This window comes from Equus quagga, chromosome 8 (genome assembly GCF_021613505.1).
Source record: "Equus quagga isolate Etosha38 chromosome 8, UCLA_HA_Equagga_1.0, whole genome shotgun sequence".
NCBI lineage: Eukaryota > Metazoa > Chordata > Mammalia > Perissodactyla > Equidae > Equus > Equus quagga.
In genome coordinates, this window is record NC_060274.1 from 12,104,715 (window position 1) to 12,248,893 (window position 144,179).

At 39.9% G+C, this 144,179-nt stretch overlaps 2 protein-coding genes across 3 annotated transcripts in view; both read left to right on the forward strand.

Moving 5' to 3' along the window:
- Window positions 1-20,526: 20,526 nt before the first annotated feature.
- On the forward strand, window positions 20,527-77,893 carry NOX3 (NADPH oxidase 3). Its single transcript, XM_046668764.1, has 13 exons — window positions 20,527-20,574; window positions 21,187-21,282; window positions 21,395-21,505; window positions 22,521-22,605; window positions 31,233-31,378; window positions 33,850-34,031; window positions 37,473-37,602; window positions 42,898-42,990; window positions 44,810-45,063; window positions 50,807-50,969; window positions 62,358-62,504; window positions 66,666-66,790; window positions 77,767-77,893. Exons 1-13 carry the CDS (start codon window positions 20,527-20,529, stop codon window positions 77,891-77,893), a joined length of 1,707 nt encoding a protein of 568 aa, XP_046524720.1.
- A 57,897-nt stretch (window positions 77,894-135,790) lies between these two features.
- The window catches only part of TFB1M (transcription factor B1, mitochondrial), a 68,356-nt gene continuing 59,967 nt past the window's right edge, over window positions 135,791-144,179 (forward strand). The window contains exons 1-3 of one of the 2 annotated variants that reach the window (XM_046669297.1): window positions 135,791-135,985; window positions 138,544-138,695; window positions 142,757-142,910. In XM_046669297.1, the coding sequence (XP_046525253.1) occupies window positions 135,853-135,985; window positions 138,544-138,695; window positions 142,757-142,910 (439 nt within the window). In that variant the 5' untranslated portion in view covers window positions 135,791-135,852. The remainder of the gene's footprint in view (window positions 135,986-138,543; window positions 138,696-142,756; window positions 142,911-144,179) is intronic. The other variant, XM_046669298.1, reaches the window with a different exon arrangement.

Here is a 144,179-nt window from a genome sequence, read left to right on the forward strand (position 1 = left end):
AGGTTAGCACTTTAGCCAAGGTTAGCAGAGCCAGGATTCACAGGAACCCAAGCTGTGTGCCTAATTCTGCTGCCTCCCACTTTCAAATCAATCCCACCAAAAAAGCGCTATGGCTGGCCATACAGAATAACCAAATAATTAATTCCCATGGCTACACAGACAAAAGCAAAAGCCAGAAGTGAAAATTTAAGACTAACAACACAAAACTAACTCTATTGCAGGTTCTACTAGAATGTTCCGGAATATCATGTCAATTTCCAAAGTTATCCTTACATGATTTACTTGGTTAACTATATACTACAGAAATTTAATTAGCAGATCCAGCACAATCCAGATAAACCACTAGACAGGTAATTAATTTTGTTTAAACTAACCCTGAACCTGAATGGCTCTTCTATTCTACCTTTCTAAGTGACCCAAAACTGAACGGATACAATGACATAAACCTAAATAATGATTTAGTAGAGCAATTACCAAAAGTTTAAAATTTTCTCCTAAATTATCTGCGTGATAAAGAGTCCTCAATTTGCGCATAAGTGAAGTTTGTAAATTACTCAAGACTGGTAAGCAGAAGAGTATTTCCAGCTGCCCTACAATTGTCACTCATTGTAACTAAAATTCATTTCATTGCACACACATACACAAATCACGCCTGTCCACAAAGAGTAGACACAAATACGTTAGCACGTGTGTGCATGAGTGTAATAGTCACACGTTCCCTAACATGGAAGAACTTAGATGAATCACAGAGTCGCAGTTGCCTTAAACAGTGACAGCATGATAGGGGCTAAATAAACAATGGCTACTTTTTTAATTTGTAAGTGACAGGATGAAGAATATTGTGGATTTTCCCCAATAGACTGTAACAATATTAAGGTAAATCAAATTTTGCACCTCATTTATTTAACAATGTCATTTTTCAGTTGCTATAGGGTTTTTTAGCCCCTCAGACTACAAGGCTGCACAATTTCCTAGAACTTGTTTTTGAAAAGGAAAAAAAAACTGTTAGCTCTTGAACACTTCATTATAATTGGCTACGCTTCTTTTCTTTTATTATAATTTATATTTGATAATTTATGAAAGACTACTTCAAGATCGTCTAAAACGCTGCCTTTGGAAAGACTAAAGCAGGGGAATGTGTAATCACTATGTAATGTAATCAGAATATTTAATTAACATGTAATCATAAAAGAAGAAAATAGTCTCATAGCATTTGGGCACCAAAGTCAACAACAGGACTGTATTTAAAAGACTATATATGCTTTTAAAAATATTTTTTAATGGAGATAACATGGTTTTTAATAAAATATTTGCTGATCCTTTTTTTTTGCATCTTTTGAAAATTTTTGTTCGGTTTTTTTGTCACATGGTTTATAACATTGTGTAAATGTCAGGTATACATCATTATATGTCAGATTCTGCATAGACTGCATCGTGTTCACCACCAAAAGTCTAGTTTCCATCCATCACCATACATACGTGCCCCTTTACCCCTTTCACCCTTCCTCCACCCCGTTCTCCCTCTGGTAACCACCAGCCTGTTCTCCGTATCTGTATATTTGTTTATCTTCCACATATGAGTAAAATCGTACATCATTTGTCCTTCTCTGTCTGACTTATTTTACTTAGCATAATACCCTCAAGATCCATCCATGTTGTCACCAATGGCACAATTTCAGTCTTTTTTAAATGGTTGAATAATATTGCACTGTAAATATAGCACATCTTCTTTATCCATTCATCCATTTGTTACCAATTTAGCCTAAGGCACCTGTATAGTCAGTGTAGCCTCCCTAATTTAGCCTTCCTCCACTGAGACTTTAATCCACAATCCGCTGAGACTTCCTTGGGGCTCCAAGGAAGATCCCATGGGTGAGCTGCGAACCCACAACCCATTCCTTCCTTGGAGGGTCCTTTTTCTGTTTGGTGTCACAAATGTGAGATGAGACCCCAGCTGAACGTTCAACAGCGCAAGCTTTATTCAATGGCCATTGGATGGAGAAGCAGAAACGAAGTTCACAAATCAATTTCTCAATTCTTAGGGTGATCATGCAGCTGTTATAAGGGATCAGGGTAATGAAGAGGAGGAATATTCACAGTTATGTGGGGAAATGGGCAGGCTTTTCTGGGAATTGGGGTGCCATTTCTTTTCCTCCCTGATTTGGTCTGGTGTTTGCTGACGTGGCCGCGGGCAGCTATGTTATTTAGTATGGTAATATACTACAATGAACATATAACAAGCTGCAGGGTCTATGTCAGGTCAAGTCACACCGCCACGTTGCCTTCAACCAGTTTTACCTGGTTTTGACATATGTCTCATACGACATCTTCTTCCTCTCTTTGTGGTTTCCCGTAAGCTAAAGATAATATGTTAGGCTTGTTCTGAGCAGGGTTGTGGTTAATGTCTTATGGGGTCAGTGGGTGGGGTAACACATTGACGGGCACTTAGGTTGCTTCCAAATCTTGGCTATTGTGAATATGCTACAATAAACACAAGAGTGCATATATCTTTTTGAATTATGTTTCTTGTTCTTTGGATAAATACCTAGTAGTAGGATAACTGGATCGTATGGTATTTCTATTTTAATTTTTTAAGAAATCTTCATACTGTTTTCCATAGTGACAGCACCAGTTTGCATTCCCACCAGCAGTGTACACATCCTCTCCACATCCTCTCCAACATTTGCTATTTCTCATCTTTTTAATAATAGCCATTCTTATGGGTATGAGGTGATGCCTCATTCATTCTTTCACTTCAAAGATAAAATAGAAACTTGACCTAGAACTTAGTATTGAAAGGATAGTGCCTCTGGTGTTCAATCAGTTCACACCCTCCTCCTCATTCCCCAGCTCCCACATAGCTCCCCAGCACTCTCCATCCCAAATGCTTCTCTAGTCACATCCTCCTCTGTCCACCCCATACATTTCTTCTTTCTCTTGAGTCTTGGGTTACTATTTAGGACTCTCCTCCAAAACCAAGTCTTTGTTATTTTTAACTTCCAATTAAGTTTTTCCTTTTTAAGGATTCATAAGAACATACAGAAATGCAATCTTAGAAAATCACAGACGAAGGTGGGAAGACATATTTTGTCCATCAAATCAAGGGCAAAACACAAGAGATGAGTTTGATTAAGAATAAAAGGTAATATTCAGAATTATAATAGCAAACATAGAACAGAATCATGTGCCTTTGATACATTCTCTTATTCATGGACATGAGGTGGTTTAAAATGTATTACTTTTTTAAAAAAGCTGCGATAAACTTCTTGTACATATCTCCTTGGATACATGTGCAAGAGTTTTTTAAGGCAGGTACCTAGAAGAGTTGGTGTGTGGTAGTCTGGACAAATATTTAAGACAGCTACATTCTACTAAATGGCTTTCCAAAGTGGTTATAACAATTAACACTCCCACCCACAGGTTGGAAGTGTTCCTTTTCCCTTATCTGTGCCAACTCAGCAGAGTCTGACATTTTAATTTTTGCCAATCAAATGAGTAAGAGAAGATACCTTATTTCTCCAGTTTGTATTTCTCTGATTATTAATAAAGTCAAATTTCCTTTTATATATATGTTGACCAATTTGATTTCCTCTTCTCATTGTTGTCCAGTTTCATTTGCCTAGTGTTCTAGAGACTTCTTTGTCTCTTTCTTATGGATTTCTAGAATTTCCTTATATCTTCCTTATATTAAAGATACTAATTCTACATCAGTTATATATGTTACAAATTTTTTTCAGTTTTCACATTCCTTTAACTACGTATTGTATCTGTTATTGTATAAATTATTGTATAATTTGTATAAATTATCAAAAAAATGTATAATTTTGACGTGGTCAAATTTATAAATCTTCTCCTTAAGGATTGAGCTTTTTGTACTTTACTTAAGACATCTTTTTCCACTCCCACGTGATAAATGCATTTCTTATATTTTCTTCTAATATAGTTTTTCTAATCTTTACATAACATAGTCTTTCTAATAGTTCAAAATTTGGCTTTTCACCTTAGGCATTTAAACAACAAAGAACTGATTTTTACGTGATGTTAGAAAAGGACTAAATTATGTTTTTCCCATGTTGAAAACCATTTATCTCCTTATCCTGTGCTAAATAGTCCATCTTTTACTGACTGAGTTGCAATGGCATCTCTTATAGGACATTGAATCTGCTTCTAGACATTATATTCTGTACCACTCAGTAATGTGTTCTTGTTCCAAAACTATATAGTTTTACATTGTTTTATATTATATCATTTTTTTAAATTAAGCTTTATATTGTCTTCATACCTGATAGAATAATTGCTCTTTCTTTGTTTATGTCTATTTCATTTGTTTAATTTTGGTTTTAGAATCATCTTAGATATTTTTGGACTTTTTATTTTTCCATTTTAATTTTTGAATCTTTTTCTCAAATTGCAAAAACTTAGTGACGGGATTTTAATTGCATTGAATTTAAAAATTGATTTGGGGGAAAATTGAATCTTCATTATTGTGAGTCTTCCCGTCCATGACAATGATATATTTTTATTGCTTTAAGCCTACTTCAATGTTTCTCAACAAAGTTTTGTAACTTGCTCCATGAGAATCTAACATACCGTTTGTTAAATGTGTTCCTGGGTACGTCATAAATTTTATTATCATTGTGAATGGCATTTTCTAATTGATTATATTTTAGAAATAGGAAATCTATTAGTTTGTGTATGTTAATCTTGTATATGCTAACTTTCCTAAAATCTTTTAGCGGCAGTAATATTTTGCCAGTTGATTCTCTCGGATCATATGTGTAGATGATCATTTGCAGTCTACCTTTTTCTCTACAATTCTATAAACCGTAATTCTATTTCTTGTCATATCTTGTTGGTTAGGTCCATGAACACAAGGTTGGATGATTATAATGAACATCCTTGCCTAATAAAGTGCATTAATGAAAATACTTTAAAATTTTATCATTGTTTGAAGTTTATTATAATTTTTTCTTAGATGTAAACTAGCAACTTTTATCATAAATGAATATTGACTTTTATAGAAATGCTTTCTCCAATCATTGAGATGTTTATATGGATTTTGATCTGATTTGTTAATATAGTGAATAGTATTTAGAGACTTTTCTAATCTTAAAAAAATCCTTGCATTCCTTAAATAAATGCTAATTGGTCTTAACAAATTTTTCTATACATCCCTATATTCAATTCGCTAATATTTTACTTAGGAATTTTATATCAGGTTTCAAAATAAAATTTATCTATAATCTTCCTCTCTTGTACATTCCTTATCCAGTTTGATTGTCAAGATTATACTAGTACGGAATTGTTTTTATAAGATAGAGATGTCTTCTAAAGTTTCCATAAAACTTTCTTCTAAAACTTCCTCTGGTTTTATCACCACTTTGGGAAAGGTCAGTGTAGGATTTTGACTATTAATTCATTGCTTTCATCATTACTATTCTACTCAGAGCTTCTAAACACATCAGGATATTATTTTAAGTAAAATTCTTCTATGCCCAGTATTTCCTGAAAATTGGTGGTTAGATCTAGAAACCTGATCAAATAATAGTTCAGTATTTTGTTTGGCAAAAATACTTCATAATGTTATGTATCATGAAAAGATTTGTAACATCTGATTGAATTTGTTTTTTGGACATTAGCAGCCAGTGGTAAAAATTGCCTAAATGCTCTCAACTTCAGGTTAGTGTTAGAGTTAGGGTTGGCATGCAAAATGATAATTCTAAAATTTTATTATTCTTTTTCCAATTACAAGCTTGAAACTAGTACTCTGAAAAAGAGAAATTTTTCTTCATCAATCATTTGGTTAGCCTAGGCACAGTTCAAACAGAAGGATGGGATAAAAATGTAAAAATTTTTTTTCTTTCCCTTTATTTATCAGTTTTCAAATAATGAGTTGAAATCCCCAAAGCTTCCAAAGGTAACAAAGGAGGTGCTTCTTTTTTAGTATCTTTATGAACTCGTGCATTTAAACATATTTGATACGTTGTTATCTTCATTGGTCCTCAAGCTCTCCCATCTCTGGCCAGAAGAAACTTTTTCAGTTTGGCTCTTAAGTCGTCCTGACATGTTACTGGGAGCCTTTGACAGCTTCCTTCTTCCTGGTATGACAAGATATTCCAGGCTCTCCTAAATTTCCTGCTCCAGACGTGGACTCAGGACTTCTCCGTGGATTTGTGGTTTCTTCTTTTGGTAAGTGGTCTTTAAAACCACAACCTGAGCCAAGAGATACTCATTGTCTGTTGCCATTTGGTTGTTCTTTTTTTTTCTTCTAGGTCTTTTAAATTAAAATAGCTAGAAAATAATCTTTTAGATAAATACATATCATGACTTTATACTGATACTTCTAGTTCAAATCCATAATCACAGAGTTTCTACTTAGTCTCATTGATCTCACATCTGCATCACTTTTTTTTCGCCACATTGGAAACCTTGATTTTCAATGAGGCCAATATAAATATTCATTTTCTTTAAACTTCAATACAGACAAGTCTCAGAATAATATTACGACTAAAAATATATTTCAGGTTTTTTTGTGCTTAAAACATATACCTCAAAATGTAGTCCAATTACTTTCTTAAAATAACTTAGAATAATTCCTCTCTCTGTAGTTATTGCTCTTTTATTCATAATAATTTAGATGGCAATTATCCAATTTATTATTTACAGACTGTCTTGCTTTGTACTGAACCTTGGATGTATTAAAATTTCTATATGTAAAGTCATCTCTCAGTCTTAAGGGAAACCCGATAGTTGAGTCTTAGCTTCAGTGGGATATTTCCCAGTGCCTCTGCCAAGACCCTAAAAGTTTCATTGGTTATGAACCATTTTCACCTTAATTTGTGGCTCCATGTTTCATCACCTTTCAGGACAAATTTAAGATTCCAACTCTCAAGGCGATTCTGTTTCCCCCCACAGTAAGTATGAACTCAGCTTCCTGCCTTACAAGCAACGATTTTTCAGTTCCTATTGTCAAACAAGACAGCGGTTTCACAGCTTCTTCCAATGGGCATGGAGGCTGGTATATTTCTTGTGTATGTCTGGGGCATCTTCTCTAACCTGTAGGTCTGAAGGTGAGTTTCCGTCCTGGGGGCCTCTCGCCACTACTGCTTTTCATACTTTCTTCATTTGGCTACCTGGAGTTTTCTATTTTTGTCATAAATCTGGTTGCGTATTTCTTAATATTTAAGAATAGTTTAGCTGAATGTAGGGGTGCATATCTCTCTTCAAATCAGTGTTTTCATTTTCTTCAGATCAATAGCCAGAAGTGGAATTGCTGGATTGTATAGCAGTCCTATTTTTAATTATTTGAGGAACCTCTATGCTATTTCCCCTAGTGGCTGCACCAATTTGCTTTCCCACCAACAGTGTACGAGGGTTCCCTTTTCTCCACATCCTTGCCAACACATGCTACTTTGCGTCTTTTTGATAATAGCCATCTTGACAGATGGGAGGTGGTTTTGATTTGCATTTCCCTTATGATTAGTGATGTTGAGCATCCTTCCATGAGCCCGTCCATTTGCGACAACATGGATGGACCTAGAGGGTATTATGCTAAGTGAAGTAAGTCAGACAGAGAAGGACAAATATCAGATGATTTCACTTATATGTGGAATCTAAAAAACAAGACAAACGGACAAACAAAACTAAACAGAAACAGACTCACGCATACAAGAAACAAACTAGAGGATACCAGACGGGAGAGGGACTAGAGGGCGGGTGAGATAGGTGATGGGATTAAGGAGTACGAACTCCCAGTTACGAAATAAGTCAGTCATGGGAATGTAATGTACAGCAGACGGAACATAGTCAATAATATCGTAATAACTTTGTATGGTGACAGATGGTAACTAGACTTATCATGGAGATCATTTCATAATGTATATAAATCTCAAATCACCATGATGTACAATTGAAACTAATAGGATATTATATGCTAATTATACATCAATTAAAAAAATAGTTTAGTTGGCGTGTCTATGTATTTTAAGTAGCAGTGGAGTTCCCTGCATCTATTAAGGCCACAGCCTTGCCCAGAAGTCTCAGAAATTAAACTTGTACAGATATCTTCACAAGGTCCAGAAAATCCAGGTGAAATCTGGAAGCTTTCTTCATCCAAATATTTCGATTTCTGTAAACACCTGAATAATTGAGTTTTTCACCTGGACACTTGAGTTCCTGCAGAAATACTTCCATTTTGTACCTGTTTCAAAAGGTTTTTAAACATTTAGTCTGTCTTGTAATATTTTGACCTTGAGCATGACCCTTAAGCTCTCGCTGACTCAGTGGATGCTTTATTGTATTCTAGATCATGTGACTTCACCTGATGTGTGAATGTCCTAGCGAAAGCATACTAGACGCTACCAGTTTGAAAGCTTTTTCTCTGGGTGTGCATCAAGTACTTTTCTGGGCACTATCTTTCTCAGTTCATTATTTAGTTAACTATTGTTCTGAAGGAGACCTCACGGCTCCTCAATTGCATCATTTGCGTTTACATTATTAGGGTCCTCAAACTTCGCCCCTATTTCTTCTTAAAAGTTTCATTTTTTAAAAGAGAAGGAATCATATATTTTCAGCACTTTCTACTTCCATGTCTTAAATATATCTTAAGACGATTCCAAAAAGATATTTAAAACTTAAATTTATCCCTTGGCAATTTGATTTAGAGGCTAAGGAGAGCAAAGTTTTACAAATGGAATACTTTTAAATGAATCATAATTAATTAACTATGCAAATATACCAAATAAATTTGGATACATAGATAACTAATTATAATTCAGAGAGGTTAGAAATTGTAATACTATTTTTTGGCTTGGTTAATATAATATTATAATTGGGGTTGCTTTGATCATGGGGAATGTCAGAGACAATAATTTTTCAAGCTTGGCTGATTTTGAAATCATACAGTTATGAGTATTAACAGCTTAATATAAAATGTGGTACTGTCCACAAGTTAAAAGAAATTATTTTTGTCATAATAAGCGATATTAATTTAATTAGTTGTGTTTACGGTTATATTTTTCATTTGAAAATGAAAGCAGAATGGTAGTTGATAGCTCTAGTTCGTAAAAAAGAGAAAAAAGAATTCTTTGATATTTTAATTCCATAGGAAAAAACTTCTCCCTCCTGGTTTTATTATTTCAGATGTCCTAGAGTTTTTAAATGCCCGTTAATTCCTGTACTCATTTGGCAAGTGTCCATATGGGATTTGGCAATGTGTTTGGGGCTTCCCTCCTCGGGTTAACATTCACGTCCACTCTCCTGGTCTATTACAACAGGCTTCTGGCTTCCAGGCTTACTCCTCCAGTCCATCCTCCACCCAGACCCCAAGATCATCTTCCAATACAGCAGTCTGGGGCCTGTATCCCTGTGTTTCACACTTTTGTCTGACTTACCGTTCCCTTCAGTGGCAGCTCTAAACGAAGGGCCCATGAGCCCTTTCCAGTCAACAGATGTGCTTCTTGGGCTCATACTGTGAAGTCAGTCCTGTTTTTTGTTTTAATTTAAATTTGCTTCCTAATTTAAACGTAAGGAGGTTTCACATAAAATTCTAGAAATCTAACTTTTCTCCAAAAATTAAAAAGACATGAAAAATTACAAAGATAATGTTGGTCGACATTCCTTCTGGAGCTAAGCAGAGGCTGCCCCTTTGAGATGAGGTCAGTCACAGCAGGCACCTCGGGCCCCTGCCTCACTGACATTAGCTACCTGGAATCTGAGTCTGTCATCCCTGAATGCAGGCTCGGACCCAAATCTATTATTTTTCCTTTAAGCCTGTAGTGGGTTGAACTGTGGCCCCCAAAAGATATGTCCACCCAGAATGACAGAATGTGACCTTATTTGGAATAAGGGCCTTTGCAGATATAATAAAGGTAAGTATCTGGAGAAGAGAGCATCCTGGATTAGGTTGAACTTTAAATATGATGACCGGTGTAAGAGACAGAACAGGAGAAGACACAGAGAAGAGGCCATGTGGAAATGGAGGCAGAGATTGGAATTATGTAGCCCCAAGCCAAGGAATGCCAAGGGTGCCAGCAGCCGCCAGAAGCTACAAGAGAGGCATGGAAAGGATGCTCCTTCAGAACTTCCAGATGGAACGAGCCGCGCAGACGTACTGCTTTCAGACCTCTAATCTCCAGACCGTGAGACAACAAGTTTCTGTTGTTTGAAGCTGCCAACTTTGCGCTAGTTTGTTACAGCTGCCCTGGGAAACTGACAAAGATGGTCAGCGATCCAGCCCTGGCCTGCCTCTCCAGTCTCCTCTCTTGCCTGTCCTGGCTTCACCTTTACCTCCGTGTGCATGCTCGCAGTTCCCTCACATCCATGTGGTTTTGTGACTGTTTTTGCGCCCGCTACTCCCCCTGCCTAGAAAACTCTTATATCTCTTTCTTCCTGGTTGAATTTCAATTCCCTGCTTAAGGCTCCTATCATAGGACAAACTCCTTAAGCAACTCCGCCTCCTCATCTCCCACACTGAGCAGATTGCTGCCCCCTAGTGGCAATACTGTGTCTTGAACTACAACACTCCCTGTTGTCACTTAACCATACCAGGCTGAAATTATTCCAGGGTAGGAAATCTTCCAGAGGAGTTTATATATGAACTAATCCTTTAAGGAAGTTAATGTTATGAGTCATATGATGGTTAATTTCATGTGTCAACTTGACTAAGCTATGTTGCCCTGTTGTTTGGTCAAACACCAGTCTAGATGTTGCTGTGAAGGTATTTCTTAGATGTATTTAACATTTAAATCAGTAGACTTTGAGTAAAGCAGATCACCCTCCATAATATGGTGGGCCTCGTCCAATCAGTTGAAGATATTAAGAGCAAAGACTGAGGTTCTTCAAAGTAGAAAGGATTCTCCTCAAGACTGAAGTGTGGAAAGCCTTCCTGAGTTTCCAGCCTACTGTGTGAAATTTAGACTTAAGACTGCAACGTCAACTCTTGCCTGACTTTCCAGCCTACCTGACAAATTTCAAACTTGCCAGCCCCCACAATCACATGAGACAATTCCTTAAAATAGAGTTGTGTGTGTGTTTGTGTGTATGTCTTATTGATTCTGTTTCTCTGGACATCCCTGAGTAATACAAGGTAGAAAAGAAAAGGAAGGGCATTTCAGGAAGTGGGAACCAAATCCAGACATGCCAGTGGGTTCAGGTGTGGCTGGTTCATAGTGTGAGCTGAAACATGGAAAGAGGTGAAGCTGCAGTGGGAGCTCAAGGCCAGCATCTCCTGGGAGGCATTTCAGACAAACAAGCAGAGTAAAGACATGATTTAGTCTGTGCTTTAGAAAGGTAACTACTCTGATTGCAGAGTTGGGATGGAAATGAAATAACTAACTACAAGGGACCTATCAGTTAGGCACTGTTGCAACAATGCAAGTGAAACATAATAAAGGCATAGGGTGAGGCACCTGGAATGGATGGGAGGGGACATGTGAAGATGCAGAGCAGAATCAAGTGATGCAAACCGAAAGCCAACTTGCTGCACTGTAGCTTCTTGAAGTCGATCTGTGTCTTATTCATCTCGGCATCCCAGAGCCTAGCACACCTGGGACACAGCACTCCATAAAGTTTGTTAAATGAGTTAATAAATGGAAGAATACACAGGAAGAGATTAAAGGAAGGATTAAAAATAGCCCTGATGCTTCTGCATCAGAATGCCTATTTTCTTTCTTTCGGTAGCTTTTTGAAGCTCTACATCCTGTCGCTCATCCTCAAAATCCATACCGTCTAAAAATAATTGGGAACAGTGTGGATTCAGCTTCCCTCAAAACGTCTTCTCCCTTAAGCCTTACCTCCGATTTCGCAGTCCATCCAATCCCTTCTCTTTGTCCATCCTCTGGTTTCCCCTGTATCATTCTGAGCCGTGAGTCTATGAGATGTGATTGATGAGTATGAGGGCATGGTGATGAGAGGGGAGGTCTGGTCTAGTGGAAGAGGAATCAAGGTTGGTTAGAAAAAATATTGTTATCAAACTTGGGAAAAAGTGTATGCATAGGCAAGAGCTACCCATACAGTGTGGAGAGGCATACAGTTACGAAGATTCCAAGAGCACCGATGGGTATTTTGCAGTCATCTGACAAAAGTCAACTGAAGGAAGTTGGGGTTTGACCTAGTGGTTTTGAGAAAAAGCCAAATTGCACATGGCATCACCTTGGTCACCTTAACAACAAATTCTCCTTCTTATGACAATAATATCATACCAAGAAAAGCCCTTGCAAATTAAGCAAATATTAATCATAGGTGGAATAGCATACAACTAAGCCAGCTTCACCTATGGAAATGTGCGGAAAGGCATCCGAAAGGAGTTTGTGCCATTAACACAGAATGAGATAAGGAGGGGGACATTGTAGTTATTCACAAAAAGGATAAAGTGCAAAGGGCAGATGGCTTACTCACAGCCAGTATCAATCAATCAAAGGATGTACAGCCGTGATTTTGGCTCCACTGGCCTCACCTTCTGGAAAGGACTCTGACCTGGAAAATGGAAGCGCCACAGTTAGAAGTTGTAGCCATTGGAGCACCTACAGCTTCAGCTAACATTTATATGAGCTGGGAGGCTGAGGCCACCCGGAGCAGGATGTCGGAGTAGGACGAGGCACCAAAGGCAACAACAGACCAATATACTGATTTTGAACATACTTACAAAAGTTCCTTGTTCCTGTGGAAGATTCATCTTCTAAAAATCACTCTAAGGTGGATTTGGAGCAATTTTTTTTTCTCCTCTTGGCCAAAGGAATTGCTAAAAATATGGCAAGGGCAAAACCAAATTTTAGTTTTAAATTATCTACCAGTAACAAGACATTTCTTCAAGACAATTGTCCTATTGAATTGTATTCTCCCATTGGGCAAACTTATGTTTTACGTCTAACAGTTTCAACTTTGACATAAATTCTACGCTCTCTCAAGAGCTGTGTTGTCAGTGAGGGAGGGCAGAGCAGCAATAGTTGATGGATCCTATCTTTACATGTGACAGAAACAGCTAAATGGCTCCAGTCATTGTGAATAATGTTTTTTCTTTATTGGTTCCAGTTAATCAGCCAGGCCATCATAAAGCGTCTCTAGCTCTGGATGCCAATCAAAACAGAAGCATTCATTCACGTACAGAAAGTCATCATGGGTGGCTTGGGAAGTGCATCTGTACATCTGTCTTAAAAGCAACGTGGTCAGACAGACAGACCCCAGGACGGGGGGTCAGGCACAGTGGGCTTGCAGCTCAGCCATGATATGTACAACTAGGAGATTGTAGGATATTTGCTGAGTTTCTTTGCCTGTTCCTCCTCATCTATAAAACAGATCCTATCCTACCTTCCTCATAGGTCTTTGAGGATTAAACATCATAACTTATTAAATGTCTGGCACATGGAAGGCCCTCCAGAAATATCCACTCTCCAGGTTTGTGGAGAGTGATTACTCTCTCCCTATTAGCACTTCCGGGCCCCATCGTGTAGGACACAGGCTCCTGGAGTAGGCTCTTTTTCTTTTTTTTTAAAGATTGGCAACTGTTCTAACAGCTGTTGCCAGTCTTCTTTTTTTTTTCTTTCTGCTTTTCCTCCCCAAACCCCCCCAATACATAGTTGCACATTTTAGTTGTGGGTCCTTCTAGTTGTGGCATGTGAGACGCTGCCTCAACAAGGCCTGATGAGCGGTGCCATGTCTGTGCCCAGGATCCGAACCAGCAAAACCCTGGGCTGCCGAAGCAGAGCACACGAACTCAACCACTCGGTCACGGGACCGGCCCCTGGAGTAAGCTCTTATGGGATGCTTTTTAATGATTCTTTCATCTCTCTCCACCATAGATGACAGACAGAGGTTTAGTGAGTGACGTAATGGAATAGCCAGAAGACTCGAACACCTGGGTTCTAGTCCTGTTTCCTCACCAGCCAGCAATATGACTTTAAACTAGTCCCTAACCTCCCATCTCTGTTTTCTCCACTGTAAAATGAGCATATTGCCCTAAATGATCCCAAGCGTTTCCCTCAGTTCTTCAGTATTTTAATTCTAGGCAATTTTGATTCAAAGTGTGAGGCTCTGCAAACCATCTCTTTAAAAAAGTATTACTGAGTCTTTTTGTGTGTGCATGTCCTGTTTTGTTGGATGATGGCTATGATGATGACCGTGGATAGGTCTGTCCCATTTTGCCTGTTTCTTGGTTAGGGCTTATCGAATGCTCACAGAAACCGTGTTATGGTACCAAGCAAACAAACTTTCTTTCTGTGCTTACAATTCTTTCTTCTATTTTCCATTTTTTTGAACTTTGTATTGTTTTGGTTCAGCTTATGAATGGCCCTTTGTCAACAAAAGGAATTTCAAAGTTGTAATAATGCAAATATTGATAGTTGAGCAGAATAACAACAGACTGCACGTGAGATGACAAATGAAGAGCGAAGCATTTCATCCTAGAAGAGAGATACCCTTGAACCTGTTGAGTGACATTGACATCCTTCAGGGCAAAAGTGCAATGTTTTCTCCAGCTGACATTTTCCTATCTGATGTTTTATTTAAAAAAATACTAAACCTTTGTTTGGTCTCTCTGCTCTTTTTTGAACTCTCATCAAACAGTCCCACAGTTTGGCAAACTCCCTTCAAAGTAAACTTTCCAGCTTATCTAAATGGTTCTTGAAAACAGAATATTTCAATAGATGTTCATTTGCTTTCTTATTTGCTACCAGAAAATTCACGGCCATTGCAAGGAATATTTATTTATAGGAAGCTTGTTTTACGCTGTCTCCCCCCTCCCCTGTCTATTAAATCGAATGGCTGTAAGTCATTTCTTGACTCCCCAGCAGCTTCCCCTGCGGCTCACAGGGCGCTCGTGAGCGAGCAGTGTGCAAGAGCAGCGGGAGAAGATCGCTTGGAAGTGCTCTCCCCATCACAAATATGTGTCTTCAATATTTAGTTGTTGTGGCAGGAAAACGGCAACAAATACATGAACTGTAAACCATCTGGCTTGAAATATGTTCAAATATGAATGTTCATCTTGAAAAATGAAATCTATGGAATTCTGGCATCCACTTTGACTTCTGAGAGATGAACAGCTTGGATATGCAAAGAAGGGATTTCTAGACTAGCCTTCGTAAACTTTAAATTTTCCTGAACTCAGAAGTTAAGTGATTCACTGCCGAGACAGGAAAACTGCCCTGGCACTTCTAAACTTTGAGGGAAAATGTGGACTGCTTGACAATCCTGCGACCCTCTGTGGAGAGATTTGTCTAGAATTATCTGATGTGATAAGAAGCAGAGACACGAATGTGGTTCTGTGTTTATTATTTAACATTTAGTAGTTCCAGGGTGTGCTGGACACAATATAAAACATGTAAAAAGCATGATGATTCTGGCTTTCACCAGATTCCTAAACCAAAAAGTTAAAACTAGCAAAACAGGAAAGTTTGAACTGTGCCACCTAGTTTGGGATAAGAAATGATGAGTCAGTCATCCTGCTCTCTTTGAAACTAAGATCCTCAAGTGATGCAGCGTCAGTGTCCTAGAAAGCAGCTCTCCAAGTGACTTTGAGAAAGGTTTTGGCGACTTGATAAATGTAAAGAAGAAACGTGTTGCAAAAGCATGTGAGCAATGAGGACGATGAAGGCAGGAGAGAACCGAACGAGGCAGAGCTGGGCTCAGCAGCTGGGCTTAGCAGACCAGACCAGAACTGCCCAGAGGACAGGGTTGAGGCCAGGAGCCTCTTGCTTGCTGTTTGATGTTTTGGGAGCTTATTAAAGGGACCCTTTGAGAACCACAGAAATTCAAACTTCTTTTCCTCCTTCTCTCCTCCACACTATATACTTTTTGATGAACTCCAGCTCAATCCACCTCCTCTGAGGAATTCTCCCTAAAGCAAATCCCACATCTGGATCTCTTTGTGCTTCAGTCCCCAGGGGGACAATCTCTGCCGCTCCATGATGCACTCACCTTTAAAGAATTCTTTAGTTGTTGCACGTGTACCTGCTGCCTCCCTGCTACATTGTAAGCTTCTAAATAATGGAATCCAGACCTCCATCTGATATCCACTGTGCCTAGCCTCATGTGATGCTTGCAGTGGTCTCAGTAAATATACACTTGAAATTATGAAAGTTGGATAAATGAAAGAATTATGCCAGAGGTGGGAAAAAGCTTGAACCAGATGTTAACTAAGTTTGTGATACAATCCATTTTAAAATGTTAAGAGAGCACAATGTTTTCTTAGACAATACATTTAATTCAGTAAAAGGTAGGATATCAGTGATATACATCACTAAATTTTATTTTAAAATCAGATATATTTTAATGTATGAACTTTAACTTTTTTCTTTTATTCTGCTTTTCCTTTAAAAAATGGAATTTGGAGCTGGCCCAGTGGTGTAGTGGTTAAGTTTGCACACTCCACTTCGGCGGCCTGGGGTTCACAGGTTCAGATCCCGGGTGCAGACCTATGCACGGCTCATTAAGCTATGCTGTGACTGCATCCCTCATAAAATAGAGGAAGATTGGCACAGATGTTAGCTCAGCCACAATCTTCCTCAAGCAAAAAGAGGAAGATTAGCAACAGATGTTAGCTCAGGGCCAATCTTCCTCACACACACACACACACACACAAAAGAATGAATGGAATTTATCCAACATGTGATTTATCTAATATAATTATCACAACAAATGCTCCTTAAAATAGCCATGTAAAGATTTGAGATGATATGTGCTTGTATTTTTTCTTTATTTTTTGTCATCTCTTTTTACTTTAATGCTTAGATGTTTAAAAATGCTCTTAGGAAAGGCAAAAGCATGTTTAATGCTTAAAAGAGGAAAACTTGGTGATGCTATTTTTATACTGTATGAACTTTGCTATATCTGCAGGGAACTTAGATTTTAGTATGCAGCAGCAAAAGCTACTGGATGATCAATCTTGCCCTTGAGGATCAAAGTGTTGCTTTGTTGGGTCAACTGTTCAACGAAGAAACTAAAAAGAACTAAAAATATAGGAGAGCATATCCAGTTCAGGAATGTGGTGTGGGCAATGCAGAGTTTTTCATATACACAAGCAATTAACCTGTCTTTGTAAACATATTTGTTCTACTTCCCTCCTACTTTGTCCATTATAGAAAGTTTGTTATTGGTGATCTTTATCAGGGAAAAAACCCTACATCATCTTTTGTGGTGGGCTGGAAGAGCCAATGAGTATATCCGTTTAATTAGAAAGACTGTATCCACCTTGGAAACAGGCAATGCAAATTTCACTTCCTTTGTTTTGAGAAATGAAATGGGTACTATATATTAGCGATGAAAACAATTAGATGAGAATAGATCAATTCTGAGCATTCATATCATTTTAGTAAATTTTGTACAATTCCTCTCTCCTTAGATGCAACTCCATTCACTTGGCCCCAATTCTTGGGAAATGATTCAGATAGTCTTGATTTAAATTGTGATCTGTGCAGATTCCTTCATTGAAGTAAAAACTGAGGCAGACATTTGAGGCATGATAGGCATTCCGGAACTTTCACCAGGTAAATTAAAAAATAATGAAAGCAGCCACAATGTCTTATTAATCAAAACTGAGAGCTCCCGGGAAGGAGCCCAGAGGTTCAACTGAGTTGGTCTTGGGTGTCTGGTATAAGACAGAGCATCCTGGGCCTTGTGAAGTCTGATTCCAGTATTGTGCATCAGCCAGTGGTGTCATCAGATTATTTGCAAACATGAAACTAGAAAAGTTGAGAAGAAAAAGTATGTCCATCAATTGCACAAAATGGTTGAGCTCTGAATGAATTTGAATAGAATTTGAAATTCACCTTTTTTTTGAGTAAACTAAATATCATGGCAAGTTCTACAAAAATAAAATCTATGAAGAATAATGCTGAAGTTAAGTCCTGAGTTACAATTTCCTAACACAGCCATGAACCATATTCGTACACTATAAATGAATAATAGCTACCCGTTAACACAATGTACACTTACGTACTCAAAATAAGGAATAAACACACCACATTTTAGAAATAAGAGTGGAGCATGCCAAGATGTGTTTTTAAACCTAAACCTTTACGTTTTATTTTTGCTGTAGCACTAGAAATATTCTAAGCAATTAAGAAAACAAATGTGACCACACATTATTATTCAGCAATATATGCCTCTCATTTGTAACACTGTATGAAGAGTACAGAAGGCTAGAAAACATTCCAGCTCACACTCATTGAATCTAAAATAGACAAGATAGTATAAAATTCTAGATGTATTCTCTCTGTATTAATTTTTATAACCCAACTGAATAAGGCCTCTAAGATATGTAAATCCTATACACTTCAGAAATAACAAATCATTCATCATAGAAGATTATTGGCTTAAAGAAATGAATATGAAGACTTTACATCTTTATATTGCTCACTGTTAAAGAAGCTACTACAGATATTTCGCTAACTGCACTCTGACCTCAGGTTAAAGCTGCCAGAATACCTGTACTTTTATATATTTCTAGAGCGGAAAATTTCTTTAAAATGATGTCTTTTTCTAAAGAGAAGCAAATTTGCTAAATTTTCACTGGCAGGTCTAAGACCTCTCCGGAAGAGGCATCATCATGCATATGTGTGAGTCTGTGTGTGTGTGTAAGTATGTGGATGTATGCATGTGCGTTAGGGGAACCGAAGGTGGGGGAGGAACGGGGTTGGCTTATGAGGTAGATATTATAATTAGCCCCATTAAACAAATGTGAAAACTCAGGTTAAAAGAGCTAACACGGTCAGGGCTAGATAACAAGTAGAAAGCTCGCCCATTCATCAAAATGCTTAACCCGCGTTACCAAAGTTCAAGATGTTTAGAAATACAGGTGTTTTAAAACGTACCTGGAATTTGTTTTAATCAAGTACAGTAAGGTGACAGACATTGGGACATCTGCCTTGAAAGAAGAGTTGACTACCTATAGTTCCCCAAAGAGGGGGCACACCATACCACACACAGGGCCACATAGGGAAATACCAGGTCACTCAAGAGGCAGAAGGAGCAAGGGAGAGAACATGGATCAGAGACTTTATTGTGGTTTTTGCACGAAGGAATGAGCTAGACAGTGTGGGAAAGCTGAGCAAGCTTAGACTGGATAGTTTGAACAATTTCAATAATAGGATAACTTATTCATTTTTTCATAATTCAATGGTATCATTAAGATAACATACTTAATCATATATAACAACATATTTATCTGTAATTAATAAATTAAATTAATTCCTATAACTTTAACGTGTCCAATTTATAGGAATGAAATTGATATCTGTGTATTAAGTACATTTGATGCACAAACCCATGTACTAGCATTTCATAAAAGGCACAGTATAAGGTAGTGGTTAAAGCTGAAGATACTCCAGCCAGAGAGAACTGGATTCAAGTCCCAGCTGGTCCTACTGTAAGTTACTTCTTTGGGCTTGTTTCCACATTTGTGTAATGGGGCTTATAAAACCAACCTCATAAAGTCAGCATATGATTTAATTGAACAATACTTAAAAAGCTCTTAACCTAGTGCCTGGATCATTTATTTAGCATTTAGGATTATTATTATTATATAGGTCAATGAATAGCCAATTATTTTTCTTACCAGGTTTTTAAAATCTTTAAATTCTTTTAAGACAGATAAGTAGGTTCACCATATGATGACACAGAAAACTTCGGCAGTTATTCAACTGATTCAAATCTCCTATTTTCATCTTAATTGTCTGAAAATTTTAAATGAAATTCTCAGGACAGGACTAGCCAGAAATTGCTTCACTTGGGACAACTTTGCCTACCAGAGTGGTCATAGTCATTGTACTTAACAACTATGGCTTAGACAAAATGGGAGTACGGCCAGGCTCATGCACAGCCACTCCTGGGATCCCTAAGTGTAAAAGGATATTCTCATTTGCCTCATGGGTGCACCTAGTGGGATTAGGAAAAAAATAGGATTTATTTCATCTATCCCACAAAAATAACCTGCTGCATTCTGTGCAGTCATATTTTTAGATTTATGAGCATTCTCCTTTATGTGATTTTTCTCTTTTCTTTGACATCTTCTGAAAGATTGTTTAGTTCATATTTCTTTACCCACCATTCTATATCTTTAAAGAGACTTCTTTTAAAGAGAGGAAAAGGAAATAAAGAAGAGAAAATAAACAAAGTAGAGAAAGCTCAAGAGAAGTGTTTTGCTGGATCCAACCTTCAGCAATTAGGTTATTTCTCAAATTTACATAAAGACTTATTATCATCTTGACTGCAATCATCTAGAAAATGAATGGAGTATAAAGTACATGAGGAGAATTTAATAAAACAAGCTTTCTTTTCTTATGAAATCTTTGAAGAAAGGAATCATTAGACAGAGATGTGCCTTGTATTCACCCAGGTCATGAGGCATGTCAGCTTGGTGATGTGCCGCTGGGAAGAAGTCCTTAATTAGAAATTCCTCGAGAGCTGCTCCCAGTAGGTGCTTCCACCGACAAAAAGACAACATAATTTACCAGGGAAGCCCTTACTCAGAACACAACATCCAGGCTCAGGTGAATGAAAGAAATAATTTGACGACAGCAAAAGGGCAAAGCTATCATGATGGGATGCTGGATTTTCAATGAGAGTCTCTCCATCATATTAGTAGTAAGTATCATTTTTGTTATTCAACTTTAAATAAATATATATATTAAATAGTCTTTGATTTTTAGGATAATTTGTACAGGCATACTAAATAGCTTGAAGTATTACACTGGTTAAAAGACTAAAACTTGTTAGAAAACATTCAGTAGATATATTTAATTTACCTTTACAGAATGATGCAAAGTTGTTTTCCGATTGAGTTCATTTTTAATTATTTTAAAGTCAAGTAGTTTGTTTTTGCATAATGTATGAATGTTTTTCTAAATCAAATGAAGTCTTTGAATTAGACTCTGAAATTGGAATTTTTCTAGAGCACTCTCTGAGTTGCTTTTAAAGATTTCCTCCTTCTTGACATCATTGACTTAAAATGTTATAGTAACGTTGATTAGGAAGGTTACGTACTCTTCACTAAATTCCTTAAAGTATAAAGTTAGCAACAATTTCTTACCATTATAATCACTGTTAAAAACTAATCTATGAGAAATATGTATATGGAATAATTCTGATTAATATTGAGAAGCTCTTCATTTCACTTTGAAAGAGGAAGCCCAAGTGATTTTGAACAGAAGAAAAGTGGAAGGTTGTATTGATGGGTCTCTTTTCATTCTGCGCTAGATCTCCTGGCTGGGCGTGAATTTATATCTGTTTATCGACACCTTCTGTTGGTACGAAGAGGAAGAGTCTTTCCTTTACACACGAGTTATTCTGGGTGTAAGTAAAGTTGGTGACTACGCATTATGATTTCAAAAAACAAAATGCATTTATTTTCCCCAGCTTCCTTATTGTCACTGTATCTCTTTCTCATGTCTTTATATATGGGCAGTCAACACTGGCTTGGGCACGAGCTTCTGCTGTATGCCTGAATTTCAACTGCATGCTAATTCTATTACCAATCAGCCGAAACCTTATTTCATTCATCAGAGGGACAAGCATCGTAAGTACTAAAATATTTGGAATAATTTCAGTCGTTATGACTTACTAATATAAGTGCCATGGAAAACAGAGAAGTACTTTATATGAAATTCCCAATAATCCCATTTAGATTGAGGTTTGTTTCTTGGTCAGAGAGAACACAATGTCTAACACTGAAAATCAGAAATCGGTACATCTGATATGACTTTTGCTTTTGCCATTGACTCCCTACCTGACAGTGGACTCATTACTCAAGTTTTCACTGATGCACTGACTCCATCTGGAAAGTAAGTCTAGTAAAATTGACCTGACTCGTAAAGATGGAAGTATTGGAACAGCTTGGACTATTACCATTTCTGATTGAAAAGAGACAAATAAGCAAATGAGCCAAATGCCACTGAGGAAACATCTCTCTGAGTTCTCAGCCCCAAAAAGCACAATCATAATACGCAGAATTTACTATGTAGATTTTAACCGCTAGCAGACATAATGGGACATTTCCTAACTATATTGATTTCACTGTGTTGGATATTTCCCTGTGTTTCCTGCTAAATGGAAAAACACGTTGTACAGAAAAATGAGACCTTCACTAACCCTTAGTAGATGAAATAATTTATTTTATAATCATTATCATAATTTTATGAATATTTAGATATAGATGAAAATAGTGCCTGTCTCTGTGCAATAAGGAATAATTTATTGACTACTTAAACCACATCGATGAGGATGATGGCTATCATCTTCCTTTTCCAAATAAGCTGAGGCATGGATATTACCAGGTTTATTCTAGAGTTTTGACTTATAGCCAGGGAAACTACTAATTCAATCACATTTATTGAGTTGAAATTTCAGCAAAGCCAGTAAGAATCATTTGATTTTGCCTGTTGGACTAATTGATGGTCACTCATTTTTGTGTCATGTAGCCCCAGCTTCAGCAATTGAGAGGCAGAATCTGAGTGCTGTTCTCTTAACTCTTAAGACACTGTCCCAACTATGGTTTTTCACTTTTAAAAAGACTTTTGTTTTTGATACTCTAGTGCTGTAGAGGACCATGGAGAAGGCAATTAGACAAAAACCTCAAATTCCACAAACTGGTCGCCTATGGGATAGCTGTTAATGCAAGTAAGTGCTTATTGTTAATTGCCTGATGGATTTTACAATACCTAATGTTTAACTTTATAGTTCTGCTTATTCCCCTCAACAAAAGGCTCAACCTTAGGTTAAAGAAAGCTTTGTCTTCCATCTGACCATATAAACCTTATATAAGTGGATTTTTAAATTTCTAATTTATACTCACACAATTTTCCCTACCAAGCCTTCGATTTGAACCCTGTGTTATTCAATATAATTCCCATCGAAATAAAATTGACCTATATTCAAAATCTCATTCATGGTGGTAGGAAAATGATTATCGAAGGGTGTGATGGGCAGTAAAAAGAAAAAGGAAAAGCAAGACGATGTGGACAAAGCTCTGGAGAGTATTGAGCTGGTGGATATGAAAGGATCTTGAAAAGATATGAAGCTTTATAGGCATATAAAGTGTTACTGCTATTTCTTGAATTAGAAAACAAGAGAAATCAAGAGAAAGGCACCAGAAATTAGCATCCAAGGGAAAGGTTAGACTTCGGTAAAATAGAAAAGAAGAAGGGCAATATCCAACTGGCTTGTGGTTTTGTTGGACAACAAATACGTTGAAATAAAAGGTTATCTGAACGATAAACAGTTATGATTTGAGGCTGTTTCCTTCCAACTAATTTAACTATAAAATGTTTTCCTCATTTGTTTTTATCCTCTCATGCATAAAAAAGAGCAGAGCGAAAAGAACACTCAAAACAAATATGGATTTAATTAAGCAACAAGACATGACAGACGGGGCCCGAGTGCCAATTAACACAACTCTGGGTGTGTGGTGAGACTGGCGGGAGATTTCCCCATCAATTGTCTTCAACGCCAGATTAAACCAACCCAGGAAATGTTTGCAAAAGGTCTTTGTAGTTTGTTAAGAGACAAGGGTAAAAGGACATCATGTCCTAAAGAAAAGCAGCTAAGGGATGGAGGGCAAAGACCAAGGCCAATTCATCTTTGCATTCCAAGGCCTACAATGGTGCTGAGCACACACAGGCACCAATAACCTTTGATGAATGAGTGAATGCATGAAGGAATGAAGACTCAAGGAAGCAGATTTCAGCTCAGAAATCACGGTCTTTTCCAGACCTTGAAAATTATCTAAAGTTAGAATGATTGTCCCTGAGGGTGCTGAGTTCCCCCTCATGGGGGGCGTCCACATGTTATGGGTGGTGTCTAGATTGCTCCTTGGAAGGCTATTCAGAGAACGGAATTTAAGACCTCTTTGGGCTTCCTTTAAAGTCTTAAGAATCTTGGGGCTGGCCTGATGGCGTAGTAGTTAGGTTGGTACGCTCTGCTTCAGGGGCCCAGGGTTCACGGGTGCGGATGATCTCAGGCATGAACCTACACGCCTCTCATCAAGCCATGCTGTCGGGGTGTCCCACATACAAAATAGAGGAAGATTGCCACAGATGATATCTCAGTGACAATCTGCCTCCAGCAAAAAGAAATGTTAGCTCAGAGCTAATCTTCCTCACACACACACACAAAAATCTTAAGAATCCTTAATTCTTGCATTAAAAGAGGAGATATGGGGCAAGTCCAGTGGTGTAGTGGTTAAGTTCACTCACTCCACTTTGGCAACTTAGGGATCCCTGGGTTCAGATCCTGGGTGTAGACCTACACACTGCTCATCAAGCCAAGATGTGGCAGAATCCCACACACGAAAAATAGGGGAAGATTGGCACAGATGTTAGCTCAGGGCCAGTCTTCATCACCAGAAAAAAAAAAAGAGAGAGAGAGAGAGAGGAGATAAAACACAATAAAATGGCAGGAAGAATATTATCACCATGCAATAGCTTCAAGGCGAATTGGACTCTAAGAGAAAGTTATAAAGATATTATAGAGAAAAGGTACCCAAAAAAACCCCACAGTATCAAAACACATCAGAAAAGGAAGCAAAGAATAAAGGAAAATATGTGTTAGGAAATAATTTTCTCCTTAAACCTTTGGGTATGTATACTTCTCCATGTGTGATAATATACTGATAGCGTAAATGCATCAGTAATATGTGTTGAATGTCTCCCATGTGCAAGATACTCTGGTAAGAACTATAACCTTCTGAAACCAGTGTGGTCAGTACTGCTTTCAGAATGGAGTATAATTTAGTAGGGGCAGCAGTGGACTAGCATCAGATGACCAAGTTATTCGGTATCCCTGCAACAGTAGATTGGTTGTGTGATCTCAGATAAGTTCCTTATGCCCTTCCCTCTGTGGAGTTAAAAGAACAATAATGCAATCTTTTCATCTCTGTGAGATGTGCAGACTAGTCATCAGGAGCGGCCATCTTGGAAACCTACAAGGTCATTCACTTGCTGCTATGGGAAAGAATCAAGTCTAAGTTTCCCACGGCGGGAAGGCTCCACTCACTGAGCCCTACCCACCACTCCAGTCTCATCTCTTGTCACACCTCCTTGCTTCTCCCCTCTGCAGTGACACTGCTGGCAGTCCCTGAGCAGTCTATGCCTTTGTTCTTGTTACTCCCTTTGTCTCAAATGTTCTGCCTCTCCTTCTGCATCTCTTCGTTGGATGAGATGTCACCACATTCAGGACTCCTTGCCTGGCCTGCCTCCTTCTGAACCACGAGGTCTGGGCTGTTAGTCCACCTCACCTGCGGGCCTCCGTCACACCTCCTACCACATAGTGAAACTTCTCAGACCCTGATGGCCTCAAGGGCTGAGACTGTGCCTTAGGCATCTTGGCTTTCCTGGCCCCTGGCACATAACAGGTCCTCAACAAACTTGGTCAAACCTGAGGATGAGTAGGAGTTGACCAGCAGGCAACAGAGGTTGAAGGAATTCCTGGGAAACACACCAGACATGACAGCGCTAGAGTCATTCATGGGACCAGGGACAGTTCAGGGTCCAGGAAACCTAGAAGGTGGGCAGTGAAGAGATTCAAAATGATGCCAGTCATCCAAGACAATAAATTCACATTCTGCTGCAACAAGAAGAAGCCGGATGCTCTTTCTCCCTCTTCCCCTCACAAATCCCTGGCGAGAATCAAGTATTCCGGCCCCCTTCTGCTTGAATACCCGCTGCTTTGCCAGGCTCCCAAGCATCTCCTGGGGCTCCTGAGCAGGGTCAGGCTGCCTTTGAGAGCAAAGTGCTCCTCATCTCCCACCGCCATGGCAACCAGCAGCGCTTCAGTTGTTACATTCTGGGCAAAGGCAGGAGGGTGGGGAGAAAGCTCTTTGCTTCTCCAGAGTCCTGACAAAGCAATTATTACATTTCACGTTAACTAAGAAATGCGGCTGGCAACTGTGCTTTTAGGGAAAAAAAAAATGCTAAGCCCTGGTTTCACAGATATACCTTTGCTTTTCACATTTTGTCCTTCTGGTGTATTCACTTGGGAGCAGCTGAAAATGTCCCCATGCTTATTTTATTAGCATCGCCCATTATGCTGCTTTTCAAATAGCCGACTGGCTTAATAGAGGTGTGTGACCTTGGAAGAAGTACATCCACATCGAAGTTTGCGTGCCAGCCTCTAATTTCTCATCCGTTCCCCTATAAGTTGAACTGCAGGCTTTAATTGGTCAAATCATTAAAGGATGTAATTAGAGCCTGGTGGAAGTAGGCTGGAGAGGAGGAGGGAAGAGGCAAACAATGGTATCTATAATCAAGGGCATCACCGAAAATGCAGCGACAGGAACTCTTCTTCTCTTGGCTTCCTGCCTTCCTGCTTGCCTGCCGATGATAAGAGCTGCTGGAGCATGCTTCAACCACTAATAAATCATTTTCAGGGACCTGTAACCCCACTGGTATAAAAATCATAGTTTCACACCCTCTCTTTTCTTATTAATGTGGATCTTTCTGGACTGTCTGGTTCGCAGTAGACCTTGAAGACCCTTCCAATTGAGTGGTGGTACTTTGAGCTGAGCTTCCTTCAAAGGGGGCTGTAAATAGTGACCCAGGCATCTCTCTCCAGCAAATTCTGCAGCTTGCATCTGCTGGGTTCCGGGGATGTACAATTACCTATGTGCTGCTCCTGATGAGTTGGTAAAATTAGTTTACAAATGTCAGTAAACATAACAGGGACAGGTTGAGAGAAACAAGCTCAGAACAAGAGTCCTGGGGGAAAAAATTGGAGTCCCCATGGTGGAGGATAGCCCCTGATCCCTAAAGAATTGCCACTAAACCAGTTCTGCCTGAGGCACGGGGACCTCAAAAGGAGGCTTTATCCCCAGTCCTGCCTAACACAATTTAATGCAATTTACAAATGAGCAGCATGCACAGGGCGCCATAGTCAACACGCATTCCTGCAGAAATCAGACCACAAGTTTGAAAGTTTGGAGCCATATTCTGGCTGCAGAAGCACAGCCAGGATTTGCTCCTGGATCCTTATTTCCAAAGACTGCTTAATTAGGAGGTGACTAACTCCAAAATGACTGTTATCACTGACAGGCAGGCAGAAAGATAGCAAGAACTGACCACACTTCCAAGATTCTCCCTCAATTATGCTTCCTTTGATCTCCTGAAAAATAAAAAGAAGGAAAGAAGGAAGGGAAAGGAACTTTCTCAGGGCAACTGGCTCTAATTGCAGCCTTTATGATTTTTCTTTTGTTCCCTCTTCAATAAAAGCTCCTTATTTGAACTCAGAAGTTCACACACCAATTAAATGTGCATTTGTAGTGTTTCCAAGATCGCTGCTCTCTTTTAACTGTACAAGGACTTTGGTGAGAAAATAAAATTGTGGAAAGACCCAGTTTTAGCATCTTTAGCCTGGCACATTTGGGTGGGTTCTGGAAATGTGTGTCTTTGGGCAGAAATTCCACAAAGGCACCTTGAAGAGCACACCTGTGAAGTTAACAGTACTGGATTTGCCACAAAACTTAAAAAAGCCCCTTTAAGCCGGTGTTGATTTTGAAAACATATTAAAACATGAGTTTCATGTTTGCGTTACTTTCATATTAGGTTTCAGATGATAAATGTTCCCTGTTAATTTCAGATGGAGACACAGGAGCCAGACAGCTGGAAGGGAGATTAGCTATCTCTCAGTTTAGTCCCACCCACCCATTTTATAGATGAAAAAAACAGAGGCTGAAAGAACTGAGGTAACTGAGGGGTAACCTCTTCAGTCTTCTTTCTGCTCCATGCCAGTATCCAATCTAATAACATGAGATGATATCAATGACTAAGAGAGAGAAAAATAAAACCAGAACACTCTTGTTTGTTTTTTTTTTTAAAGATTGGCACCTGAGCTAACAACTGTTGCCATTCTTCTTTTTTTTTTCCCTGCTTTTTTCTCCCCAAATCCCCCCAGTACGTAGTTGTATATTCTAGCTGTGGGTCCTTCTACTCGTGGCACGTGGGACGCCTCCTCAACATGGCCTAATGAGCGGTGCCATGTCCGTGCCTGAGATCCGAACCCTGGGCCGCCGAAGTGGAGCGCCTAAACTTAACCACTCGGCCACAGGGCCGGCCCCAACCACATCACTATTCTATCACATACTTGAAGCAGCTGTCGCTGTAAACGTAAATAGCATGGCTATTCATATTAAAATAACTAAAATGTAGGCAGGGAAAAATGGAAAATGTAATATCTGAAAAGGAACACAATCAATATCTCCCCTGGTATCTGTCAAGTACCAACAGCCTATATTTGGTAGCTGGGGTAATTTTAGTTCAAGTCAAGATCACAATAAAATTAGGATCTGATCTAAGAGGAAATAAAATGTTTAGACAAACATTTCTCTCTGAGAATCCCTGAGATAAATAAAATAAGATATTCCACTTTTTATCTCCTCCTCATGAAAAGAAAACAGGATGGAGGAAGCTGGAGCACAGGAACATTTAAGACGTAAATTTTAAAGTACATGAAAAAAGCTCAAAAGAATAGTTTTCACCATCTTCCGCCAGGAGCTACCTCTTGAAAAGTGTCTTGGGTTTTCTTCTACCCCCTTCATTTGTTTCTTCAGCTCTGTTATGGGAGACCTGGCAATAAGAATAAATAACTAGCTCAATGTCTGTGCTCTTTCAACAAATATACTGAAATTTAGTTGAGCAGTGTCAAATTCTCCTGTGCAAATCAATCTAATAGAAAATAGATTGTGATCAACAACTCATTACATGAGAGGAGAATGTTACATGATGCAGAATATAAAAGACACAAAATTTATCCTGTATTCCCTTTCCGACTGTCTCATTTGGATTACGTAATAGTAAACACATCACTTAATTTGGTGTGAAGCCAGTGTCTATGTCTGCGTGATGAGAACAGCTCTACACCCTGCCTGGTCTGCTTTGGTCCATGGAGGGAGAATGGAAGAAAGCTAGGAGCAGGGCAGTGAGGATAAAGGGGTGGAACGTAAAAGGAGTATTTACACTCACCTTCAGTGAGGGCTCCAAGGGCTGTGCTCAGTCTTAAGTCTTAGGAGCTATTTGACTCTACATTAAAGACACCAAGTGAACTTCTCAAAGTGTTTTAGCTAAGCCTATAGGAGAAATTAATTTTCAGTAAAAAACTAAGGTATAAGTCATAGATTAGTGAAAAGAAGCAATATAACTTAAAGGTCCAAAGATAGGGTCCTGGAATCAGGCTAAAAAGGTTTTATCCCATCTCTGTAACTAATAGACTAGAAGTTCCTTAACTTTTTGAATACTGGTCTGCAAAATGGGAATAAGACCAATACCTGAGGATTAAGTGAGATAATACGCCTAAAGCATTTATAACATTTGTCAAAGTGTAGCAATCTTTGGTATATGCTAGCTATGAGAAACAGTACCTGTTGTTTTTTTTTTTTAAACTTTAAGGTAATTATCAGAAAACAGCAATTAGGAATACTACGTGATGTTTGTGTTCAATTTAGCAGCTTGTTCTCATTTCGTATATAGCATATTAGAAGAAATTGTACTAGATAAGCTTTTCCAGCTTTGTGGATCCTGAAACTGAGCAAGGCAGCCGCTTCATGGACACGGCTACATATGTTGACAAATGGAACATAAGGAAGAAATGCATTGACTTTTGGGTTCTAACACCATGGAATCCATAAGGAGACAGTCAATATCATAGACTCAACCACTATCTCGTGCTTTCCCTTCTTAGGTGGGCCTCAACCAAAAGCATATTTGACTTGATTTCTACTTAAAGGCTGCAGAAAAATGTGCAAAAATACATATATCAGCAGAGAAAAATTCCTCCAAAAATATTGCATCTACAGATCAACTTTCTGACCCTTTCTCTCTTTCTGTGATCTCATTGTCAGACAGCACATGTTTATTAAGTTCCTACTGGGGCTAGGCAATGTGCCAGGTGTTGAGCTTTCAAGATGAACAAGCTTTGAGGATTTAAAGTCCATTGGGAAATGTAGGTATAAATAAATACTCATAACAATAATGCCTAGGAAGTGTGATCATCAAGGTATCATTTGTGCCTGTGGAATTGAAGAATGTTCAATAGAAAAAACTTCTGAGTTGGGTCTTAAAGCATAACTAGAACTTTGCAAGGTGGAAAAGGGAATGGCTCTGATAGAAGAAATTCAGCTGACAGAGAGAAGAGGCTAAATAGAGGATGATATTTCTAAATAAATCTGCTACTTAGACCACAGGGACCAAAATGACACCAATATTCTCACAAGTTTCTGCTGTTCCTTTTTCCCTCACTCTCACATCTCAACCCACAACATAGAGCCCTGGAGGATCCCAGAGTTTGCCCACAATTTGTAGAGACCGTATAATAGTAGTAGCCTCTGCTACTTTTCACTGTGGGAGCAAAAAAAAAAAAAGCGTATCAACTGGGAAATTATCTATACCCTGGGTAACGAATTCTCATTTCACACTTGAATCTGATCCCAATGGCAGGTATCAACTGGCCCGCCAACAGCAGTTCCATTTGCAGGAAAATCATCAGGATGTCCTTGCCCGGATGTTGTGACTGCTGGCTTCCCCATGGATTTCACAAGACAGGGAAGAGTAGTGCGGGGCAGAGGCTCCTTAGGCCAGGTGGCGCTGTGTTCCTGAGCTTGTTGTCCTCATTTAGAATTTACACATCACCACATCCCAGTGTTCAAAAACTGAGTTTTCTTCTTAAGAATACACAGTGAAGTTTAGTTCCACAAACACTGGCTTATTTCAATCCTCTAGGAATAACACATGCAAATATATGTGTGTATGTATATGTATGGGGTATATATACACATATATTAAAATGTATAAAGGAAGAATAGGAAATATGTCTAAAAGAGAACAAAAACAATCTCTCTCCTCGTATCTATCGTATATAGCATAGGCAAATATTTCAGAGTGTATGATGTACAGTTTTCTAGCATAATGCCTTCTGATTTCTTGGGGAAAAATATGTATATAATGGAACATATCTTAACTTATGTTATGGTATCATAATATCTATTTCACTTCCAGAATGATCATATGCTTATAATCAAATTATGGTGAATTGAGATTGACTTTGTTTCTTAATATAATTAAAATTAATGTGGTGAGTCACACAATATCTTCAGAAGTCTTCACTCCACTCCGTTCAAGACATTGGGAAAGATGTGCAAATAAATCACTCTTCTTTGGAGATTACAAAACCAGAACAGAGAGACTTGACCATATAGGCATTGTGTTGTTGAGAAACTACAAAGAAAGAAATCCATATGTCCCATGTCGTTTTCTCTGCCACAGCCATCCACATCGTGGCTCATTTGTGCAATCTGGAGCGCTACCACTCCAGCCAGTCGGCGGAAGCAGAGGGACTTCTGGTTGCGCTTTCCAAACTTGGCGACGCCCCAAATGAGAGCTACCTCAACCCCATCCGGACCTTCCACACTGTGAGTTCTTGCATGGTACCAGTTTCTCCTCTATCCTTTTCCAGTCCCTTTATCAGGAACACTGTATATCAAAAGCTTTTAATAAAAGAGTTCAAGAGAACAAGTTTCTTCCTTATAATGTTAACATCAATTTCACCATTTCAATAAAAGTTCTTTTTTTATAACAAATGTTGCTAAGAGGTTATGGGCAAGGAGAAAAACTGATGCCACTTAATTAGTTTATAGAAAACATGATACACCTAAACAGTGAATGCAATAATCTGTTAAAACCTTAATATTTTAAATTTTAAAAGCAGCTCATGATTGGATATTTTTTTGCTGACGTTAGAATCATAAAGAAGGTGAAGTGCCATCTAAACCCGGGGATTATAAATTGGATGTCCTCATTCTCAATTTGCAAATTGTTTTCTGGATCTCGTCTCCTGTGTCATATTTTGGCACACATGTGAATAGCTGGTTTGCCAAATCAGATACTGGGCAAAGTAGCTAATTTCATAATGAGACCTGCATAGCTAGTGACATCCTTAATGCTAATTAGCCGTGTGCGCAGAGTACCAGCACACGTGGGGAACAAGAAGAAAACTGACAATGTGGCCACAGAAATCCACCTGTAGAGATAAAGACATTCCTCTTGCTTAATCCACCTCCCACCTCTTTCTTCCTGGTTGATCTAAACCTTTGGCCAGGTGCTGCCATATTGGAATATGCATCCCACGTGTTGACTAAGCTAAGAAAATCTATGTTGCCCAAGAAGAGCCCTAAGACAACACACTCCGGAAATGGAAATCTCTCTATTACCATCTAAGCCATCTCTTTAAGTGACCATTTTGCCCAAGCAAAATTATTTGAAGAAGCAAAATTCAAAGTCTCTTTTGGGGGAAATTCTTCCTTGTCTGCGTTCTCTAATTATCTTAAGATGGTATCCAATATCAGGCTATTGATCGAGTAGAGCTACATTTTCTTAGCTGACAGCAATTAAAAGCATATGTTTCACAGTTACAAATAAAACTACAGATCCCTCAGCCTGTGGGAATGCCTTTGAGGTCACTCAGCTGAGCCATTACCTGGCATCTACTGGAGTGAATACTTTTCCCCACTAAGGCTCTGGAAAGTTCATTGCTACACACACCCAAGAATAAATCACAACATTTCAAGGAGACTACATAGTAAATAGTATTTATTATAAACACTTTTAAAGCAATTTAAGAAGATGATTAAGCTACTCCCAATATAGTCATTTCAAAATTTTAGAAGCAATATACTATGTAAGTACTAATTAAGTTCAAGAAACCCTCTAATTTGGGGTATTTGGAGAAAGATAAGTATCAATAACACAAAGTGTACTTTATAGAGTATTTCTAAAGAGATGCAATGGGATTATTTTAGAGCATACATTGCAACTCAAACCAGTCAATAAATATGTTATAAGAAAAAGAAAGTGGGTGTTTGCTTTAATAAGCAAAGAAGAATGGTTTGAAAGTAGCACATCATATGATCTAAATGGATTTCTAAAATGCCTGTGTACACTTGAAAAAAAAATCTTTTAAATGTTTTAGACATACCACTTTGAATTTTATTTCCACTCTTTGCTCTATGAAGAAAAAATAAACAGTGGAGAAATCCCTGTCCCAATTACCTCGAGATCTCAAAGCAGCTCAAATTAATGAGATTTTACTGACAAAAGATACAGTGTGAGTTTATTGAGCTCCTGGGCGTCTCAATGATGGTAACACAATGTATGAATACTAATGACTTGGCAAGAACATGGGAAACTCACAATAAAAACAAAATGTTTTGTGACTCGCATTCTAAACCATCCCCTGCACTCACAGGTCAGAATTCTGACCTTTTGGCGGTGTCTACCAGATAAGAATAGCTGTATCTTTATTGATTACGTAGGATTTATGAGGCCTTATTCCAAGCCTCCTGAGCTGGCATGAAAGAAATTCAAGTCATGGTCCTTCCAATTAAAAAGCAAGAGCAAGGAATAACTACCAGGGGAACAGAGTGTGCAGCTGCTTTATTAAGAATGCCCCTAAGGGACCCCTCAAAAGAAGTGTTTATTGATGTTAAAATTCAATTAAGTATGGGGATCCACATTTTTATTTTAAAAATTAAAAACTTGAAACAGATTTATTTTGCAGTATTTTACTTTAAAATGCATTTTCATATATTGCCCTAATTTCAATTCAACACAATAACTCAGACATGAAAAATGATTTATATAGATGGAAAAAATGTAATTCGTGAAATGACATTTGATGAAATTTGAGCAAAGTGAATGTCTTCCATCAGATGGCAGAGAGGAAAGGGCGAGAAAGTCCCTCCTTGAGTTGTATGGGGATCCTTTTAGGCTAATATGATTCTGATCAGAACATTCTGAATTGTTCCCGGCTTGGGCTCACAAGGATTGATCCAAAAATGGAAACGTAGAACGAAGATATTAATGTCATGGCATTTGTTTCTTGCAGAACACAACCACTGAGTTGCTAACGACAATCGCGGGCATTACTGGCCTGATGATCTCTCTGGCTTTAATCTTGATCATGACCTCTTCTACCGAGTTCATCAGACAGGTCTCCTATGAGTTGTTCTGGTACACACACCATGTTTTCATCATCTTCTTTATCAGTCTGGCTATCCACGGGGCAGGGTAAGTCCATACTGTGCTCAGTGTGTGAGATTTTATCTCTGTGAACCTCAAAATAATCTCAGAAAGTCCTTTGGATGGAGGAACATGACATGCAGGGACTAAAGGACGCATAGAACATAGAAGGCACATTCACTGTGGTAAATTCATAATGAACCTTTTTTAGTAGTACTGAAAATAAGTGACATGGGTTGTGAAGTGTTATACTTACTTTTCCTAGCTAACTCTGCTTGGTACTCTTGATATGTTTATAAGATGCAGGAATTTTAATGAATGCTGGATGACAATAGATCTAAGTTTCATTCAGAATCAGTTTCTGCAATCCAGTTTATGTGGGATTAGTTAGGATATATATTTTTGATACCCAGAATTCACTTACGCTTGACCAAAAGGAAACCACTAGGAAACCCAGTGTGGGAGACAGGACAGTGTGTGATGTGGTCAGTCTGTCTGACCTGGGCTCTGCCATGAGTCATCAGGGGGACTATGTGCCAGCCCTTAAAATTCTCTGGACCTCATTTTCCCATCTGACATATAGGTTCAAACATCCCATAAAACGCTGTTGTGACATTCGGCACCTGCCCAATACTGGTAATCTCTTCATCAGGAAACTGGAGAAACACGTGAAGCATAGCACCCTCAACGACAACATTTTCAATTCTTTAAATATTAACAAAATGGCTGGACCAATTAACCTATTGATGTCTATAAACTAGTTTGTCCCATATTAATTATTTTATAAATGGATGCCTTTTTTCCCCATGCTTCGATTTTCAAAGCACATTCACATGCATGATCAATTTGACCCAACAGCAGTCCTGTCCAATAGAGACGGTGCTGTTATCCCATTTGATAAAGAGAAAACAGATGTTCAGAGGATTAAGTGATTTGCACAAGGTCCCAGGATGAGTAAATGGCAGACTCAGTCCTAGGGTGCCGGTCTTCAGGCAACCAACCCTTTATTCATGACCAGCCCTGAGGAACGGGTCCTCACTTTCACAAGTTAAACACTCTTCGACACCTGCAATGATGTGGTCGGTGAAATTATGAAATTACAAAACCCTGCATGGCTTGCCAGCAGCTCTTCCTCTGCTTCCCACACTAGCAGAACACCATGTGCTCCACCCTGTTCTCCCACCATTGCTGCTGCTAAGTGCAGAGGGGCCTGGTACTGGAGGTGGCCTTCATTTCTGGCCAGACCCGGAAGAGCAAGCACATGGCCACAGAGACTTCATGGCCTAGCAAGTCACACACGACACAGTGACTGTGGATCCCCTGCACAGCCCTATGGTACCTCTTCTGGATTTGCCCCTCAGCAAGTCAACCGCCTCCTCCAATCTCCCTCCTCACACTAGATGCTCCTTCCATCTCAGCACCCCAATATTAGAAGGTCATACTTCTGCTGGTGCCACTGCCTATGCCTGATTAAGAGCTCTTTCAAAAGCCATCAGCTTGTCTGACACACAGACATCATAGAAGGAAGGATTGCCCCTGGGGGTCTACTTTACCCTAAAAAAACTGCCCATGCCTCTGATAGTCTCTAGAAACCTGCTCAGTCAATGTTCCCATTTATGCTGCCTGACTAAAGGCTTTCTAGTCACTTTTAGCATTGAAATACCTGCGATTGGCTCTTCTGAATTTGTGATCCATGACCCTGACTTTTTGTACTTTGAGGGGCAAGGTGGATGGTGTGTGGTCTCTGAGTGTTCCGCCCCAGGGATTGTCAGTCCTTCCTTTCTCTGTGGATTGCTCCCCCGACGCAGAGGTGTTAACCTCTGTAGGACATGCAAGAGGCTCTTCATAATTCACAGGTTAGAAGTCCTCTTCACCAAAATCACGCAAGCAGCCCCTGATCCTACCTCCCCTGCATTCACACCCTGGTGCCTCGTAGAAGCCTGAGAAGATTTCAATGGGCAGTGTTTCATTGGAGATAGGTTTTAATATCCAAATAACGTTTCATAAGATGAAATTTTTTAGTCATTTTAACTTAGTTGAAAGGCTTATTTTGGGATAAGGGCCTCGTTTAATCTTCTCAGCATGAAGTATTCTACAGCTACTGTTTACAGCAAAAAGTAATTTGCAAATTCCATGCAAAATGCCAAGTATAGTAGGATTGTTAGAACGTGTTAAAGCCCACTAATCTTCCTATTATGGGATGGCATAGATGAAGACATTAAAAATTTTAAATTTTTAAAAAGACACTGCAGAAAATAAAAAGATATTGCATTTGTGGAATGTTCTGGGGTTGCTTTCGATCATATAAGGAATGTTGCCTTATATTGTCCTGAGAAGAAGGTTTTAGAGCCTGAGAAGGAAGGTGTTAAAGTTTACAGATTCTTTTCCTCTGGCTTCTCTTTACTATTCACCCTTCCCATGTCTGGGCATCATTTGCTCACTGGAGTCACAGATAGTTGTGTTCATCTAACTCAAAGGGATGTTATCAAGTTTGGATGACTTCCATAAAACAGGCTAGGACAAAGGCCAAGATGTCAGTTCTCCAGGCTGTTTCAAGGGCATCGCTGCTCCCTCCTCCCATGCCTATGATGCGAAAGGGGCCATGTCCCTCCACAGGCTACCCAGGACCTAAGCCTGTGTGGTGCTAAAGATTCTCAGTCTAGGGGTACCATGTTCCTCCAGAATAAATCAATTTATTTTATTCAGAAACATGTAGGAATTGAAAAAATCCTAGCTGACGTGACCTCAGTGTCTTATGCTTCACAGCTCGTGCACCAATGGGTAACCCACGAGCTTGTCCCAAAGCAAATTGTCAAAGGTCAGTTTGTACTGCATTGTGGCAACTATTCTATAGCAGGATTATAGGACTCTTGATCCAGTGCTCCATTCACGAGGGCCAACTTCCTTTTTTGCTCTCAAATTCATCAGCATAGTCCCGAGGACACACTTTACACTGACCTATTTCGACCTTGTCAAACACTAAGCCTGCTAGTGATCCCTGGGGGAAAAAATACCATTATTCAGAGCACTTCTTCTGACTTTTCACTTGAAAACTTCTAGGTGCTCAGAAACAAACCAAGAAGGGTAGAAGTTAAATAAATCAGCAAAAGACCCCAATAGTACAAAGTTGGCCAATTAGCTGGAATCAGCAATCAGGATGAGATATAACCTAATTAAATTCAACAGTCTACAAAAGGATGTGCTCAGACAATTTCCCTTCATTATGAATTCTCTAATATAGACACTTTCAATCTAACACAGGATACCACAGAGGGGCTCTTCTTTTCTGGGATCTTCAAAGTTACTCGAAGCTTCTTAAATTCCTCTTTTTAAAGATGTTGAGGGAAATGAATGACAGCTCAAGTTTCAAGACAGTGGCAGTGTTATTCCAGAGCCCACAGTAGAATATAAATTGGTGGTATCACAAGGCCTACAAAATCAATTTAAAATTTGGGGGGTTTTCCTTTGTTTTGTTTTTTACATGGCAAGTCGGATTGTTAGAGGCCAAACTCCAGAGAGTGTCTTGCTGCACAACGCTACCTTCTGTAGAGACCGCCATGCGGAATGGCGGCCAGCGACCCGGTGCCCAGTGCCTCAATTCTCAGGCAAGGAGCCTTCGGTAAGAATGAACCCAGGGGCTTTTAAAAATAGCTGTCGCCACAGTTAAAATAGCTCGAGCTTTTCTATGCTTCAGAAAAAGAACAGCCCCTGTCACCACGAGACAGAGCCAACTCTTTATTAAGTGTGCTAATGGAGAAATCTAGTTATGGGTAATTTTAAGAGAGGTTTACTGCCAAAAGCCCTCCGTCCATTTTGAAATGCGTTCCTCTTCTTACATTGGAATGTGGATGTCTGATACTGCGGGAATTCGTAGCACATCAAGCACAATAATGTCTCTGGAGGAGTTAGAAAAGCCTTGGCCTCACCCCTCCACTCTTAGAAAGCTCAGCTCCCTATCCCCTGCCTAACTGCTTTCTCCATTCTCAGAATTAATAGCATCACTTCTCAAACGAACGTTCAGCAACAACCAGATGAGAATCATGCCCTCTTTCTAAGCTTGCCTTCTTTCTGTCTACAGCTTCTGGGATGGAAAAAATTGGAGGATTTAAATGGATTTACTTCCTGTTCTAATTAAGCTCCCATAACTGAAATAATGACAATGTTAGCCAAAAAGGGGCTTAATGAGAATCCATGATAATGTCTATAAGATCTCAAGAGTTACGTTTCCTGGGTATGCCTTAATCATTATAGCTGGTGGCATAGGTAAATAGAAATAATAATCCAATTTGGTCTCTTGAGGTATCTTAGAACAAGGCAAGCCTTGGGACAGCTGGGTGATGCATGAAAGAAAATAAATGAAGCCAGCAGATTAAAACTAGAAGGAAGGGAGTGCCAAAAATATATATATCATAAAAAAATGGAATAATAGTATACAAATAGTGGGGATTTAGGAAATTAAGCCGTCAACATATGAGGAATATAATACTTCTTGACTTTTTCTAAAATCCTCAAATATATTAAATTAAGCGCTGGGTTTTAAGGGTGAAAACTGCTAGAAGGAAGGTTTAAAACTGAGAGAACTGGAATAGATGTGCCCATTAGACTGTGGTTCTTTTAATGGCCAGTATAGATTGTCTCTGTCTTAAACTCAACTATCGGTAGCCACTACCCAGCCTGCATATTAATGAGGAACATGAATGCCTCTCTCGAATTTTCAGCTACAGCGTCTCCATAAAAAAATCAATACCCTCCCACACCTCATGAATACAGACCAGAGCCTGCTCCCAGCAGCGTATGCTGACATTAATTATCATTAAAAGGGGGAACTGACCCATCTCTCTGCTAACTCTCCCCTGCTACACCTCCTTGCATACCCAAACTCATGTTGTCACTCTTTCCCATTATTTTTAATGGATCCTGATTCAAAGCGTGTGTGGGCTGTGCAATTACCGCTTGGCTGAACTCTGCAATATTCTGTCTGATGTCTTATAGACACTGAATCCAAAAGGCATCCCAAGGACAAGGAGATGTTCCTGCTCTTCCCTGCCCCACACCTACCCAGGCTTGGCAAGGCTTTCCCCTTTGCTCTCTTAACTCGGTGCATTTTCATGGCGCTTTTATCACTAGATTATTTATCAATTCACCGATTCAGTGGTGCACTACCCCCAAACTGGGACTGAGAATGCTTTCTACATCACCTCATAGAAACTGAACTGATCAAAGGAACAAATTATACCTTGTGGTCCTCTTCTCCTCCACATCTGACTCCCCCTTTCTACCCCAAACTCACAGACACATATACAACTCCAGATTCTAGAATTGCTCATGCAACCCATCCTCAAAATAGGCCTTGTCTTCCTTAGCCAAAGAAGCACCTTATTTCATTTAACTACAACATAAATAATAATAACAAGGCTGACACTTTTTTAATTACTAGAGAATGATGTCAATGGTATAGGGAAAAGCTTTAACTGAAGTAGAGTCAATCCAGCAAATTTTCCCAAGTGCCTATTATGTACTTGACGTTGCACTAGAGGCAGGATTCAGAGACGTGGTTCCTGCCCCTGGAAACCTTATTGTCTAGAAAAAGAGGCCGTTCGTAAACACACACATAAAATAAAATCAAAGCCAGCATGTTCTTATTTTCTGGTAGGAATGAAAAGCCAGGAGTGAAAGTGGAGGAAACAAGTTTCATTACTGTAGCTTTTAAATCAACATGGTTTTATTTCTATCATAAAACACTCACTGTACCATGACTTTTTGAGCATTTGGGAGAAGAAAAAATAAAGCTCAGATGCCACAGAGTGTTTTAAAGGAACTTAGCGTTAAAGAGCATTAAGGAAACTTAGATAATAAGTAGTTCTACCCCTTTACTTAATAGATGGAGAGATTGAGGCCCAAGGATTTTTAATTTCCTACCTATGGTCACAAAGGCAAAGGTCACAAAGGCTTTCTCAGTAAAGCCACATCAAAGAACCAGGGCTCCTAACACTGTGGCCATAAACTTTCTTCTCTACACTCTTCGACATTCATTCTGAACCTCTGGCCTTCTCTCACCTCTCATTTTGTCAATCCTCTGCTGCTATCTACAAGTACATACCCTCAACACTATATTTATCTCTGTGAATAAAGCTAAAACATTTAAGAGCTTGTAGAGAACCTAAATAATAATTTCCTCCAACTCCCCCATTTTGCAAAACAGGAAATCTGAACATAAAAAGGCCCAAGATTTGCCTTAGGCATAGGGTGAGGGATGGTAACTGCAAGAAGCCAGGTATTCTGAGACTCAGTCCAGATTCTACCTCACCATACGCCCCTCCTGCTCTGGGGCATGGCTTCCTTCTCATCCTTACTCACTCTTGTCTGTCCTGGTGGTCACTGTTAGGATAATCTTCTAATATTCACGTTTGCACATAGCTCTCCCTCATTCCCTAGTTTCCAGGGGCTCCAAGAGTACCAATGTAACCAAACTGGGCTTTCTCCTCCTAGAGCAATTTACAAACTAGAGGAGAGATAGTGTCAAGGATGACTAGCTTACGTTCTCTTTCCCGACTAACTGTATAAAGAAAAATAATCCTTTCCATTTTATCAACATGGAAAAATCAGAGACCGTGACTGATTTGAAGTGTGTGATGTTTAAAACTTTCTAACATGGGCAGGGAAGATTATTTGTGGAAATATGTACAGGCTATGTGAGTGTTTTTGCAAATCTCTCTCTAAGCTCCTATAGGAAAAATTGCATTCTTGCTATCATTTCTGTAAATAACCAAACCAAGTCTCAAAACACTTTCTGGTCCATTCACGCATAAGTCACCCAAGGATTCACTCCCTTGTCCAACCCCATCCTTCATGTCTACTCCGTCCTGTCTTTTACCTTGCTCGTCATCACTGCCACACCCACAGCATAGGTGGACAAAAGGTTTTATTCTCTCTGCTATTCTGAACACGTTGCTGAACCCCACTGAGGCAGAAATGAATAAATGGGTCAAATGGCTTTGTGTTGCCTGAATAAATCAAGCCCTTATCAGGTAAACAAGAGGAAAAAGCAGAGAGGGTTGATGTAGGCGGGAAGACGTGCAATGCAAACAGACCCAGAAATAAACAAAAGAGAAACAGAAAAAAACAAGAACGATAACAGAAGGAAAAATAATGCTGAAGGGCCTGTGACCTGTCCATCGGAAAGATGGAGCAAGGTGATGGGGAACGGAGTGATGAGCGACCAAGATGGGGAGGCAATTGGTGAGGATTTTCTGAATGTCCGAGTTCAAAAGAATGAGACCCCCTTCTTGCTCCTACGATGGTATACAAGGAGTGAGGTCATGGTGGAATTAGAATACTAAGGAGGGAATTTAGGGAAATTAGGAAAATGCCTGAGCTCTAGTCTTAGCTCCCTGTGATATAGCTCTGTTGTCTCCCAGGCAACTCATATTCATTCCCAGAACATTCTGTGTTTTCTACTTTATTTCTTTTTCGCTCATTTGTTTGTTTTTGTTTAAATGCAAAATTAGACTATATTTCCAAGAACCCTCAACATCCTCAAATTCAATGAATTCACGAGTCTCTAATGTTTTGTAAAACAAGTGTCAGTACCCATATCAGCATTGGACAGAAAGAAGAATGATTGCATGGTAAACACTCTAGGGTGGCACTGGGGTCCTGGGAAGAGCACTGGCCGGGTGGTCAGGCCCATCTGGGTTCACGTCTTTACTGTGCATCTCCTTGGCTTTGTGACCCTGGGCAATTTGTGAGATCTTGCTGAGCCTCAGTTTCCTCTTCTATAAAATAAAGAGAATACCATACGCCTCGTAGGGTTGTTTGGTATCAGACCTAGTGTAAGTCTTCCAAATTTTAAAGTTCCCATTCTTTCCATTTTAGGGGAAGAAGACATCTTAAGTTGTACCCAACCCTTGGTACAAGAATAGCCTGCTGGTAAACTGATCATTGATAATGTACATTATACTCACAAAATGTTAACATAGGATGTGGCTTATCAAGAATGGAAATCCTGGGGCTGGCCCAGTGGTGTAGTGTTTAAGTTCGTGCACTCGGCTCCAGCAGCCCAGGGTTCGTTGGTTCCGATCCTGGGCATGAACCTACACACCACTCATCAAGCCATGTTGTGGCAGCATCCCACATACAAAAACAAAGGAAGATTGCCATAGATATTAGCTTAGCAACAATCTCCCTCAAGCAAAAAAAAGAGGAAGATTGGCAACAGATATTAGCTCTGGGCCAGTCTTCCTCGCCAAAAATAAAAAGGAAATGTTCACTGTCACAATTCTCCAGACAATTGTTGAGGCTTTTGTTTTGATTCTAAAAACCTAGATTTAAAATGCTGAGAAACCAACTTTATGTTTTATTCCAGATCACAATTGGCTGTGTGTGTGTGTTGTGTGAGCACATATGTGTATGTGTGAGGGTGTGGGTGAGTGTGTTTCTTCAGGCCGACCCTCAAGTTGTGATGCATTTTTGGCCCAAAAAATTACCATTCGAAATGTTTTTATTTAATTTCCCATGTCCTCTGTTGGCTCAGTAATGAAAAGACTTAGTAAGCCTTTAACTTTGGCTGAGTTTGGGAGCATTTATGACCCTATCATATGTAACATAAACATCAATCTGCTTTCTTACTTCTTTGCAAATTCAATTATTTCTAATTACATAAAGGCATCATTGATCAAGTAAGCATAAAAACCAATACAGAAGAGTTTAATCTCTTAAATAAGCTTGTAGACTTCAAGGAATAATTGAATGTTATAGTATTTAATACAAGGAGACATCTTTGTTGTTGACAACTGACCCAAAGCGAAAGGAAAATGTCCAGACCACATGATGTTATGTATCGATTTGGTTCAAATTGAAAATATTTGGATTCTATTTTCATTTCCTTTTCCTCTCTCTCTGCTGCTCTCTGCAGGCTTGGAAATGGGTTTTAGGCCCTGTGGTCTTATATGCATGTGAAAGAATAATTAGGTTCTGGCGATTCCAACAAGAAGTTGTCATCACCAAGGTATGCATGTAGCTTTACGTCTGAGTAAAAGTCTAAGTGTAGATGAAAAATTTTTATTAGCCCAAGTTTTTAATTTGCCATTTTTATTGCAGAAGTGTCTATAATTTAGAGGGTCGTCTTCTGTTCTAATAATTGTTTGTACCCTGCACATCTTTTAGCGTGACTAACTTTACTGAAGACAGCAATCAGGGTTCCAGACCAGTACACAGAATTCTAATAAAGGTTACAGTACAGCCGCTGGAATCATCTGTATTTCTCTTTATTTCGATTTCTCTCTAGGGGGAAAAAGACAGGGGTCATAGTAATTTATAGTATGATCACTTCCTTTGCCACATGAAGAGATGGATTTTGCAAACACACCAAGGATATCCATACATTTTCAAGCATACACTCATGTCTGGAACTTCTGAGCAGAAAATAGGAGAACAGTCACTCAGGTTCGAGCGAGAGGAGGCGCTGGGGGCTTCAAAATGGAGAGGAACGGTGTCTAAGGAGGTCTACCCTAGTGAATGAGTGCTCCGTGCTAGCGTGTTCTAGTCTTGCCATCTCTCCTCACAGCTCTCCAATTTTTACCTCGTACTGGAGGAAGATAGGAGCATACGGACCAAGAATATATGTCTAGGAGACAGAAAAGCTACCAAGTACTCTCCCCTTAGTTTTATAAATGTCTAGGAAGAAATTCTTTGCTAACCAAACCCATCCTGCTTTGCTAATACAATATCAACAGAATACTATATCTCTTTCACTGTCATCATGAAAATAGATGCAGAGAAATTGCTTCATAGTTCTGTCTTAAGTGGTTTCCATGTTGCTGTTTTTAAGTTAAGCACCAAAGGAGATCAGGCTGTATCAAAAGGCAGACAGTCAAACTTCTAGAAATCTACTAAAGCTGTTTCTAGGGAGACAATTTAACAACAGAATCAGAATAAATATCAGTGGGGAGGGGAGAAATAGGACTAATGATTAAAATGCTGTGAAATTCTCTTCTGAATGGAAAAACACTGTCACAGAATTGGAATGCTAGATTTTGTTCCCTTACGCCTCATGCTACAGAAGAAAGTGTGGGGACCTGGAAAGCTTTTTCAGAAAACAAGGAGGAAATCTAAGAAGGGAAATTAGTTCTTTCTCTCCAGTAAGCAGCAATTTATAAAGTTGTATGAATTTAGTTTATAAAAACTAAATTAGTTTATAAAGTATATAAAAGTGCTAAGAGCCTTTGCATGATGCTTCCTATGTCTAAAATTCAGAGCCCAGACTGGAGGCTGGACTAAAACCAAATCAAACAAACAAAACATTTCAGAGCGAGTTTGAAAATTGTTTTACGCTTAGAATGAAGAAATTCCACGGTTAATTCACAAGGGATTGAGAAAAGATGCAGATCACTGAAAGCAGTAACAAACTGGACCTCGATTTTTAAAATGTAGAGATAACTATGTGACTATTTTAATAACTTTAAGCATAATTAAGTGCTATGGATGACATGCTAGCTTATATTTTCTTGGGTCTGGTTAACTGTGCTAAGCAAAGCTTGGCCATTTGAGACACAAAGTCACATGCTGGATGCCACATTGCACCTGGGTGCAGCCACCCAAATTTCAGACATAACACTGTGAAGGAGGTGAACTTTGTCCTTGATGGAGTTGCCAACCCAGACATAAAAGTGATGGCAAAAATCCTTGAACGCTCATAGCAAGTGGTATATGTGAATTACACTGCAACAAAGCTGATTTAAAAATTTAAAAAGCTTTGATGGAATGAAGGCTATTTTCAATTATTTCACCTGAGCAATGAGACCAACAATTCTCTTGCTCTGATTTAGGTGGTCAGCCATCCTTCTGGAGTCCTAGAACTTCACATGAAAAAGCGTAACTTTAAAATGGCGCCAGGACAGTACGTCTTGATACAGTGCCCGTCCATATCCTCGCTGGAATGGCACCCCTTCACCCTTACCTCTGCTCCCCAGGACGACTTCTTCAGTGTGCACATCCGCGCAGCAGGAGACTGGACGGAAGCTTTATGTAAGGCCTTTGGGGCTGAGGGACAGGCCCTCAAGGAGCCCTGGAGACTGCCAAGGTTGGATCCCATTTCTTTTATATGTATAATTCAGAATATTATAAAAGTAAGCTGTTTCAGTGTAAGAATGTATTACCAAATTCAACACTCTCTTTATTCTAGATGTTAAGTTTGAGTCCATTTTTTAAATTCAAGAATCTATCAAAAGTATAATTTAGTAGATTTCCAGTAGAAGCAAGTACATTTCTTTCAAAAACAAATGTTCGGTAAAGGCAGGCAACGATACAGGGAGAAGGAGCATTTTGTTATCCCAACTCCAAAACATCACTTGGCTAATTATGTGTAGCCCGCGATGAGTAAGACAGCCCTGTGAATTTTGGCGGTCACAGTCCGATGTCTTTAAATTATATTTGTAAGTTTAGTGAAGTTTGGTCTTCATAAGAAGGATACTTCAGAGTCAGAATTAATCTGGCAGGCCCCATATACTAGAGAAAGGGCCAAACAATTGTGGATTGAGGCTCATAAAATGACAAAACGATCTGAGAGTCAAGAAAGTTAGTGGTGTCATTCATTCCATCAGTCCCACGTGTGTGTATGCAACAAGTATTAATTAAGCTGCACTGTGTACCAAAATACAGAGATGTAAAACATTGCCTCCATTCTCTAGGACTTCTAACAGAATCAACATGGACATGCAAGCAAATTATTTAATTTTGTCGCAAGGGAGATGTGCAAAGGGTGGATCTGAGGATCTGCTGATGCCATCTGGATTGATTTCCTAGGGGTGTCATACAAAATACCATAAACTGGGTGGCTTTAACCAGCAGATAGTTATTCTGTCACAGTTCTGGAGACTATAGGTCCAAAATCTAGGTATCGGCAGGGCCGTGCTCCCTCCGAAACCTGTGGGGAAGATTCCTTCCTTGCCTCTTCCCAGCCTTTGGTGGTTTTCCAGGGATGTTTGGCATTCCTTGGCTTGCAGCTGCAGCAGTTCAATCTCTACCTCTGTTGTCATATGGTGTTCCCCCTTCTTGTGTTGGTGTCTCTGTGTTTCTGTGGCCTCTTCTTAAAAAGATGCTGGTCACATTGGATTAAGGGCCCACCCTCCTCCTGTATGACCTCATTTTAACTTGATTAATTACATCTGCAATAACCCTATTTCCAAATAAGATACTGAGGGAGAGGACTTCAACCTACCAACTGGGGACACAACTCAACCCACAACAGCATCGGATTCAGAAAAGCCTGGGCACATAACAGAAATCCCAGCGTCAATTACCTCTCCTTGGCTCCTTTTAATCAACAGTGGCTTAAAGTCGAGGCCCACTCTGACTGCAGGATTACCCAAGCAGCACACAGGCCCATGTTTAGGGCCCCACAAAAACAGGGACACACAAAGAAAATGTTGAGAAAAACTTTTGAAAGTATTTGATATTTCAAAGGAAGCATCAAGAGCATCTTTCTCTGCCATCCTTGGAGGGTATCAGGAACTCCCAAGCAGTGGCCACTGACATAAGAAATTGGGTGGGGAACACCATGAGGACACACTTAGAATGGAACTTCCTGAGGGCAGGCCATTGTCTGGCCTCCTTGGTACATCTGGTGCCTAGAACAGTGTCTGACACATAGTGAATACAGAGTAAATATTTAATGAAGGGAAGAGTGAATACGTGGACCCAATAAGGATGCTTTCTTTCATTTATTTTAACAAATATTTAAAGGTGGAAAACTAGCCGACAGAATAGATGAAAGGCACAGATTCTAATCAGCTTATTGTCCCTCCTTCCCCCTTCCCATTGGATACTGAACTGTAACTATGTAACACTGAGCTTGGCTTTGTTCAATGGGTAGGAAGAGTCATATGCCTTCATTTCAAACATTGGAATTAAAGAGAGGTGTGACAACAAACCAAGTAGAAACATCATCTGACATCATCAAACATCAGAGCAGAGCTCCAAGACAAACGACAACACCTGACTATTCCACTAAGTCATTCTCTTTTTTATCATGGAAAGCAAGCAACATAACAGAATTTTTAAGGTTCGGAATGCAATGCCAATGCTTAAAATCAGGAATGAAAGTTGATACACCCCTGTACACACAGGTCCCTGCCCTCCCCTGGGCATTGCCAAGATGGATACCTTTATCCTCTTTGCTAGCCCGGTCTCTGCTCTGGGTGTATTTAGACATCCAGTCTATCAACCAACCCTTCTCTTCACAAACCAGCTAATATTTCCGCCCACCCTCCACAAGAACTCCGTATGTGTTTCTCAGTAGTCCATATGCTTTCCGTCTGTGGAGCACACTGTCAGCTCAAGGCCTGACATGATCTGGTCCGCCGAGGCTCCTCTGCTCCACCTCCTGCTCCCTGGTTGCACTCAGCCATTCTTCCAGCCTTTCTGGTTTTCTTCCCCACCAAACACGCTTTCCTAGGTGCCTTTGCTGTTCCCTCCTCTGGAACACTCTCCCCCAGATCTCTCCTTGGCTGCTCCCTCACTTCCTCCCTTCTCTGCTCAAACATCTCCTTCTACTGAGGCCTTTCCTTCCGGCCTCAGAGAAACAGCAGCCCCCAGCTGACACTCGGCTTTCACCAGGCCCCATGCTGTACTTTGCTCTTCTCCATAGTACTTAGCACAACTGGACACGCTCAATATCAGCTCGTTTACTCATTTACCACCTATCGCCTCACACTGATTGGAAGTTCCAGGAGAAAAGGCACTTTGTTTGGTTCACTTTGTTGTCCCCAATGCCTAGAACTGACCCTAACTCTTAGTTGGCACTCGATAAATATTTATTGAATGAATAAAAATGAGTTGTAAACAGTGCAGCTTCCCTTCATTTATTAAATTCATTTGATCTCTGCCTCTATGTACGTGTTGGCGACATATGAGTAGTAAAACCCCAGAAAACCTAGAATTTGTTTAAATCTTCAACATATCAAGAAGCAGAATTTTATTGGAGTTCCCTGGATGATTTTACCTCTCTTTTAATTTTGCAATAAATCAAACATGTTGGGGAGAGCACCATATTTTTTTTGCTGCCTTGGACCCAGAAAGGATTTAAGTCAGCCCCAGGAATCTGTGAGGCAAGCAGTGATGGAGGAGCCCAAGAAGAGATGCAAACCTGGACAAAGAGAGGGAAACTTCTTCCTCGGAGCCCAGGAAAAAGGGAGAGAAGGTAGCTCTTAAAAGACTCTCCCTTTTGAAGTAAGATGGAGGAATTTCTCAGAGTTGAAACTAGTGAATTTTCAGCTACTTAACGGGGCTGCCCACGGGCAGGGGCTCCAGCATCAGACAGCCTGGGTTCAAAGTCCAACTTCGTGTGTGATCCTGGAGAATGTACGTAACACCGTGCCTCAGTTTCCTCAGCTGTAAAATGAAGATGATTGATAATCATTGTACCTAAGGCTTTGTTTAGGATCAAACGTGACAGTCCTTGTAAAGCCCTTAGCATAACTCATGATAAAGAAAGTTAGCTATTACTATTAGCACAATAAGAAAAGTCAGCTACCACAGAGATGACAATGAAAGTGATGATCAGACAGAGAGGACAGTGTAGATGAATAAAGATGTGGGTTGGGAGAGACAAGACTGGCGGTGGGTGAGGTGGGTGGGGGACGCTGCTGACGCTAAGCAACAAGGAATATCACGATGTGGACGCTGGAAAGGCGGATTGTTTTCTCAGCTGCATTATTAAACTTTGTAACCACATCAAAGAGGAAGGAGCTGAGTGAACCAGAGAATCAAGAATTTGTGCAAAGGAAGCCAATTCAGGATTGTGAGACGTCTTGAGAAATGAAGAAATTTTGGCCCAAAAAAACAGTTGAGCTGTCATGATAGCTCTGAGCAACTATTGAAAGGCCTGAGGCACAGGAGAGGGGCAAGACCTGGTGTGTGTTTCTCAGGAAGGCAAGAGGGGTGAGCTGTCAGAGGATAGATTTCAGGCAAACATGAGAAAAAGGGTCTAATGCTTAGAACTGCCCCCAAATGCAACAAGGCGCCCTGCGATTTAACCATCAGCCGTCAGGGACCTGGGCAGTTGGCCTAAATATTTTCTCCTGCCGCTTCCAGCTTAGATTCTCAATCCTAATTATGTAAAAATTTGTTTATTAAGTATTTCTGTGGATTATATGATATAATTCTTCTTTCAGTTTAATTGTTATCTTTTCAAATCAGTGTCGAGTAAATCCCAAATATGACTGATTATAAAAACAATTAACAATAAGACATTTTAATCCATGGGCAGTTTCATTTTTTTCTGTCTCGATTCCCCTTGCCTAATTATTTATAAAATAATCTACGATGGGCTGAGATGCTCACCCTTTCTTGTTAACGATCTTTTATTTTTATTCTTCCATTTCCATATATCAATATGTAATAAAGCCTTATTAATTAAGATTAACTTGAGGAGAATTCATTTGAATTATTCGGAGGTCTGGCATATAGAATATTTTAGAATAAACCCAATTGAACTTTCATGAACACATAGGAAGCCCAAATGGGCCAACCTTGGGTGCCTTCAACAGACACCCCTTAGGGAATGATTATGAATAACTTAGAAGACTTTTAATTAGCATATCTTTGTTCATATGTAAATGTGTGCTTTTGGAATAGTTGAGCTTATTTAACACATTCTGCTGGCTGAAATGTTTTAAACCTTCCCTTTATGATTTATTCAACAAATTGTTATTGAACACCTCCATGCCAGAGAGGTGCTAGGATGCAGTGGTGAGCAAAAACACACATTGTTCCTCCCTCCATAGAGCTGGTAGTCTAGTGATCAAGATAGACACAAATCAAATCATGTACATACACCCCAAAAACCTGCAAAATTACAACTGTGATGAGGACAACAGAAGAAGGGTATGTGATACTATAAATTATGTAAGACGGGATTTAACCTAGTCTAGGGAAATGATGATTGGGATAAAACTAATGAAAGGGTAACTATTAACCAAGTAAGAGGAGAGGGGAGAAATTGGGGCAGAATTTCCCAAGTGATTACTTGGATTATCATGTGCAAAGGCCCTGTGGCAGAAGAGAGTACTACGTATTTTAGGAAAGGAAAGGAAAGTCAGTGTGGAGAACTGGTCGTGAGAGATGGCACAGAAGCCAGAGGGCAATCCGTTTAGGACCATGGTAAAGTCTACATCTTCAATGAACATACTTTATCCTTACAAAGAAAAATTTGCTAGGCAAAGACAAAACATCAGTGCCACCACTGGCATAATTATTGCAGAGTTTGTTTCCATAATCTAAAATAACGAGTTTTAGAAATTCCATATAACTAACAAATTATCTCAAAATTTTATGTATTCCAAATAAATGGCTTCTGTTGGACTAAAATTGTATAAACACACTAAGATGTGAGATTGAACAAACAAAAGTAGGGGAGAAGTATGAAAGTAAAAGGACAGCACCTTGATGGCAGCTGGGCAAAAAAAGAAAGAAAGAAAGCAGAGGCCTTTTCTACCAGGCTTCATGATACTTGAAGCCAAAACCAGCTTCTAAGAACCGTAAGAAGAGGATGCCACCTGGAAGAGGTGTGAGCTCAAATCAGAGGAGTCAGGCTCTGTCCTTCCATGCATGACACCAGGGTGGGATTGCCTGCGGGTCCCCCAGACACAGGCCTGTGTATCCTCACGCTCAGTCTGAGCTCTCCAAATAGGGCGTTCTCGAGCACACAGCCAACCTCCCCGCACACACTCACAAATACATCCACTAAAAAGCACTGGTTTCCGATGGCTTTGTTTTCAAGAGCAGAGTGTTCTGAACGTCACACGGGCTGCCCTCTGTCATTGCAGGCTGGCTGTGGACGGGCCATTCGGAGCCACGCTGACCGACGTGTTTCACTATCCCGTGAGCGTGTGCATTGCTGCGGGAATAGGGGCCACTCCCTTCGCCTCCCTCCTGAAATCCCTGTGGTACAAGTGTTATGAGTCACACACCCAGCTGAAGCTGAGCAAGGTATGGAAAAAATCATTAGTTCATCCTTCCGTGGATTAAAAGGTTCAAAGTCCTTATATCTATCATCTGCTGATTCTTGGGGAGGATTTTAATTAACTATGAGGGATAAACTAAAGGAACCTTAACTATACTTATGTTCTTAAAAATCTCCATTCGGTATTACATTTATGAGAAGGGTTATGTCTAATCTTGTTAAAGATGACAAGACATAAATTTTATGGCTTCATTGCCATTACAGGATATGTAATTGTTCATGGCAGTAAAATATGGACAGGCTGCAAATGGCTATGTGACTGGGCTGCAGTGGGTAATATTAACAAGGGGCCTTTTCCTCAGTCTTTTTAGCTTCATACTACGGCTGCAAGTGCACAATTCAGTATCTTCCTTTCATAGACTCAGGGTCTTAACAAAAGGGTCTTAAGAAAATGTCACAACTGGGATTCATTGGCCGGCTGACTTTGGTGTTGGCATCCAGTTCTGAATCTCCCTCTTGTCATGTCTTATATGTTCTCTAGCTACATGCCTCCATGGTTCCCTTCCTTCCTGGGTCCTATCACGAGACTCCATCCCATACTTTCTCCCTCTTAGGACAAGCAAAGACACTAGAGAAGTGGGAGAAAGGGAGCCATGCCAACACCAAGTGGCGTCAACTCAGGAGTCCCCAGGACGTCAGGCCAGCCTGGTCCTGGTCCAGGTTCTGCCACTTCTCTTCTGGCTGACACTTGGCTCCAGTTTCCTCATCTAGCAAAGATACTTGATTAGATCAACATGCCCCAGTGTGTGCTCTGTGGAACATTATCACATAACATGGTCCACTAAAGAGAATTCTGTGGCCAAGTAAACTTAAGACATTCTACTACAAATCCCACTCTGGAAGAGTCACATTATCTATTAGCCTATTGAATAAATCCTGCAGAAAAGAACCTCATTCTGTTTGCCTCACCCACCCTTCCCAAGCTTATTCAGCTTCAATCTTTCTTCCCCTAACATTTATTAAGGAACAGCCTTCTGTGATGCTCTGGGGAGCTATGCCAGACTAGAAGACCTCTAAAGTTGGAACTTCCCTAACTAAGAAATAAGTGTAAAATCAGTGGTCATTTCATGAATTTCCAAGTGACAGGTGCTTGACATACATTTTCTCATTTAATTTTTGTGATCTTCCCAACAACCTTAAAAAGTAGATAGTACTATGACTCTTCTCCAGATAAGAAATTTGAAGCTTAGAGAAACTAAAATGACTTCCCCAAAAATACACAGATAATGGAAGGCAGAATCAGGATTCAAACTCTGGCTCTGTCCATGACATAACAACACATGGTAGACATGAATCCCACCATTGCATCATAGGCAGACTGTGGGATTCCTGGCCGTAGAATCTACCTCAGCCTGATTCCTCTTCTCTCACTAGAAGCATCTTTGAGTGCACTAGTTCAGCTATCTGAGCTGGATTTCCTGATCCACACAATGGAGAAATAAGAGTCCATATCTAACAGGGAATTTTAATACCAAATAAATAATGTGGAAATACTACTGTGTAAATGTGTATAAAATTATATAAATGTTCATTATATCTGACAAAGGTATAGATTACTTCTGCTGGCCTAGATTTGTCTAGCATTGACTACCCACAAGGCAGGGTTAGACATTTTATACATACTATCGGACATCATCTTTCTAAGGTACTTACCACTTTTATTCCCATTTTATAGATGATTAAACTATAGCTGGATCACAAATCTAATAAGAGTGATAGAGTCATATTGCAGAATTGTCATAATACCTCTTTCAGATGAGTACTACCCTCAATTTACCAATGAAAACCTGAAGCACAGAGAGCTCATAAATATCAGAATGCAAGTTTGAATCCAGGTCCTTCTTGCGCTAAAGTCCGTCTTCTTTCCTTTACACCACAATGAGTTTAACAAAGTGTCTTAGTCTGTTTGGGCTGCTATAACAAAATACCATAGACTAAGGGGCTTACAAACAACTGTTTCTCACAGTTCTGGAGGCTGGGAAGTCCAAGATCAGCGTAACAACAGACTGGTGTATGTTGAGAACCCACTTCCTGGTTTATAGACGGCCATCTAGCTATAACGTCCCATGGCAGAAGGGGGAGAGGGAACTCTCAGGGGTCTCTTTTATAGGGGCACTAATCCCATTCATGAAGACTCCACTCGTATGACCGAATCACCTCCCAAACACCCCACCTCCAGACACCATCACATTGGGGATTAGATTTCAACATATGAATTTTGGGGAAGACACAAACATTCAATCTATGGCACGAAGTGAGCAAAACAGCCACTGTTCTATATATATGGACCCCACAGCAATGCTTTGTTACGGTTTAGATGATTTCTCAGTCCCCCTGGGCTCTTTCTTTCCTCTTGGTGTCCACCAAGTAAAACCCACTTGTAGAGGTGGCTCATCACTTCATGGCTTCCATTACACTAAAGATCCTATGATAGTTCACATGGAGATGGTGACAGATTGTGTATCTCACTTTCATTCACTTATTCACTCATTGCATATTTATGAGCACCCACCATGTGCCAGGCCCTCTCACACTGACGTGAAAACCTATTACTCTCCTCACACCACGTCTTTCTCTCCACCTCCATCACCACTGTGCTGTTCTCCTTTTATATCGTGTTCACAAACTACCTTCTTTTCCCCTCACTCGGAGCTCCTTGAGCGAGGCTTCTCTGGGTATCTTCATAATGAGATATGTATATATATGCACACACAGTCTAGAAACTTTGAATAAATACACAAATGGCCAAATGGCTTCTGCACAATTTTTTGTAAAACTCTAGGTGACTAAGATCCATTCAATTTTTATTTAACCAAAGAGACTATTTGTTCAGTAGTTTTATAATTAAAATAATACATTCCAACTATTTTATTATAAACAGAAAGGAAAATTTCTCATAAAAACCTCCAAAATCTTAAAGTCCATACAGGAACCCACAAACTCTTGATACCATCTCCTCTCTCACCATTTTATTGTTATTCCTGGGGTCTGTTTATGGGATTTCTCAAAGCTGTTTCAGTAGGAGCCTTAAGCAGTTACCACAGAACTATAAAACAGGGACATTGATCTCTATTCCAAAAAACTGAAACCCTAGAATTGGAAATACAAAAGAATGTTTTTATAACTTATAAAAATTGGAGGTAAAATAGGGACAATATTCTGCTGAAAATAAAGGTAGGACTATGGTATATGAGAGGAAAGAAGCTAAAAGCACAGACACAAACTAACTTGAGGCGTCTTGACCTCCTAGCTTTGCATATGCAAATGAGAGCTGACATCTGTTCTTAGAGTGGGAAGTGATTTGCCTAAAGCCACTGAGTCAGGACAGAGTGCGCATTTCTGACTTCCACGTCAAAGCTCTTGTATGAAAGAAGTGAGGTTTCATGCTATTGAAAGTTTAGGCTGAAAATCATCCTGAAGAGCCACTTCCTTAGCTTCTGCATGTGTGAGACAAAGTTTAAGCTACTCTGTTTTAAAGAAACTTTGTGTTTGTTTGAGTACAGCTATGGTTAGATCTAGGCAGCTAATATTTGGCAGGGCCGCCCACATGCTTTGGAGATATAAATACTACTCCCTCCACTAAATTGTTGGCATCTCTATAATTTTTCAAGTGCAGCAGAGCAGAGTAGTGCATATTTATCTAACAGCGTCTTCACAATTATAGATCTGGTCTATAGTTTTCAGATTGTTCTTTTTTGTAACAAGGAGAGGCGGAGAAACAGCATAGGAGTTCAGAGCTGGGATTTTAAGCCTAAATGGTTAATTGCAATTAGGTGGCATTTTCTCGTCCCTCTGGAAAACACAAGTTGGCATAAAGGCATACATTTTTACACACAAGCCTCATGTTGCAAGTCTACAATAAAAAAATTGCACTAAAGTTTCTCAGTTGTTGCCATTGTATCTCTTCACCCTTCTTCTCTGCCACATTATTCTAGAACACTGCTAAGTAAAATGCAAGAGAATAGCCAATAGGACACTCACCACTTGGGATCATGTGTAGCACTCTCTATTTGAAGCTGGTGTTTTAAAATTTCTTTCTATCATTTTGTGTGTGTGTGAGGGAGATTGGCCCTGAGCTAACATCTGTACCAATCTTCCTCCATTTTATGTGGGACGCCGCCACAGTGTGGCTTGATGAGCAGTACTAGGTCCACGCCTGGGATCCAAACCTGCAAACCCTGGGCAGCCAAAGCAGAGTACACAAACTTAACCATTATGCCTCCAGGCTGGCCCCTCTTTTATTTTTAAAGATAGTAGGGAGGAGAGGAAGAGGAAAAGAGAGAAGTGGTTAGGAGACTTCCCAAGAAGGCAAAACAACAATAAATATAATGATGGCTTGCTGTGGAGGAAATGGAAAAAGCTGTAATATATGAAAGGGATATTTTCAACACAGGAGTAGGAGTCAAACTTCACTTAGTTGAACACAGATAAGAACGTAGTGCTCCTCTGGGCTGAGGGAAGCTGGTGTGGGAGGGTAAGAAGGCTCTGCGATGCAATATGGAGGATGCCCAGCACTGAGGGGTAGAGATGCCCCATGGTGATGGAAGGCCTCCAACTCCTGCCTACCGGCAATGATTAATTCTACATCACACTCAATTTGTGAAAAGAGCTCTTGAAAAAAATTAGGATAGTTTGCACAAGCAAACTGTCAAAATGATGAATGAAATAGGTGTGTACGAATGGGGAGGGAGGGGAATGATTGCTGACATAAATATATAGGCTTACACGTTTTAGTTTCCCCGATATAACAGCCATGTAGACAGAGCTGAGAGAACTGCCAACTGGAAGATTTGGTTCATTTTCTTAACTGCATATGTAATCTTCAGACTATAGTAAAATAGATTATAGAAAAACTGAGATAATCTAATTTCTTCATAAATTGTCTTCCTTCATCAGCTCAATAATATATAACTGTGATAATGGGTATTTATAGTGTGTCCCATGCAAAATGGCCTTTAGGTTCCTAACCTAATATAATAAACAGATAATTCAAATAAAAAGACAGCATGAGCCAGTGGGAACAAGGCAAAGAGGCCAAGAAAGGCAAAAATCCATACTCTACTTAAATATATTAACAAAACAAAGGAGGGCCTGCTCTTTTTTCTAATGAATGAAAAATGCTTTTAATTTAATCTGTTTAGTTTGAGGAATTATTTACTTTCACTTTCTCTCACACTGGAGGTCTGGCTACTCCTGGAATTGATCACCTCTGCTAACCACGAGAGTGTTGTAATAAATTGAACTGGGGAACACAAGGCCGTGTTTCTCTCCCGAGAAGACACACGTGCTTCTCATCTTTCACTGGGCAGCCTCAAAAGACTTCAGTCCTCCATTAGGGCTCACCATTGCCTGTAGGGAGGTGACCAGTATTAATATTTTTAATATCTTGCTTTATTAACCACACAATCCATACATGATGACAGTGTCCTTGTAAAAGATTCAAATAAAATACTCAAACAGTCAACAACCTCCCTTCATTCGCCTACCTCTCCAAATTCACCACCACCATCACTTTGCTCTCCAGGGGGGCTCACCATTAACTAGTTGAGAGCATCTTATTCCCTAACTTTTTCGTGCATTTGTACACACATACTGACCTATGCACATGCGCAGGGTGTTATTTTATTTTTATGTAAATAGGGATGTGGGATGTGGGAAAGAGAGAGAGAGACTGAGAGATGTGCGATTTGCTCTGTTTTTGTTTTTCTGTTATGACTTGGAGCACCTTCAAGCATCGATACCTGCTGATTGCCTTCATCTTATTTAGTAACTTCAGAGTATTCTGTAGTATGAAAATCTCACAATTTATTTAATCATTCTACTGCAGTCATGCACCACGTAATGAAGTTCCAGGCGACATATACCATGGTGGCCCCATAAGATTAGTACCACATAGCCTAGGTGTGTGGTAGGCTATACCATCTAGGTTTGTGTAAGTACACTCTATGACGTTTACACAAGGATGAAATTGTCTAACAATGCTTTGCTCAAAACATATCCCCATCATTAAGTGACACATCTATATTAACGAACATTTTGATTATCCAACAAGTATTATTAACAATAATTAGAACAAACAAAGGCACAATAAGGTCGGTCCTTGGTCAAGGGGCAGAGCCTCAGTACAGCCATGAAATAGTTGCCATTAAGGATAATAGCTTTAAGAAAAAGTCTTAAGGACTAAAAATGATTGACAAAGGGTGGTCTCAGTCTTACAATAGGCAACCCGAGAAACAGTTTTATAATTCTATCTCTTTAAAACTGGATGTGGAGGGCCATCCTAGTGGCGTAGTGGTTAAGTTCATTTGCTCCGCTTTGGCAGCCCGGGGTTCGATGGTTTGGATCCTGAGCACAGACCCACACACAGCTCATCAAGCCATACTGTGACAGCATCCCATATAGAAGAGCTAGAAGAATTATGGCTAGGATAGACAACTACACACTGAGGCTTTGGAGAGGAAAAAAAGAGGAAGAGGGGCAACAGATGTTAGCTCAGGGACAATCTTCCTCACAAACCAAAAAGCAAAAAACAAAACTTGATATGGAAGCCACATTATTGAGGGAAGCTTCTAAATAAGAAGAAATATTTGCTTCAAAATTCATTTGCTGTTGTATTCATCCAGGATGACCTTGGCGACAACAAGCACACAATAAAAACCAGGACATGATGTTGACTTACTGAGGTGGTACTATGTTTTGTAAATATCAGTTACAATCTCTATCTTTTCAGAGAGAAAACTTCTCTGTTGGGAAAGCAGTTGTGATTCCCTGCATGGAAAGTCTCCATTACCCACCCTGCTCGTTTGGAGCTCCTGCCAGTTCTGTTACTGTTTCTTACAGTGTGGATGTCTTAGTCAGCTCGGGCTGCTGTAACAAAAGTACCATAGACTGGGGGCTGAAATAACAAACATTTGCTTCTCACAGTTCTGGAGGCTGGAGGCCTGAGATCAGGTGCCAGCATGGTCAGGGTCTAGTGAGGACGCTCTTCCTGGCTTGCAGACGGCTACCTTCTCATTGTGTCCTGACCTAACAGACAGAGGGAGCTGTGTCTTTTCCTCTTCTTATAAGGGCACTGGTCCTATTGTGGGGACCCCACCCTCATGGTCTCATCTAAATCTAACCATCTTCCAAAGACCCCATCTCCAAATACCATCACATTGGGGGCTAAGGTTTCAACATATGAATTTGGGGGAATACAAACTTTCAGTCCACAACAGTGGGGAACATTGGTGCTGCTTAGAAACAGGCAAGCTCATAGTGCGCTGGCCTTCTCCTGGGAGAGGCATCAATCAAGGTCAAGGTCAACCTTGGTACCCTGTAAAACAACTCCATGTGTGCTTAGCACACAGAGAGCCTGGGGTACACTGTCACTAGTGAAAGGGCTCCTTTTTCAGAACTAAGTCTTTATGATCAATGCTGAGCTTTCAAGACTGGTGCTAGAGATAAAGTCTAGTTTCATCTCTTCTCAGTGACTACCATCTCTATAATTCAGGAGTGACCAGTGGGGACACAACCCCAAGTAAGGCAAATGGTCCCCTTTGCTCCCAAATATAAGCACACGGTATTCATTCTGTAAGCTCCTCCAAATGACAGTGAGGACAGTACCAATAGCCGCTAACATCTCAGAGCCCTTAATGTCTCTGTTAAACCTTGAGCTAAATGCTTCCAGGAATAATCTCATTGGCAGTGTTCTGTACTTTTTTGCCAGTTTACATGTGTCACAATTTAGGCTCAGTTAAATAACCTGCCCCCAGTTACACAGCTCGTAGACGATGAAGCCAGGAGTCTAGGGCTGTCATAGGGCTGAAGGGCTCACAATGTTTCATTACTATGCCACACTGCATCCTAAACCTGCGCCCTCAGGTACAGTTTCCTTCTTTGGAAAGATTCTGGGCCGTAGATAAATAAGTAATTTTTGTTCCCATGCTATTCTTGGGAAATTGATTTTGGATCCTAAAGAATCCTATGGGGTGTATTTTTGGATGTGTCTCTGCCTGTCTTTGTGGATGTCTATCCAGGCTATGGGACAGGAGCCTCTGATTGGAGAGTCTGGAACTCTGGTGGTAAAACAGATGAGTAGCTTTTCTTTTTTTTCTTTTCTGGAACTGTTTATCAAAAAGTAACACAGGTCCATTTCTCACTGGCCCCAGATCTCCTTGACCTGGTCCACATGTGCTACCATGGAATTCTTAAAGAGAAGCCCAGGCTGCGGGGAACACGGGGATGAGATGCAGCTCACAGAGAACACAGGGCTGTGAGTGTCTCTCAGGCCAAGGCCCTCTGAGACTGGACGTGGCTAAGTTTGGTCTGGTGGTTAGTGCCCAGGAATGATATGAGAGCAAAGGTCTGAGACAGGCCACATGCACACACAACTCCCTAACCCTATTACCCAGTCCTGGACTGGTCTCCTAAAACATGCAGGGATCCATTATGTCTACAAAAATGTATGGGATGAGTCCTGTAAAAGGAATAACTTCATTACCATGAAAGTTCAGAACTTTCACCATTTTACGGAGGATGACTTTCTGTTTAACAAAACCTTTTAAAGTAACTTTAAGTATTTTTGGCCTGTGATATCAGCTACACAATTCTGAAAGCCATGCTTTCTGTGGGTAACTGATTTTAGGTTTGTTTTATTTTTGGAGACTAAGGAGGGGTGAGTGTGGGAGCACAGATCACAGAGGAGTAGCCTATTGTCTGGGATGTTTCTTCTACCATTGACCAGGTCCTTCCTACCAGACGAAATGCAGAGGTGGAACTCTGTGCCTTCACAGTGAGCGTCCCTCACCATTACAAAGATGAAAGAGTGTCAAAGTAAATACCCTTTTCCTCTGTTCAAAGTCTGCTTTCTTCTTTTTCTGCCTGAAGCACTTCTCCTGAGCCTATTCAGTGTCCCTCCATTGCCTCTTGCACCAGTGTCACCTCTAAGTCAATTACAGAGGGAAAAACACACAAAACCATTACAGGGAAGAACAAAGTATAAAAGGCTTGGCAAGCCCTCAGAACGCTGACACACAGCAATGCCACAAGAAAGTAAGGACAGCAATGATCTCTCTTTGAAAAGATAAGCATCAGTGAGGGAAGGAAGCTAAGATGTGGGCATTTTCCCCAGAAGGATGATTGGAACTGGACTTGAAATTGACATGTTTTTTAAAAAAGCAAATGTTTTGGTTTATTATTCTTATATGAATATTTTAAGCATGGTCCTTAAAGAGTGGGAAATAGCAGAAAATAAATCAATGATGTTTGTTCTATACCAAATGCCACCATTAATGTTCTTAGATAAAACAACCTAGGGAGAGCAGGAAAGAGGAGGAGGAACATAGGTGAGAAGGGCATTAAATTCAGTCAGTAGGTCTTCTTTTTCCACCAGGAGCAAAGCACATTCAAAGGAAGGCTAAGGTTTTCAAAGAATAATTTAGATTAGGCACTACGCAAGGTGGAAAGAAAGATAGCAGTATTCAACACCAACATAAGATATAAAATCAGCCTCCTGGCCTCCAGTCTTCCTCCCTTCCCCCTCACACTGCCCAGTCTCTTCTCAACACAGCTGCCGGAGTGCCCCTGCCCATCTTCCTTCCTCAGATCACGTCACCTCCCCTGCTCGACGCCTTCTATCTCACTCAGAGTAAAAGTCCACCATGGCCCCAGAGCCCACATCTGTGCCTCCCCGGCCTTCCCCTCAGACCTCATCTTTTCCTCCACTCCCCTTCTCACTCAGCTCCAGGCACACTGGCCTCCCGGCTCTGCCCTGAGAGGTCCCACGTGGCCTCTTCACTCCTTGTTCCTGCCATCTTTCTAGTGTGCCTCCCCTAACCATCAACTTCCTTGCCTCCTCCACATCTTTGCTCAAGTGTCTCCTTTCCTTGACCATTTGACTTAATACTTCAATATGATAAATTCCTGCACAAACCTGGAGAGAATAGGTGAGATAGGTAAGATGTTTAGCCTAGAAATCAAACTCGATCTGTTAATTAAATCTCATCTATTACTTTCATTATATGATTCCGAGCTTGCAGGCTGGCTGATGTCGGGGGAAGGAGGAGAACACTGGCTTTGTTGTTGTTAGCGCTGTGGAGTAGATTCCAACTCCTAGAGACCCTGTTTCCAGCAGAGCAGAGCCCTGCTGGGTCTTTCTGTGCCATCCTCTCACCTTCTGGCACCCTATCAGACACTACTCCGCTGCTATTCACAGGGTTATCATGCCCATTTTTTGGGAGTGGGAGGCCAGGTCCTTCTTCCTAGTCTGTCTTGGTGTGGAAGCTCCACTGAAACCTGTCCACTATGGGTGACCCCACTGGTATTTGAAATCCCAGTGGCATAGCTTTCAGCATCACAACAACATGCAGCCACCACAGCATGACAACTGACAGATGGGTGGGGTGGTTCCCTGACTAGGACACCAACCCAGGCCGTGGTGGTGAGAGCACTGAATCTTAACCGCTAGATCACCAGGGCTGGCTGAACGCTGGCTATTAGAGGAGCTATTTCCTGGTGGAGATCAAGACAGTCCTGGTAGATTTTTCTAAGCAGTGGGGATGTCTCTTTGTGGACAGCGGGTGCAGGAAACCATAGTGGGCAGCAATGAGAGGAGTGCGAGAAAATTCAGAAGAGTTAATATATCTATCTCCCATGGTTTCTTCTAGATAACAGTTTCCTGAAGCTCAAAGCACAAGAGCTGAGCCTTTATTTTAGCAAACCCAAACTACTTCTTGTCACATGCCATTCGCAAAACATGGAGAGTTAAAAAGAAATATGTTCCAAGACCTAATTTCATTTTAGCAGTTGACACACAACCACAGCCACCACCTACCCGCTTTCTTGGACACCAATATGTCTGGCTGAGGGAAAACTTCTAGCCTGTGTGGCTTGATTCTGCAATTACCATAATCTCCACCTTCCCGAGGTCATGCTGATGAAGTGGATTAGCGCACAAGCCTTTGGGGTCTCTGGAGAAGAGAGTTCAAATCCGGAGCTTGGGTCATAATAAAGATGGAGGGGGTGGGGCTAAGGATTTATCCCCCTTTGGGAGCTGTGAAAGGCACAGCGAGTCAAGATTATTAACCTCGCTCAGAAGAAGCACAACCAGGAAGACGGTGAATTGATCCTCAGCCAGAGGAACTGGCAACAACACATAAGCTCCTGACTCTCTGAATTCACTCTGGGCTTTTTCAAACACAATGTGAATTTCTTTCCAAAGAAATCACAGTGTGAGTGTTTGTTCCCTGGCAGAGGGAAGCATGTTATTTTGCAGAAGTGGCCATTTGGGCTCAAATAATTTAATGGAGATAAAGTAGGCTGCGATTATCAGCACATTAAAGACAGATCTGTGCTCTTGCCTTCTCTCTTGACAGGTGTATTTCTATTGGATTTGCCGGGATCCAACGGCTTTTGAGTGGTTTGCTGATCTCTTGCTCTCACTGGAAACGTGCATGAGTGAGAGAGGGAAAACTCGCTTTCTGAGTTATCACATATTTCTTACTGGCTGGGATGAAAATCAGGTATTGATAAGGCCCTGAGAATGAGCAATGTTATCTATCTCATCTAACAATAGAGCAAAGAGAAGAGGAACAATTTCAATGATGCGCTCTATGCGTAATCTGGTAGCATGAAAGAATTATCTTTATGTTCTTAAAAAAGGAAAGAAGAATAAAATAAAACCAGATTAGAACAAACTATTGAAATTGTAGCAATCAAAGAACCTAGAGTTAACCTGCTGGAGAATAGAAACGAAGACCAGAAAAGGGGTTGGTTCATGGAAGAAAATCCCAAGTATGGAAACCCAAGAAAAACGATGTCATCAAAAGTTGCATTTGTCATTTTAGTGACACCAAGCAAATATTATTGATTGGCTGTGTTGTCTTGTTGAGCTTCTCATTGGTTTTAATTCTATGTTTTGAGTTGTTCGGAGGTAAACAGAAAAAATTCCCAAGTGTTTACATTCAATATTTTGCCTTGTAAAGCATGTGAGCTCCTACAGAAAATAATTACTATGAATACATGATTTATCTAGAGATTTCTTTTTCTTAAGGCATTCTGATAAATTCTGTGCACATATGTTTATTCACCTAAGATTAAAATGATCTATTGTGGCAGGTGATCTGCAATGTATTACACTAAAGAAGCATCAAGGTTGAGTTTACCAAAATCAATGTCTATCAAAATATCGCACCATGGTAGTATTTCAGTGTTGATAATATTGAATGATAACTATCAAATTTTAAATCTTTTTTAACTCCTCAAATATGGAAGCTAACAATGAAGTGATTACTAGGTTACGAAATTTATGTTCTAATCAGCACTTCTGTAGCGACTATGATTGATATTTACTTAAGGAAAGTGTGTTTTAGCCAAGATTTGCATTAATCACTAAATTTATAAATAAATGCGCTCCTGGTAGCTCCTGAGTGCGTGCTCTCTCTCCCTCTCTCTCTCTCACACACACACAGAGACATAGACATTGGCCTTATAGAACATCACTGTAATTTGACTCTGTGCTTCTGCAAATGAATAAGACGTTGCTTGAAATTCAGTAGCTAAATGAATTTTTAGGGACTTATTTGCAGTCGGCCTTAAATATTTATTCCTCTGGGATGATTTGAAATATAGGTTTCTTGGGAATTAGGCTTGAAACATCTTAATGAATTAAATAGTGTTAATTATGTTTTCCAAACAAACATTTTCTGTATTCAGATGGGGTTTTTGACTAATGATCCATATGGTGCAGCACAGACAAGCCTTTTGCTGTCTGGTACCATGCTTGCCCTTCTGCTTCTAAAGTGAATTGATCCCGTGTCCACTAGGCATTCCCAGTCATTTGGGAGTTGCAAGACTGAGGCTCTGCTTGATTTTGTGACAACACAGCTCTGTCCCATCCCATCTCTGCCACATCCAAAAGTGTATAAAATATACTTTTTTTCTGAATACGAGTAAATTGCAATAGACGTGCTCTTAAATTTTTGCCCTGACATGTTGGAAATTCTTTAGATGCCCAAATTACAGAAAAAAATAATTGGTGCATTCTGTCAGTAAGAAATCAAGAGGCTGTTTCTAAAATTGTTAAACTGAATTGAACAACCTCAAAGTGGCAGAATGACAAGAACAGAAGGGACAGATGGAAAAGGTATTATGAAGGGCAAATCAACAGGGTTTGGAGATTAATTGAACATTGGGCTGAGAAATATGGAACAAATATAATTCTAAATGTTTGAACATCAGTGATTGGTAGTTTGGCAGTACCACCAACGTAAGTTGGAAAGGCCCTTTTTTCTACTAGATAATGCCCAGACTTCTGAAGCAAGTATTTTAAGGCTCTTCCTGTCCTAAAGCATCCTATTTGTTCTATCCTATCCGCATCATTTTCCCCCAGCACTGGAGCCACCAAGCAATGCGTGCTTTCCCATCATGCTGTACAATTTCATGCTTCCATGTCTTCGCTCATACTATTCCCTGATATGTCGTTTAATGCCCCCTGTTCTTCCTCACTGCCTACTGCGTGTTTTAAAGCTCAGGCCCCTGGATGGCCTTCCCAATTCTCTTAGTCAAAATTACTTGGACTTCACCTGAGTGACTTGTTTACTTCTCCAGAGCACTTTGTTCTGTCCTTAGCAAAGAGGGATCCTGGTCTGGTTCATATCACGGTAGTCATACATGTGGGCTGCCCCTCTCTCGATGACCAGTTCCTCACAAAGCAGAGACCTCTCTTTCTTCTCTGTACCACTTCATTCATAATACACTGCCCACCTGTTGAAATCACTCAAAGATTGTATGTGAAATTAACTTGAAGTCACAAATTATTTGGGAAGATTTATTTTTAGTTATGATCATCAATTGGAAGTAACAGAAAAAAATCCACTTAAAGGTATGTTTGGGGAGTTCAAGAGGCAGAAGTCTACTCAGGCAGGAAGATGAGGGCTTGGGAGAGAAAGTTTGGATTCATCTTTGTAGATATTGCTACTTGGGCCATGAAAATGGAACCTCTTTGGAGAGTAGTGGTCCAAAAGAGATACAGAGAGCTGAGACCAGAGACTGAGAAGGCAGCTACATTTTGAGATAGGAGAATGTGATAAGAAAACAAAATCTAATGTTTCTTCCTTGGATCAAAAGAAGAGCCAGAGAGAAGGAAAAGAATTAGGATTTTACAATGCAAATAGAATCAAGAAGCAGCAATGTTCAGGCATGTGGTGGAGAAGCCAAGGAGAATAAGGCCAGAGTTATCGTTAGATTTGACACTTAGTCAGAAGTGAGTTGACTGTCTCTGCTTTTCCTGCCTACAGCTGAAACCAGCTTCTTCTGCGCCATCAGTCAATCCTACTGTTAAGTAAGGGGGCTGTGGGTGTGCAACACTGCCACTCCCACCTGGAGGCTAATACAACACTGTCCTTGAGTTCTAGTTCTGACAACAGAGCTTTTGCCAGTTTCTAAGGCTCAGTCCTGAACTACCACCTCAGTTCTTATTCCTGAACTCCTGTCTGCTTCACTCTCTGTCTTGATAAACCTGCCTAAGAAGAAGATCCTGCTCCTCTCACCATTTTTCCCTCTCCTTGCCTGGAGCCCTATTTCCAAACTCAATTCCAATAGCAGCCCTGCTACCTGGGGTCAGACTTGCCTGAAGGCAACTTCCTGCAGCCTGGATTTCTACGATTCTGCCATCATCCACCATCATCTACTGGCTTGTTAGGGCCATTCCGTTATTTTCTGCTCCATCTGCCTATCTGTGGCTGCTTTCCTAGACTGATGAGAAGGCCAGCCGGGGAAGTCTGGCATGCAGAAGGAACCTGGGCTAAGAGCTCGCCTTGCAGGGTTGATACCCACAATGGTCAGGAGCAGGTAGAGTCAGAGAATGTGAGCAGATGGAGCAGGTGAGCACAAGAGCTGTGGAGGCGTCAAGGGATGAGCACAGGGCACACAAATCTTGGGAGATAAGAAGCAAGGTAGCTATCAGAATTCAGCAGCTTACAAAATCATCCCCAGGCACTGCTATGCCTCAGGCTATTGTCAATCGACCACTACTGACCTGACACCTGGGTGCATTCACGTCATTGGATAGCAAACAGTTGGGCACAGAGCTCCAACCATGCCCCTTGCTATGCTTGACCACCATGTCCTGTCTGCCAGACTCAGCATCCTCCAAGCACTTGAACCCGGACAGCACACTTCAAACCATCTCACGCCAGTGGGGAGATCCGATCATAAGATCCAGCTTCCTCCTGGACACTTTCTCACTTTAATCTGGCGGCGCCCTTCTCAAATCCCCCAGGTTTCCTATGAAGTGAGTGGGGACAGAGGCAGAGATTAATTTTTGAAAACTTTGGCAGAAGAAAGGAAGTAGCTTAGTGCTTGCTTTCCCATAACCATATTTCCTGTGTTATTCTCATCCTTTTAAAGAAAAATCTTCTCTCCAGGCTCATGTCATTGCCCATCTCCCAGGTGTAAAGCACTTTGTTTTAATAGTGGAGGAATACAAAGATAACTGAGATATGATGCCTGTCCTATAATGCAAAATCCGTGATATCTGATTATAATGATAAGCATTTCCAGCCACATAAAGACAATTTTTGAGTATTAAATCTATAAATAAGATAATAACTTCATCTTTTATTTGGAAGCAGGTTCCCTTTCTTTTTTCTAAATGTCAACTGATACCACAATTTTTACTTTAGGCTGTTCACATAGCTTTACACTGGGATGAAAATACTGATGTGGTTACGGGGTTAAAGCAGAAAACCTTCTATGGAAGACCCAACTGGAACAACGAGTTTCGACAGATTGCCTACAATCACCCCAGGTAAGGCACAATCTTTTCTCTCTGCCTGCTGGGAGCCTCCCTGGAGAAACTCAAATTCTGCCAAAATGGAAAGGTCTTGGGCTGAGCTGGCTGCTAGTTAATCTGCAGTCCTGGGCACCTTGCTTAAGGATAAAACATTAACCTCAGAAAAGGTGGTCATGGGATATTTCAGGAACCACACCTCTGCTTGACTGGCTTACAGCATCTGACAAGTAGCAATTACGTTGAAATTTTTCACACTTAAACTTAACTAAAGATGATATTTCTTAAACTACCTATGTCTTCAAGAGATCTTTGGTGAACACAATTGATTTCTAACTACCCATCTAGAAATTCACTTATGTCCAACTGTAGACTGTTTTAGCATGTCTAGCAAAGTAGAAAAAAAAATGTTTTAAGACCAAACAAGGATTTAGGTTGGTACTTAAAGACCCAGAATCTGCAGCCCAAGTGCCTGGGTGTAAATCTTGGCTGTGCCATTACCACCGGTTTGCCTCCAACAAGTTATTTATCCTTCCACTGACTTAGTCCTCCTCTCTGTAATCTGCAAATAGCAATAGTGCTTACCTGCTAGGTTCTGTGAGGATTAAACATGTGAATACATGTAAAGTGCCTAAAACAGTGCTTGGAACTCAGAACATGTTAGCTGCTATCATTATTATTATTATTTCAATTATTACCGTTGTTATCGTTATATAACAAACTTCAACACAGAGGAGGAAAAGCATTTGCTCTGGGACCATAAAACAGGAGTAAAGCTTGTGGTCTCTGATTCTAGAAGTTACTGGCTCTGTGACCTTGGACAAGGTAGCTTATTTGAGCTTTTGAGCCCATTGCAAAAATAGATGATACCATGCAGTCACGGTGTTATTTCATAACTTAAAAAATGCGTAGTACATTGCAGAGTTTGGTAAAGTGCGAGGCACTAATGTACACATTTATCGTTGTTATTATATGTCCCCTAAATCAATCTTCGTTCTGAATCCTCATCATCTACAGCTCTTGGAGGTCAGCATGTCCTGGTATAAGCTTTGTCTAAAGAATAGTTTCCATATTTGAGCAAAGAGCTGAAGGAAGTGAGGGAGGGTGGCATGTGGACAACTGGGAAAGAGTAGCATTTGCAAAGGCCCTGAAGCAGGAGACACACAGTTCCTGTCATGGCCCAGGAGGCCAGTGAGGTAGGAACAGAGTGAGTGGGAGGAAGAGTGGCAGGAGAGGTAACTGGGGGACAGTTGCTGGTCATTATGAGACTTTGGCCTTTATTCTGAGAAAGGAAGCCACTGAAAGGTTTGAGCAGAAGAGTGACATTGACCATCCTATATTTAACGACATCACTCTGGCTGCTGTGAGAGAATATGCCGTGAAGGGCATAAGGCAGAAGTGGAGAGGCCAGTGAGGAGGTAAGTGGCGGTGGTGGCTTGGATTGGGAGCAGGGTAAGTGCTGAGAAGCAGCTGGATTCCGGATATTTTTTGAAAGTAGAGCTCATGTGACTTGCTGATGGCTTGGATGGGAGATGTGGCCCAAGCTAGAGTAGAGTTACCACTTACCGATACGGGGATGACTGTGAGAGGAGCAGGCTGGCCGGTGTGGGATACCAGGAGTTCAGTTTTTGACACGTTGAGCTCCAGATGCCTGTAAAACATCCAAGTGGAGATGTCAAATAGGCAGATGAATATGAACCAAGAGTTCAGGGGAGAAGTTCAGGCTGGAGATACACACGTGGGAGGAGGCAGCCTATAAACTGGGTTTGGAGCCATGAAACTGGATGAGATGGACAAAGAAGCAAATACAGGTTGACAAGAGATCCAGGAAGCACAATACTTGGAGGGTAGGGTAATATGTTCTCTATTTGCTGGTTACAGAGTTTAATACATATTACTCACAGCTATGTTATTAATCATGTCATTTAGGTCTTCTACACCCTGACCTTTTTTTCTGTCCACTTTATCAGTATTGAACCATTAAGAGTAAATTAAAATCCACCAGGGTGTTTCTAACTAATTCCCTATTTCCTGTTATTTCCCTACTGTCCTGTCCTCTCTCCTGAGCTCTGGCCTCGCTACTCTGTGATTTTCTTGCATCAAGGTTACTGCTTCGTTACACTTTCTGTAGTTCCCTAGTATTTTTTCTATAGTATGGAATACTTTTCTGGTGAATATTATTCATCTTTTGGTCAGTTTGGCTACTCTTTTTTACATTTTTTATACTCTTTTTGTGCCAGACTATTCTACTTTCTGTTTTATTAATTGTTGCTGAATTTGTTAGACGGCCCTGGAACAGCTATTGGACAGAGATTTAGGGAGGAGGGAGCTGTGGAAGAAGTGATCAGGTAGCTGTCCAGGGTTCATAACCCGCCCACTTCCAGTGGTCTCTGTGTGTGAATTCACTTTGACTTAAACTGTCCTGTGCTCTGTGAGACCACAGTCAACCCTCTCTACACCCTGTGCCTTAGCAGCCTGTCCAAGAAACCCTGGACTCAGAAAAAGAGTGTTCACTGTGGGGGGTCTGGACTCCTGACTACATCATGCCCACATCAGCCCAGGGAAGAGAGAGTTGGAAGGAGCACTTGTGGGGCTTACTCCTCACCTTGAATTATCCTGAGAGCAAAAGATTTCCAACAAGAAAAGCTAAGAAAAGCTTAATCTTTGGCCTCAGGGTTTAGGGAGGGAGTGAAGGTGATGCGGCTCAGGGAGTCAAGGAGTCGAAAGAAAGATTTCTTGGACTCTCAAGGCCTGACAGTAGTGCTCCTTTATTCAGAGAATAGCATGGGGACAGGACCCATGGGCAGTGAAGAGCTGCAATGTGTTGAAGGTTAAGGCTAAATTTATAAGGTATGGGTACATGACTTATTTTTACTAGACAAAGAAAAGATGATGTAAAAAGTCATTAAATGGTTTCAGTGCAGATGGGGTCTGGTTATTGTGTGGTCGTATAACTTTAGATATGAATCTGATCATATAGATCGGCATGTAGGCCAGGATGGCCTGGGCTTCTCTCCCTGGGGCAGCCCTAATCCACACCATAAAATCCATTGGGTCATATGGATTGGCATGTAGGCCAGGACACCTTGGGCTTCTCTACCTTGGGCAGCCCTCATCCACATCAAATGGACCAGCTGCACATTGCATTTACCCCGGGGGCTCAGCCTCAGATGCCTTAGAAGAGTTGGCCAAGCCCGATGGTAAGTGGTCTTGGGCTCTCCCCCTGCCACTCCTGAAACCCACTGGCTCCATTTCGCCTCTTGCCTTGACTCTTGTTGACACTGGGCTTAGCATCCAGTTCTGGCTCTACAGCTTCTCCAAACGTGGTGCTTTGAACCCATCCTGGCTTCTGGAGCCTCAGAATTTGGTTCCACCGTGCTGCCTACTCAATGCCCAGTCCTGTCTCCTACATCCCCAGCCTCCTCTGGGCCCTGAAAGTCACGAGGTTTCATTGCATACCCACCGGGTACTTGTCCAGAGACAGAGACTAGATCATTTTATCTTCAGTTTCCCTAAAAGGATTATGGGTAGAAAACTAACAAAATGTTACAAGCTCATATGTTACAGCCACAACCAGATTTTTTTGATGCTATTTTGTCCTTTTGGGGAAAAAAAAATCTCTTCATCTAATAAATGTTTCACATTCAGTTTTCAATGATCATGGAATGAATGTTCCTACTTTATACGCTTTTGACACAGACACATGTGTCTCAGTTTTAAGTTCTCATAGATAGGACCACTCTTTATTGTGATTTTCCCTTATTGACATCTCACATTGTGTTTGTTTATTTTTGTTACACATAAAATTCTCAGCCCAGTGGGGAAGGACTTTCAAACCGAACCATTTAATTATCTCTCTTCCCTCAGAAAAGTGTGAGCCAGGAACACAACATCAAGAGATGGAGAGCAGAATGGAGTTTGCGCAAACTCTGCCCCCAAAATTATGTTGCATGGTGTTGAGAAGTGAGTCTGCCCGATTTTGCAGGGAGTGAGGAATAGAAAACAGTTTGAAAGTGGGAAAACAATCTGTCACTTTTTTTGTTGCCCTTGAAGGAATGTGTTCATCCCTTTTCAGAAGCCATAATCAAAGTTTAGAACATAAATGTACTTAAAGCCCAATTGAATTTTTCAGCACATTAGCTATGTAAAATCTCTCATCCTAATGGATGACTTTAGCTCTTCCAGAATAACAAGTCCCCCCACCCAAGGTTTGGATGTCACTGACTCAAGCCTCTATGGCATACTTCCTAGCCCAAAAATTTAAAAATAGTGTACCTGCAATAGCCTTAGATTCTAGAATACTACAACTTGTTATATAACTTCAACTATCAATGTAACTACTATTAGACGCATGTAGGCAAGGATCAATTATTATTTTATCCCTGGAATGCCAAGTCCCTGGGAAAAGACAAGCCACCAGTTAAAAGCTTAGCACCACCCTTCCAAAAGACTTTTAAAATGACCTCCTTAAAATAATTTTGTTTTCTGCTGTGTAAAAGAAGATTTATGTTTAATGAAGCTTTTAATGAAGAAATCTCAGAAAGAGAATGCCAATAAAATCTAATTTTTAAACAAGAAAATCTAATATTGAGAAGTATTTCAATATCCTGGCCTTTGTCCAGATATAAATGAAACACACAATCCAATTATGGTTCCGCACAAAGGACAAAGTCACATTAATTTTCCTCGAGATGGTTATTAAAGAGATAAACAGTATGTTTTCCCCTGATTATGTCAAAGGTATGTTTGTTCCTAAGCTGACTTCACTACTCTTACAAGACAGGTCTGTCCTGTTATTAGCGTGTATCTTTTGGCAGAGATGGGTCAGAAAGAATTGGTGGATTTGTTAGTGGCTTCAGAAAAGATTCTTTGTTCTTGAGGGTCTTTGAAGTAGATTCTCAGCCATTTCTATTCATCAGCAAGAAGCCATGGATTCGTAGAGCTTACTCTTTTAAAAACATTTACCTGTTCTCTCAAAGCTGGAGTTTGTTCTTGTTCTAAGAAGGAGTTAAATCAAAAGAATAAAAGGAAGAGGGGCAAAAATATTTTTTCATAGAACATGAGAAACAGCACCAAAAATAACGCTTGAAGGGGAACAGATCAAAGAGAACAGTGCAAGGTATAAAGGAACCAGAAAATTGCAAAAATAACAGTAATAGAGAAACAAATTGATGGACATCAAAATGAATACGAATAAGGAAAGGGGAAGAAAAAATTTAAAAGAGATCAAAGACTGAAAGTAGAAAATGGGAAAGTGCATTTCATTGTTTAATTTGCAATTAATTTTCATAATTATATCAGCTGTATTACAAAAATACCAATATGGTTTTAAAAGAAGATCAACAAATAGTAAGTGGATGTACAAAAAGTCTTCGCTATGCCCAAACTCACACGCATGTGACAGTTGCTGTAGATTGCATAAGTTAGACAAGAAGAGAAAAAACTCAAACACAAAAACAATGAAAGTCGTTCTCCCAATTAAAACAGAGTAGGTTAATTAAATATATTCATTGAAAGCCATGTCTTACTAATCTACAGAAATGTGCATCTTATACAAAAATGGAAGCTGTGTTTCATTTTTTGTAAACATTTTCAATATGTTCCCAAGCTTAAGACAAATATTCAGAAAATCAGGGAACTGTTTCCAAAAAGGTAGACAGAATGAAAATAAATGTATCTTTGTCACATGCAGCTCCTTTTTTATAAACACATATTGTGCATATACCCAATCCTCTGGGTTTGTGGATCAGCTGTTTTTAATTAATTGAATAAAATTCTTTTCCATAGGACTTCAATCTTTGATCTTACACTTCACATAATATTTATAGTTTGCCACTTTTGACTTATGTACTAATAAGTTCACCATGCCTCAGAGGCATAAAACTTTATGTAATTAATTACCATAAAAACTTTGAAGATTTGGCCATTTTTTTCATAACTTCTGGAGAAGTGTTTCTTTTATCTTGAAGGGAAAAAGAAAGAATAAGAGAGTGCTACCATTTGTTAGAACAGTTCAACCCAACACAATGAAGAAAGATGCCGACTTACTGTACAATTGAGAGTGGCTGATCCATATTGCACGAATGTATTTTAGACCACCCATTGTTTTCAGAAATGTAAAAATACCTTTATACTAAATTGAGTAAATGCATCCATCTGGAACCACATTTGCTTGTGTGCACACCCTCCACTTCTCATTTGTACATGCATATGTGCAAAATGTTTTTAAATGATATTTTTAAGAAATTAGCATTCTGATTATAGCATACAGGGCCCTCGATCTAACAGGATATCCTAAACATTCATTATATGACTAAAGTGATCAGAATACTCAAAGAAATAGATTTAAATGGAAATCCCACACATGATGAATTATAGCTTCATGAGAAAAATAAAGCACCATAAACTTATGCCTTGGATAGTGTTGGCATATTTAAATTGTACCTTTCCACCAGAGGACATCCAGCTCTCCAGTTATAATGAAGTGAAGATTCAATGAAAATTACTGGCGTTACTCCATTTGTGGTAGATGAGATTAAGGAGGTGGGTGAGCACAAGGTGAATTTATCATTACTTTGCAAAGTTTCTTTGGTGATATTATCTACCAAATCATTAGATATGGCAAAAATATTAGGATATTTCTAGATCAAGGTGTATATATCATGGGGGACTGGAATTGGCCACCCCAAGATACGTCTTTTTGACATGAGGATTATTTGGGGCTAGTTACTTTTAAAAAACAGAAGACAGGAAAGAAACTCTGAAAAGTAGAATTTACTTACCCTTTGTTAAGAGATATTTACATCTGTAAAGGAAATCTCCATCCGCAAATGTGTCTCCCTCTCTGTACCAGAAGAAAGGGGGATGACCTTATCTCTAGAAACTCTTAATCAATTCAGAAGGCAAGGACTTAAATCTGCATAATAATCTTACTCTTGTTTACTGTACTTGTCTGATAACCTCCTGTACCTGACTCCTCCCACCTGCAACATCCTCCTTTGTCTTTAGCTGAAGATATTTGAGATGGTGGCTTCAGCCATTTTGGCAAGTTGCTCAGTTTGCCTGAGCCTCTCCCATGTATACATGTTATAAAGCTTTGTTTAATTTTCTCCTGTTATTCTGTCTCATGTGAATTTAGTTCATTCTCCAGCCAGAAGGACCCAGAGCGGGTAGAGGAAATGTCTTCCTCCCCTACAATATGTTGGTGTTTTATCAGAGATGGGGAGGGGACAAGATTGGCAGAAAAATGGCTCTTCCCTTCCCAGGGACCCAACACTATAAGTCAACTACCTTCCTTTCTATCCCCTATTTGACCATGATGTCCTCAAGGGCAGCAACTTTATCTAGGCTCCTCAGAACTGAGCACAGTGGCCAGCATCAGCAAGTGAAGGGACAGGGAGAAGGATGAGGAAGCTAGGATGAGAGTCGTCACTCTTGCCAAAGAAGATGGAGTTGACGGGAAGAAGCAGCACCACAGCAGTGAGCATCTGTAGCCTCTAATGAACAGCTGAATCATTAGGATGCAGAGAAAAGTAACAAAGGAGCCTGCTGCAAATCAACTGGGACCTGGGGTACAAAAAACTGGCCAACACAATTATCATGTGCGCTTATGAAAAAGAAGGTGTTGTACAAAATATAATGATGCAATGAATCATTTGGAGGCATTTCTAATGAAAAACATTCACTGGGAAAGATTAACCAGAAGTGGTGTCCATTGTCTAGTACTGAGTTTGTAGCTCCTGTTGTCTTCTTTCTAAGCCTCCATAAATCCACAGGAAGCTTCTGTTTATCGATTTTATTTGCAGAATTCACTCAGGGTATAAAGTAATTTGATTTTTTTTTAAATGGGGTTTAGGGTCTGCCCCTACAGGGTTATAACTTACCAAGCATAAAAGCCAACACGTAAAAACAAAAATACAATTTAAGGAGAGAAAGGCTCAAGGCAGCAGAACCTGGGAATCCAGCAAGATGGCAGGATTCCTCCCAGGCGCACCCACTCTCCCATATATCTGCTGGACAGAAATCTCCTGGTGGATAACATTTTGGATGTCTTTCATGCATGGCATTGCTGAAATGTTTTCAAAAATGCATCAACCCCACCGAGAAGAGCATAAGAGTTATCTAGCAAATAAAAGGGGGATGAGAGGATTTTCTTTATTGTTTATCAGAGCTAAAAATAATACCATTAATGTTAACCCTCTTTGCAGCTTGTGTAAAATGTGTCCTTTTCTCATCAAAGTCAGCAGCTCAGACTGATCAATGCGGCTAATGTCGGTGCTGATCCGACTCCTCCTGTGTGTGCAAGCTCTGCAGCTTGCAGGCTGTAAACTGAAGAATAATGCCTTGTGTTTTTATATGTCTTTTACAGAGAATCTTTTCTTTTTAATTCTAAACGATGGTGGGTAATTAAACTTTATAGAAGAATTTTTTTCTTTACCAACCCTGTTAGGGTTCTGTTGCATTTGTCCATTGCCCCATAAAAAAAAAAAGACTGCCATGTCTGTGCCTTAACCACTTTATGGGGATCCTCGGCTCCATGATTCACAGTATGTGTTTGTGATGAGAAATCTCCACACTTGAAACCACAAATGCTAAGGAGGGTAAGCAAGGCGAGTGAAAGAATGCCATGTGTGGGGACAGTAATGCACAGAAAGCTAGTGAAGGACCAGCCTTTTCGTCTTAGTGCAAGGTAGATAATGAACAGTCTTTGTGAAACTTTTTGGCGATTGCACAACCATGACAGTTACACGAATACAGAAAAGTGTGTCCTTAACTGTGCAGTGTAATTGCCACAACTTCAAAAGAGGCGGGGTAGCTGTGAGCCGCTGGGGACACCAGTGGTACACCTGGCAGCCAGCAATCAGAATCCTTTGAAAGGGAATCTTCAAGGCAGAGCATCAAAGAGCACCCTCGGGTTCTGCACACAGTCACTGTGGCTCTAAGAAAAAGGGGAATCTTAGCCTGTTGGGAATAAGCCAGTGGGCAATCTCTTTGGTGACACCTACACTGATGGGAAAATATTACCATCCATAACAGCATCTTTGAACCGAGATGCAAGGGTATCTCTGGGCATCAGATACTAAGCCAAGCTGTGACTCCTCACCGGCAAGGATTTTGACTGACCCATCTATCATTCAAAATGTTTCAGTCCAGAACTCAAAAAAACCTAGTGTTAGACTGCTGATCTAGGAAGGCTGAAATCATCACTGGGTTATCAGCTCATATCACATCTTCTCTTCAACTTTGTGGAGCAGGTAGACATGGGGGTCATAACATAAGTTAATTGTTACTGAGAGCTCCCCACGTGCCAAGCACAGGGTGGAAGACTGCTATTGCAACGTCTTGTCTAATCCTCTCAAAGGTTCCAGGAGCTAGGTACTATAATTCTCCCGATTTTATAGACAAGGAAACAGGGGCTTTGAAGAGATAATTACAAGCCCAAAGTTGCCCAGGAACAAAGTGGTGAAACCAAAGGTACTCTTAACCATTGCCTTATTTTCCACAAACACCTTAAAATTGCTTTATTCAGTCATAAACTCATATTTTTCACTGGGAAATATTTTCTGAAAAAGCACTTTCTCAAATTTAGCCATGGGAATTATGTCTTTTAAAAATAGTACTTATACATTTTAAACATATTGTCATTTACAAATGAATCCACTTGATAAGTTCCTTTGAAGCTGGAGTTTGAAACGTAATTGAACTATCAATTTCTACCACGGATATTATGGTCCTGGAACACATCATTAAATGTGGATATGATGCACGGCAGACAATCGTGTTAATATATCAGCTAAGAAGAGCTAGGCTAGAGGAGGCCCTCCCCTACAAAAACCAGGGGTCAAGAAGTAGAGGTAGTATGGTGGGCTGGTCCTGGGGTCTGAGAAATTTCTCGAAGACGGTGTTTCTTAAAGTGTGTCTCCCAGGACCATGTGCCTTCACATTACCTGGAGGCCTTGCTAAAAATGCATGCCTTGAATCTGAGCCTGGGAATCTATGCCTTAACAATATACCTGGATAATTTTATGCCCAGCAAAGTATGAGAACTTTGGATCTAGATTAACGTAACTAATCAAGTTTGTGCCAGGGATGGGAAAAATGCTACAAGGAAGAGTACAGTGCAAGACAAGGGAAAACATGGTCTCTGTAAGTATAAAGACTAGCCCATCCCAACTTCCAGAGACAGCCCAAATCCTTGCACTGATACATCGTTTATGTATATATGCAATGTCTGTTTCCTTTCCAATTCTTCTTTTCGGCCTTCTTTGAACACTAAAATAATTCCAACAGGAGAAATAAACTAAGTTGCTGTTACTTTATAATAAATTTTATTATCTGTAAAAAGGAAGGATTGAACAGGATATTAGTAATAGCGAATACTTTCAAAACCTTCCTGAATGTATTATCTCATTTTGCTTTCAATAAAACATACAATGTAGTCATTAGTGTCTTCGTTTTACACCTGTGGAGATTGAGGTCCAAAGTCTTGCTCAAGACCACGCAGATACTAATCAGCAGAACCATTTATTCATTCATTCAACACATGTGTATTGATTGTCTACTGTATGCCAGGCACTATTCCGGGTGGTGGAATTACAGAAAATGATAAGTGAAACAGACCACCTCCCTGCTCTCAAGGGTTTACGTTCTAGTCTCCAATCTAAAAGGACTCTAATCAAAGTCACCTGACCCAAAATCCAGGCGCCATCACCTCCGTATTGAAACTGCCTCCCCCGTGGCCCCTGCTAGCCTCAATCTTGTTGGCTCCACCTAGCGGTATGATCAGCACATCAAAGGACTCTGGGAACCTGTGGGAGAGGCTGGTGCTGCTGAAAGTAGGAAAAGAGAATCAAGAAAAAAGGAAATGGGTGGAGAAAAGTAAACAATTAAAGTCACAACCACCTCCTTTTTACTAACTGTATAATTCTGCCCTGGCTTCTGGCTCACCTTGCCCCTGGGTAACATGCTTTTTCCTTTTCTTCCCCCTCCTGCAGCAGCAACATTGGCGTCTTCTTCTGTGGACCCAAAACCCTCTCAAAGACACTTCAAGGGATGTGCCGTTTATATTCATCAGCTGACCCCCGGGGGGTCCATTTTTATTACAACAAGGAAAGCTTCTAGACTTTGGAAGTAAAATCCATGTTCTGTAAGTGGCTACAATGATATAGGTCAAGAGTTGGGAAACTTTTTCTCTAAAGGACCGAATGGCAATTATTTTAGGCTCTGTCAGCCAAATGGTCTTAGTGGCAGCTACTCAACTCTGACATTGTAATACCCCAAAGTAACCACAAAAAAATATGTCAATGAGGGGCCAGCCCGGTGGCGCATAGTAGTTAAGTGTGCACACTTCACTTCAGCAGCCTGGGGTTCACCATGCTGTGCTGGTGTCTCACATACAAATTAGAGGAAGACTGGCAACAGATGTTAGCTCAGGGCCAATCTTCCTCACCAAAAAAAAGTCAAAGAACAGGCATGGCTGTGTTCCAATAAAACTTTATTTATGGGCACAAATCAAATTTCATATGATTTTCTTGTGTTAGGAAATCTTCTTCTTCTGATTTGTTTTCAATGACTTAAAATTATAGAAGTTGTTCTTAGTTCATGGGCTATCCAAAAACAGATAGGAGGCCAGTGGGTAATTCGCTGAACCCTGGTATAGGTCATCTTTCCCAAACTTGTTTTCATGCTTAACAGTACATCCACCGTGGAGACTGGTCTGGCTGCTTGGCTCATAGTCTGCTTTAGAAGTCATTTCAAATTTTTATCACCATGATGGTGAGACATCTTTCTTATATTCAAACCTGATCTTTTCTCCTTAAACTTCAGCTGCTTTGTGCTTTTTTCATCCTCTATAGACCTAACAAATCACTGGTGGGGGTTATCGCTCTCAAAAATCCTTTATATACTTGAAAATGATAGTAAAAGCACCCCTTACCTATCTCTTTTCTAGTCAAAACAATACCGAATGGCTAACCTTTCAGCCTTGAAGAGATATTCAAGCTTTTCAATCATTCTTGTTGCTCTTCTCCAAATTCATTTCCATTTTTCACATCCTTTTAAAATATGTTGACTAAAATGAAACATAATGTTCATATCGAAGCATGACTAGTATTGAGCAGACGAGTGATTTTTTGGATCTTGTATGCCATATGCTTTTCAATACAACTAAATTCTGTTTGCCTCTCTTTCTTTCATTTTTCCTTCCTTCCTCCCACATTTCTTTCTCACTATCTTTTAACAAACAGTTTTTATTACTACCACATTTTGATCTATGATCATTTTGACACTTATACCCCAACTCACCTTCTGCCTCATAAACATACTGGGATTTTTTTCTTAATTTTATACTCCCATTGAGCCCTTTTTCCCATGACTTGCAACTGTTTTATCCCAAAAGCATTCCCAAAGTATTCTTCATATCTTATGGCTTTCTCTACTTGTTTTGATTAATATTTTGGAATTTTGCTTTCTAATATTAAGATTGTTCTGAAGTTTAGCACTAGATACTAATACTAGTATTTGGCTTAGCAGTATCTACAGATTTAATTGGTGATATCTCTGTCTTTTGTTTAGGTTTTTGATCAAGTTACTGAATCCAAGGGACTCCGCCATCAATTCTTGCAACCGTCTGTTAATATGAGCACCATTGGGAACGGGTTCACGACAACTAGCCATTGAGAACAGCATACCACCCCATACTTTCTTAGCTTATAAATAACATGCCACTTACAATAGAACAAAAATACTTATTGAAATTAAAATAGATTATGTTTTACGAATGCTTCTTATCTTTGTAGACTGCCATTCTGCCTTAAGTGAGAATTAAATTGGTCTGACATGATCTGTTTTTATAAAGTCAGGTAGCCACTTAAGCTCTTTCAGGTATTTCTAAATTATAAATTGATTATTTCTTTCACTTTATCCTCAGATATTGATGCTGAATCTACAATTTCTAGGATATATTTCTAAATACTCTAGGAAAAAGTTGGGTATGTTCCGTGACGTCTCAAAAATTGTTTCTACTAACTCTGCATTGAGATTTCTCAGTATCTTTAAGTATTGCTTGATGCATACTCTACTAATTTTAATACACTCAGTCTTTCTGTGTATTTACTTCCCCATTTAAGTGTGATTCAGCTTTCACAAATAGAACTTTCTGCAGTCAAATGTATATATCCTATCTTCACATTAGCAGGAAAATTAAATATATTAAAAGATTTTCTCTTGGTCATATTCAATTGCTTTTCTTTCCTGTCTATTTGAAAACAAAGTCCACTCTTTAGTTAACTAATTTTGTTTAATAAATTAGTGCATACTTGTTCTTAAAAACATGTCAATCTCTAAACATTTCTCTCAATTGTGTTGTAAACATAAAACTGTTCTAAAAAAATTGTCTTTAAAAAACAGATTTTGCTGCATTTCAAAAAAATTTCAGCAGTTTTCAGCCCCTTTTTAGTTTTGACCTTTATGCTACTTCCCTACATACTATGTAGAATCTGACCTATCCAGTAAATCAGTAAAATTTCAGTAAAATGAGTAAATATTTTTTTTCCTTTTTCTCCCCAAAGCCCCCCGGTACATAGTTGTATATTCTTCGTTGTGGGTCCTTCTAGTTGTGGCATGTGGGACGCTGCCTCAGCGTGGTTTGATGAGCAGTGCCATGTCTGTGCCCAGGATTCAAACCAACGAAACACTGAGCCACCTGCAGCGGAGCACGCAAACTTAACCACTCGGCCACAGGGCAAGCCCCAAAATGAGTAAATTTTTTTAATGCAGAAATAATCAAATAGAAAATGCAGATTTTTTTAAAGAAAGGAAATAGTCTATTCAAAATAGAAACAAAAAAGTAGCACATGTCTAAATTTAACAAGGATCATGCAAGACGATTTGATAAATGAACAAACATTTATAGAAACATTTTTAAATGGGTAGAAATGGCATGTTCCTAAATAGGAATATTAAACATACTAAAGATATCAATTTGTTCCAAATTAATTAACAGGTTAAGTGAAATTCCAGTCAAATTTTAAATTCTTTTTAAAAACTTTTGGTGTGGTCAATAATCTAAACTTCCTCTAGGAGAATATATGAGAAAGAGAGAAGCAAAAAAATGTGAAAAAGAAAGCAAAGGAAACAAGGAAAAGAAAAGAAAGAAGAGAGGAGAGGAAAGAAAGAAGAGGACAAGAATAGAAAGGAAGACAAGGAAGAGAAACGAAAAGGAAATTCAGTATGCAGAGACATCATTGTCAAAGAGAAGACGGTGACTGAAGTAACCAGAAAGAAAAAGTTACATTATCTACAAATGAACAACAACAAATCCGACAGCTACCTTCTCAGAAGCATCAGTAGAGATCAGATAATAATGAAATAATATCTTCCAAGTGCTGAAGGAATGTAATTATCAACTGAGAAATTTGCACTCTGTGAAATTATTATTCAAAAGTGAAGACAAAATATAGATATTTTCAAACAAAAGAAAACCCTGTAATTTATCTCCCTCACTGAAACAACTACAAAAGGATATATTTAAGGAAGGAGGAAATTCAATTATTGGGATACAAGAAGCAGCGATGGGCAAAGACATTGAAAAATATTTTGTCAAAATCTCTAAGCATTAACTATAAAAGAATGAATGATTATTTCAGAAGGAATGTTTTTAAAAAGTGAAACTGAAATATTGGACAACAATAGTATAGAAGATGGGAGGATGATGTTGAATTAAGGCATTCCAAGGTCCACATATTATTCAGAAGGATAAAAGAAATATTAAATGTAGCCTTTGTTAAGTTCTATAACTAACTTGAAAGGGATAACTGAAAATGGATTCCTTACTCACCACCATTCCTTTCAGCCTAACTTTTTATTCTTGAGTTTTATTGAACCTAAATTACTAATTTGTTGGATTGTCAAGCAATATATTTTTTTTTGAGGAAGACTAGCCCTGAGCTAACATCTGCTGGCAATCCTCCTTTTTTTTTTTTCTTTTTTTTTTTTGCTGAGGAAGAGTGGCCCTGAGGTAACACCCATGCCCATCTTCCTCTACTTTATGTGTGGGACACCTGCCACAGGATGGCTTGCCAAGCAGTGCATAGGTCCAAACGCAGGAGCCAAACCAGAGAACCCCAGGCTGCCGAAGCAGAACATGTGAACTTAACCGCTGCGCCACCATGCTGCCCCCCTCAAGCAATAGTTTTAAGAAGAAGTTATGAGCATAATATTCCCTGATTGAATTCGCATTTGAGAATGACAGTTTGTTGCTTTTTCATTCAGCTCATAGCTGGCTGGATATAGTGTTCTTGGACCATATTTTCTTCTCCTCAGAACTCTGTAGCTATTCTTCCAGTGTTTTCTGTCATTGAATATGGCTGTTGTGAAGTACAAGACCAAGTTCATTCTTTTCCCTTTGTAAATAAATTACCTTTTTTTCCTGCCTGGATACTAAATAGTTCTTCTTTATCTTTGAAGTTCATCACTTTTTGGTATTGAATATTTCATATAGATTTTTTTCTGTATTATAGTGTGTTTTTTGAACATTTTTTTTTCTTCATTTCAGGAAAATTTTCTTGTATTAGGTCTTTGAAAACACTTCTGTTCTCTTTGCCTCCCTATTTCAGAGACATCAATTATCCTTACAGCAGATCATTTTTTTCTTGTTTCCATTCTGCTAGTTTTTCTAATTACTTTACTCTCTTTGCCTCTTTAATTTACCTGTGGCTTCTCCTATTTTATTAGTGGTCTGCATCTCCTTCTGAAATCCTTAGAGCCGGATATGTTTTGGAATTCATAATTAGTTCATATTTTAGAAAATAACAAATGTATATTCCATATGTTGAATAATATTCCCAGTAGAGTCTGGGGCAGCACCCAGTATTCAAAAGCTTTAATGTTTTTTTAATGAAAAGTATAAATATGAGTACTCAAATTAAGTGGGATAAGCAAAGATTATAAATAACCTCACATCTGTTCAGGACAGATTATGCTGCCAAATGGGTTAGCAAAAAAAATGCTCTAAGTTTTCTTAGTTTTTTGGATTTTGGAATTTCAGCTTAGGGAGAGGTTACAGACTTTGAATTCAGCCTTCAGTAATGTCTATTTTATATCTTACTGTTTTCAATTTTTTAATTAGTTTTGTAAAGACTCTGCTTGGAGCCCTGACTTGTTACCCTAGATCTGAAATACCCGCTTTGATCTCATTCAGTTATTTTATGATTTTTATCTTCTTTCTCTACCTTATAGTTAATGTTCTCATTAAATTCTCAATGACATGAAGCAATATTGAGGAATTATCTGAGTTATAATTTCTGCTGGATTGGGTTATTTTTCTTATTCCGTGCGGTTGTTTCCCTTTTTTCCTGCAGTGCCTCTGCACAGGCGCTATGCTCCTTGTACATTTTTCACCTTGCTCATGTTAGCTGACTCTGCCCAGATATTTTACTGGTTCTTCCATATTGTGAATAATTTCTTGGGTTTGTTTTTTTTTCTGTGCCGTCTCCAAGACCATGCTCTCTCTCTCTCTCTCTCTCTTTTTTTACTATAATAGCTTTACTGACATAGAATTCACATACTATAAAATTAACCTGTGGAAAATATACCATTCAAAAGTTTTTTGTATATTTACAGAGTTGTGCAACATTAGCACAATCAATTTTAGAGCATTTTTATCATTATAAGAAGAAAACCCATACTAATTAACAGTCACTCCCTATTTTCCCCCAACCTGCCCCCAGCCACAGGCAATCATTAATGTACTTTCTGTCTCCATAGATTTGCCTATTCTGAACATTGCGTTTAAATGGAGTCATACAATATGTGGTCTCTTGTGACTGGCTTTTTTCACTTAGCACAAGATTCATCCATACTGTAACATTTATCAGTACTTCATTTGCTTATTTTTGCCAAACAATATTCCATTGTATACAACATTGAGTTGTTTCCACTTTGGGGGGCCATTATGAATAATGCTGCTATGATCATTTATGTACAAGTTTCTGTGTGGATCATGTTTTCTCTTCTAAAGACTCATCTTAGCCTGGTTATTTCATGTTTTATCCACTTTTTTGCAGTCTGAGAGAAAAGCAGCCGGGATAGAGCGGTATGTAAGAGAGGAGGGAAGCTGAGTGTGGGTGGTGTGCAGGCTGTGTTACATTTCCCGGCTCCATTTTACCTTCTGAGATTGTGTTGACTGTCCTCTGTCTTGGTTCACTCTAACTAATGGCACTGAGGGAGGATGTAACGCATTTCCACGAGGAGATCCTCCCAGGCTTTGGACCCTCGCCCCTAAATAAGTGTGAAGCTTGGATCCTTCTCTTCCAACAAGGAAAGTCACCTTTATTGATTTCTTCCCCTATTCATTCGTAACTTCCCAGCTGAAGAGGAAATAGATAAGAATTCTCTTTCTCTCTTCACTTCTTTCCAAAAGAAAGAGTATTAGTGAAATTTCTCAGGACGTTTTAAACTCATGAATGGGGCTTCGGAGAAGTAGCGTGAGGTAGGAGCCAAGTCATACTGCTGGTCTCCATTGTGCTCCAGAATCCTCTGCTCCCCTTTTTTTTTTTTAAGATTGGCACCTGGGCTAACAACTGTTGCCAATCTTTTTTTTTTCTGCTTTATCTACCCAAACCACCCCTGTACACAGTTGTATATCTTAGTTGCACGTCCTTCTAGTTGTGCCTGCTCCTTTTCTTGTGCCCAAGTTTTTTAAATGTTTTAGATTAGATTTGTCCTTTATCTTGTCTGTTGGTGAATATGTGTGTGTTCTTCGTAATATCAATCAACTCTCCGTAGTGGAATGTCCACAACATTCTCTCCTTCACACACTCCAATGGGAACATTATCTCCACAACTGCAACTATTTCCAAGGTCCACCATAACCTCCAGGATGTGAAATTGAGCTCCTTTTTATTGGCAGCAGCAGCTGAAACAGTTGACCATTTCTCCCTTCCTGAAGCACTTCCTTCTCTTGACTTTGGAGACGCAACAATCTCTTCATTTTCTTCTCAGACTCCTCTGTCCGACTTGAAAATGTTGGAGTGTCCTGGCACTAGGTCATAGTCCTTCTCTTTTTCTCTCTACTCTCTCCCTTCCAGTAATATCGTACATTCCCATGGCTTCAAACACCATCTGCTTGCTCATGGATCCCAAATTTAAAATAGACTTCTCTGAATTCCAGTCTGATAGATCCAACTGCCTCCTCCTCCATTGGAAGCATAATAGGCATCTCAAACTTTACACATCGAAACCAAACTCTTTATTTTTCTCCTCGTAATCCTGCTCTTCCTCCAATTTTTCTTATTTCAGTTAATGGCACCACCACCTATCAAAATGTCTAGGCTAAAAACACAAAGATCTCTGAGTCACCTTTGATTTCTCTCTCACCCTCACCATGCCCTCCAACCTCTATCCACAACCACTGTTTCATCATCTTATTTGTTCCACCTTTTTCTATAAACATTTTAGGAAAGTACGATTGTGCTTTTGTGACCTCCAGTACGTACAATAGACATTTCCAAGTTAACGCAATTGCTTATGTATGTATATTCCAACTTCAGGCAATCTGTCCACACTTATAGGAAAAGCTAGTCCACACTCCTGGCATAAATAAAGCCCCGCTCACCATGTTAAACCACATTTTCCTTCCCTAAGAGGTGGATGGCATCCTAGCTGTGCATGGTTTTTGTCTACATAGATTGCCTCATTACCAAATAATCTAAAGTATCTTCCTAGACATCTACCAGCCATTGTCATACTGGATTTTTTTTAAAGGTAGGAATTTTGGGGGGTGGCGGCGGTGAGGAAGATTGGCCTTTTTCCTTTTCTCCCCAAAGCCCAAGTATACAGTTGTATATCCTAGTCGTAAATCATTCTAGTTCTTCTACGTGGGATGCCTCCACAGCCATGGCTTGATGAGCAGTGCAAAAGTCCATACCCAGGATCCAAACTGACGAATCCCAGCCCACCAAAGCAGAGCATGCAAACTTAACCACTCAGCCATGGGCCTGATCCTCTGTACTGGATTTTTTGCTCTTCTCCTTTCTTTTTTTCTTTTCTTCAATTCTTAAATTGTTGTCCTTATCAATTTTCATAGGAATATATGCAGCCTTGTAAGTTACTTTCTCTCAGTTCTTCCCCTCAGGCTGAACAAAAGAAAAGCTGCTTTAAGAATTCTTTATCAATTCCAAGCACCTTCAAATTATTATAGAAATTCCTGATTGATCTTAAAGACAACAGCTCAATAATGATCCACTCTCAGTTTACTAATTCAGTTAAGTAAACCCCTAACTAAGGAAAGGACCATCACCGTTACTTTTTTTTTTTTTTTGAGGAAGATTAGCCCTGAGCTAACATCTGCTGCCAATCGTCCTCTTTTTGCTGAGGAAGACTGGCCCTGAGCTAACATCCGTGCCCATCTTCCTCTACTTTATATGTGGGACGCCCACCACAGCATGGCTTGCCAAGTGGTGCCATGTCCACACCTGGGATTCGAACCAGCGAACCCCCGGCTTCCAAAGCAGAACCTGTGTACTTAACGGCTGCGCCACCAGGCCGGCCCCACCATTACATTTTTTATATGACAATGTTGAGCCATACCCTCCAAATCTCCAGCCAACTTACCTCAAAATTCAAGTTAATGTTTTTTCAAATGTTTGGCAGTGTAAGAACAGTGTCAAAAAATATAAGGTGCCAATAAGTAATTCTTTAAAAAAATGAAAGCTTTACAAAGAAAATTATAAAACTCTATCAGCCATATCTGCCCCATGCTAAAATGAATAGAGGTTTTCCTCCTTCACTGTCCACCCCTCACCCTGAGACTGTGGGATGGAGAGCTGTCCTGTATTCCTGCTCAGAACTAAGCAAATATCTAGAACAGGTTGGGGCACAGACGAGAGGTGTTTACAGAGAGAAGAGAACTGAAGAAAAAGATTCTTAAACCTTTGTATGAAGTCCTGGGCAAATTTCCAAAAGGCCGGTGTGTGAAACCAAGCAGAATCAACACAGCAAATGATTAGAGAATTGAACTCTGTTGAGGAACACTATCCAGCTTTCAGATTGGCCTCTGGGTTGCACACAAGTGAGGCATACCAGAATAGCACATTGCAAAGGCTTTGAAAACTAAATTGATATTGGAATCACAAACCATAAAGTGGGCCAGGATGTGTGTTCTGAACCTAAACCTGTTAACTGCCAACTAAAATAGAAGATCTAAATAAGAACCCTAGTGTCATAACATTATACACAAAATGCACAGGATACAATCCAAAATTTTTGTCATGCAAAGAACTAGGAAAATCTCAACTCAAATGAGAAAAGAAAATCAACAGATGCCAACACTAAGATGACACAAATGTTGGAATTATCTAACAAGAATTTTAAAGCAGCTATCATCGAAATGTTCCAACAGACAACTGCAATCACTCGTGAAACAAATGGAAAAAATAGTCTCGGCAAAGAAATGGGAGATATAAAAAGGAGCAAATGCAAGGTTTAGAACTTAAAATATAAAAATTGAAAGAAAAAGTTCACTAGATGGGCTTGCGGTGGGTAGAGTAGTGCCCCAAAGATGTCCACATGCTAATAATGCCTGGAACCTGTGAATATGTGAGTTATTAGGCAAAGAGGAATTAAGGTTCCAGATGAAATTGTGGTTGATTTGAGATGATTCCCCTGAAATGGGAAGATCATCCTAGATTCTCTGGGTTGGCCCAATTTTATCACAAGGGACTTCAGAAGTGAAAAAGAGAGGCAGAAGACATGATGGCAGAAGCAGAGGTTGGAGTGATGCAACAGATGGCTTTGAAAACAGAAGAGGCCATAAGCCAAGAAATATGGGTACCTCTAGAAGGTGAGAAAGGCAAGGAAACGTACTCTCCCCTAGATCCTTCAGAAGGGAGCTCAGTCCTGGCAACACCTTGATTTTAGTTCAGTGAGATTCATGTTGGAGCTTGAGCTAAAAAAATAAGATAATAAACTTGTGTTCTTTCAAGCTGCTAAGTTTTTGGTAATTTGTTATGCTAACAATAGATCGCTAATACAGGTGGAAAGGTACAATACCATCAATATATCGATTCTCTTCAAAATGATCCATAAATTCAAAGAAATGTCAACCAGAATCCTAAAAAGATTTTTCATGAAACTTGAGAGTCTAATTTTAAAAATGTATTTAGAAGAACATAGAAATAGGAATAACCCAGACAAAATTAAAGAACAAGAATCATCAAACTTTTTCCATAAAGGACAAGATAATAAATATTTTAGGCTTTCTCAGCCACGTATGGCCTCTGCCATGTCTACAGCTTTGATTTTATTATTCAATCCTTTACAACCATAAATATCATTCTTAGCTCAAGGGATGTATAAAAACACACCACCAGCTAGATTGGGCCCAAGGACCATATCTGTTGATCCCAGAATTAGAACAACATGAATAAGCCTCACAATCATATTGAGAAACAAAAAATTGTAGACAAATACAGATAGTGTGGAACCACTCAAATAAGACTGTGAAACATGCAAAACAATATTATTTATTCATTCACATACATTCACATGTATGTAAGTATATAGAAATGCACAAATTAAATTACAAGACCCAAATTCAGACCACCGTTTATTTCTAATAAGAGGGAAGAGAGAATGGGAAGAGACTGAGGACTTCAAGAGTCCAATTTCCTAAATTGGATTTTTTATTTTGTATTACTTCTGCTGTAGTTTTGTACACATCTGATATATTTCATGGTATTCAAATATTCTTGGTAGATTTTTGCTCTGCTAGGCAAGGGATGATTCCTCAAGTTATCATGGGACGCATAGACTTTCCTCAGTGGATGGAGTTTCCCAAGTTCACCCTTGCTGAGGGTTCTGTACATATATCCCATAAATTAAAGGTGAGAGTTTGAACACTTGGTTTTCTGGAACCAAGGAAAGCATGTCCAATTCATCATTGTGTCTGTGGCAAGGAAGCCTGACATGTCTCTCAACAATAGATGTCTAGAAATTTTCTAGAAGTCTGTAGTGAAAGAAATCCAGGCTTGCTTGGCCTCTCCCACAGCTGCTGACCCTCAATACACATGATCACTTGTCTCAGTCACTTTGGGATCTGGATTTCTAGGACTTTGCACCGAAATACTCCAATCCACGAAGATGTGCTTTTCCAGGGCTTAGTATCTTTGGCCACAGTCACACTATGTTGAGTCCTAGGAACTTCCACTCCACTTCCATGCATTTATTTTCTTTGAACTTTGGAGTAAGGGTCAGAGTATGGTAGAAACACAGTATGGAAAGAAAACACAAGAAACCTCCCGAGCTGTAGCAGATTGGGTGCTGGGAGGCAGACTCAGCCTAGAAGTAAGAGCAGTTGGGGAGGCAAGACAAATAGTAGGGCCTAAAGAAGAGCTGTGGGTCAGGCAACAGTGGGCATTAATACTGCAAGAAGAGATAGGCACACTGCAGTAGACCAGGGTAGTGGAAATCTGGGATGGACAGCACATTGGATGGAGAATGGCAAGTACCGTCAACAGCAAGCCTCGAACCCAGGAAAAAGAGTACTAGCTACAGGGCTGAGTGTCAGAGGCAGAGATCCCTGGCCTCACTTGAGGACCGCAGGGTTGCAAGAACCAAAACAGAGCTCAGTTCTTAGAAGCTGAGCGCACGGGAGCCCAGAGACATCACAGGGCTGTTGGGGTCTGAGAGGTTGGTATATTAAATTCCATGGGACGAAGCAATGGAGCTGTTTGAATAGTGCCCATCTCTTGTCCAAATGGGTGCAGGAACCGGGGCAGAGCTAACCCTCGTGGTGGATGAAGGACCTGGCCCAGCTCCTGTGATCTGGGGAAAGTCAGGGGAAGAGAAAGGACAGGGAATCGGCTGTTCCTCTTCTGCTTAACGCTTGTCTATTTCCTCCAGCTTCTCTCTCCTGTTCCCACCCCGGCATTAATTATTTGTTCTAACATCTGCAGCACATTTTTCAGATTCACTGCTGGTACAGAGAAAGCATCACAAAATAAAGTTATGTTATTGTATTTTTTAAATGGTGCATCTTTGTTTGAAAATTGCTTAAGTTTTTGAAATGTCTCCCTCTCCAGCATGATTAATGTGATACATACAGAGGAGCAGCAGAGTGAGAGGAGAATTAGAGTTGGCGCCAGTTCACCTCCAGGCATTTATCTTTGCTTTTTTTTTCCCCCTGGTGCCTGCACTGAGCCTGAGGGTAAGCTGACACTTTTTTTTTTCTTTTTTAACAAATTAAGCTTCATTTTCTTTTTTTGCGTGTGTGTTAAGAACCTTGAAGGGAATGAGCAATGTCTGCAGCCTCCAATACCAGCTGCCATGGCAGAAAAGAAAGAGGTGACAATTTCCCGCAGATTCAGAATGATTGTTTTAATGGGGCTGTGGCGGAGGTAAGGAGCATAAACAGATTGTGCTGCCAGGGAAAAGCAGCCTCTCTCTTCCCCTGGCCTCGCGCGACATGATGTAACATTTAGCTTCTGGCTTAACGTGGCATCTCTTCCCGGCTTTGATTTATTCCCACTTTTGCAAATCACAGAGGTATGTTACAGGAGATGCATTTAGAGCGGTTGTTATAGTTCATTGAGGAGTAAGACTGTTATCCTTAGCAGAGGAGAATCTCACCTGTCTCAGCGTGGGTGACCTGGAATAAAAGGAAAGAGAGGAAAAAAGAGAGAGAGGGCAGGAATGTAGATGTTATGCCGGGATGAAATTGTGTTTACCTTGATTGAAAACTCTTTTATTATGAAGGTAATTTAGATCAAAATGGAAAATAGAACTATTGGACTCCTCGCCTGGCCAGGACTGCTGCTGAGTACACAGGCGCTACGGTAATGTAAGTGCATATGCAATGACTGGGTTATTGTGTTTATATATGAAAGTATTACGCTCCATCAAAGGAAATGAAAAATATCTTTATGAGTTTGCTCAGTCAGCTTCTTTAGCAGAAAACGCTTGGAGGTGTGGAATAGAAACAGCAGCCAAAATACAGAGTATAAAGAACCTGTGTAGGCTTATGTGGAAGTCGTATATCTGTCTGAATCAGTGAAATGCGGACCAGACCCCGGCATCATCAGAATAGCTAGTCCCCGGACTGTGTTGTGATTCTGGCGTAAGAACTCTTTGAGCATGAATTATGCCCACAGCTGCTGGGTAGGGCGAAACGTTGCGTAAGACAGCAGTGCTGTCTGCAACGAGCTTACACTCCGTCCAACTGGGCACTCAAAACAAATACACCTGAAGAGATCATTAGAAACCCAAGAACAGGGAGATTTCAAACAAGTTGCTGCAACGATGCAAATTCTAAGAAAAGTATTCTAAGAATTTAGCTGTTCGCTCTCCAGAATGTGTGTGCATTTATATACATATATTTATATATAAACATTTTAATTTACAGATATGATATCTATTTTTACATTTTTTTCCCTAACACGCTTAATTAGGAAGTCTCAGTTTCTTTATTTCTCAGATTTTCTCCGTGTCAAAGCTACACTATGGACCACAGAACTGAAAGAGAGTGAAGCATGTGTCTTCGCATCCCACACACAGTGGATGTTTTCATTGTCAGTTCAAGTTGTAATTGACTCCTCATCACACAATGAGGGCTCATGCTAGTGCCGGACACTGAGTATGGAACAGAGGAGATCGAAAGAAATAATCAGCTCCAAGCTCCACTCTGTGCTCACCTGTTGTCCCATCTGATTCATGGATGTTCAACAAGAACAGAGATCTTGTCTTATAACCAACACGGTATTCTCCCTCCCCAGAGCTTGGGCTTGGCAGACAGAACATGCTCAGTAGGTATTTGTTGAATGAATGAATCTGTATAGCAAATCTGTGAAGCATGTATCATTACCCCATCTTACTGATGAAAAATCTTAAACTCAAAGATTGAACCATTTGCACATGGTGGTGACACAACAAATAAATACGGTTGCTTGTAGTCAAGACTAATTAGGTCTGACTCCAAAGACCAGCTTCTTTCCACATAAACGTTGTTACTAAAAGGCAGAAGTCCCAAGCCTGCCCTCAAAGGGCTTACCGTCAAATAGGGAAACAACACTTAGTAGGCAAGAGACAAGAACAAACAGCCCAGGGTAGGATATAATTAAGAGAAAAGAGAATGGACACAGTGAGCGATTGTACAATGATTTTCCTGAACTCTCCTCACACTTACCAAGCCCTAGGACCCTGTCAGCAGCAGCTACAGACTGCTCACTCCCAAATCTCATCACAAAAGAGGAAGGAAAGTAAGTACTAACACGCTTGGTTTTGTCTAACCATGTTTTCCAGGCCAAAATAACCTAAGAGTAAGAATGTAAACAAATGCAGATTTTAAATTTATCATACCAGTTTACAAAATTTTTTTTCAGATTCTGCTCTCATAAATTTCTATCAGATGAGTCTGGGAATACCCAGAATAGTTCTCTGTCATTTTCTTCTTTTCTTGCACCAGCTCACTGCGGGGATATGTATCACTTAAAAAAGGTCAGCCACGCCTCTGACATGGCTTAAAGACACTGCTAATAGGAGACAGGATGAGGAAGCGCTTATAAGCACGTAGAGTCTGGGATCAGATGCTGCTCAGATGCCAGTCAAATGGGTAAAATAACCGTGGTCATGAGGCTTAGATGATATAATGCAACAATAGGGAGTCAGGCTGTCACCACCTTAACCCAGTGATGAATTTTAGTACCATTAACGGTGAGACAACCAGAAATCAGGTACCTCTCAATGCAAAGCAAGATGAAATACACAGCAATGCCCATGACATATTCCTGCCAAAATGTTTAACCTGAATCTAATTGGGCCTTTAAATACAGGAGACAGAGGAATGAGTTAAATGACACCACAAGGAAGCCATCAGACAAATAGAGAAGGGGGGACATTATAAAGGACACAGTCCTCGTCTCTTCAATAAGCCAATGTCATGATTTAGAAAAAATCAAAGAAGGCAATGTTGGATTATAAAATAATTGAAAGGGAGGTTCTAGATCAAAAGATATTTAAGAGATATAATAAATGTGACAATTTGATTCTGGTTTCAACAAATAAGCTATAAGACATTTACAGGGAAGAATTGAAGAAATTTTAATATAGACTGAATATTAGATGATATCAGAAAATTACTGTTAATTTTGTCAAGGATGATAATGATGCTATGGTTATGTAGAAAATGTGCTTATTTTTTGGAAGTGCATATTGAAATATTTAAGAGTGTAATATCATGATACATGTAACTTAGTTTAAAGTACTTCCACCAAAAAAAAAAAAGACACAGCTACAGAAAAATATGAATAATTGTTAAATGTAGATGATAGAGTTATGGGTAATTCTTATTCAGACTCTACTTTTCAGTATGCAAATTTTCATAATAAGAAAATGTAAAAGGATGATATAATACATGCAAATTGTTTAACAGAATTCCTAGCATACAGCAAATGCTTATTAATATTGGCTTTTATCATGGTTATTGTTTTTATTATTTCCAGGCTGTCACTGCTGCTACTGACATCTGCCAACATTTCCGTGAAGGCCACTGCCACCCAAAGACCAGAGCATTGGTGTCCACGTGTATTGCTGTCTCCGGGCCCTGCCTAAGCTGCTAAAGCCACTATTGCTGGAGCCTGTGCTCCCAATGACCCAGAGTTGTGGGTTTTTTTCAGATTTTGGTCACTCTTCAGATTTTGGTTCCTCTTAATGCAACCTCTTCCCTGGGAACTGGAGCAGAGAAGAGCCCCCGTGGCTGGTGCTGTGCTCAACTCAGAAACACGGCAACGAAGATAGCGATAAGAGAGCGGTGCTGTAGTGGGGTGAGGGTTGGAGGAGGGAAGGCTCCTGGCCCCCAGCTTCATCTTCCCGATGAAGGGACAACAGTGAGAGAACACTCCTGGATACGCTCTATCTCCTCACTCACTCTTTCCTACGGGAGGATAGTTTTATCTTATTGGCAAATTTGGGAGCAAGCTGTAGGTACGGACAGCTCAGCCTCTGCCTGTATAGGACACATTATCTGGTATGCTTTCCACCTGCCAAAGCTTAATGGCAAAGGTTCAGTGCCCCACATGAGGAGCCTGGGGTGCTGCTTGTGATTAGGTGGGTAAGTTTGTCTAATTCTGAGAGTCAAGATGGAAGCCTTGAATCCAAGGCCAAAATTGGCATTTTTCCTTCCACTTCCTTTATTCCACTTTCTCATTTGGCTTAGAACTCAGATGGAGGAAAAACGGGATGTTATGTGTCCACCTCCTTGAACCCCAATATCCTGGACCAAAACACTAGAACCTCTAATTCTTCTATGGAGATCTTTCCCAGCTCCTTCATATAACTAGATACGTATTCTGCCCAACGAGTCATGCAAATGTGCCCAGAAATGCCAGAATTTTAGGAAAACATAGTTGATTTGGGATTTCTGCTCTACATGTTTAAATAAGCTCAATATACAAGGTATTACTAGATATCAAACTTAACTGGGCAAATGGATTTTTATGAGTCTTATATTTAAGAAATTTTCAAGTTGGAGAACATTCTGAGTGAAGCTGAGTGAAATACGAAATTGCCAGCGGCTCTTCTAAGCATTCTAATTTTTCAAATTAAAAAGAAGAAGAGAACAAAGCTCCAAAAGTTACAAGTGTGGTATTAGTAGGTCCTTTAGTAATTCATTTTTCTATGGTTTGGGGAAATGCTACAGTCAGTCTTGGGGTTGAAATGTTTGAGGCATACTGGAAGCCCTCCTAGTTACCATCTTGACCTCTTTCTCGCCCAACAAAGTCAACTATCAGGAGATATGTTTCCTGGGAAGATACATCACTAAATTCCCAAAGCAAAACAACTGATACAGTGAATTTTGATGAGGGCTCAAAACACCTACGCATAAGCCAAATAAGGACAGTTATTTTAAAATATTTTTTAATTGTGGTAAAACGTGCATAGCCTCAGATTTACCATCTTAACTATTTTTAAGGGTACAGTTCAGTGGCATTAAGTACATTGACATTATCGTGCTACCATCATCACCATTCATCTCCGGGACTCCTCCATCTTGCAAAACTGAAACTCTGTACCCAGTAAACAATAACTCCTCATTTCCTCTCACCCTAAAGCCCTGGTAACCACCATTCCCATTTCTGTCTTAATGAATTTGACTATTCTGTGTACCTCATGTAGGTGGAATCATACAGTATTTCTCCTTTTGTGACTAAAGACAACTATTTTTCAGTGACTTTTTTTAATAACCTCTGCCACTTATGTACACCTTGCCACGGGCTGATAACCCACCTGGCAATTGCACCAACATACAAGTCAGGCTATTTTATATTCTGAAGACCACATCTTTCCACTTGACTTTTGTATCTAGCAATCACCAGGTCAAATAAAGCCTCTGTGCCATAGCCTGTTTTCGTTGTTCAAAGTTAAATTCATGAGGGCAGAACACTCTCCAGGGGCTGGCCCAGTGGTGAAGCAATTAAGTTCACACGCTCTGCTTTGGCGGCCCAGGGTTTGCCAGTTCAGATCCTGGGTGTGGCCCTATGCACCGCTTATCAGGCCATGCTGTGGCAGGTGTCCCATGTATAAAGTAGAGGTAGGTGGGCACAGATGTTAGCTCAGGGCCAATCTTCCTCAAAGAAAAAAAAGAATACTCTCCAATTTGCCTGTTGCAAAGAGCTCCTTCTGCACCAATCTCTGGAAGCCTCTCACACATGGTATCAGCCTGGGCCATGGGCAGGAGATGCCAAAAAGAGGGCCAAAGCCAGACTCAAAGAACCAAGACAAGCAGTCAGAAGTCTAGAGGCAAGACCACCAAAAATAGATGAATGTCAACAGGCATCATCACAGACAAAGTCAAAACTGAAGCAAGGCCCACTGGGCATTTTCAATAGCACCACTGGAGTACATACAGCGAACTGCCAAATGTGGCCGATGCTGACCTACCAGCAAAATGTGCCCAGTGTTTGAGACATATTAGAAAAATACTCTACATTCTCTATTTTTATTGCTTAATATTAATGAACTATTTAAATCATATTTCTTAACTCAATTATTTCATTTCTACCAACAGAGATACCAAATCCAAAATCTGAGTGGAGTGTCACTTAAGTATTATATTATTTCTTCGACATAAACATCTTACTTACTTTATTTTTTTTAAATAACCTTGGTCTGAGGACCCAGAGGAAAGAGAGATCTTTTGGCTTGAATAGTTGTTACTCTTATGAAAAGCAACTTTGGGAATAAGAAGTCAAAGCCAGTTTGAATTTTGGACCAGAAACAGCATACACAGAATATCATGAAACCATCATGAGAAACAGTGTCCAGGAGCCAGTGATAATGCATTTCTCAATCTGAAACTGCTACATATAAAGCTTTTTAATTAATCCTAGGACCTGGCAAATTTTCCCATTTGGGGAAGAATCTGCCATTTTGTGCCTCAAATTCTTCATATGCATAGTCATGGCAGTAATTTTCAAAGTTCTTTGAGGTCCTAACAGACATAGTCATTTTCAGCATCGCTGAAAATATTGTACATTAAAAAATTAAGCAACTAAAACTTAAGATTTTACTTCACATGAAAGTGCTGTGGTCTTGGAAATCACATCTGTCCATGCCAATTGTGTTACCACTTGGGCACATCATTGTTCCTAGTGCACAGTCAGCTAGAGAGCCTCAGAATGTTGGAGATAGAAGGAGTCTTAGAAGCTAACTACACCAAATTTTTTGTTTTTCAATTGAGGAAGCTTCCAGACTGGTTTAACTCACTTACTTAAATTCATGTAACTAGAATAAGAATTCAGATCTCTTGACTCTTATTTCAATGCTATTTTCATCACACCAAGTAAAAATACCTAAACAGTGAGAAAAGAAATTGATCTTTATTTGCAGTCCACTCCTAAGAGATTCCCAGAGTCACTTACCCTGACCAAACTTCTCCAAGATGAGGGATGCTACTGAATTGCAGGCAGCTAGGTTCATTAGTTGGTTGGCTAACTGGCTCATAAATAGACGGTGTTGGTCATGATCCATATACTGAACTTCCTGTCATAACACCCATAGTGACCTTCATCAAACAGGCCAGTAATGTTGGAGAGGAAAAATGATTAACAATTATAGGGACTCAATTTGAATCATGCCAATATTAAACTTAAGTTACAAGGTAAGTAGCTTCAGTCCAAGATCTTGAAGTAATGCAGATTCTGTGAAGAATTTTAAAGATAAGCAGATTTCCAGAGTCTGAATATGTAGAAAAGATAATGGTATAAGGAAGAGATTCATAGGTTCACTAAGAATCAGAATATCTTGTGGATAATTAGAGTCTATGTAGAAAAAGTTAGCCTACCATCTAGGGCAAAATGGCACCAGACTGTTAAGGATACTTTTCAAGTTTCAGAAAGTCTAAAGTTAATAAATGGGGAGGAAGATGGATGAAAACATAATACCTGAGTTACTGAAGATGCAAGCAAAGCAATCAGGGAGAAATTGGACAACATATCTGAGAAAAATAAAGGTAATAAAATAAGGATGCCCTAATCTCAGAGCTAATGGTGGGGAGAAGTGGTGAAAGACCATCCAGTATGTGTAACGGCTTTAAATAAACATTGAAGACTTACCAGACCAAATGGCCAGATGGGAACACTTGGCAACCACTGATGACTATGATATAATTAGCATGTAAGGAACCAGATAGACTCTTGCTGCCAAACAAGGAAGGATATGGTATAAGCACACGGGAGGGGCTGTGGCTTTGAATTTTAGGACATCTTAAACAAAAACAAGTTGCAGAACTTTATGGGAAAAGATAGAATCACTGGGGCTAGAAATGTCATGCTTAGATAAGCTAGATCAGAGTTTGGCCGAATCTAGCCCATAGCCTATTTCTGTAACTTGTAAGTTAAGTGAAGTTTAAGAAGAAAGATATTATTTTAAAAGATGTTATATTAAAAATAAGTGTGCCCAAGTAGAAAAATATAAGGAATGTCATACATAACAGAAAAGATGCAAATAAAAAGAATTTTTCAAGCTAAAAAGGAATTGGGGGCCATTTCTGAGGATCCAATCCCAGTATTAAAATCTTTGTTAGAAACATAAGAGGCAGAAAGACAGCAAGAGAATCAATGAGACCGATTGATTGATGACCACAATATAAAAAGTCCATGCAAGTCTGAAAAGGAGACAGCAGAATGAACCAGTTTATAAAGGAAGGCATTAGTGACATTCTCACTCCTAAATTAACCTTTGAAGCCAATCAGTCACCGGTACAAAATCAAATAGCAATAAATAAACTAGATGTTCTTGGCTGAATCAATAACGCACTTTGTCACAATTTTCTTTCCCAAACTTGAGTAATCACTGGAAATAAATGGGCTCTACCCAAGAGTTTAGAAGAAACTCAAAGGCAAAATTTTGGATCCATTGAAACTTGTGTACACAGATCAATTCAATGGAGAATTGGCAAGCTGCTAATATGACAGGCATTCATGAGTAAGGACCAAAGGATAAGATTCCCCATACATTTAAGAATAAGACAATCTACAGTAAAAAAAAAAAAAAAAAAAAAAAAAAAGGCAAGATAGCTTCTGAAATGGAAATTACACCTCTCTAGCAGTTTTAAGGAAGAATATGGGAAAGAGAGTCCAGTAGGACAGAGATGTCTTCTATATAAATACTCAGTAAGACTGGGATAAGATGTTGTGAAAAACTATGCATATTTAATAACATCTCTTATTACAAGAGCAGTATATTCTTTGTAGAAAATGTGGAAAGTACAGAGAAGCAAAATGGATAAAATTAAAATCATCCATAATCCAGCTAAACAGAGATGTCCACTGTTAATATTTGCCATATATTATTTGGGACCAAACATAGAATTTAACTAACTATTTTATCTTGGAAGAGAGCTGACATTGGCTCCAAAAAAGAGAGAAAAGGGCAAGGATAAATATTTTAAAAATTGTTCCAATTCACAAATGGATGCTAAGATGTAACAAGAGACTGTTTACAATAAAATTCTCAGGTTTGCACATGACACTAACTTCTTTTTAATAATGAAATATTATGCCATTTATGCAGAGGAAACTGTGAAAATTTCAGAAGACTGCATATGGGAGCAGAAAACTGGCAGATGAAATTCCTCATAGGCAGGTGTAAGAGAATACATTCGGGGCACTATAAGACCAATTATCCTGGAAAAATTTTGGATTCTGGGGTTTCAGTCACCATCTTGAACACGGAGCTTGCCGTCATTATAGACTATAAAGACAATGTCCTGATTCAAGTAAAAGATTAAAAATGATGCAGAAACCAATATTCTACTCTCTAGAATAATCGTGTATCCACAGCTAGAATGCTCTGTGCATTTCCAGTCCTGCCTTAAGAAGAGCCAAAGTAATTCAAAGAAATGGTCAGAGGTTAAAGAAGTGAAGACACTTGCCTATGAGAATCAGTGTTAATAATTGGCATTCTCCAATCTGTAAAAGTAATTATGATAGCTGAAATCTAAATGAGACAAAGTCTATAAACTAGTGATATTTCTACATTAGGCGATGTTCCTTAACTGGGGATGCACAGACTTCAGAAGTTCTATAAACTCCTTAAAATGGCATGCACATTTTTCTACATATATATGCATTCACATATCTTAATATATAAACATATATAAATAAAAATTCTATGTATTTATGATGTACGTATATTTCTTCCATTGAGTGGATGCATAGTTATCATCAGATTCTTAACAGGATTCACAACCCCAAAATCTGAAGAACTAGTGGTCTAGATGGTAAGGGTGTGGACTTGGTCACTGATTCCTGGGAGCAGAACTTGAAGATAGAAGAGAAAGTTTTAGACCAAATTTAGTTGTATTTACTTACTTCATAAAAAATAAATGTGTGGAACTCATTTCTCTGAGAAATGCTATAGAATAAGAAGACAAGGTTTATGGGCATGTTTGAGGGGGACCTCCGAGCATCTGGTATTGGGGCTCCATGAGGGCAAACGCTGAGGTCTGTTTTGCTCACTGCTCTATTTCTAGTGCTTAGACAAGGACTTGGCACATAGCTTTTTGTTAGTGCTGTCAAGTGAGTTATGACTCTAGCGACACTGTGTACAGCAGAGCGGAACCCTTCCCTGACTTTCTGTGCCATCCTCTCCCCTTCTGGTGCTATATCAGACAATGCTCCATTGCTATTCATAGGGTTTTCGTGGCCAATTTTTTCAGAATTGGGTGGCCCGGTTCTTCTTCCCAGTCTGTCTACTCTGGAAGCTCCCTGAAGCCTGTCCACCATGGGCGACCCTGTTGGTGTTTGAAATACCAGTGGCATAGCTTTCAGCATCACAGCAACATGCAGCTGCCATAGTGTGGCATGTGTGGTTCCCTGACTGGGAAACGAATCTGGGCCATGGCAATAAGAGTGCCGAATCGTAACCACTAGACCACCCAGGCTGGCATGTCCAGGGCACTCAATAATCACTCCAGAGCTGGATCAATCTTGGTGGCGCTATTAGAAGCAGTGGCTGCATGAAAGCATGGTCTGCCTCTGGGTAGCACTTCTGATATTCACATGAGTGAGGCTATTTCCCTCCTTCTCTCCTTCCCACATGCTCATCTCATTTTCTTACTTGAGGATCTAACACTATGAGGGCATCTAGATTGTGGAGGAGAACATGGCACCATGTCAGCAAAGAACTGTGCTAATTTGGCCTTGGAAGACCACAAGGGGAAAAAAAACTAGAAATGAAATATCAAAGCAATAAAAAGTTTATAAGAGCTTATGAACATAAAACGTGTACAACTGTTAAATGGAACACTGTCAAGCAGATTAATTAGTTAACATTTGGAAAGTGCATTGAAGATGAAAATTGCCAAATAAGGGCTTTGTACATTGAACCAATTTCTCATCTGTTATAAATGGCATAAGAAACAAGTCCAAGACTTAAGACAGCTATCCTGCCCAACATGGGTTGTAGAGCTTTGGCCCTCAGGAGACTAAGCCCAGCATAGCCCTTCTCTAGGATTTTGAGTAAAGCATGCTTCCCAAGTGTCTGTGTCTTACAGCCCTGGAGCCCCAGTCCCCGCAGCTCTCAGCTTTTGTCTGCCAATTCCCCCCACTCTCTATGGGCCCCTGGCAGGAGGCCCCGTAGGGCTTAGAGAAGACTTTATAAATAGCCTTGTTAGATGCTTCCAACGCAAATTTAGATTTTGTTAAAATGTGATTTTAGCCAACATTCCCTGGACAAGTGGTATTCCATTCTTTAACAATATTGAAAGATTGAGCTCTCCAGATATTCTTGAAACCCAGCATGACAAGAGCCAGAGCTCAGTACCAAGAGCCGCCTCTAGCTTGTGTAGTCAGAACAGACACTCTCTGGAAGCAGGAGTCAATGAAGGGAGAATCTCAGATCAGAAATGGTCTGGACTGGGTGGTCAATAGCATATGAAACTAAATTCTTTCAGTATGATTTGTCTCTGAAAATAAAAATGGGTTAATGTAATTTTGCTCGTCTATTTTACAGCATTTTTATTTTGACCAACATTTGTTTTGATTTACTTAAGTTTTAAGATCCCTCCTACTCCAAAAAGTACTGAGACAGCTTATAGACAAAACGAAGTACAAAACACTAAGTATTTAGGGATAAAATAGGACAGGTAATGCATTCCTCTGCTGGAATTCATAAGACACAGTATACTTTAGTAGAGAAAGTATTGGAATTGAAGTTTAAAAATCCTGGCTGTAGCCATAACTGTCCCTAATGAGCTGTGTGGTCTTAGGCAATCTTTATTTCGTTGGTAAAACAAAGTCTCTGAAAGTCTTTCAACATGATTTTCTAAAATGTTTAAAAATTAGTATTCAGGTATTGGTACGTCAGGCAAAATGGAATGGGTGACATCGTAGAGAGAACCATTAAGATTGGTTCACATTTCCAGATCCTGGGGGATTAACAGTAGAAATGGAAAAAAAAGGGAAAAAAACTTTTAAGGAAAACTTGACAGAACTCGGAAATTGACGAGATATGAGAATGAACCAGATGACTTTGAGCCTTTGTGGCTGGGGGCGTGATATCAACGTGAATAGAAATGGGAAAAATGTTTCTAGGAGAGGAAGTCAGGCTAGGACTTAGGAGAGCAAGCTCAGCCTTGTCATGCAGAGTTTGCGATGATGGGAAACCATTCAAGTGAAATATCGCATAGTCCTGTCTGGTATGAGCTGGATCTGAGACAGGAGATAAAAGCTCTAAGTCATTATATTTCAGTGAAGGAGCAGATTAGGACATGCAGGGAGTATAAAGGGGAGTGGAGGGCTGAGTCTTGAGTTAACCAGGACCAGAAAGCCAAAAACAGTCCCTGAGACCCAGTTACTCAGTACCATGCATTTGTTTCTGTCATTAAATAGTTTTAATATTTGCTCTTCTCGGTTGCCTCCAACCATATTCAGGAGTTCTCAAAGAGAATGCCTGCTGGAGAGGATGAGCAGAGAGAGGAGAAGCTGAGCTTCTGATGGGCATACATCTGAGCCAGTTGGCTGCGTTGCGTTTCTCTAGCATCCATCCTCTTTTTATTGGATGGACCCACTTAGTTGAGTATTCTCTTCTGAATGCAAGTTGACTCCAGGCAACTGGGATTTCCTGAACTATTTAAGTAGACTCTGTGTGTCCCATCCAATTGTGTTTGATTTACATTTCCCCAAACCTGCCCCTGTCCATTCAAGCTTCCATGCTTCTAAGGGTCATCTTTTGTGCTGTGCTTACGGTCAATCTTCTCCAGAAATCTTCAGCAAGTTAGTCATGAGTTTGCTGAGGTCTCTTTCCTACCATTTATCAAGGGCAATTGCACAGATCCCGCATTCAACTACGTGAATCCCCGTGATCTCTTTCCCTATAATAATACCCAATTTTGTTAACCCTTAGGGGCAGGTAGATGGCTCTGGCATTTTCTATCGTATGATATTTACTACTAGCCACATAATAAATTACAGACTAATACACTAAACTACCAAAATACTCATCATCAAAAAAGAAAAACATTTTTTTCTCATTTTTGTCATTCTCCTACTAATTTCAAGATCAAAGATACTGTAGTTAGTGAAATAGAGGTAGATGTGTTTTATGTTAGAATAAGTAGCTTCTCTGAAATATAAATTGGATATCCTTTTGGTAGCAACACACATGTATATTATATATTATATTATAATATACATTGGATATACTATATTAAGACATAATAATATATTACATATTATTATTAATATATTATGATAGAGTACTTTCCAGTGGGGTGTGATGCAATATACAGTTCTTAGTGATTATAAAACTCGATGTCATGCAAATCTAAAACATATTTTCAATAACAGAGTTATAGATGATATTATCAATTTAGTTTATGCTAACATTTGCTAAGCCAGCTTTTCTAATGATATTCATTAATGACACAAATATGACAATAATAAGACCAGATGCCAGAAGAAATGAGGTGTGTAATATAAAGAAAAGGGGCATCTAAGGATATAAATTCGACATGATTTTGGCTTTCTTGAAGAATTGTTGATGGTAGACCATTACTCCCTGGTAACCCTTGTGGTCTTTTAAGGAGTTTCACCCAATCCGTCCCCTCCACGGCTCTCAGATATTCATGAACCGAAATCAGTCTCAGATTGAAACAAGTGAAGCCCTCAGGGACAGCTGGAGCACAGAATAGCCAAAACAAAATGGTTCTTCTCTGCAGGCTCAGAGGGCCAAATCAGATGTGTCAGCCTAAGGGAAGAAGAGGGTAGTATGGAACTCCACTCGTGAGATGAAAGCAAAAGAAAGAGAGAACGTGTGTGTTTGAGACAAAAAAAGAACAGTGTTGTGGAGGTCTCTAATAGAAGTGACGACCTTGGGAAGAATGAGATCCCTGTAACAATTATTTGCACCATCTCTACCCTGACATTTCATCAAATATTTATTTTGAATGTAAGCTAAAGAGTTCTGAAGATATAACAGGAAGATTGCCAGAATTAGAACCAGTGGGCTATGTCGTCACTATGCTTCTTCCCAGCTGTGTGACATTAAGCAAATTATTTAACTTCTCTGAGCCTGGTTTTTTTACCAGTGAAATGGGAATTGTGATTGTAATGTAGTCCTTGAAAGTTGTTGTAGGAATTAATAAGATTATGTAGCTGAAAAGAGTTCTGTAAAATTTTAGTGCTATGCAACTGCCAGTTGTTAGCAATTCTCTAAGACCAATGGCATATATTTATCTATTTATCATGGTTGGGATTGAGCTCAGTTCACCAAGGGATGAGCAAACTCAGAAGGAGTGATTTGGGTGACAAAAGAAGTGTGTGGAAGGTAGTAATTTGTCTGCAGAGGCTGCCACGAAGGGGATACTCCATAGAGCTGTCTGACTCTGGATTCCACTGGCCTTCCAGAAGTCACAGTGTTAGTTTGGTGTCTATACCACATGTACCTCATGGGTGGCTTCACTGCTAGAGAAAAAGGGATGAGAACCTCGGTGATCAAGGGCCAACTCCCACCCTCAGCCTGACCCCATCCTCTGCTCGGCAACATTGTGGAGCTACAGCCTAGAGAAGGACTGCTTGAGTTGTCCCAGCGCAAGCCCTCAGGGTGCAAGCCCACAGCCCTGGCAGATCTGTGCACAGCAGTTCTTGGGTGTTCTTTATTTCCAAGGGCTTTAGACAATAAACATGGAAGCAGTGACCAACAGGGTCTTACATTTACTTAGTTTCCTTCATTCTACTGACTCAGCCCTCTCTTTCTTTGTCTTTCTTTCCTTGCTCTGGGCTTTTTTCTCTTCCACATTTCTTTTTGCAAACTCTCTTCCTTCCTTTCTACTTCTCTCCATCTCTCACCATTTTATATCATTTCTCTCCCTTTCCCTTTAAATGACCACAGTATTAAACCAAAACATTTCAATATACTTATGTGAAATAAATAAGGTTTTAGAATCTCTGCTCTTAAACCATATAAACTAAAATAATTTACAAACCTTTCTCTCAAAAAAAAAAACCAAAACAAAAACAGAAATGAAATTATATTTGTTTATTAAATACAGTGACAGATTTTTTTTTTTTTTGATGTCAAGGACCCTTGATAGGAATCTGAACTTGAAGCTGTTTTAAGTGTAAGCGGCCCACAATTATTGCCACAATGAATTCCTGGAAAACTTCCTCATGAACCATATCATTATAAAGCAGATTGTACTTTCCCATAGAAACTAGTTCGTAATCGGGGGTTGTGTTCTTGACCAAGGACTCAAATCCAATAAATCACAGATATGACCAACAATATGTCATAAAAGAAAAGACACAATTATAAAACTTTATAATCATTTGAAATAGTAAAATTAGGCCCCAGGTCTTATAAAATGAGTGCCAATAGAACACAGGCAATGATTCTGTGAGGGCCCTAACCTATTCGTAAGTACACTGATCGCATAAAAATACAACTCTTCTGGGGCTGGCCCCGCGACCGAGTGGTTAAGTTCGCGCGCTCCGCTGCAGGCGGCCCAGTGTTTCGTTGGTTCGAATCCTGGGCGCGGACATGGCACTGCTCGTCAAACCACGGTGAGGCGGCGTCCCACATGCCACAACTAGAAGGACCCACAACGAAGAATATACAGCTATGTACTGGGGGGCTTTGGGGAGAAAAAGGAAAAAAATAAAATCTTTAAAAAAAAATACAACTCTTCTTTGTCATAAATTTGACTAAAAATTAATATTTCTATAGTGACTATTAAGTGTTTGATCAAGAATAGCTTTATTTGCTGTCGTTGACTTTAGAAAAACTTTCTAGGGAGGTTTTGGGTGAATTGAAACTCCTTACAAAGCCAACTGGTCAGCAGGGACCAGAGCAGAAAACAGAGGTTAGCCCCGGACGGTGTTCATCAGTCACTTAAACGAACTGAGAACACGCTGGTTAAATTTGGAGGGGATGCTCCACAACTATAAGATTTTTGTTAAAATTAATAATGACTGCAAGTTGGAAAAGTAGACAGGCCTAAACAGAATGAAATTCAACAGGGATCTATGATGAGATTGTTGTCTAAGTGGAAGAACAAATCATTTATCATTATTTTCAAAGAACATTTCCTGAATACTCGCCAAGCTCGGGAGATGTAATTATGGTGCAAGCGGTCTAAAAGCAGAAAATGGCCAATTGCTGTAGAGAAACTTAGTACCTTGGTTAAAAGTAAACAAGACAGACATAAATAGATGCAAAATAGGCACATTTTGTAAGTATAACAGAGAGACATGAAATAGCTAGTCAATAAAAGATGAAACTGTAAGGTTTACGGGGTTCCCCTAAGCCCTCCCTATTCTAGCAGAACCCTGGGAGTCACTCTGTTGAGTGACAAGACTGCCTTCCTACTCAGCTGTGTGTTCTTTGTGTCTTCCCATTACTCTACCTATCTGACTCGTAACAGGCACTCAGCAAATGTTTGTTGAGTGAAAGAACAAACTAACACTCTGTACTGCAGTGAGAAGTTCTTGAGTCAGAGTCAAAAGTCCTGAGTTCTAACCCCGCCTCAACCACTCACTGCATTTGGATCTGGACTAAGTTCCAATGAGGAGGCCCTGACCTTTGGAACACAAAGAACCATATTTATTGTTTCTCCCCCATGTTGGGCTCATGCTGAGAAAATTTTGGACTGCCAAATCCCTCTCACTAGGCAATAACCTTTTATTTTTCCCTGAAGACAACCACGTTAACACACCAAGTTGATGTGATTACTGCTAAGAGCTGAAAAATTACATTTTTATAGTTTGTACAACTTATCTCTGAGAAATAGTCCCCCTTCTAAAACTGAAAATAGAACATTGCTATCCTTACATCACAACTTTCAAGAGTCTGGCCTCTAAGTCAAAAGCAAGTCTTGATCGTATCTAGGGAGGCTTCTCATTCTAACAATCTTGAAATCTGTATTATTTCGGGTTAGGACCTAGAGGAGAAAAGGCTGGGATTTGTTGACAGTCTACATGCAAACATACGTGATTATGGATAATTACTTGCGAAATACAGAGAAAGAAAATATGAAAGGAATTATCTATTTAAATAGAAGTAAGAGGAATGTACATCTGTTTTTTAAAAAAATCTCAACAACAAGCATTTCCACACTCAACACAGAATTATTAAAGAGACATCGGTGAATCACATGGTCCTCTAGAAGGGACTTGAAACACACGTGGTCCTCCTTCACCAGCTAAAGTCAGGAAACTATTTCATGGCATTGATGACTGGAGGATGCCAGCCTGGAATTAATAAGATGAGTAAGACCTTGTGTGATGCCTCCCCAAACGATGTACAGATGGAAAGCTATCTTAATTACTAAGCATGTTCTCAGAGAAGGAAGAGGAAAGAGGAAAAGGAATCTGAGAGAGGAGAGAGAAGCAGAACAACAAGCACTGTCTTGCTGGGAGAGAGACCAAAGGAAGTATTGAAAATGCCCACATGGAACCTAGAGGGCAAGACCTAGGACCATAAGATGCTCGATGTCATGCCCGAGTCCAGGGTAGCTGCTGCAGGACTGAGCGATCGCCAGAAAAACACTCGCCCTCGCTCCGCCTCAGTGCTTCGTTCACCCAATGGAGATGATCCTCTTGCCTCATTCAACTTTAGGGAAAAAAGGAAGTATAGATACTTTGAAAAGTTGAAAAAGTTATTAAACTATAGAGTCATTTTGAGTGTTTTTAAGAAAAGGATAAACAGCTCTGTATATCTGGAGTAAAACAACGCTATTGCATAAAGGCGGAGGCGTGGGCTCCTGGCTGTCTGCTCCAGTTCCAGGGCTGGGCAGGGCAGGTTCTCAAACCTAACGCCTCCTGGGTTGTTGTGCTGAGGGACGCAGGCCTGGAAAGTGTCCCCTCTCCTGACACGAGCTAATAACAAAAAAAAAAAACTCCTGAATCTTTCTTCCCCTTAAAATACTAAGTAAGAACAAAAGAACTGAGAAGAGGAAGAAAGAAATCACAAAGGAAAAAATAATGAAGGTATACTGGAAAATTTGAAAAACGAAGAAGAAGAATAAGAGATGAAGACAGGAAAAGATCAGAGAGAAGAAAAGAGATTTATTGAGAAGAAGAAAAAAGAGAAACTGAGAGCGGATACAGGCCAACTTGAAAAGAAGTAATAGGATGTGTGAAAAAACCTGACTTCTCGGAGCACAGGAATAAAAAGCAACGCCAAAGAAAAGGCCAAAGAGAAAAGCGCAAAAATGAAAGCACTATCAGAAAAGGAAAATGTCATGTAGAGATAAAAGAGATACAAAAAAATGGGGGTAAAAAAATCCTCCAAGCATTTTTATTTAGTTAGCCAAGGAAGAATATGAATTCAAGAGGTTAGGGGAGATAAGAAAAGGAATGACAAAGAGTCGCTCAAGAAATTACGTGATAGTAAAGAAAAGAACAAGGAAGAAAGGAGACAAATGATTTCGGCAAAGGAAAAACTCTCATATAGGAAATTTTCAGCAGCTAAATTGGGTTAAAAGCCTTGTTGTAAACATCATCGTCAATAAATGGCATTTGTTGAACTCACTTGGAACCTGGCAAACACAGGTAGTGAGGACAGGGAGCTCCTTTTAAAGAGGAACCAAGGCATATCAGAAAACAAAACTAGTTAATCCAGAGTAAAAGATCCAGGAAGCACAAATCAGTCCTTTATCCTATTGCCTGACATAGAGAAGGCATTCCAAAAATATCTGGAATGAATGAAGGGACAAATCTATGGAGCTTCCGGAGCCTCCTGTGTACCTCTGGCTTCTAACGACACAGGAACATTCTGTCTTCCCCAACACCTGTTCCCACCCCATTGTGGAAACTCCTCTTCCAACAGCCCCATGATCTGCGGTCTACTCACCAGGGAGTCATCCCAGCCCCATCTCTCATTAGCAGGGGAGAAGGGAAATGGTGAAAGTTTTCAACTTTTCAAAGCATTTATAAAATACCTCATTTTATCTCTGGCAGGTTGAGTGAGGCAGTATAATTATCTTTAATTAAAATCAACATTGAGACGGCTAGGAGTCAATTTAATGACCCCAGAAAAGGAGAACAATAGAGGTCATGGGGTAAACGATGGCTAAATAGTCAGGTCCCCTGACCCCTGACCCCTGATTAAGAGAGAATTTGGAACTACTGTGGATGGAGACAGCTTAGCTTCATTCAAGATGTCTTTGAAGGAGTGCGATGATAGCTGGGTTTTAAAATTTGAAAAATTAGGGCTTGAGGATGTTAGACTAAGGAATGGAAAACACAAGTGTACCCATGTACATGCACATGTGTGCACACAATTACACTACATTTAATGCAGTCAAAATCGACATTGAGAATTCTAGTGTCATTTAAATAGCCCTGAATGAGGACCTGCAAAACTCTCTCCACTTAGGTCAATTGTTTTTATAATAGAGTCCACTTCCTTCTGTCTATCAAAACCTATTACTAAATTTAAGGCGTTTTTCCTTCAAGGGGTACCCCTTTTTAAGATAAATACTGTGGTAAACCTAAGGAGACACTAGGCGATAAAATGATTAAATGTATATCCATCTCAGACTTGAAAACATACAACTACAAAGGAGAGTTTCAGCAGAGTTTGTATCACAGAAAGTGATTCCTAAGACCCGGAGAATTTTCCATCACTTGCCTAAGAGCCAGAGAAGCAAGACTAAGAAGCATGGCCAGACTTCGAAGAGCAAATCAGAGTTAGACAAACATGTTTTCACGTCAGCCCAGAGATTTTCAAGTTGCACATTAAGCGGCGTATATTTAAAGAAATGCATTTAAAATCGTGGCATAGTAAGCCACGTTTCATTTTAAATTGTCAAGGAACCCATTAGACAAATAGCATAGATTTATCATTTCTAAAAATATAATTTTTAACCAGGGAACATTTTAAATAGCACCTTAAAGAATAACTTGTATTAATGGAATTATTGAAGGTCGCCATGAATATTATCAAGTTTCTTCTCTATTTGAGAATAACTGGAGTTTCTTTCATGTCTGCTTTCTTCAGATCTGGAGTAATCCAGGTGTTGAGAGATTGTTTCTGCAGTACAAGACGAAGAGGAACTGAGCAGCAACATAACCATGAGTCAGAGTAAAGTTTTGCTGTCGAATTCATTGCCAGAAATCACTTTTTAGCAGCCGTGGTCGTCTTGAGGAGCTTGTCAATGAGACTTAGGAGGAAAAATAACTAGAAGATGACCATAAAAAATGATACCACAAGTGGAATGTAGTTAGGCTGAAATGGACCAGAAACACTGGTCCACTGACCTACCTGAAATGTAGGACATTCCCTGGGACAAAGTGGGCCTTTTCTCACCAACTGTTAAAGAGCTTCTTCCATGGCACCGTGTAATGCCACGTAGAAAGAATTTGCCAAACGAACGCCAGAAGGTCGTAAATGAAGAGCTAATTCTCAGAAGAGAGCTTGGTTGTGTTAGATCACCAGAGGATCAAGTGAAGAATGTCACAGAATGCCAGGGCCTTTTCCCTGCTGAGCTTTACTCATTGGCTGGTTCGTTCAGCTAACGTAACAAATATTTAAGGAGCCTCCAGAATTCATTAGACAATGCTTATGCTTCCATGAGCATCCTATCATTTTTTTTCATTGAAACAGAAACAAGTTGGACCATGCTTTCCATACTGGGCAGCCAAACGACTTTTACGTATTTTATTCTACCTTTTGGCCTAGGTGGCCATGTCAAATACCTGCTTGGGTAGTGACCAGAACATACTGACAGATGTGGAAGCATGATTCAAAACTCAACTAGGGCAATTTTTTGAGAAAATGCTTGAAGACTGTGTTCAAGCTTTGCATATACATAGACACCTGCTGTATTTGCATAGCCCAAGTTTGCAGGAAGCTTTAATCAATCATTTTCTGTGTGTAGAATTATCCAACCCGAAAACCATTACTTATTTCACTAGAAAAAAATTTTTCTTTGATGCTATATTAGTTTCATCCCATCTCCCATTCGCCTCCCTCCTCCAGCAAACAAAGTTTATACCAAAATATATTGATCAACGTCCCAGGTTATAAACAATCTGGGCTTATTACTAAATCTCCAAAAAGGTAGATTCTGTCACTTATTTTGTCAATATGCATAAAAATTCTATCTTCTGTCACACACCTCTTCAGTTATATTAATTGAGTGTTCCTTACTGTGCCAGGTGCTACAAAACTTGTAAACAAAAGGAGACAAATGTTGATTAAATAATTATAAAAAGTATGTAATTACAAAGCATGATGACTGTGGAGCGTGTCACATGAAAGGATTGAACAGGGGAACCTGATGTAGTTGTGGGACTGGGGTGGTAGTGTGTCAAGAAAGAAGCTGAGATCTGAATAACTAGATATTAACCCAGCAGAAGTTGGGAGGGAGGAATCAAGAGGGGGAGGAGAAAGTTGCAGGCAAGAAAAAACACGTGCAAAGGCCCTGGGGCAGGAGGGAGCATGCTCATTGAAGAACTGAAAGGCTTAAGAGAACATAGCACAGAAAAAGAGTCGGAGGGGTTAAATGAGATAAGACTGAAGAGAGCTGGACCCAAGGCATGTGAGGCTCTGCAGACCTCATCAGGAGTTTTCTCTTCAAGAGAAATTGGAAGCCATTCAAAGGTTTCGAGAAATGTGATCAGATTCACATTTTTTAAAGCTCTTTCTGGGTACAGTACAGGAAATATATTAGAGGTGGGAGGCCTTTCAGTTGTGCTGAGATAGATGACAGTAGTGCCTTACTCAGAGATGCCAGGGAGTGAGAGAGGAGTGACAAGTAGGAGGGAAAACCCACAGGACTTGACTTTGCTCAATGAATTCATGTATGTGTTAGTGAATCAGTTCTCAAAACGGTTCCTATTTATTTTGTCTTCACATTCTCCATACTGAGTTCTAGAAAATTCTCTATACTATAGTAATTTTATATTCTCCATACAAACAGCAATTTTTAAAAAAAGGGAAAACATAAAGTTCTGTCCAAATTTAGTGTTTCACAAAAAAGGCTAAGCACCTTATTTCAAGTTACAGATGAAGAGTCTTTAAATCAGTGATTTTTTTCCCCTTTGAATATGTTTGCAAAGATTTTCCTAGCTTTCTAATTTATATTCTACGTTTATTAATCTGTAAATGTTAATAGCCTTCCATTTAGAGCCAAGGTATAAATCACTGCTTCTTGAAGTATGTTCCCAGAACCAGCCCTGTGGAGGTAATAGATACTACTTAAAAAAATATGTTTTGATATAGGAACAATGGTGAAGCAATACTTAATTTTCCTTACTGGAGGGCTTTTCAGAGCCTTTAATATGCTAATATGCCTTATGAATTTCCAAGAGAGAAATATGTAGCGCATCCCAACTCGAGTCCATGGGACGCTTTCCACTGAGCATCTCAAGGGACTGACATTCCATAAGATCCTCTGGGAATGAAGAGCAATAGAAAAGCAATCCCATTTGAGAAAGCCCATTATTATACCGGAGGCAAATACTTAGATATAGCAACACAGTCAGAGCAGAGGTTAATCACAGATGTGATCGTTTGTCTGTTTTGTTAAGAAGAAGAAATGTCACAGAGAGCCAATTCTCAGTTATGTGGGATCTGATTCATCATCTTATTGGTTACCTAATCCCAGTGTTTTTCCTTTCTTGTTTGTTTGTCCATTTCAATACTAATAGGTACAGGAAAATGTACGCTTATCAAATTTATATTTCTTAAATTGAACCACACACAAACATGCACATATGCACAAACACACACACACAGGGTTAGGTACTCTGTGTTTTGGTTTTTTCTTATTTGTGCTCTTGCTATCATGAGAGCTTTATTGCTTATCCTTTGCTTAAAATTCTATTTGTATATCTTTTTCCTTTTTTATCATTTAGAAGTTCAAGATGAATAGTGGGGGAAAAATTATAGTGGTAGTATGTTTCTATTTTGCAAAAATCAATTGTATTTTTAAATGAAGTGTTAACTAGAAAAAATGAGATTTTTTACAGCTAATGGACCATGTATGTAATAACACATCTGGAGGTAGCTGGTTTCATGACCTCAACAATCTAAAGCATATCTAAGAAAATCAAATTGAACTAATAAGTCTATGAGAGCCAAAGCAGATAATAACAACAAAAAATAATGCCACCACCTCATGTTGTCAGGACGGGTTTTCCTTAAATCATTTTACAACACTTTCATAACATAATCTCGTTTGGTCCTCTTAACAACACTGTAAGAGAGAAAATGTTGGCAATATTATCCCCATTTTTCAGATGAGAAATGTAGGGTTACTATATAAGATTTCATCCATATCAGTACAACGATGGGAGCACCATTCATAATGACACCAGGACAACGAATGTAAACTGGGATGACCCCAGACAAACGCGATCACACAGTCACTTTAGAAATGCCATGGCTCAAAGGCCCTTATGTAGACAAGCCCCTCAGGTCTTTACTCAGAACTTCTTTGCTCCTTGTCAGGGCTGATGCACCTTCACTATGAGAGAAGATGCTACCTGTAGCTGACAGGTGAGGGGCACAGAGTCAGCCTGGAAGGACAAGGCTGGACCTAGGAATCTAACACAGATGAATTAGGCCAATGGTCCAAATCACAATGACCAGGGCACTTAGTGAACTTATGACTAATGTCTGATTCAAATTTCAGATCAGTCATAAGGACATAGGCAAGTGCCCAGACTCTGAGTCAGGCAGTGGAAGAATCCTGGTCTCAGGGCTTTGTTCCCAGTATTTTCAGGGAGCAGTTGGACTACAGGGGTTGGTAAGAAATGAGGAAGGAGACGGGACAGCAAAAGTCAAGCACGTCAGTCTGGGACAAGAGAGCTAAAACTCAAAGTAGTCCCCAGTCCCAAAAGAGAGAAAGACAGCTAAACAAGAGCTGCAGCAAACAAGAAGAATATAGACTGGGCACATGTGGCGGGAACTTACGAGGGAGCAGCAGCTCCTGGGACATTCATGTCGCTGAGACCTGAGAACCAAATGTCAGATATGGGGCAACAATATGAAACCCAAAAAGGAAGCTTTTAATTTCTGCTAGGCTAGTGGCCAGGACAAGATCTTCAGGCGTTGCAGCTAGTCTTGAAAAAGAAGGAGAGAACAGAGAGTCTCATGGGAACCCCAGTTCTCATGGGCTTCATCATCTGATCATCTTGGTTATCAACTGAGTGGTGACTGAGTGGGTGGAGAATGGGATGCTACTGGACCCGGGCACTCTCACAGCCAGAGAACTGTTGACCAAGTGACAACTGGGAAGAGGCAGGTGCCCTTGAATGAGCAGACAGGTGTCTGGGTAAGCTAAGTAGGATGATGAGTCCCAGGAGTTCTTGAGGGCCCTTGGTTACATGATACCAAATGGGCTTCTTAGCTCTAAAATTGGTTTTAAATGATGAACCTGAACCTTCTGTTTATATGCTGTTTAAAAAGATGTGGCCACATGTAATCGACCTTAGAAAGATGGTCCAACCAAAGTAGTTAACATGGAAAGGGTTGGTTGCGGGGGCTGGCCCCGTGACCGAGTGGTTAAGTTTGCACGTTCCTCTGCAGGCGGCCCAGTGTTTCGTTAGTTCGAATCCTGGGTGTGGACATGGCACTGCCCATCAAACCACGCTGAGGCAGCATCCCACATGCCACAACTAGAATGACCCACAACAAAGAATATACAACTATGTACTGGGGGGGCTTTGGGGAGAAAAAGGAAAAAAATAAAATCTTTAAAAAAAAAAAAAAAAGGAAAGGCTTGGTTGCTTCAAGACCAAGCCCCAGAGCTACTCGAAAGCCTCAGTTATCCAGAGTAAAGTGTCTGAGAAAACTGCAGTGCGATTGACTGTTATTTTTCTCTAAAGATCAGGATCTCTCCAAAATGAGTGCATACCTAAAGACTTTTTGTTCTTCAATTTGTGCTCTGTGCTCCTGAGCTATGAGGCTTTGGGTAGCTTACTGAAACACTCTGGAGCTCCTATTTTCATCTGGAAATAGGGGATTGGATTCCTCAAATCAGGGGTCAGCACACTGTAATCCACAGACCAAATCCTGCCTGACATCTGTTTTTGTAAATAAAGTTTTATTGGAACACAGCCACTCTCATTCATTTACATATTGTCCATGGCTGCTTTCTAACTACAGGGGTGATTCCCACTTCTTTCCCTTCAATATCCCCACATAGAACACCCACCAGGGCTACTAGTTATTTCTATTTTAGCATTCAGCGTTGGGGATCCTTTCCCAGCCTGCTGCTGTTAAGAGGATTAATGCAAAACATTATATGCAAAACCATAATGTGGATTTTTCTCCATATGGAACCTGAGAACAAGCAATCAACTTCAACTGATACCAAAGCACATCCCATAATGGTAGTTACACCTGTCGTAGTGTGGTGCCGGTGAAGAGAGGAGGTGGAGTCACCTAAGAAAGTTCTTGTTCAAGGCTGGCCCTGTGGCTGAGTGGTTAAGTGCGCGCACTCTGCTTTGGTGGCCCGGGGTTTCACCAGTTCGGATCCTGGGTGCAGACATGATACCGCTCATCAGGCCACGCCGAGGCAGCGTCCCACATGCCACAACTAGAGGGACTTAAACCAGAATATGCAACTATGTCCTGGGGGGCTTTGGGGGGAAGAAGGGGAAAAAAAAAGAAGATTGGCAACAGATGTTAGCTCAGGTGCCAATCTTTAAAAAAAAAAAAAGTTGAAGAGTTCTAGTACTCAATTAATTGGAACTTAAAAGTTTGCAGACTCTTCTGCAAAAAAAAAACAAAAAAGAAAGTTCTTGTGCAATTCATTTGAGCATCACTCTTTAAACTCCATTATCCACACTGTACATTTAGTACTAATCAAAAAAGGAGCTAGGACTTGGGCAAGAGCATTTTACTCCTAAAGCACCTCAATTACTGTGTGGGTTTAATAACTAAAAATAAAAAGCAAACTTTAGTGATCACTCTGGATATGACAGTTCCTTTGTATGCTAAGAACTTCATAGAATTATTTCTTGTAATCTTACCCAGAACCACTGCATACAGAGGTTTAGGTTGTACACTGCATGAAAGCAGCACATCTAGGGAGACTGTCACATCTGAGCCATCTTACGATTCTGACATTTTTTTGATTTTTTTGTATTTTTATCATAACTTTGTTTACATCAAAGGTGAGAGAGCTATATATTTATTAGGCAGTTTTGTGGCAGGTGACTGTAAAGTGTCTTTTTTCTGTAGGATTGATATATATCACTTTCTGCTTGGACTTAGAAAGGAAGAATACATTTGATTATTAAAAGACCTTTATGGGGGAGCCAGCCAGCGGCCAAGTGGTTAAGTTTCCTGTGCTCTGCTTCGGTGCCCCAGGGCTCACCAGGTCAGATCCTGGGCACACATCTACACACCTCTCATCAAGCCACACCTATGTTGGCATCCCACATAGAAGAACTAGAATGACTTACAACTAGGCTATACAACTATGTACTCGGGCTCTGGGGAGAAAAAAAAAAGTGGAGGATTGGTAACAGCTCAGGGCCAATCTTCCTCACCAAAAAAAAACCACTTTTTTACAAAAAAGGTCTTGATGATCTAACAATCTTCAAAATAACCTGTGCTTCTTAATAAGAAGTTGGTTTTCTCATTGAAGTGCTGATTGATTAGTATCTTAAAATTAAAAAAAAAATTCTATCAGCATCAATACACTGCAATTCATACACTCTGCCACTTGTTTTCTGTACTGAGTGGGATTGCAAAGTTCCTATTTTAAATATAGAGACACTTTCATTATGATACAAATAACTAGGTAATAACTAATATTAATTTAGCATTAATGATATACAAAGCAAGTATTAAGTTGACATAAATTAGAGATTATTACATAACAATCTGCTAATTATATTAGACTGCTTGTTTATTTGTTGCTATGGAAATTTCATAATTAACTACTATTAAAATTTTTGTCTTGTTGCATATCTATTATTTTTAAATTTGATTTTCTAATTATTGTGATTAAAAACTCAAATGGTACATTATATTACGTTTAATAATTTGATTTATGTTATTAATTCAGAATGATTTTGTTTGTATAATTGTAATTAATGAGAAACATACAATATACTAACTTCAAAAAGATTTTTTACTTAAAAACGGAAACATTTGTCAATTCATGTGAAGGTGGCCTGTGAGCTGGCAGCCCTGACTGCTCCACCAACCCCAGGATGGAGTAGATACTATTATAATTCCTTCCTCCTGGCTAACTGCTGGACAGTAAGGGTCGTGGAAGTGCAGGTCTCCCCTCCCAAACAGGACCTCCCTTGCCTTCCTGCATGGACGGACATTTCTACCACTGATGTCACTAATTGATTAGACAGCTAAGGTGAAGGGCATTTCTTCCAGAAGACCACAATAACGGCAATGGAAGCTGATCGTGGGTAGCAAGCTGCAAGTGCAGTTCCACCCTGGATTTCCCAAAACATGTGCATGTTGTGGGAACCAAGTGTAATTAGATGAGAAGCAGATCTGAATTCCAAGTCTGCCTCTGCCACTTACTCAAGAGCTTTCCCCCGACCCTTGGGCCCCTCCAGTATACACCTCCAACTATTCACTTGTCCAAGCCAGGAACCTGGGAATCACCCTTGACACCTGCCTTCCTCTCACCACCCAGCCTCTTCCCACCCATCACCAAGAACTGTGCAGTTGACTTTCCAAACATCTCAGAAACCCGTCTGCTTCTCACCGTCTCTGCTATGGCCACCCTGGTCTCACCATCATCTCACACCAGAGTTACCATCACAACCTTCTTAACCAGTTTCCCTTTACACACTCTGGCTCTTCTCCAATTTATTCTCCCCACTGCATCCACACTGACTTTTCATCTGATCAAGGCATGCATTTACTTAAAACTCTTGAATACCTATTGTTCCAAGCCATCAACTTCTACGCCAGCCTACAGGGTCCTCCAAGATCAGGCCCCACCTCCTTCTCCAGTCGTCTTCCCCTGGACGTGCCTCCCTCCTTACCTTCCCCCCAGTAGACTGGCTTTTAGATTCTCAAATACCCCCAGCTTCCTCCTACATTAGGGCCTTTGGACATGCTGTTCCCTTGGCCTACTTAACACCCATTTATATTTCAAAATGCAGTTTAAACATCAGAGCCTCCAGGTATGCCTTCCCTCACCTTGGCCTTTCCCACATATCTGTCCCCACCTCCACTGGCCTGTGACCAGATCAGGTCACCCTGGGCTAGCTTCTCCTATATTGTGCCTTTTATTTTTCCTTCTCGGGCTTTCTCACAGGTTGTGATTAATCTGTTGATGTATAGTTACTATTTGATGAAGGGTCTGTCTTCCCCAGTGGACTGTAAGCTAAAAATAGAGAGTGACCACGTGTCTGTTTTGCTTGCCATTTGGATCGGGTGCTTAACACAAAGCATAGGTCACTAAATTCCTTTTAAATGGCTGAAAGAACTATGTGGCTTTCAGCAAATTACTTAAACTTTCTCTGCCTCTCTTTTCTCATCTGTAAAAAGAAAGGATAGTCACAATAGTACTTCCAAGGTCTTTGTGAGGCTTAACTAAGATTAGCATTGTAATGCACTAACAGAGTGGGCGCTCAATGCGTGGTCCTATTTATGTTATTATTTCCTACAGTTGCTATGGGCTACAAGAATTAGTCTGCATTTTCACCCTGCTTAGTCTTATAAAAAGGGAAGACATTCACACAAATATTTAAAACACTGCAGAATACCAGCTTTATCAGATTAGCCAATAGAAGGGCTGGGCTAAAGCAAAAAGGTGAAGTAGCCAACATTCAGGACCTCTTATTTTCATCCCATCTCCCCTAGGGTCTTTAGGATCCCTCGGGGGCAGGACTGGCTGCAGCATCACCTCCTCAGTGTAGGCCTTGACTCCACAGGGGGCTTCTCCTCCTACCTCCTCCAATGTCCTCTAGGAGGACCGTGCCGTGTGTGTGTATGTGTGTGTTCCTGCATGTGTGCACACATGTGGGCTAGGAAATAAAAGTCCCTGAGGACAAGAAGTATTCGAAGAATCAGTTGTTTTTCATTTCTATGTTCCTGCCCAAATCAACAACAGTAAGTGCGACTCAATTAAGGTTCATTGAATGAACGAATGAATGAATGAAAAGGGAATGAAATTACAGACCAAACAGTAGATACGTAGAAAACACAACTACAGCAAGAGGAACCAGGCTGCGAGGGGAGGTGGTGGGCAAGTCCAGAGCATAGTTCTGTTCAGAGGGTTTTCAAAAAACAGATCAAAGGAAATGGAACCTCTGCCAGAGGCAGCTCTGGTCTGTTTACCTTTCAGCTTCTTCATCATTTACCTACAATACCCACCTCTGGGTCTGCTTTGACATGAGATCTTTAAATGTTGGAGGGGAAATCACTTAACTGCTATCTGATTTTTTATCTGTGAAATAGAGCTAATGACACTGACCTTCCTCATAGAGCTATTGTGCGGGATAATTAATTAATAATTGCAGAATCCTTTGAGGGTATAAAGTGCGACAGAAATGCTAAGCATTATTTCCATACAATGTCTGCTGGCTCTTCTAAAGTACATTCTGGTCTCCCGTGCCTTTGATCTGTTGTTATCACCTGAAATAGAGCAAACAATGCCTTCGTATCATTAAGCAAATGCATAATGAATGCTATTCATTGTTAAAGGTTACTTAGCAATATAACTTGTTTTTTTCTCTTGAATGGGGACATCCTCCTGTGAGAGGATTATGTAAACTAATAGCTAAAGTATCAAAGGAAAGGGGAGAAGAGAGGCAGCCATGGCAACAGAGCCAGGAGGCCCACGCTTTGGCCTTCAGCAGAAACCTGTGTCCACCCTCAGAGAGAAGATAAGGAGGAACCAGAAGGATGCCAGAGGGAAGGCAAGCAGAAGAGGCAGCGGTAGACAGTGGCGGGCATTGGCCCACCCATCCTCCTCCCATCATCTCTCAGCTTATTGTACAAGATGTGATTTGCAATATTCAAATATTTCATGCAAGAGTCAAGTTTCTCCATCGTTGCCCTGTTCCTTGAACCCCTGGGTGTCCCCCTTCATGTTCACTCGTGCTTTATTGGGGAGATTATGTTTTTCTTTTGCTTATGACCTTTTCTAGAGATAGTGGTGGGCAATGCTCTGATCAGAAAGCCTTTATCTTCCCGTGCATTCCTACTGATGCTCATTTATCTCCTGGAAATGGACTTCCACTCAAAGCCTTACAGATACCCACACAGATCATTAACTCCAGGAGCCATCATTCCAAGATTCTAAAGGTAAGCCAGGTAGCCTGATAGAGACCACATTCTCCTATAAATTGGGAAGAAACTCAAAACTTGTTCATTGGTTCCTTTTATTTAATGTTAAAATGTTATGTGTGTTTCCTTTAGATTTAGACAAAAGAAATAACATGCTCGTTGATTTGGTTCAGATTTTGTAGATTTAGACTTTTATCTTTTGGCAGAGTTAATGTATTTGGTCATCCTATAAGTCAAATCTTTAAATGCTAGAGTTAACTTTTAAACCATGTTTTCCAAAAACTATATAAATTTACAATGTACTCCTCTCCCTATATTCCTTTAAATAATACCCAAAACACAACTCTCATATACCTCTCTATATTTTACTGCCCTGAGTATAGGGATTTTATGTCTCTTATTTGGCATTGCTGTTTATTGTCATGCCTCTATAATTCTGGGTTTTTGCTGACCTGATTTTATTTCAGTATCCTTTTGAAAATCTTTCTTCACTATGCTTAGTTAATTCAAACTTTGGCACTACCGGTAGAAGCTATAAAATCTTTCTTAACATGGAACAAGATCACCACCCAGTGGCCAGGCTGGGATTTCTTCTGTGCATTCTTCCAGATTTTTCCTCTCATGTTTTTATTTCATTGGATTATATACAGCAGAAGGGTCCCTAAATAATATCTAACTCAGCCCCTTCATTTTTCAGTCGAGAAAATTGAAGGTCAAAAAGGTTAACTTATTTGGTCAAGCCCACAATGCCAAGTAAGACTCATGCCTCATGACATGCTACACACTTAATTATTTCAATGACAGTGTCTCAGAGCTGGAAATGCACTTCAGGGTCAACCAATCCAATCCGCCTATCATACAGATGAGGAAACTGAGGCACAGAAAAGGGAAATGGCTTCTCAAGGTTCACAGAGCTGACTGCACTTGGACAAGAACCCAGCTTTATCAACACTTAGCTTGGTGCTGAGCTTCCTACTAGACCAACCCCATTTTAAATGTTTCATTTTTCTCCCCTGAATTATCACATCAGTCTTTAACAGGTGACCACAATATCTGTGAATAAAGTAGTCAAGCTTTTCCTCCCTCAAGATGAATAGGACCACAGCATGGGAGCCCTTAGAAACACAAACTTCATTCTTATGAATGAATGAATTGCTCCTCGTTGGCAGATACAAAAATATTTCACCACTTTTCTTTATACTTAGGAGGTAATGAATTTAAGTCAGGGAATTAGAAATTCTAACTGTGCTCTCTCTCAATTTAAAGAAAATACTCATCTACAGCTCGCAATGTCTTGATTCTAGAATTTAATTGTGTAGACTAGAGAACATTCCTCCACAAATTGGGATGACTCCACATTGCCATTCCACCTCCTCTCCTCTAACTTCAAGGTCATCTTAATGAAATAAGAAAGGTCCATAACACTGAAGATTCCTTATCGCTCCAAATAACTTTGAGTTCCTAAATTCCCAGGTGGGACAGGGTTCACACAGCACAGCAGGTGCTGCACATTCTTGCTCCGCCCCACGTCCCCACGTCCTCCTGCAGTCACCTGCATCTGTGCTTCCAGGCAGACTGACCACTTCCCTCCGACCCTGCCATCTTCCGTTCAGAGGGCTTTGGGAGCCCACGCAGCTTCCGGTGGGAAAGGTTGGGTTTCACAAAATTATTCAAAGTGTCCCAGTGGGATTGAACCTTAGTTGTCCTAGACTCTAGTACTAAACTACTCTTTAACCACATTTAATTGGCTCTTTCTCCCTTTTGCATCTCATGTTTCCCATTTCCTTGCTTGCACTTCCTGGGATCCCCTCCCAAATAAACGACCTGCCTCCGCATCCTTGTCTCGGGATCTGATTTTAAGGTGACACAAATTACGAGGCACCTATTGCAAAGAAGCCCGTGTTTAGCCTTGGTGGCATGACTAGCCCTCTAACACTGATGTCCCGGAGGTCATTCAGTCTGGCCTTTATTCCTGTACAGGGGCAGACGGATCGTGAAGCTGGGGAAGTCAAAGCTCAGGCCTTTCAATTGAACAAGCTTCTTTCAAGGCCCTGGGAGGGGCCCAGGGAATAGATGCATGTGGTTGTATGCTTTTGTAAAATTGGCAAAAGTAAGACATTTTAACCAGAGTTACAAGCACTGTCTCTTTCCAGGTGGCAGTCTGGTGGCAGAGAGCACTTTGGGAATCTGGCGAAGGGGGAAAGTGAGTTAGGAATACAGTCGAATACGGGTGGGGATCTTGGAAGAGTGTACCTTTGTTTTTTTGTTTGTTTGTTTTTGAAGATTTTATTTTTCCTTTTTCTCCCCAAAGCCCCCCAGTACATAGTTATGTATTTTTAATTGTGGGTCCTTCTAGTTGTGGCATGTGGGACGCCGCCTCAGCATGGCTTGATGAGTGATGCCGTGTCCGCGCCCAGGATTTGAACTGGCGAAAGCCTGGGTGGCCTGGCGAAGCGGAGCCTGCGAACTTCGCCACTCGGCCACGGGGTCGGCCCCCCGTTGTTTGTTCTAAATGAAATTTGGAAAGATGCTTTAGTACATTTTGGCAAAACTGGAGACTCCTGATTTGTGTGAATACGGAGTGTACTTTCTGCTAGCTTTTTAAATTTATGTATTTAAAGAACTGAGAGAAAATTTAGGAAAAAAAGTAATATGGTAAGAAACAAAAGCATTAGAGTGATAAATAGAGCAATAAAATCTGTAGAAATTATTCCTATATCAAGAAGTGAATTGCAACAAAAATTTTTATCACATCAAATAAAGTAATTTATTAAGAGGAATAAATAAATTGAGTAGAAATAATGAATAGGCTCAAGGATTGTTTGATAGCCCAATTAATAAAGAGGAGTGAATCAGATGACTATATTGGAAAAAATTAAATATCTTGATTATTTGACACCAATACTGACATCAATGAATATAATATAAGCTCATAATATATCGCTACATTGAGGACATCTGTGACAAATTGGTTAATGAGTGTCATCAATTCAAAGTATTTAAAATTAGACACTGCACAAAAAATCTAGGTGCACGAAAAATATACAGATCGTATATGCAAAAAAACTTAATAGAGGTTTTCCAAATTTGACAACAATCTTAACAATCTATATGACATTGCCAATAGTGATTTGTGAAGTTGCAAGAAATGTTTCTAAACTATCAAAAGTAACAATCAAATTTTAATCAATCATGGTAGAACAAAAACTAAATTATCTTTCTATTCTCTTTATGGAAAATATTCTTAAATATTATCATATTAAGGGGCAACCAAAGAGTTTGCTTCTAAAAAGTGTAGGGTAAAAATTATCAAAGAAGTCTGAAAGTAATTAATAAAATTATTTGGGGGGCTGGCGTGGTGGTGTAGCAGTTAGGTTTGTGCACTCCAGGCTCATTGGCAGGGTTTGCGGGTTTGGATCCTGGGTGTGGCCCTACACACCATTTATCAAGCCGTGCTGTGGCAGGCGTCCCAGTAAAAAAGTAGAGGAAGATGGGCACACATGTTAGCTCAGGGCCAATCTTCCTCAGCAAAAAGAGGAGGAGTGATGGTGGATGTCAGCTCAGGGCTGATCTTCTTCTTCAAAAAATTTTTGGTTACTTTTCTAGATGTTGTGATGTTTGTGCTATTTGTCACTAAATATTTGTCATGCCTAGCGATGTCCTTCCTTATTCCAAAGAAATATTGACTTTCATGTCTAATTTTACTCTTTTTCTTAAAGAAAGCCTCCCAAATTGTATAAGCTTCTGAGCTCGTCTCTTCCCAAGACTCCCCCCAACAGTGAGGCGATGCGTTGGGCCTTAGTCCTGCAACAGAAAAGACACAAAATGCCTTACGTTCTACTGAATATACCAGAAACAGACATGCACCATGAGACTCCCCAAAATCAATACATATCAGAGAGTGAGAAAACAATATATGAGCTTTCTGATATGACATCAATCATTGTATTTTACAGTAAATTGAGAGTATACACATTTATTCAGGAAAAAAATTACCCACCAATCACATTTGCCAGTGACCTGCCCTGCTAGCCCTTCTAAAACTTAAAAAAGCAAACAAAAAAATGTGTCATATGAGTTACAGAGATTGTCATCCCAGATGAATGAAGAAAAACTGATGGAGATCTTGGAAGAATGTACCATGTTCCACATCTTAGGCTTAGGGGCCAATAAGAAAACAACATAGTGTGTTACAAACTGCCAGTCATGATCCATTATGGAGCAGTAAAAACAAATATAATATGTTGTAACAAACTAATATATTTGTTATAACAATCATTTGGAACAATCAATATGTTGTAACAATCAAAAGAAAGAAATGATTCAAATAGAATAGATTGGTTTAGAAAATAGATTGCATCCCACACACTTAGGTTAAGTGTTCTATGAAACACGTGTGTGTGTACAGGGTTACAATGTAAAAGGGTCTTTTACTGTGGCTCACAGTCTAAAAAGTTTGGAAAGTACATGTGAGGTCTACGGAGCGGCTACAGATTTAAGCACAAGAGAATAAGGATGACCAGATCTCAGTTTGATAATTTGTGGCAGATTATTTGTAAATTCACTGACATTTGGGAGGCATTCTTCACAGAAAAATAATAGTTTAGGTCATGATTGGATTCCTGGGTGAAACAACAAAGGTTTATTTAATTCATAATATAAGTAATATATAAATTATAATACACGATATGATACGCTACAATGTGTTCAGATACAATATGATTAATATAATGACATGATGAAATATAATGGCATAATACAGTATAAAGTAACTATTGTAGTAATTACAGCCCTAAGCCAGCACTTCCATTTCCCTCCTCATAGCCTCTCCTATTCACAAGTATCCTGAGCAAACTGTTTTAAAGGTAGTCTAAAATTATAGGATTTCAGTCACAACATCACATGTATACATTTCACAAGTCAATATTTTATAGCAATAATTTAATATTTTATGTTTTGTACTGCTACTTGATGTGGTATAACATAACTCTTACCTAAAATCTTTCTGCCTAATTAAAATCACTCACCCTTTCTTGCTCTCCCCTCCCCAAGAAGAAGCAGAGAAGGATTGCATAGGCTGAAATGAATTGTTTTTAAACTGGGTAACAGTAATATCAAATGACACATTTATTTGAAGGTATAACATTTGTAGTTCTATCCTTAAGATCATTCTCTGCTGTTATAATTGTCAATGCCTGTAAATAATGAACAAAAGAATAAAGAGTTAATATGCAACAGTCAAGCTCAATAAAAATCTGAGGAAGGGAAAGTCATCTTTCACGAGAGCCACAGAATAAGAAATGAGCAGGTAATCCTCGGCGCTTACTTTGTCATCTGTTACAACAACAATAAAGGAACTCCATTCTGGTAGTTATTTGATTTCAATACCATGAAAGTACTAACAGTTTGTATGTTGATTATATATAGGTAGATATATATGTGCTAGATAGGTGTGTTTGGACATGAAGAGAGAAGGGGAAGAGAATTAACATTCATGAAATACTTTCAATGTGTTGGACACTATTTAGTCCATTATATGCATTATCTTATGAGGTATAATAAGACATAATATTTGGTAATATTTTAATATTACAAAATGTTTTGTAATGCTATAGGTTATCTATCGCTATTCTTACATTATAGTTAAAGAAACGATATTAGTATTCTGTGGCTGCTGTAACAAATTATCACAAATAGTGGCTCAAAACAACACAAATTTGTCTTCTCGTTCTGCAGTTCAGAAGTGTGAAATGGCCTCACTGGGCTAAAATCATGATATTGGCTGGGCTGGGCTCCTTTTTGGAGAGTCTAGAGGAAGTCCTGTTTCTTTGTCTTTCCGTCTTCCAGTGGCACTCCAGACCTTGAAGATTTGATCCTCTCATCTCTTGCCCCTCGTCCTAGGCCACATTCTTCTCAGGCTGACCTCTCTCTCGTTCTCTCTTCTAAGTCCCTCTTCAATTTTTAAGGACGCTGGTGATTACATCGGGCTCACCCGGATAATTCAGGATAATCTCCCTATCTTAAAATCAGCCAACTGGCAACCTAAATTCCATCTGCCTCCTCAGTTCCCCTTCGCCATGTAACCCAACATATTCAGGGGTTCTGGAAATTAGGATGTGGAGAGTTTTGGGAGCTATTATTCTGCCTACCACAGAAACTGAGTTCCAAAAAGCTTCAGCACCTTGCCCAAAGTCACATAAGAAAGAAAAGGAGGGTGGAGTCTGGATTCTGACCCAATTTGGCTGACTCCAGCACCCCTGCTGCCTTATTTAATGCACCTTACTGTGCAGTTTATATGTCTAAATCAGCAAGATTCTCCATGGTTTGGGTCTGATCAAGAAACACATCTCGAGTGCCTGTTGTGTGCCAGGCACTGAGCTGGTGTTAGATACACAAAGATGAATAAAGTACATCATTCCCTTTGAAGAGCTGAGAATCTGACAAAGGAGACCCTGACATTATATTATTGTATTATAATGCAGTATATTATGAGGCAAGTTTTAGTGCAATACGGAGAGGATTCTGTTGGCTTTACAAACACAGTGCTATAGAAACCAGGCAAGGGAAACAGAAGAAAAAATGAACAAATGGGACTACATCAAACTAAAAAGTTTCTGCACAGCAAAGGAAACCATCAACAAAATGAAAAGACAACCTAACAATTGGGAGAAGATACTTGCAAACCATATATCAGATAAGGGGTTAATATCCAAAATATACAAAGAACTCATACAGCTCAACAACAAAAAAACCAACAATCCAATAGAAAATGGGCAAAAGATCTGAACAGAGATTTCTCCAAAGAAGAAATACAGATGGCCAACAGGCATATGAAAAGATGCTCAACATCATTAGCTATCAGGGAAACGCAAATCAAAACTACAATGAGGTATCACCTCACTCCGGTCAGAATGGCTATAATTAACAAGACAGGAAACAACAAATGTTGGAGAGGGTGTGGAGAGAAGGGAACCCTTGTTCACTGCTGGTGGCAGTGCAAACTGGTGCAGCCAATGGAAAGCAGTTTGGAGTATCCTCAGAAAATTAAGGATAGATCTACCATATGATCCAGCTATCCCACTGCTGGGTATTCATCCAAAGAACTTGAAAACACAAAGGCATTAAGATACTTGCACCCCTATGTTCATTGTGGCATTATACACAATAGCCAAGACTTGGAAGCAGCCTAGGTGCCCATCAAGGGACGAATGGATAAAGAAGATGTGGTATTTATACACGATGGACTACTACTCAGCCATACGAAATGACGAAATCCGGCCATTTGTGACAACATGGATGGACCTTGAGGGTATTATGCTGAGCGAAATAAGTCAGAGGGAGAAAGTCAAATACCATATGATCTCACTCATAAGTAGAAGATAAAAATGACAAAAAAAAAAAAACCACATAGCATTGGAGATTGGACCGGTGGTTACCATGGGGAAAGGGGTGGGGGGGGAGGGCAAAAGGGGTGATTAGGGTCACATGTGAGAGGATGCACTATAATTAGTGTTCGGGTGGTGAACATGATGTAATGTATCCAGAATTTGAAATACGATGTACATCCGAAAAAAATAAAAATTAAAAATAAATAAATAAATAAATAATAATAATAATAATACAATTCTTAACTCATTTAAAAAAAAAAAAAAGAAACTCAGAGTGGGAGAGATCAAGATCAGAGCAGGGAGTACAAGAAGGTGATCAGTGTGAAGGGTTTCTCAGAAGAGGTGACACTTGTGTTGGGCCCAGAAAGATGAACAGGATTTCACGCAGCAGAGCAAATAAACAAAGTTGCAGAGGCATTCTTGTGGAGTAGCAAGTCTCAGGGTACACTGGAGGAAAAGAAAGAGGGCATGACAGGAATACAACTGGAAAGGAGTTTGAACTCATACTGTGTTGGACCTTGAATGGCACAGTAAGGAGTTTGAACTTTTTCATCTAAATAAACAGGAGAGCCAGAACTGATGGCTTAGTGGTTAAAGTTCAGTGCGCTCTGCTTCGGCGGCTCAGGTTCACCTCCCGGTCGCGGAACCACACCACGCGTCTGTCAGTTGCCATGCTGTGGTGGCAGCTCACATAGAAAGACTTACAACTAGAATATCCAACCATGTACTGGGGCTTCAGGGAGGAAGAAAAAAAGGAGGAACAGACGTTAGCTCAGGGCAAGTCTTTCCCAGCAAAAAAAAGAAAGAAAGAAAGAAGTTCTAAAAGAAAAAAAAAAAAATAATCAATGGAAAACAGGAACCAGAAAAAATTTTAAGCTAAAGAGGTCTAGCAATGTAAACCTGGAGAAAGGGAGATTGTTGGCCTGTTACACGATAGATGCCCTTGGGAGGAAATGGAAGATAGTCCACAAAACGTTCTATCCCGAAGTTTTAAAGTTTGAGGACAACTTTAATTTCTGGAGTTTCATAATCCTGTAGAAAATAAAGTCTACCCTAACTAACCAGAGGGAGTCATTTTCATTCACTTATTTAACAAATATTTATTAAATATCACTGTATAGGAGGTTTGTGCTAGGTAAATAATGTTTACATTAGAAAACAAGTAGATACTGCCCCGTGTTCATGGATCCTATATTTCAGCAGGGAAGATAACCAAAAACCAAAAAACAACAAGTAAACAACAACAAAAATAATGTAAATACAGAGTTGGTGTACCAAAGGAGGAAAAAAGGACTGAGATGGAGAGTCATAGAGAAGGTAGACCCTTCAGTAGAACCAGGACTGACTGATATTTTGCCAACAAAATATTTGTTGATATTTGGCAAGAGAATGGCCACACTTGTAAAAATATTGAAATAGGGCACAGCCACACCTGCTATAATAGATGCTCCCAGCTTCTCCAATTCCCCCCACTGGTACCTGAGCCATACTGGCTTCTCCCTTAGGACTCTCTAGAAGTCCTCACAGACCAGCAACCAAAGAATTATGATGGCCTCCAAGATCCTGCCCCAGCAGCAAGATCTCTGGTGTCCTTTCTGATTGTTAGACACTGACTATCCCCTCTTGGTAGATCAATTAACAAAGACATAGATAGAGAGGAAAGGGAGCAGTTGCTTGCTTTGAGTCCATTCTACCCAAACGGAAGCTTTGCAGGAAATATGTTGATGTTATAGTTATTAAGACTATTTAAAAACAAACAAACGTGTTAGAGGAAGCAATGTAAAAGCAAAACCTTAAAGAAAGGTAGTCAAAGGTCAAATTAGCTTCCTCTCTTGTTAGCATTTGTCAAGAAAAGTTCTGGCTGAGGAGGTAACCTTGATGGTGAGACATAGAAAAAGAGACGGTGTTAGTCAGCCAAAGAGTGGGAGGCGATCTTTCCAGGCAGGGAAAGCAGAATGTGCAAGAAAAGAGAGGAAGTAAGAACTTGGTGTGTTTGGGGAACAAAGAAGACCAGCATGGCTGTAGTTTATTGAGAAGGTGGATACAAATGCAGTTGGAGATAGGCAGGAGCCAGATTAGGCTTTTTAAGGCCATAGCAAGGAATTAGATTTTATTTTAAATGCAATGGGAGGCCCCTGAAGGGTTATATGCAGATGAGTGAAGTAATCCAACTTACATTTTTAAGGTCATTTTGCTGCTGAATATGAATGGTTTGTAGAGTAAGAAGACTGGAGGCTGTTGCGGGAATTTATGTGAAAGATGCTGGCCGTGCAAATGGAGAGTAGAAGGCACACATGAGATCTGCTGGCAAGAGGAGGATCTTGGACCAAGCCCTGAGAAATCATATCCTCGAGAGTTTGGGCAGAGGAAGAGAAGTCAGCATGTGAGAAAGAGAAAGACACAAGGTTGTAGTAGAAGTTGAGAGAACAGAACACTTCAAAGAGAAGTCAACTGCCAGCCATCGGTGTGAGTCAACAGAGCCCAAAGTTGAGGTGTGTAGATGCTGCAATCAGACTGCCTGAGTTCAAGCTCCTTCTCTCTCAGTAAAGAGTGTGTGAACTTGGACACGCAACTTCTCTGTGTATCAATTTCCTAAAAGTTAATACGGGCAAGGCACCTGGAACTCGGCCTGCCATGTAGTAAGTGTTGATAAATCTACATATTATTTATTGCTCACATGTTAAGTAAGGTGACACTATGTAAGTGTCCTTTAGATTTGGAAACATGGAGATCCTTGGGAAGCTTGATGACAGTCGTTTTAGAAGCAAGGATGGAGTGGGCTGAAGAGTGGACAGGAAATAGGGAAGTCAGAACAGCAGGTATACCTAACTTTCGGGACAAGTTTGGCCGTGAAGAAGGGCTGGAAATGGGGCAGGAGCTGAAGAGGACTGTTGCCCTAAAGGGTGTATGATTCTTTTCCTACTTATTTAAGATAGGAAACACACGTAGGCTATGTTGATTGTTAGGAATCACAAATTCTCCCTTCTTCTCATACCATCCAGGCTGGCTTCCTCTTCTTCAAAGGCAAGAGTGGGACAGGTAACAGTAGCTTTGCCTTCCTCTTCCTAACGAGCATCCACAGTGATACCTGAGCAGGAACTGCCCAATCTAGATGCCCACTTTGGATGAAGGGAGGGAAGCTGCCAACCTAGACTTTTATTTTTTGGTGAGGAAGATTGGCCCTGAGATAACATCTGTTCTCAATCTTCCTCTTCTTGCTTGAGAAAGGTTAGCCCTGAGCTAACATCTGTGCCAGTCTTTGCTCTATTTTGTATGTGGGCCACTGCCAAAGCATGGATTGATGAGTGGTGCAGGTCTGCACCTGGGATTCAAACCGGTGAACCCAGGCCACACAAGCAGAGTGTGCAGAACTTAACCACTACACCACTGGGCCAGCCCCCTAACCTAGACTTTTGACCTAGATGTCTGCCTGGTCCTAGTTCCCAAACTGAAAAAACATAACTATCACTGGGAAACAATAAGAATGCTTGTTCTGAGTCATTTAACCCAACAGCTGAAATTCACTAGGAGAATGATGGTTTACACTGGACCATGGAGGACAGTGAGGAGAGTATTAATTTTGACGATTTAGGGGAGGGGAAGTCTAGTAGGGTAGATGGATATGGAAAGTCCAACAGTGGTCTGAAGGCACTGGGCTCCAGGTGGGCCAAAAGGGAAGTGAGAGGGTGCCAACAATCTGCTCTGGTCCTGGTCCTGAAGGTTGAGCAAGCCTCCCCATCCTTCTTCCTTTTGTTTTCACCTAACTTTTCTCAGTTGGAGGAACAGGCAGCCAGTTGCTGTGAATGAATTCCAACTCACTAACTTGTACAAAAGAATACGGATCACAGGCCAGGTGTGTGCACAGGGGCACTGCCTTCCTCCTATGGCCTCTGTCTACACTCTTTGGTCTTTGGGGCTTGAGGTAGAGATGGGCAAGGATAGCGGATCTGGCACAGAAAAAGAAGGACTAGATGTGGCTTTATTTAGTAGTCCACCCAATGTTCTTTTGCTGGGGACGGACAGGGGGTTGTCACCAAGATGCCCAGAGAGACCCATTTACTCATTGAATGCAGAGCCTCCCCATTCACAGAGCAGTTTGTTCCCACATTAATTTTTAAATGCATGGAAAAGCCTTAAATGCAAATGTGATCATATTCACAGTTTTATTTATTCTTAACCTTTTTTCCAATTAAATGACGAGGCTTTAACTAATAAACTATTAATACAATAAAGCCCAATTTTTTTCAATGCCTTTAGCACATGCTGACTTTTTCTTCATTCACGAAAAGATTTGCTTTATTGTGTAGAAAAAATGCTACCCACAGCTCTTTGAGCCATCCCGAGTCGAAAGGGTAGCCTAGCCTCATCACCTCATTAGAATACTTGATAATAATTCACAGATCTTTGGGGATAATCAGCAGGCCTTCAAAAACTGCCCAGAATAGTAATAAACACTACATTAAAAAAAATATTGTAACTGTTACATGGTTCCCCCAGGCAATTAGCCTGTGTTGCTTGCCATACGTTGACCTGATTTTATCCCTACAGAATAAGCATTTGGTCTGTCTGCTCAGAATTATCACATATTTCCTTCTTCCTACTAGGTAGGTCACTAGATTCCTTTATGAACAGTGGGCATCTAACAGTCATTAAAAAATGAAAACTAAATATGTGCAAAATACAGCTCTTGATATTTCTCTAGAGCATTGTCATATTATACGAAATCATAAAATACCATCAGAAAAGGGCATTTTACATGCCATAATAGTCATTTTATAAAGTTCAATTTGGTAATTCCAAGCCACATTTAATTTTCGCTGAAAATTCCCGCATGGCAGGAAGATATTGCTCTTTGTGGTTTTCAAGTCTCTTTCTGGGAACTGTAAAATGACAACCTTTTAGAATTAGCACTTTTTCTATATACAGACACTAAATTACTTACACCAAATAAACTCATATGTGCATTTTCACTAAAATAAATACTAAAATAATAAGTAATTTTCCTATATAACCATTCTGGGATTTAAGAAAATTAGAATTCTGCATTATGGTTTAGTCTGAATCATTTGCAGTTCTTCATCTTCGCTGATAGGTGGGGCTAGTAATTTCTGTATTCATTATAATATTTTAGCATATTAAAATCTCTAGATGAAGCAGATACTTCAAAGCTTCAAAACTGATGAAACTGCATACTTCTCTTTTAAGGGATAAAACTGTTTGCATTAATATGTGAAATACTCTACTAAAAGACCTCCTGCTGATTTCAGAGGCTTTACAGGGAGTTATGCATAATATTCTGAAAATTAGAAGACTGAGAAGCAGATATTTATGATGATAAAAATTGGATCTCAAAAACTATTAAAAACTTGGGAGATTCTCCTAAGATGGAATTTTTTGATTCAGTTCAATAATTATTTAACACATACCAGAGGTAAAAGAGCACAGCAGAGTCAGAAGATGGGAATTCGAAACTCAGGTCTGTGCTTACCAGCACCGTAACAATGCTCACCGAATATCCTTGTAAACCCACATGACAGAATTGAAAGGAGAATTAAGTGGAGTAACACTGGAAACTACCTTGTAAATAATGGGTCATAACCTCACAAATGTTGATTATCAAAGGTGACATGGTATAAGACAATAATTCTCATATTTAGATGTGGGGACAAATTTTTAGGAATCCACAAATTCTCTATGTAAATGTGCTTTTGCTCTTTTCAGTTTTGCTTTGTTTTTATGTTGGTGTTAATCTTTAAAAAAAGTTCATGTGAGCACATTCTGGATCATGTGAATATCTTTCTTATAACTGCCAGGTAACATGTGTATTCATGATAGTATTAGCGCCAAGTAATTCAACTTCAATTGCTTCCAAGCTAATGAAAACAAACACAAGCAGACTTAATATGTAGCTTCTGTGTTCCTCCAAGAGAAGGGCAAGTGCCACAGCAAAAATTCTGAACAAGATTTGGTGGCAGTTTTGATCCGGAAATTTAATCATTAGATGGCACACTATAGCACTGGTAAGCTGAACTTTATTCTTTTGTTTGTTTTGTGAGGAGTATTGGCCCTGAGCTAACATCTCTGCCAGTCTTCCTCTATTTTATGTGAGATGCCGCCACAGTATGGCTTGATAAGTGGTGCTAGGTCTGCGCCCAGGATCCGAACCTGCGAACCCTAGGCTGCCGAAGTGGAGTGCGTGAACTTAACCACTACTTCACTGGGCCAGCCCCCATAAGCTGAACTTTAAAAAAAGAACCCTCCCTAGTGTGCATTAAGAGCAATGATTTAACATCATACATCATTTTTATTAGTTTTGTAGCTTTGCATGTATTTATTGTAATTGCATTTTAAATAGTCATATGAAAACTGCAAACTTAAGTTTATACCCAGATTTATATTCTATATACTTAAATAACTTTATAAAATTAACATGATTAATTAAATAATTAACTTTAAAATAATTTAAGTTAATACTTGAGGGGCCATAGCCCATGAGATCAGAACTCAGAAAAGAAAGAATTCAGGTTAAAGTCTTCTTTCTGTACTTTGCTGTGTGACCCTGGGCAAGTCAACTGACCTCACCTCCCTCTATTTCTTCACAGTAAAATCAGAATAAGAATCTCATCCACACAGGACCGTTGTGAGGAGTAAATGAAACAATGGATAAAACTGTGAATGAGTGCCTTCCCAGGAGTAATATGTTACAGAAAAGAAGAGCTCTGAATCAAGAATTTAGGCTTTAACCTTCATTTCTATGCCATCTTGCACAAATTGCCTTAACTCCATGGGAGTCACTTCCCAATTTTCTAAAGCTAGAAGTTATTTCAAACCCTCTCACAGTCCTTCTAATACAGCTGTAACAGAAGGCGGTTGGGTTTTCCACTGGGATTTCAACAGTCGCCTCATTTCTATATCATACCCACAGTTATTTGTTTTTCCATTAGCTTTATTTTAAACTTACTACTCTGAGAAAAAAAATATTATGATTCATTTGTGATCAGTGCAGTAATTTGCAAAAAACAGGGTTAGAAAAGTTAAATTCTCGCATCTATCAGAGATTTTAATCTTTCTTTGCTTTGCTGTTTTCTCCGGTAAATGGAAAGACAGAACTCAGATTTGAGTCTTTTCTGTGTTCTTGGATGTAACCATCCTTGGCAAGTCAAATGACCTCTCTACCTTGACCACACTGCTTAAAAAGCTGGCTGGACACAGACTTGTGGATTCAAATCCTGATTCTACCAATTATTAGTTGTGCAGCCTAGGGCAAATTGCTGAACCTCTCTAAGCCTTTATCTTTACAACAATTAGTGAGATAATAGTTGTAAAGCACTCAGCTGTGAAGCCTGGTACTTTGGAAAAAGCTCAGTGAATGTTAGCTATTATTAGTACTATCATGTTTATTTCCCTTCCCTTTCATCCTTAGCTTTCCAGTTATCGCAAGGACAGGCTGCAATACTTGGAGCATGAAGGGGCAATAACAAAACTTTGGGACTGGGAAACAAGGAGCGGCAACCAATACTCAATGCACAGGCAGGTTAGTAGACAGAGCAGCCACCATACTTGTCAGGAAACTTACAGTGGATCTGGGTTCCACAATTATCTAGCTTTGTGCATTTCACTGTTTTATCACCTCTCTTCACTTTTTGTTTCCTCCGCTGTAAACTGAAGGTAGTAATACCTATCCTATTTGTTTCACAAGACTGCTAGTGAAAGGTTAATAAACAAATATTCGATATATACGAAAAGTCTAAAGTACTAGAGTAGAGGGGTACCGTCTAACTCATCTGGGTCGCATCCACCTGCTGGATAATTATAGTTGTAATGGCCACCATTGATTGAGGGCTTACTTTGGCCCATGCATTGCACTGTGTTCTGAATTTGCACACCAAGTGACCTCTCTCATTCAGGGCTCACAATTTTAAGGCAGACATTATGTCCATTTAACAGATGAAAACATTAAGGCTGAGAGAAGGTAGAAACCTGCCATCCGGCACCTGCAGTGCTGAGGTTCTCAAAACATCCAACCTTAAGAGAGAGTTTTTGCCAATTGCTGCCAATCAGTTTCCCGCAACTATTCAGAGAGAGGTATTGGGAACGCCGATCGGCCGGTGCTTTGCCGGGCTCCTCCGATCCTCGGATCCGCCCCTCCCCATCCCTGCTCAGGCCCCGCCTCTCCCCGCCCCGCCCTACGGGCCGCTCCTGCCACCCGGAAAAGCCTCGCCCCCGCGGCTCCTCCACCGCCCACTCGTGCGGGCGCAGGGCGCACCCAGCCTGCACCGCGTGAAGCGGTTCGCCGCGCATGCGCTCTGGGTGCGCCCGGATTTCCTGTCCGCGCTCAGCGCTTCCGTCGGGGTCCATCCGACCAATGAGGTGGGCTCAGAGGCGGGCCGTAGTGCCCCAGGCTCCTCCCCCGCCGGGTGCTGCGGGAGCTGCGTGGAGAGGCTCGCGGGAGGTCCGGGCTGCCTCTCGGGCGTCATGGCTGCCGGGGGCTCTCTCAGCGCCTTCCGTCTCCCGCCGTTGCCCACGATTCGGGAAATCATTAAGTTGTTCAGACTGCATGCGGCGAAGCAGCTCTCCCAGAATTTTCTCCTGGACTTGAGGCTCACAGGTGGATGGCTTATCAGTGCTCCCAAGGGTCTCCCCCGCGTCCCTGGGGGCGCTGGCCGGGGGTCCTGCGGGCGGGTGTCCGAGGTCAGGCTCTGGGTGCAGGGGACCTTTAGTCAGATCCTTCCACCGCTTTGTGCCAAACTCCGGAGCCCCACCGCCCAGGGGACGCGTGGGTTCGGGGTTTGCTCCCGGAACCCCACCCGGGGAGACGGATTCGAATCTCGCTGCGGTCGCCCTAGGACGTGCATTGCATGTGTTGAGGAGATTGGCTTTTCCTGTAGTTTCAAATGATCAGAATTAAATTAGTGCAGGGATTTTGTCAACAACAGGTCGAAAAAGTATCACTCGTAGGACTTCTTTAAACGGTTTCTTGTTGAGTCTAAGAAACCCTCGAAGGCTCGCATGTGCGTTCAGTAAATATATATGGAGCATTCTAGGTGCTCGTGCTGAGGATGCGCTGTGACAGTGGACGAGGCAGTCTGTCCGCAGGGAGCTTCCATTTAGCAAGTGTACATTCCCACTCCTTATTGTGAATCAGTTTTTCTGAGGAACAATTGATGTTGGATAAATTCCCCAGTTTGAAGCACAGAGTTTGAGCGGTTTTGGTAAATGTAGACATTGTTTAACCACCACCCCCGTTTCTCAGTGATACTCTTCTAAAAGATGAGATTGCAAGAATAAGACGTGTTACAGATACTAACACTAATTCGTTGGTGGAGTCCTTACCGTCTTTAAGATTTTGATATTCTATTCGGCCCCCCGTCAGAAGTTGAAAAGATCAGTAAGTCACACCCAGAAAGTTCACTTTCAGTTAAATGAAGTACAGTGCACAAAGTACGAATAAAATGGTTTATTTATGCTGCCAGTAGGAGTATGCCTTTGGGAATAACTTAACTCTGCTTCAGTTTTCTCCTCTCTTAGATGGAAGAGGGCCCTCCTACAAGAGCTGGGGTTACCCACCTCTAAAATTCTTTTCTGCCTTTTCTGGCAATCGTTAGCCACAATCTAGATATTTAAAGCACCATTCTGAAATGGTGAAAATATAGATCTTTGTGTTAAAAAAATTCCTTCTTATACGTTTTCTCATCTGAGCCTTTATTCAGCCTCGGGAGTAAATTCCAGAATCTGGATACTCTTATTCTCCCTTCTGTGGGAACCAAAGTCAGGGAAGATTAAGGTACTTGTCTGAGGTGAGAAGCTCAGGAGAGAGCAGAGCACAGTTGAAACCCAAGCTTGGTGAATTGACAGTGCGTCTTTGATATTCCTGTATTTGTGGTGGAAAAGTTTGAGAGCAGAGCCACTGATCTGCCAGCTGCAATAGCTCTCTTAAAAATGAGAATATTAAATTCGCTTCATCCTGCCTGCGCTTACTGTATAATCTCTGTTTCCTCCGGGAGGTATGGTCTGTAGTGGAGGAAGGATTGGCTTTATAATTGACACCTGACCTGAAGTTGCTTCTCAGCCGTTTGCTTTCTAGATAAGTTTGCACACGTAAACCAACAGACAAGGAGACTGAAAGGTTTATTGGCATAGTAGTTCTTAGGTAACGTGTTGCAAAGATTTGTTGTGAAAAAGCATGGAAAGCACTTCTAACAAATAGATGGTCAGTGGTTGCTAATTCTCTTCCTGCCCCCGTTAAAAGAGAAAACTGTTTCTGGTTGGTTGACACACTGTTTTTGCCTTTAAGCCTGCAAAGGTAGGTTATCAACAGAAGCAAAAATGGGACTGCACAGTATCACCAAACACTGCCATGAAGTACTGGTGTTTTTTCAGTGACTGAATTGTCACAATCCCACCAGGCCCAGTTGCTTGGATTTCAGTATCTCACAGTCAGTAAGACCAGCTCATTGTGTATTTTTCCAGAAGTGATTACTTGCAATGAATCCTCAGTAATCTGCTTTTCCCTGATTTCTTAAGGTCTCCTGATTTAAAGAAATTAATTAAAAATTTAATTTTTCGATATCGACTTAAATGTTTGCAAAGCTTGAAAAGCCTCCACTGTTATATTTAACTTTTTCCTAAAAATGACCAAGAATCCGAATTTCTGCAAGTCCTCTGATCTAGGAACTTGTTACTGTTGCCATTGGCTAGATGTCTATAGGTAAAAATGGAGACTGCCAGCACTTTTTGCTTCTGGATTTTTAACTAACAACATTGAAAATTCTGAATGTGAAGCTAGTCTTGCTTACTCAAATATTTGATGTTCAACAACTGTAGCGAAGTGCCGCATGCTAATCCAGTCACTTTCCTCTTAGGAACTGATTGGTTTGGCTGAGGAACTGATTAGAAAATAGAATAGTAGCTAAATTTAATGAAATTTGTCACAATGATCCTATTTTGGTTAAGGAACTGGTATGACTCAACTGTGATGTGATAGAACATTGATTGACCACTATATGTTGGTTTGGGTTGAGAGTTAAATAATTAGATAAATATTGTATATAAAGAATTAATTGAGCAATGGCTGATAAGATTTTGTATAGATTAGTTTTCTTTTTAAATTCTGCACTTTGCAGTTTTCCAAGATAATCGAGATAACTCAAACTTTCTTTTCTCTAGATAAAATTGTAAGGAAAGCTGGCACTCTGACAAATGCTTATGTTTATGAAGTGGGCCCTGGACCAGGGGGAATCACGAGATCCATTCTCAATGCCGGTGTTGCTGAACTTCTGGTGGTTGAAAAGGATAGTCGATTTCTTCCTGGATTACAGGTGAGGTACTTAATGTGTCTTTCTTAGGAGGCAAAAACCCACTTTAAATCTTTAGGCTATGATTCTTAAACCCCAGGGTATTCAAGGATAGGTTCCTCCTCAAACTGTGGATCCCCTGGCTGCATTCCAGAGATTGCGATTCTGTAGTTTGCAGAGGTCTGGAAAGCTGCATTTCTGACAAGCATCTTCACATGGTCTGTTGACCACAATTGAATAAACCTGCTTTATGCAGTAATGCTAAACAAACTAATTTGTTGTGTGACCTTTTTAAAAAATCTGATAGCTCTAGTGTCATGGCCCATTCCTTCAAAAATAAGTCATATTCATAAAGAAGACATATGCTTTATTGAGAGAGACTAATTGTTAAGCTTAGGCATTTGTTTAAGAGAATTTAAGTGAAGGACTGAAGTTGTACCACTTACAGATTTAAGGTGAGGTCTGAATGCAGTGATACATGCATCTTTAAAACAGTAGGTACTGTAATTATAGGAGAAATGTTTAAGGAACTGGTGAAGAGAAGCCTTGAGTGAGGGACTTCATAGCTGCCTATCAGGAATTGGCAGTGGAGAGGATAGGCTTACTTTGATCTTCCTGGGGAAAGAATTAAAGCAAATAAGTGGGAATTGAAGGAGGCAGATGTGAATTTAAAATAAGGAGGGACTTATATTTTTAATACGTTGGCAAACAGTAGAAAAGATCCTATCAAGGATCTTGTAAAGGGAATTCTTCATAGGGGGCACTTACTGACTTAAGGGCCTTTGTTTGATTCCTCTGTCATTCTAAAACTTTAAAAGAGCCCTTAGCCTTTGGTTCAGATAAGTAGCAATATATTAAGTGAGTCCAATAGATTAGTAAAATTATCTGCATTATTACTTTCATACAATGGGAGAAATTGGTTTGAAATTCGTACGTTCTAGGGGGCTGGCCCGGTGGCATAGTGGTTAAGTTGGCACGCTCTCCTTCAGTGGCCCAGGGTTCATAGGTTTGGACCCTGGGTGTGGACCATGCTGTGGGTGCATTCCACATAAATATAGAGGAAGATTGGCACAGATGTTAGCCCGGGGCCAATCTTCCTCACAAAATAAATTAATTAATTAATAAATTAATTAAATTAGTACATTGTAATACTTGTGTATATAATAATGGAAAAATGTTTAATTTTTGTCAGAACAGTTTGAGAAAATTTGTTTGAAAATCTAGGGCTGTATGTGCATGCATCTGATTTTTTTTTAGAAAGCTAGGGTTTTTTCCCTCGTTATTTTGCTATATCCAATTTTTATGCTTTAAAAATCATATAATATTTAATTTTATCTAATTTTGCCAGTCTTATTTGACAGAATTGGTTTCAGATGTATAACTTTATTTTAAGATTGTTATATGGTACATATTCTCTGATCAAATGTGAAATTTAATAGTGATTTTTGCTTTGAAACACTTTATCTCAATTGGAGGTGGAAGTGGGCATGTTATTATTTCTGGTGAGGTCATGAGATGACAAAAAGGAACTGAATAACACTGTGTAATTCCCTTCAGGTTTATTCATCTCGCCCTTTCTGAACGCAGGGAATACTCCTCTGAGTTTTACCCTTGAAGAGACTTCTTAACCCTCAGTGTCACCATCTGTTATGTGTAATTCTTTCTCATTAGGCAAGGAGGTGAATCAGATTTCTGTTGATCCCCATCTTAATCGACATATTCTCCTCTCTGATCTCAATTAAAGATCTTTTTTTTCTTTGAGGAAGATTAGCCCTGAGCTAACATGTGCTGCCAATCCTCCTGTTTTTGCTGAGGAAGACTGGCCCTGAGCTAACATCCGTGCCCATCTTCTTCTACTTTATATGTTGGCCGCCTACCACAGCATGGCTTGCCAAGTGGTGCCATGTCCTCACACGGGATCCAAACTGGTGAACCCCAGGCCGCTGAAGCCAAATGTGTGCACTTCACTGCTGCACCACCGGACCAGCACTCAATTAAAGATCTTTGAAGACAGGGTGTTTAAAAGACGACTGCATCCTCCTCTCCTCAACAGCACTCCCTGAGTCCCTGCGCTCCTAAGGCCCTGCTGTGTTTTATTGATCTCGTTAGCCTTATCATCATCTGACACTATCGATATGTTCCTCTTACGTGTTTGTTGCTGATCTCGCTCTTCTGGAATGTGAGTGCCATGAGGGTAGAGATTTTTGTCTGTTTTGTCCACTGGTGTATCTCTGCCGTATATAAGAGTGCCCGGTACATAGCAGGTGTTCAGGAATGTCTCACATGGGAAATAAAAAGGTTGTCTATGTATCGTAATTAGCTGACTGAATGTGTCATTTAATAGTGAAAGTAATTGTGTAGCATTGATTATCAAAAAGTTTTGTGCTCTCTTTTCTAAATGTGAAGGTTAATTTCAAGGTAAATTACCCTGCAGGAAATGTATATTTGACTTACCTGTTTCTGTAGAAGAAGCAAAATTAATTCTTAATGTCTTATATGCAGGAAAGGAATTTGCCTTAAAAAGAAATGTTGGGTACTGAAATATCAAATAGACTTCATTTTCCTGTAAAGAATGTTTCAATATGTAAAACCACTTTCTTTTAGAGGTACTAAATCATAAAACTGAGTCAAGGCTGAAGGAGAGTGATCTATTTTGAAGATTCCATTTTAGTGATTTCTAAGCTAATAGAATTACTTTTTAAAGAAATTGTAATAAATTATAAAATGTCTTCTAGCTGAAAGTATGCTATTTGTAGTTTAATTCAATTCTTATAACATCATGAGGCATTTTAGGGGAAAAAATACAGTGATAACATATAGCTTTCGCTATCAGCATGTTGTAAAGTAAGAACACATCTAATATGTGAAAGCATCACAGTATAGTTTTGTGGCACAGAACGCAGACTTCAACCTGGGTTTAACTTCAGCCTTTTCCATTTAGGTTGTGTCACGTTGGGCAGGTAACTCACTCTCTCTGTGCCTCGGTTCGCTCATGGGATTGTTATGAGGATTAAGCGAATGCTTCATACTTAGTAAGCACTCAATACAATTTTCAATATCAGTAATAGATTAAATTATCAACCCCATGCCTTGGGCATCTCTCGTAGTTAAGGACTGATCAGGAGACTGCTAATCTGGAAAGAGGTACAGGAGAAAAGTAATGTTAGTCCTTTGGAGCACTAGAAAATGCCTGGTGCTGGGGGAACCCCGGGGCTTTCTCCAGCTCATCAAACTGGCATGGGACATCTAGGGCTTCTTTTAATGTTGTGGCATTCTCTCAGGATTTTTTTTTGTTTATTATTTTTTGGTTGTTTATTGTTACATTTTTTAGCTGGTCAATTCTGTATGCCTTGGAGGGAGTGAGATTTCTTGACACCTCAGGGAGCTTGAAGTCTTGATAAGTTCTTCCCCTATTTCTGAATTGGTGATAACTCTATAAGTAATGGGTTCTCCTTCAGATAAGCGGTCCGAATTCTTCTTCATTTTTTTTGTTTGTTTTAAAGATTTCATATATTAATAACAATAACTAATATTTGTGGTGATTTTACTGCACTAACTACTTTGTTTTACAGCTTTATTGAGGTATAATTAATGTTCAATAAACTGTACATATTAAAAGCATAGAAATGACTGAGTTTTGACAAATGCATAATCACGTGAAAGTGTCACCGCAATCAGGAAAGTGAACATCCATCGCCTTCGAGATCCCTCGTGTTCCTTTATAATTCAAGCTTCCCTCCTCCTCTTCCCTATCCTGACAACCACTGTTCTGCTTTGTCACTGTAGATTGTTATCCGTTTTTTAGAATTTTATATAAATGGAATCATACAGTATATACTTTTTTTGCCTCATGTCTCTCACTGAGCATAATTAGTTTGAAATTCATCCATGTTGAGGTGTTTATTGATAGTTTGCTCCTGTTTATTGCTGACTAGTATTCCATTGTATAGATAGACCAAATTTGTAAATCCTTTCACCAGTTGGTGGACTTTGGGTTGTTTCTGCTTTTTGGCCATTACACATAAAGTTATTATGAGCATTGACATGCATATCTTCGTTGAAGATATACTTTTGTTTCTCTTCAGGGAAGAACTAGATGTGGAATGTGCAGGTCCGATGGTAGATATATGTTAAGTTTTTGTGAAACTACCAAACTGTTTACAAGGCAGCTGTACCGTGTAACATTCCCACCAGTTGTGCTTGAGAGTTCCAGTTGCTGCACATGCTTGCTCACACTCGGTATGGTCAGTCTTTTTCATTTTAACCATCCTAGTGAGTATTCAGTGGTAGCCTATTGTGGTTTTTATTTGCATTTCCCTAATGAATAATGATATTGGACGTATTTTCATGTGCTTTTTTGCTACCCATCTATCTTCTTTGGGGAATTGTTTGTGCAGATATTTTGAGCATTTTTTAAATGGGTTGTTTGTCTTATTATTGAATCATAAGAGAGCTTTATATAGTTTAGATACAAGTGCTTTGTCAGATACGTGTTTTGCAGTGCTTTCTCCTCAGATGTGTCTTACCTTTTTATTTTCTTAGACAATTAACAGTGTTTTTTGAAGAGCAAATACTTAGTTTTTATGAAGTGCAATTTATCATTTTTTCCTTTTAAATTTGACCTGTTTTGTGTCTTATTTTAAAAATAATTGTCAAAACTAAAACTAAGAATTTCTCCTATGTTTTCTTCTAGATGTTTTATAGTTTTAGCTTTTATGTGTAAGTCTGTGATAGACATTTTGAGTTAGCTTTTGTATATAGTATGAGGTAAGGGTAGAGGTTCATTTTTTTTTTTACCATTTATTGAAAATATTATCTTTTCCTTATCGAATTGCCTTGGAACTGTTGTCCAGAATCACTTGATCTTATATGTGTTGGTCTCTTTGTGGACATGCGGTTCTGTTCCATTGATATACAGGTCTGTCTTTTCACCAATACCAACCATCTAGCTTTATAGCGAGATTTGAGAGCAGGTAGTGAAGTCTTCGACCTTGTTCTTCTTTTTCAAAATTGTTTTGGCTATTCTAGGTCTTTTGCATTTCCATATAGTTTTAAAATCAGATTGTCAGTTTCCTTTATTTTAAAAAAGCCTGATGGGATTTTTTTTTTTTAAAGATTTTATTTTTTTCCTTTTTCTCCCCAAAGCCCCCCGGTACATAGTTGTGTGTTCTTTGTTGTGGGTCCTTCTAGTTGTGGCATGTGGGACACTGCCTCAGCGTGGTTTGATGAGCAGTGCCATGTCTGCACCCAGGATTCGAACCAACGAAACACTGGGCCGCCTGCAGCGGAGCGTGCGAACTTAACCACTCGGCCACGGGGCCAGCCGCCTGATGGGATTTTGATTGGGATTGGATTAAAAGAAAAGATCACTTTGGGGAGAACTGGCATCTTAGTGACATAGTAGTCTGATGTATAAACGTGATGTGTCTCCCCATTCATTTAGGTGTTCTCTGATTTCTCTCAGCAGGGTTTTATAGTTCTAAATGTACAAGTCTTGCACATTGTTTA

What these genes read in the sequence shown, in the direction of transcription:
- NOX3 (XM_046668764.1), top strand. Translation starts at nt 20,527, where the DNA reads ATGATGGGATGCTGGATTTTCAATGAGAGTCTCTCCATCATATTAGTA. An exon ending in TGGGATAGCTGTTAATGCAA is followed by an intron (nt 22,606 to 31,232) that starts GTAAGTGCTTAT and finishes TCTCTGCCACAG; the next exon opens with CCATCCACATCGTGGCTCAT. An exon ending in CCATCCGGACCTTCCACACT is followed by an intron (nt 31,379 to 33,849) that starts GTGAGTTCTTGC and finishes TGTTTCTTGCAG; the next exon opens with AACACAACCACTGAGTTGCT.